The 141163-nt window shown below is 41.8% G+C and overlaps 5 protein-coding genes across 8 annotated transcripts; 4 read left to right on the top strand and 1 right to left on the bottom strand.

Annotated features, from left to right (window-relative positions):
• Positions 1–585: 585 nt before the first annotated feature.
• On the top strand, positions 586–16972 carry LCA5L (lebercilin LCA5 like). The gene is made up of 9 exons (XM_075444891.1): positions 586–609; positions 4326–4443; positions 5472–5519; positions 6371–6885; positions 8364–8501; positions 10419–10512; positions 13953–14065; positions 14396–14528; positions 16226–16972. Exons 2-9 carry the CDS (start codon positions 4404–4406, stop codon positions 16804–16806), a joined length of 1662 nt encoding a protein of 553 aa, XP_075301006.1. The 5' UTR covers positions 586–609; positions 4326–4403; the 3' UTR covers positions 16807–16972.
• A 1494-nt stretch (positions 16973–18466) lies between these two features.
• Positions 18467–27936, bottom strand: GET1 (guided entry of tail-anchored proteins factor 1). 2 transcript variants are annotated; one of them, XM_075431866.1, is made up of 5 exons: positions 27720–27936; positions 24164–24329; positions 22717–22784; positions 21752–21866; positions 18467–20082 (listed from the first exon to the last, which is right to left on the bottom strand). In XM_075431866.1, the coding sequence occupies exons 1-5, from the start codon at positions 27807–27809 to the stop codon at positions 20009–20011; spliced, it is 513 nt and encodes a 170-aa protein (XP_075287981.1). In that variant the 5' UTR covers positions 27810–27936; the 3' UTR covers positions 18467–20008. The 2 variants fall into 2 exon arrangements, with proteins under 2 accessions (XP_075287981.1, XP_075287989.1); XM_075431874.1 differs by lacking the exon at positions 27720–27936 and adding an exon at positions 27280–27634.
• Positions 27937–28134: 198 nt separating this feature from the next.
• Positions 28135–36043, top strand: HMGN1 (high mobility group nucleosome binding domain 1). Its single transcript, XM_075431884.1, has 6 exons — positions 28135–28332; positions 28718–28750; positions 28897–28926; positions 29020–29070; positions 32476–32607; positions 35172–36043. Exons 1-6 carry the CDS (start codon positions 28189–28191, stop codon positions 35217–35219), a joined length of 438 nt encoding a protein of 145 aa, XP_075287999.1. The 5' UTR covers positions 28135–28188; the 3' UTR covers positions 35220–36043.
• Positions 36044–41068: 5025 nt separating this feature from the next.
• On the top strand, positions 41069–102748 carry BRWD1 (bromodomain and WD repeat domain containing 1). Of its 2 annotated transcripts, XM_075431898.1 has the most exons (42): positions 41069–41209; positions 41377–41435; positions 41637–41666; positions 41859–41918; positions 45122–45272; positions 47538–47636; positions 48193–48353; positions 48975–49196; positions 51187–51287; positions 52873–52943; positions 54093–54193; positions 55544–55584; positions 57154–57252; positions 58688–58838; positions 59439–59573; positions 60861–60989; positions 62287–62512; positions 62959–63144; positions 63862–64045; positions 64797–64887; positions 65821–65961; positions 67985–68070; positions 68965–69163; positions 70148–70264; positions 70383–70490; positions 70862–70986; positions 71104–71186; positions 71631–71742; positions 77274–77335; positions 81198–81353; positions 81639–81759; positions 83111–83236; positions 83882–83957; positions 85012–85056; positions 85667–85813; positions 87078–87230; positions 87510–87679; positions 89361–89596; positions 90759–90944; positions 91425–92405; positions 98029–98052; positions 99646–102748. In XM_075431898.1, the coding sequence occupies exons 1-42, from the start codon at positions 41149–41151 to the stop codon at positions 100794–100796; spliced, it is 6963 nt and encodes a 2320-aa protein (XP_075288013.1). In that variant the 5' UTR covers positions 41069–41148; the 3' UTR covers positions 100797–102748. The 2 variants fall into 2 exon arrangements, with proteins under 2 accessions (XP_075288013.1, XP_075288019.1); XM_075431904.1 differs by lacking the exon at positions 98029–98052.
• Positions 102749–103544: 796 nt separating this feature from the next.
• On the top strand, positions 103545–111985 carry PSMG1 (proteasome assembly chaperone 1). Of its 2 annotated transcripts, XM_075431919.1 has the most exons (7): positions 103546–103719; positions 103808–103917; positions 105685–105836; positions 106228–106290; positions 109488–109686; positions 110607–110743; positions 111797–111985. In XM_075431919.1, exons 1-7 carry the CDS (start codon positions 103589–103591, stop codon positions 111869–111871), a joined length of 867 nt encoding a protein of 288 aa, XP_075288034.1. In that variant the 5' UTR covers positions 103546–103588; the 3' UTR covers positions 111872–111985. The 2 variants fall into 2 exon arrangements, with proteins under 2 accessions (XP_075288041.1, XP_075288034.1); XM_075431926.1 differs by lacking the exon at positions 106228–106290 and having other exon boundaries at positions 103545–103719.
• Positions 111986–141163: the final 29178 nt, after the last annotated feature.

Raw genomic sequence — 141163 nt, forward strand, 5'->3', positions numbered from 1 at the left:
ACGCAACTTGAGGCCATTTCCTCTCATCCTATCGCTAGTTACTTGGCAGAAGAGACCAACACCTGCCTCACTACAACCTCCTTTCAGGCAGTTGTAGAGAACGATAAGGTCCCCCCTCAGCCTCCTCTTCTCCAGACTAAACAGCCCCAGCTCCCTCAGCTGCTCCTCACAAGACTTGTTCTCCAGATCCCTCACCAGCCTGGCTGCCCTTCTCTGGACATGCTCCAGCACCTCAGTGTCCTTCTTGTAGTGAGGGAGGTAAAATTCTGCCTGTGATGCATTTCATAGAATCATATTATGTCTATGTATTGCTCCGGCTGCTTCCACTCCCATAGGCCTTTTCTTCCCCTTTTCACCATAAAATTGTTTTGTGTAGACCCGAACCGTGGGTTTGGAGCCTGCTGGGTTCGGCCTGCGGGCTCTCAGGGCGCGCACCTCGCCAGCCCAGCCCAGGGCAGGGCCGCGGCCACCGTGAGAGGGCCGGGGACACACCCGCAGGCCCCCGCGGGGACAGGGAGCCGGCCGGCCCCCAGGCCAGCTCCCAGCGGGGCCCGCGGCCGCCGCGTGTCCCCATGGCAACGGCGACGCGCCCGTCGGGCGAGGAGGCCGGTAATGGCGGCGGCGGGGACGCTCGGGATGCCCGGAGGTGCCGGGGCACGCCTGGGCCGGGCGGAGATGGGGAGGGAGGGATGGATGGGGGAAATTTCCCGCGGGATGCCCTGCCTGGGGGTGCCCAGCGGCGCGGGGAGCAGAGCAGGGCAGCGTCAGGCCAGGTGGCAGGGCGTGGGGCTGGGTGCCAGGGCCCCGAGGTAGCTGGCAGGGCCCGGGTGTTGAGGCGCTGAGTCGGCTGCCGGGGCATCGGGGGGCTTCGAGGCCTTTGAGGCAAGCAGGGTACCGGTAGGACCCCACCAGCACCCTGGGGAGAGCCCTTCTCCTGCCAAGGGTGCGAGGGAGCTCCGGCTCCACACCAGGGAGCTGTTGGGGGCCCTTGGAGGAGCCCCGAGGCAAGTCTGAGGGCTCTGGGTCCCGCTTGGCACCCGGCTTGGCTCCCCTGGGGCCCTGGGCCGTGAGGCCGAGGGACTGCTGCGCCATGCTGGTCTGGGAAGTCAGGCAGTGTCCTCCCACCAGGCCTCCCCCTTCATTTACTTACTCTGTTTTTGCACACAGATTACGATCATTCTTCCTCCTGACAGTTTTCTGGTTCCTGGATGCTTGAAATGACATTTTCGTCTCTGGCAGATAGATTTGGCCCTAATTATTTTTCTTCCTGCATCTCTTCCTTCAACATACGTTCTCCTAATGTTTGTCAATTTCAGTCCCCCTTCAGCTACTGCTTTTTCTTCTTCATTTTTATAGTAATATCATTCATTTCATTTCTCTGTTTCTTGTCCTTCATCTTTTGTTTTTCTGCCCTGTCTTCTGCCTTTCCATTTTATTTGCTTCTCAGCATCTGCTCTGGAAGCTGGATGATGCAGTTCAGCCCACACTTCTTGTCAAATTAAAGCAGTAGTTTTAAGTTTAATTTAAGCCAATTTGATTTAAAGACAATTTGACCACAAAGTGTTGAGAGTGCCAAATTTAAACAGAAATACTAATCTATTTACCAAGCTGGCCTTTGCCTAATCCTCATCTTAAAACATGAGTTCTCATCTCTTCGGGTTATTGCACTGGCTCAAGTTTAGTATGACCCTGGGCATTCCTCAATCTTCCACAAGGAAGAGTTGTTCATGTAAGGGAATGAAGAGCAATGAAGCTGTTTTGATTTAGCCTAGAACATTCTGTGCAATCCTAAATTACACTTTTTAATTTTCTGTGGAGTTATGTGATTCCCCTCTCCCCTTTAAGAAATTTAATTTAATTTAATTTAAAATGCCACCACAAAGCAAAAATGCCAGCAAAAGAGTTAGAATGTTCTGAAAATATCTCCTAATTTTTTAGTGAAGGCTACTTGTTAAAATCCATCTGAATTAAAATACCATTTTAAACTCCCTCAAATTTCTTCTACATAATTGCTATGCCCCTTTTAGACCATCTTCCCCTCTCCCCCCCCCCCCCCCCCAATATACAACTTATTCTACTACTGAGTAGAATTCTGCATCTATAAAACTACGGTCTGAGTAATCTTCTTGTGATTCTAAGAAAATTAAATTGATTGAACCATATCCCAAGAAATATTTTTTAGCAGAACCACGGTGTTTAAATAATGCTGCGATGAGTATGAAATAATCTGTTCTACTCTCCAGCAGCCTCAGCAGGGAAAAAAATTGAAGTGTAACAGATATTCACAAAGACACAGAAAATCAGTCGGCATTCTATATTTTATTCTAAATATATGTTTTTTTTTGAAAAGCCAATTAGAAGAGTTCGTTTTGTTTGAAAATTGGACTATTGAGAAAAGACAATTCCAGAGGAAGCAGCATTGTTACTTAGAACCTGATCAAACAAAGTAAGATCATCATCTCATCAGAGAACCACACCTCTGACAACAACAGTGCATTACAGGTGATATTTTCTAAGCTACATGGATGTGTAGACATGGAGATAAATGTCTTGCAGCATTTTCAAAAGCAAACAAATATGTTAAGCACAGTTAGGCTGTGAAGAAATTGTTTTCATTTAAAAAAACACTGACATTTTCCCCAATTTTTCTTCTGAAACTGTGCAGAGACACTTTTATTACATTATGAGGTTTTATTTAGCAAGCTTTTTTGTTTTTGCAAATAATTCTGATTTGAAAATAAATAAAATAAACAACATCCCCAAAGGTTAAGGAAACCTTTATTTCAGTCTCTAAGTCAGATACTCTGTTGTGCATCTATAGGTGCTGCTGTGTCCTCTACCTATAATGTTAATATGGCAGATAAGATTTTTTATTTCTATTTTAATGCATAAGTTAATTTTGTGATCTGATTTGTGATCTAATTATTGCAAAATATGACTAAATTATATTTTTATGACATGAATGGCAAGCTAAAAATGCTATAAAAACACAGTTAGAAATACCCAGTTTCTAGAGACTTGAACAATTATTTTTTTAATGTTGTAAACCACTTTGTAGGTATTGAGCATAAATACAAATACATTTCTTTTAAATTACATAAATCATGGAGAGAATGTATACATTACAAAAACAAACTATGTTAAATATTTGCATTTAGATGGTAGTACCTTGTAAATCTTTAGAAAATACATGCCAGTATCATAGTAAATTCCTAGAAAGAAAAAGGAAAAGAAGAAAAAAGGACATTGCATCTTCCCCCAAGATGATAAAAAGATGCTTTTTTTCTCGTAGTAGTAAAATGAGACACTCCTGAGAAATATAGCTGTTCCTTTTTTTTGGCATTTTTTCAATAATTAGGAAGACAGAGGAAACAGTTGTTCAGTGAAGAAAAATGATAACTCGTGTTTCAAACACTAGGAAGAGAAGAGAGATAGAGGTTCCCTATTGTGTTATCCCACAATATGTGGCGATCCAAGAGGCAGGAGAATCACTTGAGATGTGGGTGCACCTTTGTGATCCTTATTCCTCAGTTTTAATCTGAGGACTTGAAAATGGCTCTCCCACATATACTGCAATTTCTGGGTTTGACCATGCATCGCATGATGAGTCTGAAAAAGCCTTTCCCGAGGAAAGTTACTCAAAAATCGTATGTCTGCATGAAAGTGTCAGTTTTGAGAAAAAAGCCGTGTTTTGGCCAGCTTAGTCATGGCTTATCATGTAAAATTACATGTGTGCTTCAACAGAATGACCATATATCACAAATATATTCCCTTAACGTAAATGTTAACAGTGAAGAATCTTTTCATGTCTGCATGTTTTCATATCCAGACCCATACTTTCTTAAACTGCCACATCAAAAAATTAGTGTAAAACCAATGACCCTTTTCCTGCTGAGCTTCAAACGTACATCTAGAGCTACCAAATCTGCAAGATGCAAATCAACCGAAAAAAGAGAGAGGAACCACTGATTATTTCTTGTATTAAATAAGTTATATGCTGCTGTCAGGAAGTCACACTGGCATGAAACTAGCAGATCAGAAAGAATAACCACGTTTTAAAAATCTGTTTAGCAGAATTATCTTTATTGGCTACTAGCTTTGTTGCATATGTTAAGTGGTTATTTTTGCTTGTTCATGGCTCCTTGAAATGACTGATTTCCCAGGAACTCAATTAAAACCTACATTTTCACCCTGTATAGATGTGTACAGATTTTACAGTATATTTGTTAGCTTTTGCAGGAAGGTATTTTCCCATTTCTTTTACATCCTCTCATTACATTCCGGCAAAATAAAATAGAAATGTAAAGGTTGTTCTCATTTTGCAGATATTTGTGTGACAACATTTGTGGCCACATGGCAGTCTTCCTGCAGTGGAATTGCATTACAGAGAACATGTGGGTGTGATGCTTGCGTGCCCTCCATTTGCTTTGGTTTTTACCTCTGGTAAGTTTTTTTGACAGCATCTGCTAATTTTGCTCACTGCAGAAGGTCTTGAAGGTTCAGACCTCACCTGAGTGCTATAATTTCTTCTCTGTTTACTTGAACCTCTGTGATAGTCCTTCTTAATCCATTTAAAACATATATAAAAACGTAACTGCCCTGCCCAAGTCACAGTCTCTCCTCCTTTTGATTTCTAAACTCAGATCCTTTCTATCCTTTCCTTTTGCTGTCCCACTGAATCTGATGGTCTGTTGTCCGCATGTGGCTCTGTCAGCGAGGTCCTACCAGCTTGTCCTGGCTGTCTGACCAAAGACCAGCCCATTTGTATCCTGAAACTGTGGCACGGGTCAGGCATCTCAGGAGTAAGAGCAAAGGACGGGCAGGACTGTACAGCTGACCCCCTTCCTACTGCCCAGCGCACCAGGCACCTGGCTGCGGGAAGGGCAGGAGCGGAGCTGAGCTGAAGCTGCGGAGAACGGGAAGACCGGCATGGCTGCTGCCAGCAGGGAGGGAGAGAAGAGCGATAGTAGGTGCTGCTGCGGCAGGGAAGGGCCCCTTCCCTGCTGAAAACACAGCCCCGCACATCTCTGTCTTCCCAGGTGACACTCTTTGTGTAGCTTTCCTCTGTTGTGGCTTGGGTGATGGAAGCGGCGAAGCCATGGCATGGTGGTGCCCCGGGCAGTGTCCTGCTCTGCTTTTCCCGCCGCTGGCTTGATGCTGCTTCCCATCTGCGACGGGGTGTTCTGGTTGGGGCCTACTCCTGTAAAGAGTTTGTGTGCACAGCACCCGCTGGATTCGACAGAAGTGCTGGAAAAGATCTGTCATTTTGCTCTGGTGTTTTATAGGTTAGGACCTTGCCTATTTTATCCATAACACGCATTGTGTGATATATAAATTATTGTAATAAACGTCTAGCAAAATACTGCCTGAAATACCTTGAGAGCTATAGTGAAATTGAATGTAGGCCTGAAAAGGGGGAACACACTCAGATTTACAGTCTTGACTATTTTCAAATTCTAATTATGTTTCAGGAAAGGAAAACAAAAGTAATTCACTCAGAATGCTGGCCATAAAGAAAGGTAAATGGCAGTAATACACTTACAATACTAGCCCATAAAGATTTTTTTTTCAATTGCTGGATAGAAACAGTGTACACAACTGCATAACTGTTCTATACTAATAAACGTGTAAGGTTTAAAAATGTAGTTCAGCTGAAGGCAGACTTGAGAATTCTAGAAAGCTGGTTAGAAATCTTAGCTGCAGAGAAATTTAACCGTGTGCTATTGTGATCACCTTGTTTTTTGAGTACTTGCAGATCTTTAGATTACTATGGGGTTTTTCTTGGTGTTTTTTTTTGTTTTTTTTATCATGCCCCTATTCAAGGTGTAGGCCCTCCCTCTTGGAGAATCTTTCTAGATGGGTTGAATTTGGTTCATCAGTCCCCAGATCATGCCTACATTAGTGAACTGCATGATTTACAGATTTATTTCCATTGATACTGGAGTAATGTGTTAACATAAACACATTTTACTAAGTTATTCCCAGAGTATTATTGCTGTTTGCCTCAGAAGGCACCACCTGTGTAGCTACCCTTATTAACGGACAGTGAGCATGACAGCGGTTTCGAATGAAAATGGCTTCAGAGAATGAAAGGAGGGAACTTCAAACTCTTGTAGACCTAGTTAGGTATGGCCCAGTGCAGCCACATAAATGAACACACAGAGATATAAAATCTTTAATGGATTTATCTGTGAAATACTTGAACATCGAAGTCTTAGTACAGGTCTTGGGCATTTTGTCAAATCTACCACAGTTAAGTAGCTTGGGTGAGCAGTATATGAGCTTATGAGAGCAGTAAAGACATAAAGTGATTTTGCTGTCTCAAATGATTGCTATGTATCAATGCCAGTTTACTTCGGTTTGAATGCAGGAGGAAAAAAATTTCCAGCTGAGAAGATACCACATCAGGATTCTTCATTTTTAAGCCTGCAGAGTAATACGATTTCCCAGAAAAAAAATGCAGTGGCTCAGCAAATATCATCAGCAAGACTTCACAAAATTAAAGAGCTGAAGAATGAAATATTCGATTTACAGCACAAATTAGAAGCATCAATCTTAGAAAACAACATTTTGAAACAGCTTCAGTCTCGACACTTGAAAGCAATAGATAGATACGAAAATTCAAAAAGTAACTTGCCGGATCTTTTAGCAAATCATTATAATGAGGTGAGAACTTTAAGGAAACTCCTTAGGATGTCTCAGGAGGACGAGAGAAGTACAGCCAGGAAGCTCAGAAATGTTGAAGCAGAGCTGCTAAAAGCTAAAGAAGCTTTGCAGACCTTGTATATGCTTTCAGAAGATAAAGCTCTTGCAGAGAGAGAGGAACTTTATCACAGATTATCAGCCCTTACAGAAAAAATGGAAGCGAATAATAAGAGAATACAGGTAATATGTGCATGTCATTGTATTTGTGGAACAATAATAGGAGAGGTTTCTGTGCAAGGATAGTGGAAAGTTTTTAGCTGCTTCTTGTCACGTTAATGATTCTGATACAATCCTGTAACATCGAACACTCTTTTTAATCCAGTGCTGTCCTGAGTGTAAGGTACTACAAATGGCAGTATTTTAAAATCCGGCAGAAATGTATGAGTAGATTAAGTCTGGTAATAAAGGTCTTTTAGCAATTATGTCGTATGCCTTAACCCTGTTAGGTCAGAAGCGTAGCATATAGCTGGAGAGTCACCTTCAGCAGAGTGCCTGCTCTGCTCCCTGCCAGCAGCATGGGGTATCCCGGCTTGCTTGGGCCGTCTAGCCACAATAGCACGGACCCTAATTTACCTTGGCAAAGCAGAGGATTACTCATACGTGGAGAACGCCAGGCTGCTGCTGATCTCCTTCCTTGAACAAGAAAAGCTGGCTTATCTGGAACTAGCGCTGGTTGTTTTTACGTGGTGCTGGTGGGCAGTATGGACATACCTACATCTCCTGTTCACGAACTACTGTCACTCACTGTAGTCAGCTGTAGAGCGGCTGCTGAATCAAGCAGTAGTCAGGTGTCCTAGATTTTGGGGTTGGTTCTACTGTTGGTTTATTACGCAACTGTAGTAAAAGCCCTGTGGGAGTTGAAGAGGAGATAGCTCCTTTTAATATCTCATGCTTCTTTACTCCTATCGAACTTTTCACAAGAAGACAGGAATACAGTTTTTAATACAAAACTGGAAGAGTGAAATTTCCGTTGTCCTCCAGGAATTAATTTATATTTTCTATGGGGTATATTATGCACGGAATTAAAAAAAGACCCAGGTAGTCTTAGAGGCATTTCACCATCTGAACGGCTAGGTCTGAAGTATATTTACTACATGAAAGAAAATGAAAACATAAACAGCTGAATTCAGACTCTCTTTTGAAAACTTTCTATTTACGGAAGTCCTAGTGAGAAGCTATAAAAAGCATGCAGGGTTAGGTGTCCACCTTACAGTTTTAGTAACTATCATTTCAGTGCATGGCACTGGGTTCTGATGATAAAGTACTCAATAAATTACCTAGTTTTCATTTACACTAAGCCTCCTTATGCTGCCACGGTTAATAGATCTCAGTGTGAACAGAAATGTTGTCTTAACATTTTGCAAAGATGATTGTATTCATTAATCCACCAGAAAGGTAATGTATGGCGTTATTTTTTATGTTTGAATACAAAACGTACTTTTTTTGTTTAGTAAAATCAGGTTTTAAACCAGTTTTTGCTCATTTTTAAAGTAATTTTTCAGATACTTCATAAATTCATTGTTTACAATAAGGTATAATTATTAGAAGCTTACTTTTCATTATAGTAGCATGCTTATTTTTTAAATCTGGTAAGAACTGAAATTTTTCAACAGTCATACTGAGTACATCCATATAGTAAAATATGTAATTTCTTTAAGAGCCTAGAAGAGCAGCTGAAGCTGAACAATAGCACCTTTAGTCGTCAGCTGGCAAACGAGAACAAAAAAGCTGTAGAAGCTGGGATAATTACAAAGAACTTGCAAGTGGAAATTAACTCTCTTCACCAAAAAATTGAGGTATTCAAGATTTTAAACAGATTTCTGTTCCTACAAGAAAATTCAAGTATGTAATGTTACCTATTTCTTTTACCTCTTTTATATTATTTAGTAATGGAATTTTTGTTTCCTAGTTGAGTCTATAGTCTACCAAAAAGAAGTCAAAATATCAAATGATGAAATTATTGTAGGGTCTATTTGTCAAAAGTTCAAAGTATTTCAATAACTAATCAAAACAGAGCTTAATACATTACAATTTGAACCATACCAACTTGTTACCTTTTTGATAGATCTAGGTCAATATATTCATCTACTAACTTTAACTGAGCTCGCTTACAGAAACACTTTCAAATCAAAATGAGCCAAATATTACAATCTTCAAAACCAGAGTTTATGAAAAAGACTTACATAAATGTTTCAATAGTTTGTTTAAATTCCAGCTTGTTTTTCAGCTAGATATTTTGGGGACAAGTATGTCCAGTTCACCACTTACTGTAATGCTTGTAAACCAAACATATAAGAAAACCTGAAAGTGACACTAAATAGAAACAGAAACAAAACTCCAATGAATGGTATGTCGTGTGAGTTGTAAATAAGAAAAACGGTACATATTCCAGAAAACACGAAAACCCTTTTAATAAGTTAAACCGTGCTTGTAACACAGTTAAAATATACTTTCTTTATTTCTATGTAAAGTGACTGATCCATCTGTTGATCCTGCCAGGGAGCTTTCTCTTTCTAAATGGAATCAAATGTCTGTGAAAGATGTTTGTTATGGGGAGTTTTCCCAGACATTGGGAAGGGCAGAACAGGCAGCTCCTGAGGATTCATGGACATTTACATTTCTCTACAGGGGCATTGTTTGCCCCTCTTACCTACATATCAGGTGCAGCAACTTCCCTCCTGGTATTTGGCAGCAGCCAGGCTGCTCAGCTGCAAAAGCTCAGCGAGCTGTCGGGAAAGGAAGAAAGTACAGTGCTTCTTCCTGGGCCCCGGGCCCGAGCAGCACGTGCTGTGCTATTTCCTTGCCAGAGCCTCATCTCCTCCTGTACGTCCAAATCTGGGAGATGGGAATAATTGTAGTCCCAGCAACACTAATGTAAAACTGTTCCAAAATGCAAATTATTCTAAGGCACAGTTCTCACCTGAACGCTTCCCTAAAATATTTCTGTTATTTCATGTGTTTTCCACACAGTTTTCTGTCAACTTACTTTATATTTAGATTCACAAGGCCTTCTGTTGTTTTACCATAAAGAACACCAGACGTTTATTAACCTTGCTTCTGTGCCAGAACAGAGTTTATTCTTACACATTCATAGTTTTGGGCACCTGGCTTATTCAAACCATTCAAGGTATTCAGACAGAGTTTCAGGACAACCTGTGTCTCCAAAGTAAATGCAGGTCCTATTTTGCACACTAAAACCTGATACGGTGAGAGTGTTACTGAAATCTCTCTTCTGTGTCCAAGACAGGTTTCAGTAAGGAAAGGACTCTTGCTATATAAACTTTAAAAGTGTGCTTCGGAATTTTATGTCATCTCCCAAGCAATGGGTTGTAAAACAGAACTGAGCACATTGTAAACAAGGGCACTGAGTAAATAAATTTAACAAAAAGGAAGTAAAGCCAAAAATTACTTAGTCTGAGAAAAATAGAACAACAAGTGAAAAAATCATTAGAGATGACTTCATCTTCTGAACATTGTGTTATGTAAAAGATCATGTAGGTGTACAGATGTGTTCTTAGCCTTAAAAAGGGAGAATTTTGATTTGGCTTATGAAAGAGCATGACAGATTCCCATTTATGTAAATGACAAAGTCACCACATGGCCTGATACAAAGCAAAATCACTGACAGTTTTCTCCCAACATGGGAAAATTAAGTTGGTAAAAAGTAATTCTTAATGCATATTAGAATTTTAAAAGTATTTATTTCTTCTTAGGAAAAGAATCGGCAACTTTATGTTAAAAATATCTATGCAAATCGGATGCCTAAAATCCCAAAAGACAAAAGTGATTCAGTACCTCATGAAAAAAGTACGTGTATATTCATTTTCCTTTCTTGTTTATTTCTGTGAACCTTAGATTCTTTTATAACTGGGATGTATATTCCAAAATAAAAGCCAATGTAGTACTTTTATATGGGCTAAAAATATTCAGTCACATGTAATTTAAAGAGAAGCACTTGTTTTTTTGCTCATTTATTTTATGAATACAATGACCCATTTTTAATATATAACCCAATTTTCATCATGAATAGCGTTTAGCATACATAGTTTTAGTATGCTAACAGTGACACTGAAGTAGTGCTGCGATTTGAAATGTCTATTTGCATCAAGAGCCATTTGCCTATTTGTTTTTCAACAAGGTGAAGCTATCGGTCCACAAAGCTTTTGCAGACTAATTTTTGTTCAGGCTGTCCTTTCGCACGTGGCCTGGGGAAGTGGCCACAGTTCCCACAACATGGCTCACTAACTCACAGCACCTCGCAAATAACCGTCCTATAGCAGGTTCCTAGTTTTAGTACAGACTTTCAAAGCACTTTTATCTGAGCAAAAATAATGAATTTAAGTGGGTCTTTAAAAACTGTTTTCTCATCTTTAAAATCCTTAGACCCTATAACTTACAAATAGCGGAGATGCTTCAGTGTCCATTACTGAGGCTACTGCCACTTGCGTTTTGTTGGGGTGAAAGGAGAGGAGGAGTTTTCAGATACAAGGTTTCGGAAGTTTAAAGGCCAGTCTGACGATCATACTGTCAGCTTCTCTGAGAGAAGAAAACGTTTATCTTTAGTAGTCCTGTGTTTTTTAGGATAAATAGATCTAAATGGGCAACCAGAGATCATAATAACCCAGTTATTGTATGTCCTCTCAATTAATTCTATCTACAGAATTGATGTTATTTGGAATAATATAGTAGAAGGATAGAAAAGAACAATAGAAAATTCTGTCAAGGAAGAAAGAGCTCTTTAGTAAAGAGTATTTCTTTCACATGGATGCTCAGACAGGCACTGAGGAGAAATACCTATTATATGCAATGTTGTCTGTCAAACGTTCCAAGAGCAGCTACCTTGTGTGGGGTTCAGCTGCCCAATTACAGGCATCCAGTGCCATTTGGGATGCCCTAGCACATTCTGCCTGGCCCTGTAGTTGTTGTTCCAGAAGGACATGGGTGTCCTGTCGGGCCTGTGTAATATCAGCCAGCCTTGTGTGGATACCTTGAATATTCGAGGGCGTCTCAAATAGCACGAGGCGCCTGTGTTCAGACACGTGGATCCCACCCCTTGACCTGAGTGCGCCACAGCTAAAAACAATTACAAATCATACAAGCCAAGAACTGCTATGTTGCCCATGTGCTCACTATATTCATCAGGGACAAAAATGATGATGAAGAAGATAGTTTTCTTAAAGCACTTACAAATTTCTAATTGTCATATGCTTTAGATGCAGTATCTAGAATTAACTAATAAATGCGTTTTATACAGAAACTAATAAACAGATTTCAAACTTACTTACAAACTTACACGCTTAATTTTGGATAATGATCTGAACATTGACTTTCCTGGGTTAAGCACCTCTTTAAAATACTGGTCACATATTTCAGCTCCCAAACCAAAAGAGGAATTGGAACTGTCTTCATATGGGTACAGAAGAGCACTTAAAGATTACATGGTAGCAAACACATCTGCTGGAAATATTGCATATGCCCACAGAATTCTTCAAATTATGGTATCCGTACGAAGTCTTATTGTAGTCAGTTGCTTATTTCTTTCCTCTTCATTGCCTTTGCAAATCCATTACTCTTCCTTAACTACAAGTGAACTACATGGAAAAAGTTTGTAATTCAAGTTGTAAAATTAAGAAACACAAATTCCTGCTTCTGATTCCAAGTCAGACACTTTTTCTATGAAGCTCTGAATTTCAATTTTAGTTACATCACATAACCAGCTATGGATTTTTATTTTTACACACATATGGACTTGTAAAATGTTGTTATTTAAATTACAGTACTTAAATTGCTGTTTTTTAAAAGCAAAATAAGGGAGCTTAGCTGGAGAGGGACCTGATATTTCATAATGAAAACATTCCAAGCAACGTTGTCTGATCTTTTGGCAATAAAGGTTTCATTCTCTGCCAGTTAATGGAAACAGATGATTTAGAAATACAGAGCTGGAATTACTGACAATTGTTTTTCCTTTTCACTGTTGACTTGAATTTTCCTATAACAAACTTAGAAAGCCCTACTTCTTCAAGTAGTTATTTTCTATTCTGCGTTTGCAAAAATTTTTACCCAGCAGGAAAGAAAAAAAGAAACAAGGGGCTGCATTTTTTAGCACTCCTGATAAATAGCTGAAGGTAGGCTTGCTTAGGTTATCAGGAAGCTCTATGTGTGTAAATAAAATTGGTTTACTGAATGAAGGCGTTAATTTAATGAGCTCCCCGAGAGAAAAGTTTGCTCCGTTGTGGGAAGGTCACACCAGCTCACCTAGAGGTACAGCTCCCCCTAGTCCTGAATCTGAGGAACGCTCTGCCGGATTCTGGTGGAAGAGCTGCTGAAATAAATACTTGCTAGTTCCCTTTCAAAACGGAATACTAATTCCCTCCACATGATCAAGGCCATTCCTTCAAGAGCAATCCCCAAATTAGTTATCAACATACTTTTTACCACCAAGCTGTCAACATTTGAAGAGCACCCTTTTTATGGAGAGTCTTCCTCTGATTTCAGAGACCAAAACTGGGAGTAAGGTCGAATGTTGATGTAGGTAAGATCACGTTTTTGCTGCCATGCTAGCAACTTTCTCAGCTACTGTACTCATGTGAAAATTATTCTAAAAATAGAATCAAAGAATAATATACTCATCTTCCCCTCCCCACCCCATCCCATCTCCATTCAGCTATTTCTTTAAATGTCTCATTCAGTCACTCCCTTGGAATCTCTTTTCAAATGCCACAGATATTTCAAACAGTGTTAAGCTTTTCCTCTGAAGAGTTTGGTTCCATTAAGCCTTACAGAAGGGCTGACTTTGAGAAAGGTGAGTACCCAAGGCAGAAGGCATAAAAACAAGCATCTCTGCAAGATCCAAATTTAGGAACCTGAAAGCTGAGGCCTCACACCAGACCTCTTAAATTTACATTAGAATGCTACCGCACAAATTAAGCCCACATGGGCTCTAGGGTATAGACACACTTGCCTGACTTCTGGTGTTCCATCTGAACAGGACTTTGTAGATCTATGATGCACTGATCTATGGATGAAAACGCTTGGGAGTCCAGGTAGCTATGGTTGTGTTCCAGTTTCAGCATTTATAGATCAGGCAGAACAAAGAATGTCTTTACTGAAGGGCACTAAGGCATGTAGCCAAAAAATGTTTAAATCCTAGGCCGCACACCAGCATTATCAGTCATCAAAGATCTTTTGCTAATACCAACAATGTAATTCCAGAAACTACTGTATTACTAAAGATTGTCCTTTTTCAGTAGGTCTTAGAATAAACAGGTCAGTACAAGTAGATAAACGGAGTTTTAGATCACTGCTGCTGTCAGACTACCAAGCTTGGGAAACAGAAAAAAGTCCAATTCAGCTAACACAGGTATGAAAGATCTAATCCCATCCCTTGTTTAAACTCTCAGCTAAGCTGTATGTTACTCCCTAAGTTTCAGTAATATGCCTGAATAGCCTGATCTGTAATCCTAGCTTCCTAGGATGTGGATTTTGTGTGAATGTAATTATAATGAATGTTTTTTGTATGAAAATAATTATATTACAGAAAATATGCAGGACAAACATTGTGATACCAAATAAGAATATAATAGCAGTAGAAATTACTAATCTTTTTATATGCATTGCACTGACTGCGTACTTTTAAAAGTCACTGAACAAGAATCACCTTGTTATTTTTACCTTTAATCGCCAATTATAGGAGGAAAAGTCTTCAGAAGATAAGAATCAAAAAGCTAAAGCAAATGAAGCATACACAGATGCCCAATGTAGAACAGAAAAGCAACCAGCCAAGAAAATACCAAAGCCAGAACCTTTTAATAGAACATGTAGAGGTATATTTTAACATTTTTCTCAGAAACTCATTTGATCTTTTCAAAAGTTGAATGAACTGATGGTATTGGTAATTTCCATGGGCCTGACAGCCACTAGCTGGCACCTGACTGACAGGAACTAGATCAACAAAATAATGTATTAAGTGTCACTGAAATGCAGCTGCGGGCGGTGCTGCTCTGACAGCGGAGCAGCTCCACAGTGTAAGGCATGTTCATACTGCTGGACTTCTAAGCGCAGTCATCCTGGTCATGCTGGTAAAAAGTCAGTGCTTTATCTGTAAAGGTATGCTTTAATTAATAGTTTGTTAATTCCAGACTAATTACATACTGATCTCTACTTGTTGGTTGTGAATCTTCATTGTGGCTGATGTCAGCAGATACTTCTGGCTTGCAATCTGTTGCTGAGACAGGAAAAGGACTTCTTCAAGGGCTATTTGTATCTCCTCATTACAATGATCACTTTAAATAGATTTTATGTAAATCTTAGCCATTGATTGTGTTCTCATATAACGGTTATATGCAGGGGACTCATTTATAACTCATTATAAACACCTTTCTTCTGAAGAGATTCTACAGAACAGAAGAAACCAATACATCTGTGCCTTTATCTGAGCTTTTCTTTCTAAAAATATTCATGTTATTTTCATTATAGCAAAGCCTGTAGAAAGAACCAAGATCTGAATGCCATCATGCTAAATACTTCACAAATGGTATGAGACATTCGATGACCTAAAGGTCACACATTTAGAGGTGAAACAGGTTGTTGAGCTCGTTCACTAGATCCATAGCAGAGCTAGTAATCTGGAATGCATTAACTCCTGTGTTTTGTACTTCTCCTTTTCAGCCTGCAGCCTTTCCAGGCCCCACCAGATAACCAAAGTCACTATTAGTCTTTCAAATCCCCTTTTAAAAGTGACAGAAAACACAGGTCTTCTGATTCTGCCTGTGAATCTCTCTCCTCACTGTTTGCCAGACTCTCTTTGGCTTTCTTCCACTGCTGATGTCAGACTTATTTATTGAAGTCTTATTTAGCTATTTTAATTATTGCCACTTCATACTTCTCCACTAAGCGTGGACTCTGTCTCATTTTTGGGGTACTCTGAGTCTGTCCAAAGCACAGGACCTATTATAATCTGTCCCCTCTGCAGCAGGCACATGTATTTACTGTAGGCATTCAGTATACACATACCTTTTTCTGCTAAAAAGTGGAGCCAACTCGTTCGTGGGTTAGAGAGTTGCAGTATATTCTGCTCCACGCAACAAGCAACTGTACTATCAATGAAAGAAGAGAAAATCATGCATATATTAAAGTTCCATTTAACAGCAAGAAAATTGCAATTAGTTCAGATCTCATGTGGTTTCTCTGGTGAATTGTACATGACTTTTCTGGCCCTATGTTTAGCCATTAGTAATTATATTTGCATGCTAATTAATTTAGTGAAATTAAATGTAATGAGAAAGGTAAAAATATTTACCTGGATTCAATGGCACAATGATCTTGTTTAAATCTTGCCCCATCCTTTTACATTTATTAGTAAACAGCATTGACATAACCCTCAAGACTGAAATATCATCAATAATAACAACTTAAGCAATGAAATAAGGAAGTAAAACTTGTTCTCATTAATGCTTCATGACTCTTTTATGTTCCTAGGAAATTTAAAAGCATTCCTAAAACCTACAATATTTCATTTTAGAGTATTTAAGGGAGGGCAGACTACTGATAGAAGAATACACTTGTTTGGACTTTATGAAAGAAGAAGAAAAAGAAACAGATTTGCTTAAAGGAGAGCTGAAAAAAATGATGAGAACTGAACAAACTCTTCTAAGTGACACTGTGAAAGAGGACAATCAAGAGGAAGATGCAGTGGAAGAATATGAAATAGAAGAAAAAAAGCCAGGTGAACCACTGAATACAAGTGGGAAGGCAGGGAGTAAACGTGTAACGCCAGGCCCAAGAAACGAAACACCCGCTAGCCTAACAAAGAGATACGCGTTCTCAGCAGCCACTGAGAATTTGCATCATTGGCTTCCGACATCAGGTACAAAATCACAGAAAGGCAGTCTGTGTAGCCCTCGACTTGCAGGTCAGGACTGTGGCAAAACAGTTGAATCTAAAGTGAAAAATTCCTTTGGGCTGTATGAACCATCTTTTGGTAAAGTTACCAAAACAAGGCAGAAGGACAGTTCCACTGAAGCGGAAGGCCGTGCTCATATGACAGTTGCAGAAAAGAAACAGAGTCTTCTGAAAGGGCTCTTTGGCCCAGGCTGTGTTTGAAGAGACAACTGTTCAAGTTCTAACATGAGAGGAATGAAGAGAGAGAAGTGAGAGGATGCAGGATTACACAAGCCAAATTTCAAGTCACCGCTACTAGTTCATAACATAAAGCACCTAACACTAATGAAATTGTTATGAATAACCTCATGAGAAGACAAAAACTAGTTATTTTGTTGTTAAGTACATCAACTTATGTCTACTGTAGACATATGGATAATTTTAAACATTTTTTTAAAAACCAATGTTTTTACCTTTAAATAAATGCATATTAAATCTTACAAGTACTGAGAATTTCTTTGAAGGATTTTTCCAAAATGAGTCACATCAGTTGTCACAAAAGAACATTCTTCTGTCCTTGGTCTGTGTGCTTGCATATGCATCTTAGCAAGAGTGCCTTAACAATTATGACATTTTTATGTGTTATCAGGTGTCCAAGTTAGACCTTGTTTTGTAATTTCCAGTTTTCTGCATTCTCTCTGCAGTCTGAATTTTGAAGCTGATTATCCATTAGCTAGCAAAGTGAGCAGTCTGCTTTCATAAGGTTCATTATTGGGTTAGTACCAACAATGCAATAAAAAAATAATTTTTTATTTTCTTCACTCCTGAAATAGCTTCCAGAATTCACACGTAATAAAAATAATTTTCGACTACATTGTTTTCACTAGCATTATAAAGCTCTAGAGCTTCATTCTTTTCCACTGTTAGAAGTTATCAAAGCAGTTTGCCTGGTAACTTCCACAGCTGACATCCAAAGATGAATGTGCAAGAGTAGACTATTGTTTTGGAGAAGTCAGGCATATCCAGTTCTCAAAAAGCCTTTTAAAATCCTGTGTTTAAGGTTATGTAAGCAAGGGTAGGAGGATTATGTTTTGTTCCTTATAGTAATTCATGAAACATTTGTTAAAATGTGAAGTTAGGGAAAATTATGTGTATTCTATTAATTTTGAAAGGCTTTTAAAAAAGCCCTCAAAAAATTATACCGCAAAAGCTTTAAAGGTGATTAAGACATTTAAATCTGAACCTACTTGTAGCATATTTGTTTTCAAAATTTCAAAGATTTTTGTTGGAAGTTGTGCTTAAGCATGACTTTGTGCAATCAGAAGAGCAGGCGTTCCTGCTCTATGAACTAACTGCTGGTACTTCTACAACGCCTTTACTGCTGTCCCAAAGCTAAGAGCAAACAAGCACATGTAATCCAATGCCCCTCTTTGTACTGACGAGATGACCAAAAGCCTTTTTGCCCTTCCTCACCAAAATGTTTGACTAGAGCAGTCAGCAAACTGTGTTATTTGATGATCCTGTGCTAAGTGTGGATAAACAGCAAATGCCACTGCAAAGATTTTAAATGATGCTGCTTTTCTTGAGTCCACTGCATTAAACTCCATAACAAGCTAAGTACAAATATCATTAGCTGCATCTTTAGATTCAGAAATATATCAATGTCATAGTTAAATAATCTGTCCTGAATACTTTAAAATAATAACAAAAATTAGGTCTGTTGGTTCCAACAGTATCTCCTTATGCAAGAACATGGCAGGGAGGGGGGAGGTTGCTGGTTTGGGTTTTGGTGGTGTACTTTTTTTTTTTTTTTATAGAAAACTGTAATTAACATTGAAAAATTGATTAGAAAACCTGAGATGGGTTGAAAAAGCTTTATTTCATTAATAAAACCACAACTGTACATAACATTCAATCACAACATTTTTTCTTGATGATACTGAATGCATCCATTTTTATGTTAGCTAAATGTAATTGCTAATATAAAAACATTTTTTTTGTTAAATAAACATTTAAACAAAAAAGCCAACAACATTTCCATGGATATATACACACAATTTATCGTGACCTTTTGAATTACGGAGGGGCCCCAGCCCCTTCCTACAGGAAGGCAAAGGACCTGAAATAACACAACAAATGCATTCCAGTGTACAGTGGGAAGCAGAACAAGAATCGCCAACAGCCCAGCAGAAGAGGGAAGGGTGCCCCTTACAGCTTTGTTCAGGCTCACCTCAAAAAAAAAAAAAAAAAAAGAGGAGGCGTGGAACAAGACCTTTATAAAGCCACCAATTTGCCTTGTGGGGCAGCAGTGACAGGGTTGCAGATACCACCGTAGCATGGGAGATAACCCAACTTTCTCGCTGTCCTACAGGCACGGTACTAGGAAGAATTCTGTCCTCCTTTAAATTCAAAATATTGTGGCTGTCTCCTGTACCTAAACACAGCAGGAAGGATTTATTCCAAAACAGACGATTGTTTTCCCTCCTATTCCTGCTTGCTACCATTCTGTTACTACTTTAGACATTAAAATCACTAATTTGCCTTTTTACGTTTACACAGCTGTTTGTGGCTATCCTGGACGTACGCTGAAGCCCTAGGAATGTAGTCCCCTGAAAGAACTGCACTGTCTCCTGCTTTCTCTTTCTTAACATGGAGCTTGAGAAGGATGGCCAGACCTTTCCTCCCAAAACATGGAAGGAAATAGCTTCAGTGATCCTTACTCAGTTTGGGAAGCAGAAAAAAAGTCATGGAAGGAAAAGTCAGTTATCAATAGAAGTGGAAAAAAAATCAAGTGTTCAATCAGTTTTAAAAGTCAGGGAGCAAGAAGTAGCCAGCCGGCCTGTATTTGGCAACTGAGTGAATGTCTTCAGAGATAAAGGCTGATTCTGCGTATGTATCAATAACGCATTTTCTAAGACATCCCAAGAATACACCAATTCTAGTCTAAAAAATAATGGGAAAAGTAATTTTGGTTTACTCTAAGCCAACCAAACCACCTACCTCTATCCTCCAGTACCACTTGTCACCAAATATAACCCCCACCTTTGGGTGAAACTGCTGTATTATACAGCAAAGAAACAGCAAGGCTCCCAAATTAATTCGTAATGCCAGTGCATTTCCAACTTTAAAATACAAATCCAACACCTTTCAAAGTCTTACGGTTCTGCCATGAACCGGTGTTCATACTTGTCTAAATAGACACAAAATGAGGTTCTACAAACAGCAGTGCTATTCTTTGAAAACATATCACCGAACAAAAAAAAAGAAAAATAAATCAAAATACTGACTGATATCCAAATGAAGTAACAAAGATTATCTCAGACCTAGTCTAATGAAAGACAACTGTTTGGTTGGGTTTTTTTATTCATTTAAAACAGTGATAATGAAAATGTAGTTTAGGACTCCACCGGTTACTGGGATCCCTTCAGCTGAAAGGGTGTAGCATGATAGCCACAACTTTATTACAAACCACAAGCCAACATGTAATTCCAACACCACCTGAAAGAGATATAAAACACGATTTAAGTCATTGCATCAACAACCCTGAAGCACACAAGCATCTGAAAACAACTTTGGAAGCGTAAAAAATTTAACGTTAAGAGTTGTGAGGTGAACAAGAACAAAACATCTTTCTTTTTACACGCAAATGTCTCTCGTCAAGGGATGGCAGCTAACTCCACGCTGGTCCTGAGAAAGCCTGAAGATTTTCTTGTGAAAGAGTACCAAATAACATGAATATGATCCAAAGAGTGGCATATACAATCCACAGCTAAAAATGTTTGCTATGTACCCCACAGAAAACATCTAAGGTGCTGAAGTTAAAGCCTTGGCAAGTAACAGAATACTTTGCTAGAATGTAAACTCAACATTTGAGAGAGGTAAAAAGCAAATTTCCTCCGAAATGTAGATTAGTCTTTTTGAAAGTACTAAATCCATACTTCTGTCCTTTCCCCTTACTCCCCATACAGCTCTACAGAAAAACGCTACTGAGAGCTTCGCTACTCATTCCAACTAGTTGCACAGAAATTTGTACTGGTGTGACAGGACAGGGGTGTGCCCTGACTGCAACACACAGCACACTGATACTGCAGACCACATAGACTCATGCTACCCAGTGTCACAGAATATGTAGCTATTCATAGCACACACATGAAGAAACTACCTCTTTGGTGAGTTTTAGACACATTTGTGTTCTCAACTTTATCACCTAGAATTCAAAAGAAATCTCCACAGTAAAGTCATTATCAGCCAAGACAAAAAAGGAGATATGAAGGCAGACATAGATGTGAACCTTTTTAAATCCCTTCAAATGCTGTTTAAATAAATGTCTTCTGAGGACTATTCCCCCTACCCTGCACAGAAGCAGACTCTCCTCTTATCCAGTAAGCATGCTGGATACAAATCATTCTCTGCACAGCTGTTTAAGATACAAGAAGATATAATTCCAACAACACATTCTGAGAATTCCTTCTAAGGCAGTTGGGACTTAGAAGCCTAACATGAAGATTCACCAGCAGCATTTCAGCTCGATGGTAAATCTCCCCACTACCTTGTCCTGTTACTCTGCCTGCCTACTTATCCCGTCAGCCTAGAGCCAGCACACCTGTTTATGAGTGAAAAGTACTTACAACCTGTGATATCCTTCTGACCATTAATTCGTTAAACTGCCCAAAAGAAAATTATTTAGGTAGGTGAAAATGCAACAGAAGTGCAGTGGGAAAAAGGGTGGGAATAGACAAGACAAAATGCCAAGAGAGAGCATACCTGCATCCTTCTGGAGTTACACTATGATGAAACCCCAGCAGTTTATAATAAACACACACAAGCGATACAGACCCATGAAGTATTTGCCTATTTTTAGGCCCAATTCCACTATTTCAGTGGACTCCTTAATATAAAAATATTTCCAATGTGAAATATTCTCCATGGTCTATTCCATATTAAGATAAAGCTGCGCTGTTTGAGAAGATATAAAAGTGACAAATAGCCCATTTCACTGAAGACGTAGCCAACAGCTAGCCAAATGTCTGAAACCCCTCCCTGTCCTAAGGGAGTTAGAAGAAACGCACAGAAGCAGTGCTTTTAATCCACGTATGCTCTTTCTCACTACGCTGTCAGCATCCGCATGGGCTTGGGAAGTGTATTTTTTCCAGTGTACAGTCCTTACCTGCCACCCCCGTAGGAAAGGCCACCAGGCGCTCCAGCGGAGCAAGCCATTTGCTTGGAAGCACTGTAACTGGCTCAGAATAGTACTTCCAAATCAGAGAGATCATCAAGGCAGCCTAGAATTGAAATTTTTATTAGCTTGGATAATAATACACACCAAAGTACATTTCCACCGCTATTTCAAAGGACTAAATCACAAATTCTAATTAAAGAAAACAGTTTCTTTGTTATTTTACATTGTTCCTAAGTAAGTTCAAAATATTTTTAAACTTAGTATAATCTTAACTTTAGACACAATATTAAGAGGTAACAGTGAGATGTTGGAAAATACTGCTGGCTCCAGTCTAGTGTAGACAACCACGGTAACAGTAACTGTTAAATTCTGCTGACAGTTTTTAGCCATAATCCTTGCCTGCTAGGAATCCAACTTGCTTTAACATTAGCCTAAAGATATCTTCAGGCTAACCACTGTTATCCTTATTAGCGGACAATTCTTTGTCATCAGGTCTGAACTACAGAGACAATCTGATGAGGCATCATGGCAAAACGCGTGGCAGCTGTAAGTGGAGATTTGCATCCTCATAAAAGCATATTTTGTTTTCAAAAACATAAGCAAAATATATTTACAGGTATCAGAACTGTCCTGGGTCTGGTGCCATATATAAATGAAAAAAAAAACCCAAATAGTGATGACAGAGCTAAGACAAACTCCTATCTTATCATCTCAAAACCAGAAACACAGAGCTAAAATGAAACTCAAAACTCCTTCCATCCACAACTACCATACCTTATCAGCAACATCTCTCCCTCCTATTTCAAGGAACTCTTTCAGTTTGGCATGCGCTGTGTCACTGGAATGTCAAACACCTGTGTGATTAATCATCAGCCAATAAATGCAGGAGAGAATTGTAACACTGCTGAGGATTTCGTTTAGTAATTTGTATTCATAATAAAATATTTACTTACTTGCAAGATATAGAATACAATATTTATAACCCACTTTATTTTGGCTAATTGGGCAGTTCGTGCTTTCACTGTTAAAAGAAAAAAATACTGTGTATTATTTATAGTAGTGAATTATACTTACATAAAGCTAGTAATTTGTCAATATTTCACTCTTCAAATCAGGACATAGCATTGTTTAAAAATCTCTTTCTGAATGACTCATAGCTATATTCAAAGTACCCTTCTGCAAGAAACTGCTGGGTCCGTATCACACAGTGGTTTCTTAACGCTACTATGAAGAGTTGCAAAATACTGATATCCTAGACAGAGAAATGCCACGCGTAATCAAGAATACTATTCCCAAATGAGAACAGTCACTGTGGTTACTAATTTAAGAACTTGATTCAGATGAAGCATTTAGTAAATTTTGCCCTTGCCTAAAAGGGGAGACTGGTGGCTTTAGCAGATGCACTTTTTGCCCTATTTCATTCAGGAACACAATTAAGACTATTTCTCTTGGTCAGGTTCAGTATTAAAACTTCTCGTGCCTATTTTTCTTCTGGTGCAGTACCTCAGACCAATATAAAGAAGCCCAGCAAAGACAGAACATCTTCAAAGGTAACAGTGGCCTAAAGTTTTCTAAAACAACGTTGTTGGTTGCTAAGGGAACTCCTCAAACCTAGTTTAACTGAAATTACTGCATTAAGAATACTACTACTCAAAGCAAACCAAAACTGCCAGTTGTAAGTCCTGTCCCTTCTCCAAGCAAGGAGCACATAAACATCCATCCATTCTGCACAGAGGAGGCGGACAAAGCCAAGTATTCTCCTATCCTGTTAGGATCAGTTAGTGAGTTTGGGCAAAAAGAAGAACAAAAGCTCTGGTGCCAAAGGTTTACGTGTCCTTTCTACATGAGATGATGGATTACACTACTGTAAAATCCTAATCAAGACAGCACTACAGCTTTATCACAAAAGCTGCTGCGCAAGGTCAATCAGGACTGCAAAATGACAGGAAAGACCTCATCTGGTTACCTTACAGATCAGTGCTTTCCCTTTAAGCACTCTGTAGTACCCCAAGCAAATAGCCCCAGCCAAGCAAGGAAACCTTTTGCTCTAAAGATACGCAGCCTTACTGTGTTACTCCTTTTGTTAATGGCAGAGGACTTGCTTGACTTACTCAAAACAGGATTCAGTGATGAGCATCACTGAGAAAGAGCAAATAATTACACATGAAGCCCAGGAAATTCATTGTAAGAAAAATTTTATATACCTTATCAGCATATGCAGAACTATGCACAATCGAAAGACAAAAGTCAGCTGGGAGGAAGAGGAGAGGAGGAAAGGAACACTGGAAAATCGATAAGAGGGGGACAAAAAAGTTGAAGGAGAAATATGCTTAAAACTGAAACCATTCTTGGAAAAATGTTTTTCAAAAACTAGAAAAGGGAGTAAACATTGTACTCTACCATGAGTTTTAAGCTTGTCAGTCATTTTGTTAATCTTTCTTTCCAGACGGGCATATCTAGCAAACTCATCCATCATACTAATGGTTGAGAGTTCTTGCTTCATGTTCTGAATTTCAGCTCTCATTTGGGATTCCTGCTCTGCATCCTTTTGTAACAATCTGGATATCTAAGAAGTAAGAAACAGCATCAGTTATTTATGCACAATTCCGTTGCTTTTCTTTAATACGTATAAAGTATGATATCCCGTTTACATACTCAAAAGCTTCGCACAGAAAAGGCCCTTTCATCAAGACACAGGAAAATTTTGGCTTAACATCTGCAGCATGTTCCAAAAGCCAAAGGATTTTTACCCTCCTGTTCTGACTGAAGCAAACCAGAAAGGGTTTTCTCATCCCCATATGGCAGTGATTTTCAACTTTTATAGTAATCATAGAATCATAGGTTGGAGAAGACCTCCAAGATCATCAAGTCCAACTGTCACCCCAACACCACGACACCTGCTAAACCATGTCCCGAAGTGCCGTATCTACATGTTTTTTGGAATACCTCCAGGGATGGTGACTCCACCACTTCCCTGGGCAGCCTGTTCCAATTCTTGATAACCTTTTCAGTAAAGAAATTTTTCCTCCTCTGACACAGCTTGAGGCCATTGCCTCTTGTCCTATCGCTAGTTACTTGGCAGAAGAGACCAACACGTGCCTCACTACAACCTCCTTTCAGGCAGTTGTAGAGAGCAATAAGGTCCCCTCTCAGCCTTTTCTTCTCCAGACTAAACAACCCCAGTTCACTCAGCCGCTCCTCAGAACACTTGTTCTCCAGACCCCTCACCAGCCTCGTTGCCCTTCTCTGGACACGCTCCAGCACCTCAATGTCCTTCTTGTAGTGAGGGGTCCAAAACTGAACACAGTACTCGAGGTGCAGCCTCACCAGTGCCAAGTAGAGGGGCACCATCACCTCCCTACTCCTGCTGGCCACACTATTCCTGACACAAGCCAGGACGCTGTTGGCCTTCTTGGCCACCTGGACACACTGCTGGCTCATGTTCAGCTGGCTGTTGACCAACACCCCCAGGTCCTTCTCCCCTGGGCAGCTTTCCAACCACTGCCCCCCAAGCCTGTAGTGTTGCATGGGGTTGTTGTGACCCAAGGGCAGGACCCGGCACTTGGCCTTGTTGAATCTCATACAGTTGGCCTTGGCCCATCCACCCAGTCTGTCCAGATCCCTCTGCAGAGCCTTCCTACCCTTGACCGGATTGACACTGCCGCCCAGCTTGGTGTCATCTGCAAACTTACTGAGGGAGCACTCAATCCCTTCGTCCAGATCACTGATAAAGATCAAAGATCTTAAAGAGTGATCTTAAACAAGACCAGACCCAAAACTAAGCCCTGGGGAACACCACTCATGACCAGCTGCCAGCTGGATTTAACTCCATTTACCACCACTCTCTGTGCTCGGCCATTCAGCCAGTTCTTTATGCAGCAAAGAATACACCCATCCAAACCATGGGCAGCTAGTTTCTCCAGGAGGATGCTGTGGAGGACAGTGTCAAAGGCCTTACTAAAGTCCAGGTAGACAACACCCACAGCCTTTCCCTCATCCACCAGGCAGATCACCTGGTCATGGAAGGAGATCAGGTTGGTCAAGCAGGACCTGCCTTTCATGAACCCATGCTGGCTGGGCCTGATCCCCTGGCTGTCCTAATGGTTAACTGTCTTTTCCTTCTCTATTTCTGCCTCTGTCTCCTCATCTCCCCACTCTCAATGATGCTGCCCTCAGAGGTCTTTCAAACCTCCAGGCCCTGCCTGCCACGGCATCCTGAGCTGAACTGCTGCCCTCCCCACCGTTCTCATCATGCACTGCCAGGATGACCTGCACCCAGTGCGTGCAGGAGAGGAAGGACAGGGGAAGCACTCCTCTCCATCACTACTCTTTCCAGCTCCAGCAACGTCCCTTACTCATTCATCATTCCCATTTCCAGCTCCAGCAACCTCAGCAAGGGTCTACGCTAATTAATGTGGAAATTTGATTCACTGAAGCCCAATTTTAGACCTCACCAGTAACACATGTTCCTCCAATTGGGAATCACTCCTCTAGACTGCAGCTTGCCTAGTCCAGGCTGTTAGAAACATGGGAACTGCCGCACTGGCGGAGAGTTGTGATCCACCTGGGGCAGGACCTTACCACGGCCTCACAGCTGGAAACACAAACTTGCATCAGTTATTTTTTCTTACGTCTTACCCATGTGTTTAAATGCAGTTTTCTTGTAACGTCTTATTGGTTTCTTGGCTAAAATTATTTCCTACTGACAGAAATGTAAAAAGGTAATCGCATGTTGTGTTAGCAAACATTTTCTCCTCTTCTTTTACTTTCCTACTCTCTTTTCATGAGGCACCACCTGCTTGCTGGTTCATGAACTCCTTCCACCACAGAAATGGGGATGCAAAGAACATAAACCCTTTTTCTTACTGTTCCTTAGCAAATCTTTCTAGCTTTCTCAGGACACACACAATTTTTTTCCCCACAAATGATGTTCTCAGCACTGCAGTCAATGAGACTTTGCCACGAACTACAACAAAGTTAAGCAGAGATTTTCATTAGTCATCTGCAGTAGCACCGAGCTCAGCTCCCAAAACTGCTCAGAGTAACGCGCATTGTAAAGGATTTTCATCCACTGTGGAACAGCGTGCACTGATCCACCTGACACTGAAGTTATTGACGTGGAAGAGCAGAGTGATGGGTACTTCAGCACGCCTGCTCACATGTGAGTTTATTTGGCAGTCGCAGAGTTTATCGGTCCGTAATTCCATTATCCGCATGCTTCCACAGAAACGCTTAAGATCAGCCCAGACGTCATCCTCACCAGCGGTGATGAGCTCCTATGAGGCCTAACGCTGCCGCAACCTCCGCGCCCGCTGGCCTCCGCTCCCAGCAACGGGGGCGTCCATCTCTTCGAGATGCAGAGGCCTGCGCCGAGCAGCCCCACACGTTCCCCCCAACGCCCCGAGGGCCGGGGCCTCGGCAGCGCGGTGTCAGGCACCGAGAGCTCGCTGCCCAGAGCCCTCCCTCAAAGACCCGCTCCACCGCGGCTGCCGGAGCCGCCCGCCGCCAGGCCTCACCATAGCATGGTTTGGGTTGGAAGGGACCTTAAAGCTCGTCTGGTTCCAACCCCCCTGCCATGAGCAGGGGCACCTTCCGCCAGACCAGGCTGCTCAGAGCCCCGTCCAACCTGGCCTGGAACACTGACAGGGAGGGGGCAGCCACAGCTTCTCTGGGCACCAGCCGCTGCAGCTTCGCCTCTCCCCTGGCGAGCGGCGGGACCAGGCCCCGCCGGTTGCGGCCGGGACGCGCTACGGGCGCCTCCGGGCACCAAGAGCCCTCCCGAAACGGCACCGCTCCCCCCCCGCCCCTCAGCTGCCGGCCGCTAGCGGGAGGGCCGCACGCCGCCGTGCCTCGGCGGAGGAGCCCGGCGGGGGGGTGGGCGGGGGAAAGGGGGACACAGAGCGAGGCCCGCAGCAAGGCGGCCGGGGGGCGTGGCGGGAGCGGTGACGTCACTTACGATGGAGGAGCATGAGGGCAGGAGGATCTTGAGGGCGTTGCAGAGGAACACGGAGCTCAGCACCAGCAGCCACGCGCCGCTCTCCGCCATGCCGCGCGCCTCGCCCGGCGGGCGCGAGACCCCTCCCTTCCCCCCAGCGGCACGAAGGAGCCTCACGCGCGCCTGCGTGAGGGGAAACGGGGACAGGTGCGGCCACGTGACGGGGGCAGGCCAAACAAAGGCCCGCCCCCCCCTCAGTCCTTCACCCCGGCGCGGGGAGGCGGTGGTTAGGTGACAGGTCCCGCCCCGCGCGAGCTGGGGAGGGGAGGGTGCGCGCGCGCCAAGCGGGGCGGGTGGCGGCGGCCGGCCCCGCCCCGCGGAGGCGCCCCCCGGGCGGGCGGTGCCGGCGGCGCGCGGGGAGCGTCCCCCCCCGCCGCCCCCCCCCGCCAATCCGGCTGGATCCTGTTGCGGTGCCGCTGGCGCTGCTGGGATGGGGGGGGGGGGCGGTCTCCCTGCGCAGCGGGGCTGGCTCGCAGGCAGCCGCTGGCCGTCAGGCACGCAGCGCGCGCAGCAGCCGGGCGGGAGGCGCCGCAGCTCCGGAGAACGGCGCACGCTCGCCATGCCGAAGAGAAAGGTGAAGCGGACGGGAGCGAGCGGAGCCGCCGCCGCCGGGGAACTGCGCCGCCGCCGCCTGCGGGACGGGCGGGTGCGGGACGGGGAGGGCGGCGCGACCGCGCGGAGCCGGCGCTCGGAGGGAAGCGGCCGCTCCGCGGGCACCGGTGCGGCGGGGGCCGGCGTCTTCCCTTCGCCGGGCAGCCCCGTACCTCCCGAGGGGCGTCCGCGCTGGAACCGGCGGCAGTGCCCGGGGAGCGGGGGGGGGGGAGGGCGCCTCGACTCCGCGGGGCTCGAAATCCGAAAGCGGCGGCGGGAAGGGGCGGGCGGGGGGGCGGGCGAGCGGCGGCGTCACGTGCCGGCGCGAGGCGCGTGCGCCGCCTGACGCGCGCGGTTTGTGTTGGCAGGTGGCGGCGGCGGACGGGGAGGCCCCCGAGGAGGTAGGTGCCGGGGGGCGGGAAGGGAGGCGGGGAGGGGGGGAGGGGAGGGGCGGGGCCTCCAGGCCCTGCCCCGCCCCCGGCCCGCCCGCCCACCCACGCCGTCTCTCTCGCTCTCTCTCCCTCTCTCCATCTCCCCCCTCCTGCAGCCCAAGAGGCGGTCGGCGCGGCTCTCCGCTGTAAGTACGGGGCCGAGGGGGGCGGGCGTCTTCCGGTGCCGGGCGAGGCGGTTGCCGAGGGCTGAACCTCTCCCCCGTGCTTGTTCTTCTCAGAAACCCGCTCCTGCCAAAGCGGAGCCGAAACCAAAGAAGCTAGCGGCAAAGGTGAGAGGGGCTGGGAAGAGGGGAGGGAGAGGAGGCGGTCGAGTCGCCTGGGCCCGTTTCGCGTCGTCGGTGCACGGTGTCCGGGTGTTTTTAGTCATCTTTAAGTGTTCCTTGTGGGCGCGCTCATTGAGCTGAAGTACTGTTTTTAGGTGATTGCACCAGTGTTTACAAGTACATTCCACATGAAGGGAGCCTACGAGAAAGCTGGAGAAGGACTTTTTGCAAGGGCATGTAGTGGTGGGATGAGGGGTAATGGCTTTAAACTGAAAGAGGGGAGATTTAGAGGAGATACAACAAAGAAATTCTTCACTGTGAGGGTGGTGAGGCACTGGCACAGGTTGCCCAGAGAAGCTGTGGCTGCCCCCTCCCTGGCAGTGTTCAAGGCCAGGTTGGATGGAGCTCTGAGCAACCTGGTCTGGTGGAAGGTGTCCCTGCTCACTGCAAGGGGGTTGGAACCAGATGATCTGTAAGGTTGCTTTCCCACCCAGACCATTCTATGATTCCATGTTTGATTAGATCCTTGTTAAGCACTTGGGAGTATTGCATAGCGATGTTGGCTCTGATTCATGGGTGTTAGATGGTCATTTGGTACTGAGCAGAATTACTTGAACGTCGAAGCAACTGTACATAGGATTGTATTTTATCACTGTCTAACAAAAGGGGATAAATTATACTCGCAATTTAAAGCAGTGTGTTAGGACAGGAAAAAATTGATTACTTAGGCAGCCACTGAAAAAGGTCTGAGTTCCCATTCATGTAGTCTGGCTTTCAGGTCTTTGTGTGTATGCGTAAGTAAGCGTGGTTTAGTATAATCTTTCAGTTTTTCAGTGTGGCATGCACAGTGCAATAGCTGAGGTGTAAAATTCTTTATTGGGAGAAATAAAAGAGGCTGTCTATCTGTTGGCTTGTTGGTGTGCGTGTTTTGAAGTGTTCCTGTGTGATTATAAGCTTTTCTTTTTACTGTATGGATTAAGAGCATTTCAGATACGCTAATACAGAACTCTAATTTGCAGACTTTTTGATGTTTTCATTTTATTAATCGTACTGAACACTTACTTATCAGTAATGCACCTTCATTCCAACGGTTTGAATATTGGTGCGCTCCTGTTCTCCGAGTTGTAAGCCTAAACAATTTGGGGAAGCTTTCCAATTTTACTTCAGTTCTGATTCTCTTTTTTCCTGTGTCTTTGTGTGGTGCATCTAAGTCTTAATGCTACTAGCTGATGCTGACTGATATGCAGGATACTGACTTGCTGCCTATAGTGATTTTAATTCTAGAAAGAAACACTTCCGTAGTTCATAGCTGGAAACATACTCATGTAAACATCACAAACAGTTGTCATCTTAGAATGCTGAGAGGAACATCTTGCACAAGGCAAGGCCACCGTGGAATGCTGCTGTAACGTGAATATGTGAACAATCTTTATTTTTGTTTTTTGATGGCTGTTACCATTGGCAATTCAAATAAATGTATAATTTTTTTTACATTTTATCCTCTTTGTTCTAAAACTCATGCTGTCACTGAAATCTTTTGTCATTTGGAAACTCTCGTTAATGTAAAACTCTCTTTAGTTCTGACTGTGTTTTACTTTTCCAGATTCAGTATTTTCTCTCTCATTTTAGCTCTCTGGACTTCACTCTTACCTACTAGTCAAATAACAGATTTTTTTTTATTTTTTTTTAATTATCATCTTTTTTTCTGTATTTGATCCATCAAAAGATGTTTCTTTGCATCAACTTTGTAACCTTTTAAAACTCTCCTGACAGTATTTTTTCTGTTTGGGAGAAGTTTGCTCATTATGGAGTTATGTGGTGTTTTTTTAAAAACAAATATTAATGAAGGAAAATATATTTTGACAGTCAAAACACAGTCTGCATGTTGTGAAACTGTCTGTTACCTGAATCTGTAATACTGAGTTTAGCCTTTATAGCTTTTTAAAAGGATTCTTTTTTCCCATTAGGGTGTTTCAGCTGTGTTCTCTGTGCTTTTGAGGATATAAAAAATAATATTTTCTAAAAATAGGAGCAAAGCATTTCTAAAGTTTTGTGGACACTGACAATTTAGTTACCTGGCACAAGATGCTTCAGCATTGATCTCTTGTATATATGATGTAGTTGATTGCATGTGTGTATCTAGTGACGTAAAACACTTGGAACTTTTACTGAATAGTTGCAGTTGGCTGACAAAGCCATATTCTCATGGAGTCGGGAGCTGGTATTTTACACGAGCATCCATGTAAAATGGATGTAAAATGGAACGTAAAATACGTTTCCTATTTTATGTGAGCATCCATTTAAAATAGGAAGCGTATTCAGATAGCTGTTAAAAAGTTGCATGTGTGAAGTAAGGAAGTTGCATGTTTTTTGTAAGGAAGAATGCTTGGAGTGAAGGTAGCATGGAATTCTTCTGACCAAATGGCTTCTAACAGTAATCTGAGATACAGATTTCTACAGTACCTAAAATACGCAAAAATGAGAACTTTATTTCTTGCAGTGAGTTTTAGGACAGAGACAACAAATTCCGACCTAATTTGATGGACATATTTATGAAATGCACACCATATTTTTAATGAGATTAGACACATTTTAAGGTAGATCCGTGTAGCGGTCTTCTGCTTAGAGGTATAAATGCATTATGTTGTCTTGCTGCTTATTTGTATTGTACCTTCCCAGAAAAAGTGTTACAGTTTGTCATTTATTGACAGTTTTTGTTAGTATCATAAAGTAATATGTGACAGATGGTATCAGAACCAGTGCATTTATGTAATTCTGAATGGATAGAAATACATTGTAAGTAGGGGGATCAGCTGGAGGACAGGCAAACTTCATAGCATGTGGTTGCTGTAAGGAATGCCTGGGAGGATGTATTACATATTCGTATGAAAGTAGCTCTTGAACAAGTACTTCTTCCCTACCCATTTAACAACAGTCACGTAGGTACGGAGGATGTGACTGAGATACTAACAGAGGAGCACTGAAAATGATACTTGCAGGTGATGTATTTGTTTAGGTTAGGTTACTGAAATTCACGCCTATCAATGTAAGAGGAAAAAGAGTGGTTTAAGTGCATTGTATTTCCAGAGTGGAAGGACTGCATTGCTATTTTTTTATGCATCATGAGGTTAAATCATACATTACAAATTTCTCTGTCTAGCCACCAGAATCTAGTTATGTTCTCATCCCAGTTTGATTTTTATTTTGCTGACTATCTGAAACTGTGATTAACTGTCTATATATAGTTTGGAAAACTTTTTTGGCAGTTGAACTATGTATTAGCTCATTGGTTGTTGGTAATAGCTCTTGCTGTTTAGCAAGTCCATATCGGTTTTGTGTGTTTTTTATTATTTTCAAAGTTTTCCTAGTAAGTCATAGGAATTTACTTACTGGAAATTTATTTTGTTGTAGGATAAATCTGAGGACAAAAAAGCTCAATCAAAGGGGAAAAAGGGGCCTAAAGGAAAACAGAAGGAAGAGACAAACCAAGAACAGATAAAGGACAACTTGCCTGCAGAAAATGGGGAAGCTAAAAGTGAGGAGGTAAAGTTGCCTGTATTCTTTGGTGCAAAGCAGCTGGATAACTTACTGTAATGGTTTATACAAACATCTATCAGAAGCATACACAGGTCTTACAATAGAATCTATTTCTGCCAAAAGAAAGATGTAGGCTATTGAAACATTAGTAAGTATACCTGGAAAACTCTAGTTGCCCCAAAAAGAGTTGCAGGGATAAGTCCCTGAGACTAAGGAAGAAGGTGAGAATTTTACCAAAGTTCTGATACAGGATAACGTCCTTCAGAGCAGGGCTGTTTGCCCTGCGGCTGGGTCTTGGCAACATAATACATACAGGGTGTACAGCAGGGATATTGTGCTCTGTGTGTGTGTTGGGGGGTGTCTGTCTTCGGAGGGCTTGGTTTAGGTTTTAGTCTGCCTTTGCTGTTACTGGAAGAGAGGTTCCTTCTTGCTACAAAAGTTTTTTTGACAAATGCAATATTAATTTTCTTGGGACTGGAAGCAGTTTTCACTGACCACCCAAAGTTGAAATGATTTAACCAAAGCTGAGATAACATTTATAGAAGTCATAGATACAGACACTGCTGGTAGAAGGGCCGGGTTGCTGCGGGGATGGATGGGAGAGTGCAAGAACTGCTAGTAGTTGTTGTTGCTGCTGAAGAACTGAACGTGCCAAATCAGTCTTGGCTGTAATAATTGTGCTAAAATGGCCGTGTTGCTGAAGTTTATGGAGTCGCTGATGATCTAACTTAAAAGATTCTCCACATGGTATTCTTTTTCTGGAATGTGGACATACTTTAGTTTTAAATTTAGATCTGTAGGGAGAAGCATTGCCTCTTATTAGGGCAGCTGTTAACAACTGGATGAAACACAAGTTTTCATGTGATAACAGGCCTAGAATTAGTCTCGGGTTTCTGCAATATTGAATGCCTCACTCATTTTAATTAGTTCAGTGGAGTTTGCTGATCAGATAGATGATTTTTTAATTTAAATGTGTGATTCGTGCTTCCTGTCTGGTTGTTGCATGGAAAAGTAATTTTTTGAAGACAGAAGAAAAGTCAGTGTCTGAATTCTGTCACGCTCATCTGTCAGCGTGCAGATAGATCTTCAAGTAGAGGACAAGAATATTTGCTTTTTAGATAGATGATGCATTTTGGCAGGTGAGGAAGGCACAGGATGCCACTTGAGTGTACAAGACAACTTATTTTGGGGTAACACTTTCCAGTTTGCAAGCTTACAGTGTGACCTTTGTGAAAAAGTTGTGCTATAACTAGGAATTCTTTGGTTGGCTTAACTTTCTGCGTAGTTCTGGCTCTGTGTTACTGTCATGTAATTTGGTCTTTTAATTTGTGCATGTAGTATTTGAGCCATACCAGCGAAAGTCAGTGTCACCATTTAGCGGTTGCAGCATTTCTCAGCTGGGGTGTATTTAGTACACTAGTACAGAGGTGATGTAAATTTACAAGGAATGGATGGTGACTTCCGGGCCACATCTTCATGTTGGTCACACCAGCCAGAATGGCAGGGTTAAGGTAACACCTAAGCCTAGAAGAAGCAGAGGTATAGTCTCTCCTGCTGGATGTTGCTGTTTTCAGTCAGGACAACAGTGTCACCGATGCTGTTGTTAATCCTCGATCTGGTGAAGGACCAGTGACGACTTCTGGTGACGCTCACAGAGACTGACGCCTGCGAATGGAAAGGGCTTCCGTACTTCATCCTCCGAAAGCTTCCCCTGGGTGTCGGTAAAGACCGAACGGGTGTTAGGGTTCCTGCTTGGCTACTGCTGCGATTAAACCATCTGCTCTGCTGGTGGTGCTGCAAAGCTTTGGAGTAATGAAGTATGGTTTTTATGTTAATACATACGTTACATTCCTTTTTTTAACCTACATTGCGAATGCAGCGAGTTTTCCAATCTAAATCGAGCTGTAATTTTGATCAATTAAGTTTGGGTGAACGTGTTCTGAAGCTGAGGTATAGCATATAGACTTGACTTGAAAACAGTATAGCTCTGCTGCTGCAGTTCAGTTTCACTGAATGTGTTTTTACAAAAATTACGTTTAATGCAGTACTGCATTTCTAAGTCTTTGTTTCCTTAAAACACGCCAAGATTTGAGAATACGCTAACAGTGCTGCACTGAAATTTAAATGCATGACATGTATCTATAGTGTCTTTTCTAAGCACGCTATATCCCTATATGCAGGGATTTTAGCTTAGTAGGTTAAAGCACCTCCTTTTGCTGTCATAAAGGCAGTAATTATTGAAATGGGCTTTGTTCTTTACAAAAAAAAAAGCCTTTGCAGTGTGTATTGAGTAGTAACAACAGCAACATTCTGAAATTCATACTGATGCATCTGAGGAGACAGAAGCCTTTCCAAGACACCTTGCTTTTAGCAGGTTGTTACCCATGAGAAATATGTGTATCAGGACACCAATTTATTAACGCTGTAAAGCGTGGTATGTAGAAACAATTCGTGGTAGTTCTGTATGTCAAGTTAGCTGACTTTTGCATTAAAAATAGGACGAATTAAGAGGCTGAGTCACTTAGAAACTTTCTGCATTGAAGTGTTCTGTTTTTTTGTTTTCTTTTCAGACCCCAGCATCCGATGCAGCAGTAGAGAAAGAAGCTAAGTCTGAGTAACATCTGGTACTGAGTCTTTAATTGGTGGTCCTTATACCTTTCTTCTTGTACAATTCAGAGGAATATTTTTATCAACTATTTTGTAAATGCAAGTTTTTTAGTAGTTCTAGAAAACACATTTTTAAAAAGAAGAGAATCCCAACTCAACCCATTTTTTTACATATTTAGATAAGTGTAAATGCTTTTTTTAAGTGGTAAAATCATGTACTGGTTGTCTGTTTTCTATGAAACCAGAAATTAATGAAATGTTACATTAAGGAGAGGGTTTTGAAGCCTTGAGTAGGCTTCACGTTCCATAGACTGCAAGGGACAGTTTTTGCTATCCTATTAAATGAAGCATAACACAGATCAGACTTTGGAATTCATGATGATATGTTGAGAATGTCTTAACATTTTAGTTATTTATCTTTATCTATGGTTGTACCATCAGTAGAATTGCTTATCTAATAAAACTGCTCCCTAGTGTTGGATTTCTTGCTGAGTGATGTATACCCGTGACAAAGTTATTTTTGGTAGTTGCAGCTTTATTTTTTTCCAACAACTTTGTAGCTGTGAAGCGAAAGATTGGAAACTGTAATTATATCTTTAAATACTGACTAAGTAAAAGCTTCTGCTTGGCAGATGTCAGTATTCAAGATACTGGAACTTCACACCCGGTTTTAAAGGACAGCTTGTCTACAAAGATCAAACAAAAAATATTTGAAATAGTCTTAACAGAATTATAGTTTATAGATTTAAAAAACTATGTGAATAAAAACAGTTGTAAAATTGTTCATAGTGTCTGGGATCACCAAACAAAAGCCAAATAAATCTTGATTATGAAAGGATGTTTCTGTAGCTCCTACACTGACTATGACAACTTACAATTTAAGTGGTGTAGTTTTTGATTCTTAATCATGTTCTTCATATTGTTAAAAATGTACTTTTCAAGAGATAGGTGATAACACAGGGAGTGAGTAGCAATTAGAAGACTGTAGATCCAGTCTTAATCTGGATTTCTAGTTTGACAGCTGATAGCCTAGTGCTGCTTCTGTTACCTTAAAAAAAAAAAAAAAAAGAATTAATAAGCATCAGATGTTTTCATCTGTTCGGCATCACTTTGCAAAAGAGTTTGCATAAGCACTCGTGTGTAAATAACTGCTTTAAGGAAGATGCACAAAGCAATCCTCTTGAATGTTAACTGATCAGATGTTGTTGTTGTGTTGGAACTGTATTGGAATTTTCCCAAATCCTGCCTTAATATCAATAAAGCTTCAGGTGTCTGGGGAAGAATGAAGCTAGGCTGTGAACCCCCCAGGCAGCTGGGCATCTGTAATGGAGCCCGCAGCGGAACAGCCTGGGCGGGAGCAGGGAGGGGAGCACAGGGAAACTTCCCTTTTGGCACCGGTGAGCGGGTAGGTGACCTTACCCTGCTGTCAGCAAGCTTTCGGCGCTGAGTGAGGTTGCAGGTTGGCAGAGCGTTGTTTCAAATAAAACGTGCCTGTGGTGAGAGCTAATTCATGTAGTAAAACTGTCCTGATTCCTCCCTGCTGTATGTATGTGAGAAAAATAAATCTTATTGAAGATTTAACAGCCTTTCATCAGAAGGGGGCATATGAAGTACACATTACTTAACCTTAAAATAAAGAAATCAAATCTAGTACAGCATTACTTCAGTTCTCCCACAGAGTGCAGGCTTGTTTTGTAGGGGTTTTTTTTCCCCCATTTCATGTTATTTTGCTGAATTGCAGCAGGTAGTAGCATGGTTTTATCTTGCTAGTCTATTTGATGCCAGTCAGACAGCTGTCAGCCTTGTCTTGGGAGGAGTCAAGATCAAAAAGTAACTTTTGTTCTTTGTTTCTTCTTTTTTCCCCTTGACCCTGAGAACTTGTTTATGCTCTTAAGTAACACCTGCAAGCAGGGTATCTGCTTCCTGTACGTTTTTGGTGCCTTTTTCGAATTGTTATACAGTTATTTCTAAAAAGGACTTTAGTTTCAGCTCTAACTTGCCTTCTTAAACAATGCTTTCATTTGAGAAAGCATTTTACCTCTTCAATATATAAGCTAAAGAAAAGTTAAATGTTGCTTATATGTAGGATGTCCTCCAAGGCTGGACCACAACATGCTTCTGGTCCGTTTCCACCACAGCTGTGTTCCTCACAGAGTGCACCTGGCTGTAGCAGTGGCTTTGGCTTCAAGTTAAACTGTAAATTTATGTCACTCTTTCTAACCCCCCTGCCTGCCTTCCCCCCCCCCCCCCCCCCCAAGTTACCTTATTTGTTGGTTTAGTTTGGTAGTAGCATGACATAGCTACATGACACTCCTTACCATCAGTTGAATGACTAATGAACTTGCAGGTAAATACCCCAAAATAACCTCTCTTACTGCCTTTTACTGGATGCCTACTTTTCATGTGTTTTGAATCTCTGATGTTGAGATACTGCTGACTTTCAGCATCTTGTATTACCCGCTGTTTAACCTATTGTAACTGCTCCCTATATTTACTCTGGGGGACAAAAAGTTATTTCTTACTTTATTGTGGAAGGGAGAGGACTTGGCAAGGGTAAGTCAGTGTCTCGCTGTCAGGAGAGGACTTGTCATGCTGTCAGGAGGAGGGCTCAGGGGTCGCTGCCTCGGGCGCGAGAGCCCTGGGTCTGGTGTGAGCAGCACAGCCCACTTGATGCGGTGAAGAATGAAGCGGGCTTCCCTCCTCCCACGCAGTACGCCTGGTGAGCACCTGGGTGAGTCAGCTCTCAGCTTTGATTGATTCTGCAGTAGACACTCTTGCCCTTTTCCACGTAGCTTGAAAAGCCAATGTGTAACCATAAAAAAACCACCAGTTTGGCTGCTGGGACAATGAGGAATTGTGTATGTTGGCACTAGGTGTCAGTTCTGCCTGTGGAGAGTTGGAGGAGAAGGCATTTAAATTCATCTGACAAGAATTTCCATGGGCGTGCTTCAGAAAAAGCATTCTTTCCTGTGCGGTACCAGCTACGTCCACTCTGCGCAGCGAAGGACTGGAGTGACGGCTGACGCAGGTTTGCACCCCGCGCTACGGAACACGTACGCAGCAGAGAGCCGCCCATCTCAACGTGCAGCATGAAGAGAGCAAAACGCGTCTCTTCAAAGTTACTCCGTCGGGTTTGTGGGCTGCTGTTGCGTTGTAAGGGATGGAGTAATTTGGCAGAAAGTAAATCCCCTTGCTTTCTAACTCTCCTCCCCCGAGTGGGAGGCTAGGTGTGGCTAGGTTTAAATTCTGGGTGATACCCAATTTGCCACTACCAGTCCAGTCGCGTTTAATGTGTATGTTAAACTACCACGATTCTGGATACACTAATAGCTGCACCTTCAGTCTGCACCTTCAGTCCAGTCGTGCTCATGAACTGGCACGGCCACGCTCTAGGGTTCGGTCGCGTTCAGTGAGAAGCTGTGACAACTGGCTACCTCAACAGTGCAGTTTTATTTGTGCAACAGATGTCTAGGTTTTTTGAATTGCCGGTGATGGTGACTGCAAGAAAGCACGTGCAAATATGATGTTATTAAGTATAAAACGCGTGGAAAGGTTATAAATAGTACAGCCTGGCTATAAACATTAGGGAGTAACTCTCTAGAGAGATTTCTAAGATTCCCGAGAAAAGTGCTTAGTCTGAGTCTCACCCAAGGCGTCCCAAGGGGGGAGAAGCAAGGCTCAGCCGGTCGGCAGATCCCAGTAGTCAGAGGCAGTCTGAGGTGGAGTTTCTCTTGACTTGCTCATGGTGGTATCTTCTCCCCAAATCCCCTACTTCCCTGGCGATTTTTATATCCTTTCTACATTCAAGGTGGAGTTTGAGTGACTGTAGTCATACATACCTTTTATCGTGATTGGTGTAAAATTCTCTTGCTTCATGTTTAAAGGTATAGTTTACAAAAAATCGAGGACGCAGACTCAAAGACGAGTGGTCGCACCTCAAAGGCGGGTAGTCTTCGGGGTGGAGGTGTGTTTTGGTATTAAAATGACACTAAAACTAGCAAAGTTCACGAAAGGATAGAACTTTGGCAAGGTCTCGAAAACCTGTTGGCTCAGGGGACCAGATGAGCTGCTTATCAGTTCAAGAGGACCATCTCTTCCCACTTTATCATCACGGAGCACGGCCACGGAGTCTCCACTCCACCCTCTGTGGTGTGTTGCAGGGAGTTGCTGTGTTAGTGGATTCCTCACATGCCTGCTGCAGCTGTGTCCCATCCTCAGAGCTCTTTTTGAATTTATGCTTTTCTTCAATGGGTGAACAATGCTACATTTTCTATATAAACATTAATTTTCAGATGTAAACCTTAATTTTACTAATAATTCCACAGCTGCTACTCGTTCTGGTGAGCAGGGTGCTGCACCATTCCGGAATTCATTTTCCAGTGTCAGCTAGGTCACAGCTCTTCGCAACACGGCTGCAGCCGGGATGCTGAAGCGCATCCAACTTCAGCTACTGGATATGGATTTCTTTGGCAACGAAACCGAGGGGAACGCAGGTGGCCTGCGAGAACGACGCGGCTGAAGCCTGCGACAACACAGGGAGCAGAAAACCACGGGTCTCTTCTGAAAGGGTGATTTTTAACAGACGGGATGGCGGTTTTTGTTGTGGCAGCTGAGCCACGGCGCAGGAGCGCTCGGCAGGCAGGAGGTGCCACGCAGGGGGGAACTGCCCGCTGCTGGGCCTGCGCCGGAGCGCGCAGCAGCCTTGTCCAGGGCTGAAAGTGCACCCGAGGGACTGGCACTAATACACGCATATTTATACAACGATACGTGAAAACATTTAGTTCAAAGGTTCTGAAAATGCATACCGAGCCGCCACAGGTGGGGAAGGGAGAAAGAGAGGAAGAGCTCGGATTTAAAGTGCAGCAGGAGTATGGCCACTGCTACATGTACGGCAGAGTTCGTGCTGGGCAGAGCCGGGAAGCAACCGTCAGAAGGGAGAAAGATGAACACCCCGTCCACCCCCCCCCCGAAAAACAGGCTCCCAGAGCCGGGGTGCGGTGGCACCGGGGCAGAGCTGCCGGGCTGGGCAAGGCGCTGCCGGCGACGCCGCGCCTTCCTCCGGCGGGCTGGGAAACGCCGGGCCGCGGCGGGGCAGTGAGAGACCCCTCGGAGCCGGACGATCCGCCTCAGGGGGCGCGCGGCAGCCCGGGGACAGCCGCCAAGGCGTCTGAGCCGCTCCCCAGCTCCGCCAGCCCGGGAGGAGCGGCCCCCGACGCCCTGCGGCGGGCTGCGGCTTGTTCCCGCCGGGCCGCGGGGAGGCGAGGCCTGGCCTGGCCTGGCCCGGCCCGGCCCGGCCCCCGGGGCGACCGGCGGCAGCTGCGGGGATCGCGCGCTCCCGTTCCCTCAACGGCAGCCGGACGGCCGCGGCACCGCCCCCGCCTCACAGGGCGGCCCCGCCCACCGACGCCCGTCACCAACCGCCTTCCTCGCGCAAACGATCCTTCCGCGCCCAGGCCGCTCGCTCCCCCGCGGGTCGCCGTGTCCCTTCCCCTCCACTCGCCGCCCGCCTGCCCCGCCGCCCTCCCCGCACGTTCGTCCGCGGCCGCACGCGTACCCGCCACCCCCCACACCGCCGGGCTCCCGGGACGGGGACTACTTTTCCCCCCGCCCCCCCGGGCGTGCCCGGCGCAGGTGTCAGCGGCTGCGCGGCATCGGCGCCGGCGCAGGGGGAGGGGATCGGGAGCGCGAGCGAGGCGTCCGGCGGGGGCGGCTCCGGCTCGCTCCCGCGCGCGGAGGAGAGGAGAAGGGGGGGGAGGGAGGGGGGCGGTTGGCTGGCGGTTGGCGGTGGGGGAGGGGCGGCGCTGACAGGGCTATGCCGAGCCGGGCCCTGCCCGCGCCAGCCGCTGCCTGAGCCCTAATCCCAGCCCGGGCGGCCGCCGCCAGCAGCGACTGTGCCGAGCGAGCCAGTACCCGAGCGGCGGCCGCCGGGCCGGGGCCGCCATGGCCGAGCCCCCGGCCCCGTCCAGCTCCGGCGGCGTGTCCCTGCCGCTCATTGAATCAGGTAAAACCGCCGGGGCGCCAGCGGCCGCGGGCCGGGGCGAGAGCCGCCGCCGGTGCCGCCGCCGCTCCCTGCCGCCATCTTCCTGAGCGTGATCGTGAATTACAGTCACCCCCGGGGGCTGCTCCCCCCCCGGGCTCACCCCCGGTCTCTCCCCGTCTCTCTTGCAGAGCTCTACTTCCTCATCGCGCGGTTCCTGGGCACCGGGCCCTGCCGGAGGGCGCAGGAGGTGAGTACGGCCCCCGCCCGCTCACCTGGGCGCCGAGGCTGGCAGCCTGCGGCCGCCGGCTGCCGCGCAGAGGGCTGAAGGGGAGGTGTGAGCAGCCGGTCCCCTCCCTCCCTCCCCCGAGCCCTTCTGCGGCGGCGGCCGCTTGAGAAGCCGGCGGCTCGCCCGTCCCTAACTCTCTGGTGTTTCCCCTTTTCTCCGCAGGTGCTGGTGCAGGAGCTGGAACAGCACCAGGTCTGTGCGGGCTCTGATGAAATCGTCTCTCTTGCTGTAGTCAAAAGTTTCCTTTACTTTGCGAGTCATTCAAGTTTCCTCCGCTCTACTCTCTCAACTTTTCCCCCTCAACACGCGTTGCTTTGGATGTGATGTATCCCTTTTTCCCCTTTAACCGCTCGGTGATTTTTTTTTCTCTTTTCCTCCATTTAGTTGCTTCCTAAAAGATTGGATTGGCAAGGAAATGAGCATTATAGAAGTTACGAAGAATTGGTGAGACTTTTTTTTTTTTAAGAAGAACCTTTTAATTAGGACGATAACATTGCTGATAGACCCTTTACCTTTAAAAGTAGGCCCAGAGCTTTACCTTCCAGTTCTGCTCCGGCTCGGTTAAGACGTTGGAGTTATTTTGGAAAGGGCCTTTAATTTCTTTACATTAGACTAACAAAAGCACAAGTGGTGTTTTAAATTGAGGATATTGTTTACATAGCAGAGGCGGAGCTTGGCGTTGTGCATTGGTACATGCCACTGCCTACACAGAGGGAAGAACCAATCTGAAGCAAGGTTTCATTTCAGAGTTTCAGGAGCAAGTTTGTTAGACGTGTTGTGATTTGACGGTATTTATTTTCTGGTTGGCTTCTTTCATCAGTCCCCTTTAACAGATTAGGAAATGAAATCGCTGTTCAGAAATTGAGGGTTGGCAGTTCTGATGCCTGTGAGTGTGCGCTTTATCTCTGGCTGCTCACTGGTCGTAGCTTTGTGTCTAAATATTAGAAAGATGTGAGTGATCTCTCAACAGCGTGTAGTTTATGCCTTCTGCAGCTAGTGGTATTTGCTCTGGATGTTTCAATTTATGTCCGTTTCAGAATGGAAAGCTGTCTTGGTGTTTTGTTTTACTGCTTCTTAAATGGCAAAAGTATATTTGGCAGTTGAATCTTGTGAAGTGATGGCCTGGGGGTGCCTGCCTAACCAAATGTGGTTTGATCCTGCTTTATTGTAGTTGATCTTGTTTTATTTGAATGGCTGTTTATTCTTGCTTCCTCCCTCCACCCCCAAGATTTAGACATTCCAGGTTAAATGACTGACTTCTCCCTTACCCATCAGTTTGTGTGTTGTTATCATTAAATCCTCTTGTCCCTCTTGCGTAGCGCTTGAAGATCTCAGAATCATATTTGCATAGAGAAGGAATGAAATTTTGTGTACAACATTTTCCTAATTATTTAAGTGCTGATTAAAATGATAAACTGGATTCCGTTTCTTCTACTTGTCAGTGTGGTCAGTTGAGCAAATGAGGTTTTAAATTAATGCTTTCAGTCACTAAAAAGCCTAGTCTTGCTAAGCAGGAGTGCTTTCAAGCTCTGACTTGAATTTAGAAACATGAAAGTAGTATGAAGTGTAAAAAGGATTGGTTGGGGGTTTTTTGGGTTTTGGTTAGGTTTTTTTCGACCCCAGTTCTTCTGGCAAAAAGTGGTGGTGTTGGGAGATGTCATGTGGGGACTTCTGACTTAACTACAGTGTTTGTTTTTTTTAATGGTGTTTAGTAGGCATATACAGTTGTCAGATTAATTCTTTAATATGCACTGCCTCTGCCTTGATTCACTATACAATTTAAAGGAAATCTCTACACAGATTAATAGTATTTAAGAATATTCAAATTAATCTTCTGAAGGTTTTAGTTTCTGCTTCTGAGGGGCTTTGGGAACCTCTTGTTGTCCCGCTGGTCTCTGAATTTGCAGAGACCACAGACTAATGCAATCACGTCATGCAATTATTTCTTTTCCTCCTTGCTTGTCATGGAAGTGGAGCAAGACTTTAAAACAACTGTTCCTTCCTTATAAAGGAAATGAATTGCAAGGTTTTGTATGCATTCTTCTATCGGTGATGCCATGTGGATTATATATTTCCCGATGATGGCATGCAAAAAAGACGGTGTGTAATGCTTGGTATAAAATAAGCTGAGCTTTCTGTCCTGAATGACGTGGCTGGTACTGCTCTAAACCAATTCAAGAGGCAAAATTTATAAAGAAAGGATGAAAAAGTGCATTTTGTAATCTTTGGACTGCCAAATATATTTCTCATAATCAACCTTAAGCATCTGATGAGCTCATCTGCTTGGATGTGTTTGGCTGTGTGATAATGTTAACTATCGTACCGATAGTACCACCTCTCCACCCCTCCTAGGAATACAACCTATACCCTTGCAGGCTTTACACATTGCTTGGATTTGTATTATTAAAGCAGGTATTAGGTTGTGGCTTAAATAGTACATTCTCAATATGCAGTGTGCATTTGGGCAACTGTCTGTTGAACAGATCTTATGTGACAGTGTGTGGTATTTTCATTCCCACTGTCCCGATGACGAGATCAGCCTTGTCAGGACTTTTCTCGTGGAAGCTCAGTCTAAGGTATAAGGGAATAGCGTCATAAGCACGAGAGCTGGTTTCGTCTGTGTTCTGAGCTACATGGGCAAGAGGCCATGTACCTGTGTTGGTGTGGCCCTCCTCCTCCCCTGGGTGTATTGGCTGGGAATAGTCTGGCTGCCGAAGCAGCAGTGTGGCTGCTGGGTCTAACTGGTTTTTACGTGGCCGGGTCGGAGACTGGAGTAAGCATGGGGCTGTCTGTGCCTGCTGATTCAGACCTCCCCAATACTTTAAATTTATTGTTCTGATGGTTTGGTTTGCTCAGGTCGGCATTAGCTCTGCTTTGCATATTTAACTTCTGCATTGTTGTGATTGACTTTATCGTTAGATAAGGATTTTTTTCGTTGAACTCCCAGAAAGAAGAGGGGCTGCAAAAATAGTCACAAAAAACCACACACATCTGTTCTCGACTGAGACATCTGAGTGTGTGTGTGGGTGTATTTTTTAGATTGTTAGATGTAGATAGGATGGGATCCTTGCTGAGTGGACGGGTGACTATTTTGATCCTTTTGGTTTGAGGAAGCAGGGCAGTCTTACGCTATGTAGTACTGGTTCTTCAGGGAAACTATTTCCAGAGGGATTGTACTCAAACCTGCTAGTTTGCAGTTGACTGAACAAGTACTGTGTGACTGGAGTACTTGTTGCATAAATTCTTGTGATTAACAACAACAAAATTCTCCATGATCTCGAGTTATGAGTGTTTGAATTTTAATTTTTGTTTTTAATAAAAATAATTGGGTGAATTGGGCAAAGGCACTCATTGTAGGGTGCCGCACAAATGTGTGCCGTACGTGTGAATGTCGCAGGCTTTCAGTAGTAAAATACTGATGTGCAGTAAGTAATTTTACTGCAATTATTTCTAGTACAGCTCTCCCATTCTTGGAGAGTACTCGCTGAATTTACTAGATCAAAGCTGAACAGAACTGTTTTTTTTTCTTTGTAAGCTGAAGTTAAAAATATTTGAGCGATGTTTAATATACCTGTGAATACTGTTGCTTTTAGATTGCTCTGTTCTGAATGTACCATCTATATTTTTAAAACTTAAATTTCTGTCAGGTGCTGTCCAACAAACATGTGGCTCCAGACCATTTGTTACAAATTTGCAAGCGCCTTGGCCCGATACTGGATGAGGAGATACCACCCAGCATTTCGAGAGTGAATTCCTTACTTGGTGCAGGGAGACAGTCATTATTACGTACAGCAAAAGGTATGATTTGTTTATTATTTGAAATGACTACGATGCATTTTTATAAGTGTATGGTGAAGACTTTTGGAATACTAAAATGTGGTGAACTTCCACCAAAATTGGCCCCTGCTGCTTTTCTACTGTGTGCTTAATCAACCAAAACACCAGCAGTCTGTGTATTAATGGTATAACTGTACATTGATTGTTGTGAGGAGAAGGTTTTAAGTTGCGTCACAAGAATTATTGTTACTCTGAGTGCTGAGGCTGCTGAACATGGGCAGTTTTCAGTGTTACTGCAATATAATGAGTCATCAGGGCACAGGTGCTACTTCTCTAATGTCTCCTGACACTCCCAGGAGTATATTGGCCTGTGCTGGTTTTGAAAGAGGTAGCTGTTGTACTCTGTTCAGTGCATTTGACAGAGTAGATTTTAGCTTTAGACCTAACCTGTTTCAGTGTTTCTGGGAGCGGAGTTGTTTTGGTTTGGCCTGGATAAGTGCCAGGTGCCCACCAAAACCCTCCCTCCCCCTCCTCAGCTGGACAGGGGAGAGGAAATACGGTGAAAGGCTCGAGGGTCGAGATAAGGACAGGGGGAGATCACTCACCGATTACTACCACGGACAAAACAGACTGAACCTGGGGAGAAAAGGGAGTTTAATTCGTCACCAATCAAATCAAGAGTAGGATAGTGAGAAATAAAACTAGATCTTAAAACACCTTCCCCCCACCGCTCCCTGCTTCCCGGGCTCAACTTCAATCCCGTTTCTCTCCCTCCTCCTCCGAGCAGCGCAGGGGGACAGGGAATGGGAGTTGCGGTCAGTTGATCACACTTTGTCTCTGCTGCTCCTTCCTCCTCAGAGGGAGGACTCCTCACACTCTTCCCCTGCCCCAGCGTGAGGTCCCTCTCACGGGAGACAGTTCTCCACAAACTTCTCCAACGTGAGTCCTTCCCACAGGCTGCAGCTCTTCATGAACTGCCCCAGTGTGGGCCCTTCCCACAGGGTGCAGTCCTTCAGGAACAGGCTGCTCCAGCGTGGGTCCCCCGCGGGGTCACAAGCCCTGCCAGCAAACCTGCTCTGGTGTGGGCCTCTCTCTTCACAGGTCTGCAGGTCCTGGCAGGAACCCGCTCCAGTGCGGGGTCCCCGCCTCCTTCAGTCATCCACCTGCTCTGGCGTGGGGTCCCTTCCATGGGCTACAGGTGGATATCTGCTCCACTGTGGACCTCTGTGGGCTTCAGGGGGACAACCTGCCTCACCATGGTCTTCATCACAAGCTGCAAGGGAAGACTCTCTGCTCCGGCGCCTGGAGCGCCTCCTCTCCTTTCTTGTTCACTGGCCTTGGTGTCTGTAGAGTTGTTTCTTTCACACAGTCTCACCCCTCTCTCTCAACTGCTGCTTCACCGCAGCTTTTTCTTCCCCTTCTTAAATATGTTTTCACAGAGGCGCTACCACCATCACTGATTGTCTCGGCCTTGGCCAGCGGCAGGTCCATCTTAGAGCCGGCTGGCACTGGCTTTATCAGACATGGGGGAAAGCTTCTGGCAGCTTCTCACAGAAGACAGCCCTATAGCCCCCCTGCTACCAAAACCTTGCCATGCAAACCCACAACAGGAGTGTTCGTGTGTTAGTATGAAGTTCTGTTGGGTAGCTGGATGTTATGGTGTGGGACTGGTCTGTGGGATACCATTCTGTTTTCAGTCCTAACTGCTTTTAAGGATGCACACTGAACGACAGTGACTGTTGTGTCCTGAAAATCAGGATTGCAGTTATTTCAGCGTGAGTGTGTCAAAATAACTCTGTGTTGGAATTTTTTTTTAAGAATTGCAGAATTGTCGGGTTGGAAGGGACCTCTTGAGATCATCTAGTTAAAATATTTCATGCTAATAAATATTTATAATATTTATGAAAAAGAATTGTGAAAATGTTAAGAAATTTAAATGCTTTGCACTGAGAATGAATAGGAAGAATTCAGCTGAAAAGTTAGTTTTGTGTTACGTGAACTGCAGGGGCATCACCATGTAGGAGTAATTTCAAAGTCTGGTCTTTGGTTGTGTTGGGTTTTTTTCTTCCTTCAGTTACTGTATTAAATGGATTTTTCTCTCATCTGATGCTACGCTCACTATTCATGAAAAGTTTTGGGGCATTTGGTTTTCCTATTTTTTTTATTTGTTTCAACACTGTGTTTGAGACCACCTATAGATACGTTCTTTACCGTATTGTGGAACTGCAGCTGTCTTGGCATTTTTAGCATATACTTATGATGAACTTCAACCGATTGGTTTTAAAGATTGCAGGAACACTGTTTGGAAGGGCTCTGCATTTGCTGCTCTGCACAGAGGAAGACCTCCTGAAATTCCTGTGAACTATGGCACACCACCAAATCTTGGTAAGCTCTTTTCAATGCTCATCATTGCTGCTGCGAGCATGTGATGTGTGTCTCGATAGTGGCCTTGCTACAATGCTAAAAATTGCGTGTCAGAACTGGGTCTGGAGGGTTATCTGGGGAACTTCTCTGACTTCACTGGAGTTATGTATTAGGTACAAAGGTCTGCCCACAGCACTAGTGTGACACTAGATGACATCTTTTGCTTTTATAAAACCCTTATATTAAGTAGATAAACCTACAGAAAATACAAGTCATTCTCCTTTGGATGGAAGGACTCTAGTATGATTTAAGGTATAGAAAACCATGGGAAAATAAAGATAACATTTAGCGCTTCTTATGTAGAGAATGAAGTTTTGACTGGTGCAAGTTTAAAATATTGTCTTGGTTTTATACATAGAGAAATTGCAAATACGAAAAAAGTGACTTCATGAAATCTGAAAGTCACTTCTAGTAAGTCCTTAAGTAATATATTAATAGAAGCCAAATAAAATAATGTTTTGGAATAGACCTGTTTTAAACATCAATGTGTTCGTTCTTTGATTTCTTTGTGTTCTAGTGGAAGTACATCGAGCAAAACAATTAACTGGATATGCAAAGTTCAGTACTTCATTTCCAGGAAGTATGTATCAGCATGTCAAGATGCACAGACGGATTCTTGGCCACCTTTCTTCTGTATATTGTGTTACATTCGATAGGACTGGACATAGAATATTTACTGTGAGTTGATGAAATGGATCCGAATCCAAATGTATTTCTAGATGGATGCAAGGAAAAGAACTTTGAAATGCATGTGATGCTAAAACTTCTGGAGGTGGCTAGCAGTAGTGTTAAAATGTAGCTGATTAGTTCTGTCGCTGTGCTGAAGTAGAACAATTTTATGTAATTAAAGTTTGGAAGTATGTAAGAAATTGTTGTATTTAATAGATGGTCGGGTGTTGACATTGTAGGAGCTTTTTTCAGTGACGTGGGTCGATGTTAGGCTTGTTTCGTATTCTTTATGAAGTGGCAGAGGAGAGATTGCTTTTACAGAACAGTACTTTCATTAGCTCTCGCCATTACTGTAAGGAATCCCCTCAAACTTAAAATGCAGTAAGTCTGGAATATGGTCTAGATCTGTGGTGACTGCAGTGTAATCCTGAGCCATAAGTGAACATTTTGGGTTTCTTGATGCTGGTCATATGACTTCGTTTCTTTCAGCTTAAGTAGCATACATCGTTTTAAACAGAAGTGTAATTTAACAAGCTGTGGAAAAACATAGCTAGGTTCATTAAAGGAGATGTGCAACTTTTATCGTGTCTTTGAAAATCCTTGCTGAGCATAATAAATATTTCTTTCTAGGGTTCAGATGACTGTTTGGTGAAGATTTGGTCAACTCATAATGGCAGGTTATTTGCCACGTTACGAGGACATTCAGCAGAGATTTCCGATATGGCTGTCAATTATGAAAACACTATGATTGCAGCTGGAAGCTGTGATAAAGTGATCAGAGTGTGGTGTCTGAGAACTTGTGCACCAGTTGCAGTCCTCCATGGACACACAGGGTCCATTACCTCATTACAGGTATGTTTTCTTTTTATTTTTTTAAAGTTGTTTCTACATATTGAAGCACAGATAATGTAGGTGGATTGTAAGAAACAGACAGTCCACAAAACTGAAAGATTCGAGTTTCACTTGACAGTGCGGTATGGAGAGTTTAAGGTGTTTTAATTAGATAGTGGAGAGCGAGAAATAATTCGGGCAAAAAAAGGATGCTGTTTCACCTGATTTAAAAATTTAGGAGTCTGCTTTAGTAGGAGGGTTTAGATTGATGGGATACTCTAAGATTAGCTAGCTATCATATTGGTAAGAAGTAGCCAGTTTCCGTGCTTGCTTATTGAAATTGAGAAATATAGTTACATGAATGCTCTACTCGAATAGAGCCTTCTGTCTTTGTGTTGTAACTTCTTGGAAAGGAAGGTTAGTACCTCATTTTCTGTTTGTGGAGATTTTGTACTTTGTGGCTGCTGTTACTAGAAGTAACTTGCTAAGTGTACGTCTGTCTTCTTCGTGTCCAAGTGCAAGGAGCTGATGTTCTATTTCACATGAAGGCTGGCACAATGGCAAATAACTTTCACTGTGGCTTTCACATGACAGAAATTATTTCTGTGTGACTGCCTGTGGGAGTATTAAAAGATGAACATTTAAATATTGATGCAAAAAATTAGTCAAGACCACAGGAGAAACTGACCTGAAAAAAAATAGTGAAAAAAAAAAAAAGTTCCTTACCTCCCTGAAATTCCTGAGTATTTAACTGAAGATAATGGCAGGAATCCTTCTTCACTTAAAAAAAAGGTTACTACCTGTAATATTCGAGCTGTTGGAACCAAGGAGAATTTCTGGGAAATATTGTGTCCTCCTATTGTCTGTTACTGGAGATGATATGCTGGTTTATGTGGGCGAGCCTTCAGATCCAGTATGTGATTCTTACAGCTTCTGTGATATGGGTATTTGTCTTAATCTCGGAAATATAAGTTATTTCAAAAGTGCAGAGATGTTCAGTGTAATATGTTTTGTACTTACATGTGAAGGTGTTGTGATACTTTGTGTGCTATTGGTAGTCCTTTGGATTCAGTCTTGTTTTGGCCTTTTTAATTCCTTATGTAACAGATGAATTAGTATCTCATTATCCAGATTTGCTGTGTTTTCCAATCAGACAAACAGGCTTATGTAGAGGGGTGAAGAACCTGCCAGCTTGTGAAGTTCAGTACAAAAAATAATTTTGCAGTTTTCTCAAAAATGATGCCTCTCAGAGTAAGCTTTGAAGCTGCTGAGCTTCTGTGGTATTCGTTGTGCCTTGTTTTTTCTCTTTGTTTTTTTTAATGGCAAAGCATTTATTCGTGGTGTTTCTTTTATTGTAATATGGTGGATTTTTTTGTTGTTTAAGCGTTCTTTATTAATAAATACTATAATTGCAATACATGCAACTTATATGGCCGTTTCCAATGGTGGTAGTAGTAGTAACTGATGAACAATTTAATCAACTTGTGTAGCTTGTGTTCAGTAGTTTTCTGAAGGCCAGCACTGTGCATAGGAGTAAATCCATGTCTTAAGTATGTGCAAGGACTTCTGTAAATTCGTGTGTGATGGTGGTTAATGCGTACTCAGACTACCTCATAACTGATGCTCTGCTTAATTACAGAATTTAAAAAGTAAGCCTGTCTAGTGAAACTTCCTTCTGTGTTTTTTCTTGTGATCTGTTCTGCTCATTACTTCATTCAATGACAATATTTTTAGTGAATGATTGAGATTAGTTAAGACTTCAGAAACAAAGCAGTGAATGAATTGGTTTTATATAATGCAATAATTGAAACATAGACTACAAACTTACTTTAAAGTATAGGAGATGTTATTTTGTAAATATTAAAAATTAGTTATGAGCAACTGCTTTAGCAGTTTTTGTTGAAAAATGCAAAGTAAATCAAGGTTTTGCATTAACATTTTTAGAAGTTTGTAATCAGTTTTTAATTGTCTGGTTTTGTATGTGTCTGATTTTACTTTCTTCTCTTTTTAGTTCAGTCCAATGGTGAGAGGCTCCATGCGATACATGGTCTCTACTGGTGCAGATGGAACTGTTTGCTTTTGGCAATGGGATACAGATTCCATGAAATTCAAGTATGTAAATGAATTGCTGATTGACTGTATGCCATATATGCTTGATTAAAATAAGTCGAGTGCTTTTAACTAGCTAAAAAAAAATATTTTTGTGGTAATCATAATGTTGTGGAAATAACCTACTACGTAGTTATTTTAAAGCACCATCACTAACTATATCCTTTACAAATTTATGTTATTCCATTGTCCTGGGAGATTAGTTGGGAAATATATTAACTTCTTACTACGCTAGAGGTACAAACGTAGGACAGCTAGAATTGCTGCAAACATAAATATGTTGGAACAGTGTAATAAAGCTTTTTGTTTGTGTTGAGTTTTAAACAGTCCTGTAGTTTTAGGATGTCTCTTACAGAACTTGCAAGCAGACTGTGTTCAGGATGGTTTTTAAATGTTCTATATGTGATTGCTGTTTATTTGTACAAAAAAAGAATTAGATTATTACTGGAAAGAAGAGATCTGGAATGATCAGTATGTATCTAGTCTAGTATTGTGCCATAGAATGGTGGTTGGTATGAAATGATCCATTTTACATGCAGCAGCTATTAAAAAAAGAAAGTAATCAGTACTTTAGAAAGCGGAAGATTATTCTGCTTTTTAATTCAAACTTGTGATCTTAAGGTGGTAGAATTACAGCAAAAACTGTCACAGGCACAGCTTCATCTGAAGAATCTTCTAGGGCTGTAAGTTACAGGAGCAGAGCATTTAAACTGTATCCTTAATTATTTACCTTCTAAAATTAATTTAGAGGACTGTATGAGATGTAAACGTTGCTTAAAATAGTTTAAGCATGGACGTAAATTCGTTTAAGCTATGTCTCAAAGCAGCATTCTTGGGATTTGAATCTCTGTACTGTGTATCATACAAACATGAAATATTCTTCTACCTAAAGTCTCAACATTTCCTTTGATAAACAGAAGACACATGAACAGAAAAGCAGTAGAATAATGAGTAGAAACCTGTAATGCTTGTGAGTGGCACAGGTTGCAGAATTTCTCCTTAATGTAGTTCTTAGTAGCTACTTTCTGTGAGATTAGGCTGTGTCAACTGAAAGAGTTGTGTACGTGACTTGCAGAACAGGAAACCAGTCTTTTAAATCGCCATGTGCACATTGTTGCACAACTTTTATTGACTTCTGTAAAATTGTATGATTTTGCACAGCATTCTGCAGTAATGGTATTTGGTAGGCCTTATTTCATGTACTGTTGGTGGTTTGTAATGCGAGGGCAAGAGTTCACTACTTCTTGAACATTTTATGGAGGGGGTAAATCATACTCACTGAAGGACAAGAGACAATAAACATTCTTTGGCATGTCATGTTACCCTTGCTAGGTAATAGCACCTTGCAGGAAAAAAACATAAGCTGTGTGGGCTTCAAATATCATTTGAAGTTTGTGTGTACAGTGATTTTGAAAAGTAAACCCTATTGCTCAATCTCCTGCACAAGATATACAGGCATTACTATATGTATTTAAACGTACCTGTTGTGCAGATGTTTGAAGAAACATGCCTTTGTGTTTTGAAATGTTGATAAAAGCCAAGTTTTGTGTGTTACCATGTCCTATTTCAATCATCTTTTCTTTTTAAGTAATCGGCCAGTGAAATTCACAGAGAAACCTAGGCCAGGGGTTCAGATGCTTTGTTCTTCATTCAGTGTAGGTAAGTCCTATACAGATTGTGTTTAGCGTTGTGATTTCTCTTCTTTCCTCATAAGTAGTTATGATAATACTCTAGTTGTGACAGCTTTAAAATACACAAAACCAGCAGCCTTGTAGTAAGTGATTGTATATATGTGTACTGTTAGCCTGTGACATAATTAAATAACGTGAGCTGCCTTAGCTAACAGTGAAAGACTGTTGAACTAAGTGCTACTCTTTTCCTTTTGCCATTGGTGATTTTACAGAACTAAGTCACCTGATGCTTGTTTACTTTTTATCCATCATTACTGGATTTTTATTTTTGTTTAATCCCTTCGTATAATGTCAGGGATTTGCAATATTAGTTCTCAGAGATACCACAGTCAGCAGCAGTGGAAGTGGTTACTGCCAATAGTAGGAGCTCCTGATTCTGTGCTGGTTGTATGCAGGGGTAGTCATAAAGGTCTCTTCTTGCTTCAGAATCCACAAATGTATCTATAAATGTGCTTCACTCCTGGCTTGTGGTTGTCTTCTAATCACATGGGTGACTTGTGGGAAGGCTTACTGGTACCATCATGAACACTGGAAGAAACTTAGGAATTTTGGAAATAAAATACAAATCAAAGTGTAGCTTGTTAACATTGTCAGGATATAACCCTGGGTTGGATTTTTTTTGAGGTTTTGTTTGACTGTTTGTTTTTTGTTTTTTTTTTTTTTTCTGACAGCGCTTGCAGGTGCCAAGCGACAGATCTTAGTATTGGTGCCACCACAGCTAGATACTGGTGTACTTATATTGGTTTCCTTATGCTTCTACCCAGTTTTGGAGCAATTCACACGCTACAGTGAAAGCATCATCTAGATAATTCTGATGATGACTAGCCATAGTCCTCATAACCAAAGGCTTCTGTTCGCAATTGGTAGTGTTAGATGTTTCAGCATTCCCATAGTTATGTATTTTAAAATGTTTGCAACACTGGGTGTGACTATTTTTACTACAGCTGAGAGATCTTTCTGGGGCAAGAGGGGGATTTCCTTCTACATCTGTATGTCAGTGGAAGAGCATAAAAAAAGTGACAGATTATTTTTTTAAAGTACTAGTAGGTACCTGAGTAATGTTGGTGATCTGTTTAGTTTCTTACGCAGACGCTTAATTACTGTTTGATTTTTACAGGTGGTATGTTTTTAGCAACCGGCAGCACTGACCATGTCATCAGGATGTATTTTTTTGGCTCTGAAACACCTGAGAAAATAGCTGAATTGGAAAGCCATGCTGTAAGTCAGATTGTTAAATCTAATAAGTAGTCATTTGAAGCAGTATTGAAGTTGCAAATTAATGTTAGTGGATTTGTGGCATGTTCTTTTATTGAATATTTTTAGAACTTAGGCGGAATTTCAGTCGTCTCAATGTGACTTGACCATTTTAAAGGCTGGAATGTGTCAATATGATACTTGGAATTCTCTTTTCAACTGGATGTCTCACATTTCTTTAATTTTAAAGCATGTGGTTTGCTCTGTTGCTTCCCTCTGATGCAAGCATGCCTAGCCACCCATGTATTGTGTGCTGTATACAGGAAGTAGATAGGCTAAGTGGATTTTGTTACTGAAGTTATTTACCATTTGACACCTTTTGTGTTAAATCTTTGAATGGGATTGAGTTTCCAGAATTTTACTTCTGTTCATCTTGACTTTTATGCACGCCTTCATGCAAGGCTGTGCAAGCTACTTTATGCTTCTGAAGTAGTAAGTCGACTTGCTGGTTTTGCATTGTTTTCCCACGTACTTTACGTAGTCTGTGCTGTCTGTCTTGCGTTCTTGATCCAACTGATACCTGTTAGGAAAAGAGCTTCTTAATTAAAAGTAGTCATTTTTTATTTTTGTACCTTAGTCTAAGGGGCTCCATCTTCTAAGGAATCTAAGGGAAACTTGAGTTATGTTCATGTGCTAGAGGTTGAGTCTTTTTTTTCAGCATGATGCACAGATCACCTGTAGTTTTGCTCTAGAGAACTTATATTTAGTTGAATCCTTGAAGCTCTTTCAAGGGCAGCTCTTAAAATACTTGCCTGCATTTTGTTAGTCTCAGTGTTTTCTCTAATACTGAATCTGACTTTAACAATTTATGTTACAGTGATAAGGCTTGATCAATACGTATTTTGTGTGTAGAGATGACTTTCAGCTCAAGATAAACTGATCCGAGTGTGCTATCTGCTTTTCCTGTAGGTTTTATTGTGATAAAAATGAATGACTAATAGTATATTTCTTTAAGGAATGTGTAAGTAGGGGTGTGAATGACAGATTCCTCTCAGTTGTAGTTGGCTTAGGATATTGGAAATATGTATTTAAATATGAGTTAATTGGCTGCCAAGTTATTAATGGACAATTGCTTTATCTGTCAGTCCTTCATATTTAATTGGGACATTTTTTTAAAACTTGCATTTTAGATGCATTAACGGTAGTAAATTCTGGTAAGTATATGTTGGACTTGGTTCACTTTGCAGTTAAAACTGTTAGAAATTATGCAATATGCAGATTTTGCATTGTTTCAGTTTTTATTAAGCTCAGATTTGTCAAAACCGTATTTCCTGCTTAAAAATATAATTTCTAAGAAACTGTTTTTTCTTACAGGACAAAGTTGACAGCATTCAGTTTTCTAACAATGGTGATAGGTATGTTGAAAGATGTTAAAATATGAACAAACAATACATTATTTTGGAATTAGGAATGTGTTAGTGTTCTGACCTGGAGGTTTTCCAGTAAGATAATTATACTTACTTATAACTCAGAGGGGAAATTTGGACTAATCCAGGAGAACATAGTGAAATTTCAGCTGCCGGACTCAGCTTTCTGTTAATCTTTATTAGACAATGTCTTTGGACTGGCTGGGTTTTTATTGACCTGGAGGAATGTTACCCCTTTTTAACATACTCGGTGTATGAAGCCATGAGTACACCTCCTCTTCACCCTCTTTCCCTGTCAGTTTCAGGAAGTATTGGATGAAAACAGGAAATGGGAAAATGCAATGCAAATGGTCTAAAATAAGTTCTAATCAATTTCGTTTGTTCCTAGCCTACTGTTATTTTTTTCAGGAAATGATTTAACAGAATTTTACAGATGAATGGGGTGGGGGGAAAGCACTGTGTAAATTCCATTTGTAAAACTTCACCCATGCTTCCAGTACAGAATGGAGTAAAAATTGATCTCTGATTGGCCTATCACTAGTGAAGATTTTGGTTTTAGCTTTCAGGGTAGACTTACATCTGCAACCATAAGTTGCAGCTTTATTTTTATTGGCTTTTTCTCTTCTTGAAAGCCAGATAACTGTGAGTAAGAACTCTAATAATCTGCATTCAGTTTGGAAGTTGTAGTTGTGTTCCTTTTAAATGTGTTTTTTTTGCAATTATTCTTCTTTGGGGCCATCGTGTTGCACTGGTCCATCCATGTGGCCTAAATGGATTACTTTTCAAGGCAGTACTGAGAAAAAAAAAAAAAAAGGCTACACTTCTGTTCTTTTGCTTGGTGACACTTTCTGTGGAAGATGTTTAAGATTTGTAATTATTATTAAAATGAGTCATAGCAAATTAGAACACAGTCATGATATACCTAGCATGCAAACTTTTTCTGTGGGAGGTATGTCAACTGACTTTCTCAGGGTTGTTATTCATGGACTAGGGAGATTATCTTTGGATGTTTTGCAATGTTTCAGTTCCTTTCTTCAGGAATTTCCATTCTGCTGCATTGATAGTTTCAGCAGTTCATGAAATGGAAGCATGAACTGCCGTGGTTTACACCTTGGTATCTTGAAATAAACCACTGGTGGTCTTCTCTTTTATGAACAGTTGTGGGTGGGAACATCTCGGGTGCTGATCTGTTCTTGCCTCTATTTCAGTATCTGATACTCCACAATTTCAGAATGGATTACTTAAAATGCTACATTAAAGTATTGTAATTCAGAAGCAGTTGAGGATGAAGTTGTGAATTGAGTTTAACTTTGGAACTTGCTTCTTTGTTCTGTGTGTTTTGATAACTTTATTCAGTTTTTCAGTTCAGAAAAACTCTCTTTCCTGGGCTTCTGGAAAGAAAGTTAATGGACTGGTAACTGTAAAGAATTCTCTTGCACACAAATGGAAGATTTCACTTCTGTCGGTCGTTCATTGTAATGTTTTAAATTGTGGTGGTGTGTAACTCAATATACTTCAAAGCAAATTTGTTTAACTGTCTTTTAAAACTTCTTAAAGGTTCATAAGTGGCAGTAGAGATGGAACAGCTCGAATCTGGCATTTTGAGCAAGCAGAATGGAGGAGTATATTATTGGATATGTCTGATCGATTACCAGGGTAGGTGAAGTGTTGTCTTTTTTTTAATCTGCTGTGTAAAATCAGAAAGTTTGAAAAACTCATCAAGCACACTTACTTACAGTCAAACTAGAGCAAGCCTTACCAATATTATGATCAAGTGATGTGGTCTCTGAGGGGGTGAAATGGGTGTTCTGGTGATGTAATAACTCACTAATTTTTAGTCTGTGCTTGAATAAATGCAAATATATTTGTACAGCTTTTGAATGCACACGGTGCCAAATTAATTACATTTTGTTTGTCAAGGGAAAAAAGTTAATAGTGCAATAGATCCTTTCTCTCTGGATTTCAGTCAGACACCTGATATGTCCCAGGAGAAACATTTTTAGATTAGTAAAAATAAGGTAGATGATAACCTCTTTTTAGGAGAGGTCATGACAGGTAATAGGTGAATTTCATCAGGGACTGATCTTGCTGACTATTTTCATTGATTCTTTTGTACTTTTAAAAAAATATATTAATGAAATATGCTAGTGGTACACAGTTTGAATAGTGTCATTACAGATGAAGATCAGGATATTACGTGGCACTGGATAAACCTAAAGGATGGATGATTTACAGTAGTACAGAATGCTGAGTCAACTTTTGTAGACACTAAGCAGAAACTAATTTGTAGGTGATTAAAGGAGGGGGACAAACACAGAAACCAAACCTTCGATATACTAATTGATTGCGGGCTGATTGCAAGCTCTTGTGATGTAGCCATTAAAAAAGAAAAGGTGGGTTTACTAACAAAAGAAGAGGTAATACTAGTTGAGATTTCACTGTGGCATCTTTCTGCCTTAACATGTACAATTGCAGCCGTGTATGATTGAGAGAGAGTCTGTGTAAGAGAGGCTGCTAGCTGACATGGAATATAGATAATACTGTGTGAAGGTATGTTTCAAAGAAAGCTTGTTCCTTCAGTTAACTAAGATGCTGAGAGGAGAGAAATGAGGAAATAGATGGAGGTTAATACAAAATACTAGCTCTAACATATTAATGTTGGGAATCAGAGAAATGCTTAGTTAACGTAGAGGTTAGCTTCTGAAACAGTTAGTTGGAAAGCTCTTTACTGTAAAAAGTCCAAATTTTTAAAGGAATTATGTTAGAATTGTATTTAGAAGGAATTATGTCTTCTAATTGTAGAAGAGACAAGACTCCATGAAAAAGGAAAGCATTTTTGCCTTGCATGTCACATGGGAAAGAGGTTATCATGTCCTATGAAGTTAGTATGCTAGAAATCCAGATTTGCTTTATAGTTGGTTGCTCCAAAAAGAATGAAGTTCACGGACAAAAGTGTCAAAACAAATTTATTTCTTAACTTCCCTTTCCTCGTCTGATTATTAATGTAGGAAAACAGGTTTTTTTTCTGTATTTTGAGGTTGAAATGGGGTAATTTAAAAATATCTCATGCTTGTTCAACTCTTTGAAATAGTGACACGTGTTCAGAAGAAGAGAAATTCATGAAGCCGAAAGTAACTATGATAGCTTGGAACCAAAATGATAACTACGTCGTTACGGCTGTGAATAATCATCTGCTCAAAGTTTGGAATTCCTGTACGGGGCAGTTGCTTCATGACTTGGTGGTATGTAATTTTACTTGCTTTTTGAAGTAGGTGGTCTTCCTAGAATTGCAATGACACGTGTGTGCTGAGTTCATAATTAGATCTGATTTGTCTTGAAAGCTCTGTAAGAATGATGAAGCCTCTATACGAATGATAAAGCAAGTGTTGTTTTTCTTGGATTTTTTTTTTTTAATAAGCAGAACTAGATGCTTCCTCATCCTTCTTTCCCTCGCTGCTGTGTTGAACTTGCCTCTCCTGTGGAACGCATAGAAGTTTTTGTGCAGTAACATACTTGTCCATTGAATAGTTCACTGTCCTTTGGCAAAAGCTTCATATCTCTTGAGTTCTTGCTTGAATCTAGAAGATTATTAAATATAGAATGATGAAGTCTTTATGGTTTGGAGTTTTGCCATACTTATGTGCCACAGGTAACAGTCCAGATAGATACACTGTGGAATTTTTAGTTGTGTGTTTTTGGAGGCAGCTTGTAGGGGTCTAATTTTCCAGAAGTCTGAAGTGTGAGGAGAGGATAGCACAGTGCTTTAGGCTCTACTGCAAATACCCTGTTGATGTGGATTTATGTCATCTGGTTTGGATGTGATGTGCAATTTTAAATTCTAGGGGCATGCGGATGAAGTATTTGTCTTGGAGACCCATCCTTTTGATTCCAGAATAATGCTGTCTGCAGGTCATGATGGCAACATTTTTATATGGGACATTACTAAAGGCACGAAAACAAAGCATTATTTTAACATGGTAAGACTTTCTTAAACTCCTTTTTTTTTCTCAACACACAGCTGTGTGTTCACATAGTAGTTCAAGGAACTGGCACCAACATGCCCACCCCCTGCACCTTTCGGAAAAAAAACCCCACTAAAAAACAAACAGGCAAAACCCACCAAAAAACCCAAGCCAGCAAAATTTCTCTAGAGCTTTTACCTTTCAATTTCTTGGTTATTGTAACTGTAGATACGAAGTGACCATGAGCCAGTTTTAACAGCTTAATGTGACAGAAAAGGAGGGCTGGGATTGCCTCCCTTGTCTGCTCCCACCTGCCCACTTACATTCTCTGCCTTGAATCAGATGCCTCTGGCTGGACCTTTTACTGAGCTGAGTCAGTGGACTGAAGTTTTGCGAAAGTATTCCCCGCTTCCTTCCACTGCTACTTTGCTGTAGGGCTGCTGAGATGAATGCGATCAGAGAGGTCACAATGAACTGCTGAGACAGGGAAGATGAATTGTGAGAGTTTGCAGTTGGTTGTGAGGAATGTGAGGTATGGCTCTTCAAACCTCACCTGTTGATCAGGACTTCTTGGTCTGTGAGGTGTTGTGAGTAGTGCACTCAGGACTTTTCCACTGTGTGTTACTAAAGATCATCTTACAGCTCATTTGTGGTAACCATTTTCCTTAATTGAAATGAAGTGCCATCTAAAAGAGTGAAAGGTCCTGTTTTAGACCAACATTTCAAGAGTCTTACAGGCACATATTTGTATTCTCAGCTGTCTTGAAAATGATATTATTACCATAAGCGTTAGTGGATTGATGCAGTTCTCAAGAGCTCCCATGACATTTGCTCCATTTGACAGCTTGTGATTAACCCTTTAAAATAGGTTATTTTCTCTGAGACTTAAGTTATGATCCAATGTTCATATTAATTTTTTAAACTCTTTTTTTCTAGTTACAGTCAATAGCAAAATTATTTTTTTTAATTTTCTTTAGCTTTAGGATTCTTTGTGATTTTCTTGAGTAGCTACTAACAGATAAAAAGCCTCAAAAAGCTTTTTTTTCTCTTAACATCAAGTTTCCATACCCTTTAGTTTATCTTTTAAAATTGAGTGCCTCTTTTAAAACTGTATGATTCAGAACTTTAATTCACATGTCAAAGGGACAAGAAATAAATACCTCCATTAAAGCATAAATAATCTCGTTACTTTGGTTTAAGAGCTGCATGACTGCTTTTGATAGAGTAATTAATTTCTGATGCTGCATTATTGCTCAAAAAAAAATTGGTCAGATAGTCCTGAGTTTCTTTCCTTCAATCTAGATTGAAGGCCAAGGACACGGTGCTGTTTTTGACTGTAAATTTTCACCAGACGGGCAGCATTTTGCATGTACAGATTCTCATGGACATCTACTGATATTTGGTTTTGGCTGTAGCAGACCTTACGAAAAGGTAAGTTCATCTTTTTATTACAACTGTTTACTCTGGCTTCTAACTGAATTCAATTAATTACATTTGTTCCTCTAAAACAACATATGTAAAATAGTTTTGCATGGGTACGGAATCTAAATATGGTGACTTCCTCCATGTCTGTGAGTTCCCTTGTACCTGTGGTCCTGGCACAGTAGAAACAACCAGTGTCTTAACATTCCCTTGGGAGTAGCTCCCAAGAACATTTCTGGAATACATTTTCATCTTCCAGCCAGCTAATTTGCATGTTAATTGTTAACCTGAAAATTACTTTTATTTCTAAAAATAGCTTAATGTTCAAAGATTTGAACATATGACAAAGTTTATTACGCTACTATGTAATTAACAAAAAAGCAGACTGTTTGTGTGTTAAGAATAATCTGTCTGTTTATTTTGGTTGTTGTAACTTGCAGTTCTTTAGGCCTTTTCTTATTAAAACACACATTGACTGTAGTAGTTTGATTAAAATAAGCAAAAGTAAATATCCAACATTGTGAATTTTGAAATGTTAGAAAAATCTGCATGAGAAATGTTTTGCTTTTTTGAATCTATCAGCCTGTTTCGGTTTTGTTTTGATATAAATACTTGTGTTTCTGTTTTTTCGAAATGGCTCTCAAAAGTGTAGTTCTGGCCTATGCTTTTCTTCACCTCCCCCTCAATTTTTTAAAGTTGCAATGATATTTCCATGTTTGTCATTTTAAAGAATTATTTTTTTTGTTGCTCTACATTCTTAGCTGAAACAGAAACTTATTCTTTTCATGCTGCTCATCATTGCTAGGAGCAAAGATACTGACTGTGATCTATTACTTGTGTAACCGTTTTCCTTCAGCTGCATGGATTTAACAGGTTTCAGTTGTAGAAAAATTCCTGGTGGACATTGCATGATGAAGAAAGAACTTTTCTTTGAGAGCTTACGTTGAACTTCAGACAACGATTTCCTTACATGAAAACCAAGGAAATTTTTCTTAATTGTATGGGGAAAAAATAGTGAGATGTAAAATATTTTTAATTTGAAGTGTAAAGCAGTGCTTCTGCTTTAAGTTACCTCAGTTTATTGTTTTCTAAAAGCATTTTGTTGCCTGCAAAAGTGCTATCAAAAATGAGAGTACTGCAACAACTGTACTGGTTAATTGTAGCTATGCATAACTCTTCTTATTGGGAACTTGCCCTTGCTTTTAGCTTTAAGGAGATTTTGGGTATCTTAGTGTCACTTGTTCTCTCTGTGATTTAACATACTCTTTTTTCAAATCAATAACGTAAAAACTTGATTTCTTTCTAGATTCCTGATCAGATGTTCTTTCACACTGACTATCGGCCGCTTATTCGAGACTCTAACAATTACGTCCTAGATGAGCAGACTCAACAGGCACCTCATCTCATGCCCCCTCCTTTCTTAGTAGATGTGGATGGAAACCCTCATCCAACAAAATATCAAAGATTGGTGCCAGGAAGAGAGAATTGTGCAGATGAACATTTGATTCCTCAACTTGGATATGTAGCAACAAGTAAGAACAGCATCACTAAAGACTGACATCCAGAAGTTAAGAGTTTCTGTAGTAATTCTATATGGGAACAGAGTAGATAAGACATAGGTGATTTAAAAATGCCTTAGTTTTCCCACATGCTACTATTGTGTGTTTATGTTCACTAAAGGTGCTGAAAGGTCCCACAGCGAATATGATTTTAAACAAGCAAAAAATAATGGGTTGTTCAAATGGATGTCTTAATTCTTTTCTTTTCTGCAGGCACTGACATGCATAAACTGTGTTTGAGTTATAGGCTCCATAAATGTCTCATTTGGAATAAACAACTGGAATAATTTCAGGAATGGTTTTCATAGTGTTTAGTTGTAGAATGTGTCTCACTGTGGTGTGAGCAATGAGATTAAATCATTTCTTGTAGCCAGTTAGTTAACTGAACCCGTTGATTTTATTTGTATTACACTTGCAAGGTGATGGAGAAGTGGTTGAACAAGTTATAGGCCAACAGACAGTTGATCAGGATGAACAAGGCTTGGAACCCAGCATTCTTGATGGTGTGATTAGACAGTTACAACTACAGCAAGATCAAAGAACTGGAGCTGATCAAGAATCTGCTTCAAGTGGTCCACAAAGCGGGGAAGGAACACCTAGAAGAGGTTAGTGCTTGCTGATAAATTGTTAGGTAATTGTTGTATCTCCATTTTTATTATACTGTGTGAAATATTTCAAACAGGTTTTAACTTTAAGTTGTTTTGAGGACTAAGATTCCCTTAACATAGTGATATCTGGTTAAGATCTTTTTGTTCATTAAAACACTGCTGCTCCTGTGCTTAAGTTACAAAACAAAGCCTTTCACTTTTCCTTTTAAAGAGCACTAATTGTATTGCTTGCAGAGTGCTACATACAACATTTACAGGAGTTGCATTTATTCTCTTCTAACATTTGTAAAAGAAGTATTTTACCCTTATTCAAACTGGATTCCCCTCTCCCTCTTCACAGATTGAAACCAGACACTCTTCTGATCTGTGTCCTTGTAGTTTTAATTACGTAAGCTCAGCTCCATGAAAAGTGCTTTTTGGAACCTCACTAGCCTCAGAGCTGCCTGAAATAGTTCGGAAAAAACACTTCTGTTACATTATACTTCCTTTCATTGTATTAAAATTGTAGTAGAAATAACCAATTTAAAAGTATATGTATAACCTGGCTGTATTTTCTACAAGACAGATAATTTCCTGAATGTGCTAACTAGTCATATACTTAAGATCGTGGAGATAAAAATATGCAAAGTGTTAATTTTTTTATCTTGTAGTAAGAAGAAACAAGGTTCCAATTCTGTGCAGTCTGGAAAAAATGGTTTTGTTTGTATATTTTAGCTTTTAGAAGACCAAGTTATGACATCCAGTCTCCTCCCAATATTGGTCTGCGACGTAGTGGGCAAGTTGAAGGTGTGCGTCAGATGCATCAGAATGCTCCACGAAGTCAGATGGCTACTGAGCGAGACCTTCAGGCTTGGAAACGAAGAGTTGTTGTACCAGAAATACCACCAAGCTTACTCAGGTCTGTAGACGGCTTACTGGGCTGCAGATAACGACTAGGGAGAACACATGCTGTTTTTTCTAAATCTAGTGCTATTAGACCTAAGCTAAAACAGATGCGTGGTGCAAACTGAAATAGTCCAGTGTTATGGTCAGCTGTGCTTAAAAATTTTTAGTTGCCAAGTCCGTTCAACAAGAATAAATTCAAGTTTTTCTAGTTTAACAGAGAATGTTTCTCGTATATTTCAATATTTTAAGTCATCTAAAGGGTAGCTAGATTACCTAGGTTTTTGCTTTTTCCAAAAGAAAGGGATATAGGTTAAACTGAAATGCTAAAAGAGTTAGATCCTTTAAAAAGTACTGTCAGTATGCATCTGTGAAAAAGAGAATTATTATTGATAGCTAAGTATTTCTTCTTAATGGTACAGCTATATATGCTGCCGCATCTCTGAAGTTTTTAAGAAGCTTTCCCGGTATTGGGAGGTAGAATGATTGCAAAGGGAAGAAAGTGGATTAAAAATGAGATTGCAAAAATTTATTATATTCTGATACTTGTAAGGAAGTCTTTATTAATACATGTGCGCTCATTTCCAGATAGTGTAAAGATGATGGATGTTACAGGTGTTTGAGCAGTAAGAACGTCTGAAATTAATAATGTAATGGAATTAGGTGTTAGGGTTTTTTAGATAGATCATTCAAAGAGAATGGATCATTTAACTTGTCAGCATTGTCAAAACAGATGCAGAATTAGATTTTCATTACTTCCTTTGTAGGAAGCAGGAAGAATATCGAATTGCTAAAGGTGAAGAAGAGAGAGATCTTTATGCAACAGAGAAGAGAAAGTCATTTGAGTCACTGGAAGAGGTATGCAGCAGCTTCTAGGAAAACAGGCATTCAGTGTCCAGGGTCAAGTCATGGTTTAAAAAATGAAAACAAACATTTCTGAAGATAAGGTCTTCAAAGGTTCTTCCTGGTTCAAATTCCACTCATTGCAGGACAAGGTTTGATTTATTTTTATGAAAACCTAGAAGTCTTTTCTCCTTCCATCTAAGGTTATTTGGTAGTAATTTTTAAAGGCAGGCTTGATTCAGGCTATTCTGGTTTTACTGCACTTAAAGTACCAAAGACAGTTGTTGCAGATCCATGCTAAAGCATTGAGGGGGAAGTGAGAATGTTCCAGATCCTATATTTGAAGAATTATAGGCTATATTGTTGCTTCCTTGTCATTTTACTTTAGATTACAGTGTTTTGTGTATAGGGCAACTTTTTCAGACTTGCCCCGTTTTCAATGATTTTTTTTTTTTCATTATCTATTTTTTGGAAGAGATCGGTAAGAAGGAAGAATTAGTTACTGTACTGTTTCTATAAGACAGTGCTCTAATTCATCGTGTCTTGCAGTACAAAACAATTTGATGCAAGAGTTCTGCTACTTGATCCCCTTAACTAGGAGGAGTTGAGAATTTCTGGTCCTTTCAGAATTGTGCGTTGTAGGCAGTTCATATCTTGATTCTGTAAATATATGTATCAGGTAATGTGAATGGACCTGTGACAGTAGTTTATATAAAGAGTAATTTCTTACAACAGCTATTAAATTGGGAACAGCAATTTTAAAAATACTGGCTTCCAGGAAAATTATTTTGTGTGAAAATGAGTTTTGACATGATCAGGCTGTGATGTGATGAGGCCTTTTCGGTTTTTACATTCAGTAGCGCTTTTAGCTACCCTTTCACCCCTATAAAGGTATGCCACATACATACTTTTATGTAACTTCTTTTTTTTACTTCCTGTGTAAATTAGAGTGACTCTGAGTCTTCATTAATACAATCTAAGCGTAGACTGCATAGACGAAAATACCGCAATTACCGAACGCGGAACAACATTGAAGAGCTGGAGTCTTCTGATGAGGAAAGAGATAACTGCTTTGGCTTGGTAGAGCAGGTGAGTTCCCTTCAGTTCTGCATTTTGAACTTGAGTTCCTCACTAAGTGAAGTTTCATGTGAATGTGCCTTTTCTCTCTTAAACTAAACAAGCAAAAAAAACCCAAACCTTCTTTTACCAGAGCAAGTATTTCTGTAAGTGTTGTTATTGTTAGCACCTCTCAAACCTAGTTGTCTGTTGCTTTAATAATGGCACTTTCTTGTCGTTTTATGAATGGTTGAACTATTTTTGCTGACAATCTTCTAAACCAAATCCACAGCCCAAGGCAAAAAAATGATGTACAGTGAGGCTGGCTTGAAGTGAAGTTTGGATTTTAGATGTGTTTTGCTATTTCTCAGAGAAAAGCTTCCAAATTTGTGCACACACCTAAAACTGGAAATTTTGAAGGTTCTTGATAAAGCATTTTTAGGGCCTGGTAGTGTGATTCTTCCACAGAGTCTGTTTGTCTTGGCCATGTCCTGGCTTGGGTTGAAGCTTTGGTGTGGATAGCAGGAGCTTTTGACTGTTGTGTTATCATATGCTGTAAATCGGTGGTAGGACTGCTTGCACTACAGTTGTCTCGCCTCGCATGCAAGGAAATAGCCTCAAACTGGGAAAGGGGGAAGGAGTGAAGGGACTCTAGAAGGTTGGACTTGTTGAACTAGTCACTTATTTTGAGAAGAACAGTGAACAAAATGGGGGATGTTCAGGAGATAAGAATTTTGTAAGTAACATGAAGAATGATATTCTTTGGAACTGGACTCTCTTCTCCTTGCCTCTTAATAAAGGCTTCCTGTGTGTTTAAAAATCAGTAAGTCACTTTAATGAGGAGTTTAGGTTTTCTGTATTTTGGGAATAGGGTGGAAGGGGAGTTGATAGGAGACTTCTGGCACCTCACAAATTGAAAGCAGACAAAGTGCAAATAGGAGAGTGATGCATGCTGTCCTGTAAATACTACATATATTTAAATATTTTTGAAGAAGTGGTGTTAGATCTAATAATACTAAAATTAATAATACTGTAAGAAGCTGAGCTTTGATGTAAATGTTTTGGTTTGTTTTTTTTTTGTTTTAGTCCTGCAAGGTAGGATAAAACAGAAGAACTTACCTAGTGAGTGTTGTTCATACTGTACCCTGTATGAACAGGTCTTAGGGAGATCACTGTTAACTTTGTTACTCTGAAAATGATGAACAAATAATCAGTTGGACTAACTTAAACAGTATCAAACTTGAAGTTGGAAGTTAAATCTTGTTTTCTTTCTTTTTTCTTTTGCTTGATAGCATATAACTTGAGATATGAGCAATGCATTATACTTAGTCATTTTAGTTATGGAAAACACAATAAAATGTGAAGTTAATACAAATAAATTGTTGAACAACAAACAGGAAATTACTTAAGTTGTAATATATTTTGATATATCCTGACTATTTAGTTTTGCCTTTAAATATATGCATGAATACACCCAATTAATACTTGGTCAATCAGTTAATACTAAAATCGGAAAAAAATCATCTGATTCTAACTTTCATTACTAATGAAAAAAAAAATGCAAATGGGACATATGATGGCTTTCCTTGATTTGCTGCCTTTGCAATCTTTAAATTCTTCCTTTGCATTCTAGTGAGCTAGATCTTATTGTATGCTTTACATGACCTGATTGCAGCATTTGAAGGAATCAAAATCATGTGCCACTTTGTTCTGATAAATGATGTGTACTTAGATTAGAAAAAATAGAACTGTCATATGGTAGGGGGATAGAAGTGCTGCTTTGTGAAGAGTGGCTACAGCAGGTGGATCCACATGTGGCGAGTAACATGTGAGTGAATATGCAGAAGTTACTGATTAATAGTGCACTCCTGACGTTGATAGGGTAAGTTGAAATCGGCTACGAAAAAGAACTGTTTTCATTTTAACTTTTGTTACCAAAGTTCTTCCTAACTTGATAATATGCAGACATGAATGGAGAACGTGTTTTGTGTTTCAAACCCTTAAAACATGTGCTGTGAGAAAGTTTTGGATTGACTCTGCGTATTTTTGAATTCAGGAAGCTGAAGAAAGTGAGGGCTCTGGCTCATCTGATGAAGAAGAAGAGTGGAGGAGTGACAAGAAAAGCAACAGTAATAGTTCTAGGTAAAAGTGAACAAATAAATTCCAGCTTTTACTGTAATAAGATTTACTTGAAGCTTGGCAAGTTAAAAGTTGTATGGAAGTTCTGTTGTGCTTTGTATGTAATAATATTTTGTAGGGTACTGTACTGACACATTGCATTGTTATTTAGTGTTTCACCGAAGCATTTCTGTCTTAATGTAGTTTCAAATCCTTTTGCTTTTTTGCTAGAGGACAAGGAGAAAGAAGATAGTCTGGAACAGTTTTTATAGTGTGTTTTGTTCTGTTGGGTTTTTGAGGGGTGGGGGTTTTTGTTTGGTTTTGGGGTTTCGTTTGTTGCTTTTGGTTTGTTTTTTTTTAATAATGCAGCAACAGTCAATTGCTTGCTCTTAGAAAAAAGGTTGAAAAAATCTTTATAATTTTATTTAGAACTGAAGTTATAGATAACTTTGTGATCACTGTACTGTGGCTTTTTTAGATATTCTTAGTAGAACTGAAAAATACTGAGAGAGATAGATAGATAAATACAAAAAAGCAGATGCATACATATGAGATTTGTATAACTGTCTTTAAAGAATTTCAGTAGTTTGGGTAGTGTCTTCTTTAGGGAGGGCTCTTAACTAGTCCAGAATTTCATTGCACAACTTTCTTGAATAAAATGACTGATTTTAGAATTCACCAGACTTGAGGTTTTTTAAAAAACATGTTTTGAATTACTGTGTTCCCAAAAAATTATGTTAAACAGCAAGTGAAATAACTGTTTCAACAGGTCAGAATAATTTTAGTTCTTCTGATAGTGCTTTCAGTAGATACTGTATCTATGTCTGCACATATTTGTCTAAGAGAATTTAGCATGCTTAAATATTGACAACTTAGTTTTGTGTTTGTGTTTTCCCTGACCCCGTCCACTATGGACAGTGACTCTTCAAGTAGATACTCTGACTGGATTGCTGATGCGGGGATTAACCTACAGCCTCCCGTACGGACTGCTCGACGGAAAGCTGTCAGATATTGCAGTACTTCAGAAGATGAAGTATCAGTAGAGAAATCAGCTCCTCCAAAGAGAAGAAGAAGAAGAAAAAGGAGAAAAAAGCCCAAACCAAAAAAGCAGGAGGAGGTATACAGTTAATTTCTTCTACTCACTCTTTAATAAATTTCTCTCTTAGGTTTTAGACTTCTTCTCTAGAAACTGTTCAAGCAATTGTTATTGCCATTGGACAGGGATATTGGTATCACTACATACAGTTTACCTTTAATTAGTTTGAGACCATTCCAAATGGAAGGCATCTGCTCATTTGTGTAGAAGAATCTTCATTCCAAGTGAACTAATTTTCACTTTTCAAATAAAAAGGATTCTCCAGGTTGCTGGTATCAAAGGAGAAATGTGATTTTAAATAACTGTAGAGAATATTAGACTAAAACCATGTTAAACTGTCTGGTCTTAAGTAGTGTATCATTGTGAGAACTTAAGGGATATAGTCACTGTATTTATGGTGGACATTTATACTTGGGCTGAATTTTTAATTTTTTCTAAGTTACAATAATTACTCTTTTTTAAGTTACTGAAATTTTTAAGTTAATTTAACTATTCTTCTTTGAGTTACAATAGTTATATAAAGGGGCAAGCAGAAGATTTTTTCTTAATGCTTGGGTAATTTTAGTATGTTTTTTGTCTCCATGCTTTCACTTTCTTCAAAGTATTCTCAAAATGGTATTTTTAGAACTGTTTTAATATGGATATTTACTGTGCAACATCTATCATTTTTCATCTTCACATAGTTTCTTGCATCTTGATAGATTTCTAACTGGGCACTGAGAATGCTGTCTAAATTATAAAACATTGTTTCTCTGAAGACCTGCACAATAGTAATGTTGCTCACTCAGATCTTCATATGGGAAAGGAGTGCTTAGTATTAGTACTACAAATACAGTTACAACTCGAGCAAAGCCTTGCAGGAATTTTGCTAATACAGTTTGGAAATGTACATTAGTTGTTTATAAGTTAAGCTTTTGTCTGCCAAATTAAAATGGAATGATTTGTTTTGATGTCATGTCAGCAATATGTCTATTATGTCTAATTTGCTCTCTATTAAATGTGAAGACTAATGCTACAACACAGCCAGTAAACTTGGAATTGTCATATGATTGCCATCCTCCCGTTTGGATAACAGACACAGCTCTTAGAAGATCCCCATTTGTCCCTCAGATGGGCGATGAGGTAGGAATATTGATTAGAATCTTTAAATGCTTGTATTAACTAACATTATTGTAGTTACTAAATATATGAAGATATTTACTGTTTGGGGTTTTGGGGGATTTTTTTTATTTTTTTTTAGGTAATATATTTCCGACAAGGACATGAAGCTTATATTGAAGCAGTTAGAAGAAATAACATTTATGAACTGAATCCACACAAGGAACCATGGAGAAAAGTAGTCCTTAGGGTAGGTCTACATTGAAGGTACTGTAGGTTCAGTACTAGTACTCAGTGAATGAAGAGTTGTATTACACTGTTTGCAAAACATTGATTTGTGAGGTTATGCCATTTCTCATAATGTTTCCCTATGGAAACAATAGGGGAAAGTGTTTTAAATTACCAGAGTATCTTCAGAGTTACGTGGGGGAAGCCCAAATGTAAATAGCTGTGTTAAAATTGCCAAGTCTGACAGACTGCCTTCCACTGAAATCTCAAATCCAATTTTAGTATTTTTTGGGTTTTGGATGTGGGTACAATTCATGTGCTTGGTTAAATAATGTTAATAGTTCCATGCATAGTCTAGAAGGTAATCCTTGCTGAAACTGTTCTTGCCTGTAGGATCAGGAATTGGTAAAAATTGTTGGAATTAGATATGAAGTTGGTCCTCCCACATTATGTTGCCTCAAGCTGGCCTTTATAGATCATGCCACCGGAAAACATACAGACAAATCATTTTCCATCAGGTATGTGCATCTTTACTTGTCTGACAAGTATTTAAAAATACATTTCTTCTTAAGCTTCTTCCTGAAGCCCTAAGGCACGCACATGAAAGGGATTTTTTTTTCTTTTTTTTTACCTAGATACCATGATATGCCAGATGTTATCGACTTCCTTATATTACGACAGTTCTATGATGAAGCACGGCAAAGGAACTGGCAAGCTTGTAAGTGTGTTTTCTGAGTATTTGACTAAACAATTTTGAAGTTAGAAATTTGTCCTTGGCTAATTGCTGAATATGCTAGATGCTACTTGCTTGTAACTTCAGAGGGCTCTCTGGTAGGTAAGGTCCCTTTGCCCGTTAGAAATTTGAGCGTACTAATTGCTGTACTAAGCATTTTGGATGGATTATAATAGAGCTAAGATACAGTCTTTAAAACACATACTGAGACTCTAGTGTTCACTTTTTAATTTTGTAGCTAAGTAGCAAACTTAGATTTTAGCACTTGTATTTTTTGGCATAGTAAGTTGTCTCATCTTTTATTGAATATCAGTGGGTTTAGAACTTTGAACTGAGATACACTGATCAAAAGCTTTTCTAATTGCATGTAGAAGCAGCATAGTTTAACTTCTCTTAGTAGAATATCTGAGTAGACTTTTTTTGCTCTAGCTGATAGGTTTCGATCCATTATTGATGATGCCTGGTGGTTTGGAACAGTGTTGGGTCAAGAACCCTATCAGCCTCAGTATCCAGATAGTCACTTCCAGTGTTACAGTGTTAAGTAAGTATAAAAAGATTTTACACTTTTAGTGTTGGTAGTGTGGGTTGACACTTACATAGATGGCTTATTGGTATGAGAATGCAGAAGTTGTTCAAATTGTTCTGCTGCTTGTATTATCACTTCTTAATGGTTTCAAGTTGCTAATCTAGCACGATGTGATTATGTAATAACTTGTGGCAACTTTTTAGTGAATAGTAATATGGTAACAGAAGTTACTGACCTCTTTCACGTTTGCCAGTCATTTGCTGTAATGACCAGTGCAGAATCTCTTCCACAAAGCAAGTAATGCAATTTCCAGTGTATGTTAATTATTATTCTTCATTGATAATTGTTTTTGGATGGGGCATGCTGAATCTCTGTTGTTGTTGCTGACATCATGGTCCTTATGCTTCAAGTTCTCACACTGTCTTTCACACAGTGATCTCATGCTCCCACTAGAGACTCCTGTACAGGACGTTTCCAAACGTTGTTCTCTCTTCATGCTTGATGTATGCTTGTGAAGACAGAATTTGAGCAAATCAGGGGTATGAGGGCAGAGAAACATTAATGCTTAAACAGGAAAGGCCAAGGTAGTTGGGCCCATACTTTCTTTATCAAGGTGTGTTCTCCCTGCTGTCCCCCCATGAGTTTGATGTTAGTGGTGTTCCTGTGCACCTTCTTTCATATCGACAAAGACGTCCTTCACACAAAGGAGAAGAAAGGTGAACAAGGATAGCTCTGGACCTTAGTATTCAGTATCAGGATATTGTCTTTAACCTGGGCAGGGCAGGACATCTGGGATGGTTCTGGGATCTTGCTTGCTTTAGATTCCCCCAGCAAGGGAGGACCGCAAGGAGAATGAGTGAATGCATAATATTCCTATTTCTATCATGACCAGAGATTCTTCCCATGTCTTTTACAGTTTATTTTATATTCAGAGTTTCATCTTTAGAGGGCTTTCTTTTTTTTTTTTTCTCAGAGACTTTTGAACCTGTCGCTCATCCCAGAGAAAGGAAGTACTTGTATCTAGTAGACAAATCTGTGAGACTGCCAACAGTATGTTACGTCTTTTGATTCCTTGTCTCACCTACTTTACTTGTCAACATTCCCGTTGATTTTCCGTAGTGGGAAGGTGTAAATAACTTCAGTCTGGAAGTTCTTGCCTGTATGCTCTTGGCAAGTCAGTGTTCACTTTTGCTGCTACAGTTACAGTTAGCAATTGGCACTCTTGATGTACCGTAAATAAAAGTGGCATCAACATTGTCTACAACGGGTCATTTGACCATAAAGGATTTTTTCATGTTCCTGACAGTGATAAAGCTAAGACTGCTTCACATATAAAGGATGTCAGTACGTGCGAGTACTGTTTTTTCCTTGCTGACAGTTGCTTAATCACCCACAAGGAGAAAGTACATACAGATGAAAAACTGAAATCCAGACTATCTGTACATTTATTTCTTGCCCTCATTTCTTTCTCCTGCGGACTCCTCTTTTACCTGAAGAGAGGATCTTGACAAACTAAAATGGTACTGGATGCTTACTGACATCTTACTCATGTCCCAGGCCTGAGTGATAGTACACTAGGAGCGTATCTCCTGCAGGTGGTGTAGGGGTGGAGATATTCAAGTTACTGGCTAGTATATTTTCCCTTGTTTTGTGAAATGATGTACAGAGTAAGAACACACCAAGTCTAGATACCAGTATGAAAATACAACTAAATCTTCTTTCAAAGTACTAAATTTTATCTATTAGATAGCTCAAACCTGTTGATATGCTGCCATGGGGAGTCTGCGTTACCTTCCATATGTTATACCTTTCATATGTTTTGTTATGTTACCATAGTTGTTCCTTAAGAGTATGTTTAGTTGGGGTTTTTGGTTGTTTTCTTTGCCAGTTCAAAACCAGGTTTCCAGTTATGAGAAAGAGCCTATAGCCAATTTCCTAGACTACTTTCTTCTGCAACTGCTAAAGCCTATTTCAGTATTTTAATGCATCATCCTTTTACAGAGGAAAATCTAAAGCTGGTTTCAAGTTAGCTTAGTAATTGAATTGGTAAGGAATGAAGTGCTCTTTAAAGAGCACTTTCAAAAGAGAGCTCTTTAAAGATATGTGCTGATTTTGTTGAGAATGTGCCTCTGTTCTACCTTGACTCACAAGCAACGTTTCTAGAGAGGATTCTTAACATACTTATATGAAAATGTCTGGAGTGTTTTGCAGTTAGGTTTTGTGACTCAGCTGGGTCCATAGCTCTTCTTGTAAACATGGTACTTTGTTCAAGAATCTTAAGCCTTGTCTACCCAACAATCTGCATGTGGTTACCAGCAGTAGCTTCCTAATTTGCATTTGTATTCTTTATACATTGGATGCAACATTTTACATCAGTTTATATGGGGGGAAAAAAAAAAAACCCTAAACACAAATGGTTGTGGCTCCATCTTAGACAGCATATTGCAGTTTTTCCCTTTCGTCACTCAGGACTTGGGTTATCGTGCCTATTTAGGTGGTAGAATTTTGCTAATCCAGCTGAGTTTGAGTATCTGCAGTTGTTCTTCACCACTTCTGATACAAAGAGCTTTATTGGAGTAGAAGTGATTTTTATTTTATACCAGTAACAACCTTTGAAAGTTGGCTTCAAAACACTCTATGATGGAGAGTGTGGGAAACCACATTTGAATGAGATGAAGGGGAGTAACTGCCACGTAACTTGATGGGAAGTCTTACCAGTAGCCAGGTTCTCACACACTTGGGAATCATCTCAAATTATCACCATCACTGTTGTGTAGATAATAAATAAATGGAAGATGTATGAATGGAATGTTTTTTTATTTTAATGGCCAGACAAAAATAGCTTTTCGTGTAGAAGCAGCTTTGTATGTTGTGTTACCTGGATGAATGGAGCTTAAGCTGAACTAAATGGGGCTTTACTGGACTAAACTGTATTGATAGTCTTTCATGCATTATTATGAAGTAGTATATACACTTATGAATACCAAAAATTCTGAAGTATCGTACATTAGCTGGGGAGGAGAACTCGATGGATTAACCTTCGGAGCCTTCAGATCTCTGTTAGTTCATAAACATCAATCAGGCTGACTGTGGATCAATCAAAGTTTTCCTAAGTCAATGGGTAGTCCAAAATAATGGAGAGGTGCTCTTGCCTGAGCAGAGTATTAGTTATAAAATATTATGAGGGTGATCATCTGAATTTTCAGTTTGTTTAAAATAAATATGCAGGAGGTATTAGACCAAATGTCTTGCGTTTATTAAGTCATAAGTAGTAGGTGGCATTCACCCAGGCATTTGAAGAACTCTGATATGAAATCCCTGGCAAAGTTGCAGACTGTCCTACAGTTGGACCGTGTGCTAGAGGGTTGGCAGATCGCTGTTGTGACTCCTGCCAACGGAAAAGGCTGTGGAGGGAAACTGGTGAAGATACTGATACACTTGACGTCAGTTTCTGGTATATGCCTGTAACAAAGAATAATACTGTTGAGCACAAGCATAAGCCTAGCTGCAGGAAAGAGCCAGCACTGCATCTGTACAGGGAAGTTCTGCCTCTCTACAGTTCTTGAAGTTCTGAGACTTAGTAAGTGTATGAATAAAGTGGACAGTGGACAGCATATATTTGGATTTTTTTTAAGAAGCCCTGGGCACAATTTCTCTTCAAGAGATGTTAAAGAAACTAAGGTGACGTAGGATTGGAGTAAATAGTTCTATGTGTTGAAAATTCTTTAAAGGTTAGGTTGCAAAAGAGTGGTTCTTAACAATCATATTTCAGGCTGGAGTAGTGGGCTCCCCCAGGAACTGGTGCTGCGACCAGCTTTACTCGGTATCCTTCTAAGACTCTTGGAGGGTGCGCACAGTGAAGTACCCATGGTCTGTAAATATCACAGGTCATTTCAGGTGGTAGTCAAAGATCACCCTAAAGGTGAGGTCTTCCAGAAGGACCTCATGAAACTGACTGGGCAAAAAAGTGCCAGGTAATTTTCAGTGCAGGTGTATGTTAGGCAAGACATCTGAGGGAACAGTGGTCTTATTTATGCTTATACGACATTGTGCTCATTAGTAAATTCAGCTGAAGATGGAAATGTTGAGATAGTCATTGACAGGTCTCAGAACATCAGCTGTATGTGCAGGGGCAGTGGCAAAAACCAACAAGGTGTTGGCCACCACCAGAAAGGATATCAAGGACAAAACAGTATTGCTGCTTTCCAGCACTGTGGTGTGCTGATGTCTTGATGTATTTTGGGTCTCAGCATGTAAAGGCAGATGCAGTGACTTTGAGAAAGATACAGAGAAGGGCAACTAAAATGGTTATGTACAGATACTTTGTGGATTAAGATTAAAAAAAAAAAGTGACTTTTCAGATGGAAAAGAATGGTGAAAGGGTTGTGTTCATAGTTCATAAAATCGTAAAGATGATAGGCAAGGTGAATAGAGCATTATTCTTCACCAAATTCTGTAATGACAGAAGTAGAGGTGTGTGTTGAAATCTGTAGGAGAGTTGTTTAAAAGAGTTTGGGTTTGTTTTTTTTTTAACATTGCGGGTAGTGAACTTTGAAAACACATTCACATAGGAGGCTATGGAAACAGTATTAGCAGGTTCAGAAAGATACTAGACAAAAATAAACAGATACTAAAGGAAATAGGCTGGGATGTTTTCCCAAATGTGCGTAGAGGAATACAGTGATCCTGACTGCTGGAAGTAAGAATAGAATGGACTTGTACCAGGATCATACGGTCTCCGTAAATAGCATCTCCCAGTAATAGTTTCAAAGACAGAAATTACTGGTCTAGCCAGACCAGTAGGGTGTTACACTGATCCAGTTGGGCATTTCTTATGTTTGAAATACCAGAATTTGTTGTTATTTTTTGTGGACTTAAAAACATGTAAAAAGCTGCCTAAATATGGTAGAATTGAGAGATCTCAAAATGATATTCATACCCAATAGTTAAGTATCAGAATGAATGTAGAGATACCCTGTCAATATCAACTGTGTTTGCTTCGTCTTGGTACTTACTTCAGTTTCTTCATTTTATACTTACTCTCTTTTTTGTCTTCATGTGGTATGCCTTATGAAATTAAATGTTAGTATACCAAATACCTCACTTACTGTTCTTCCCGTCTCTGAAATATTCGATGGACTCTCACAACTACTGTTGTGGTTAGCAAAAAAATCCTCTTTTCTGTGTGTTTTTTTCTTGTATCTTCCCCTTGATGTTGTAATCTCGTTTTTCCAAGTGTATGGCTTATTTTTCTTCTGCAACGTCCTGATACAGGCTTTGTAACATGAATTTTGATATTGGGTGAGTTGCATGTGGCCAAAACCAGGAGCACAATTTTAATCTGAAATTCGTTATGAAAAACGTTTCCTTTTTGCACTGTGACAGCTGATGGCTAGCTAATGCTTTTTATATGCATGTTTATACAGTGTATTTTATTAATACCTAAAAATAGTTATGATTTAAATATGCTTGGAGGGAGTACTTCTGAGTCAACATAACTTTAAATTATTATTGATTTTTTTTTTTTTTTTAATTCGGTGAATCAGATGGGACAACGGTGAAATTGAAAAGCTTAGCCCGTGGGACATGGAACCAGTTCCTGAGAATGGTAGGTAGAAATTCAGTTAATAAAACAGTCCCTCTTTCCAGTTCCTTCATTTCATGCAGGTATTGGGCCATAGATGATTCCTATCTTTCTTGCAACTCTTGCCACCAAGTCTTCCGAGTAGAGTATCCATTGTGCATATCTATTTAACAGATGGAACTGATATGTAACAGTTATCCTTTAAAATACAGAGAATGTCAGCAGGGTATTTTTGTGTGTTTAGGCAGGGAAGTTCTTAAAGACAGTCTTGCTTCAGATTTGGTGAAATACCTTTAATATACCTACATTTTTTCCCCTTTGCATCTTTCAGAGCAATTTTGAAGGAAATACTTGAACTGTGTAGCTCTGGCTTATGCAATAAAACCTGCTGCTTCCAACTGCCAAGTTTCAAAAAACTATTTTGTTGTAATACATTATGGAATGGGGGGTTGGGAGAAGAGTATGTATAAAATAATTTCCAGTCAGCATATCCTTACTGCATACAGTTTAAAAGCAGCAGTTTATAAAATTTGCTGGTCAAATCCAGATTAACTGTAAATGAAACAGTTGAATTCCTGGTTTGTCTTACTCAGTGGAGTTTTGCAGTGCTTGTCAGTGCCAGCTGGATGGAGGGAGGGAAGGCTGTGAAATACTGAGAGAGTGCTTACTGAAGAAGCTGTCAAAGATACTAGTTTTCTTAATAACGCTTGCTAGGAGAGAGCTTCTTTCCTAGACACAGGAAGGCTTACACTATCTTTTTTTCTTCAAGACAAGCATATTGTACACATGTGGATGTTCTCAGTAGCCACACGACTGTCTAATCTTCGAAGTGTTGGCTGGCTGCTTCAGTCAGATCTTGTGATGACAAATTGTGCAAAGCAGTCTGAAATCAAAATGCGAAATTGATATCTTTGTGCATTTTAGTTTATAGAAAACAAGTAATCAGCAGGATTTTGGCTTTACACACACAGATGTGTCAATTGAAACATTCCATTTTTCTCATCACCAGCATCTGTCTCCTGACATACAGAAGCTGTTCTTATTCATCGTGAACTGGTTAATGCTTCCCCATATATGTCACTGAGAGACGGCCGTATTACTGTTAGAGGCTCACAAGCCTGACATGTGAGTTTAAGTCAGGATTTATTTTGTTAACAGGACAAACTGTATCAATTTCTTCTGAAGGCTGTATACTATGGTTGAAACTTTGTTTATATCAGTGTATTAATTATCACTTTTTCCTCTTATGGACGGAAATACAGAGAGTAGTGTTCTCAACCTAAGCTTGATAGCATAAAGGAACTAGAATTCTTGAAATGCTACACTATCAGTATAATGACAGAGACATCCTACAGACGCTAATTTAAATCTGGATAGTATTACATGTGTAAGTCATCATTTACTAGCTATATCAGAGGCAAATTGTAACTTCTTTCTTTGATCTGATAAGTTGTTACTTTGCCATGTTAAGAGCTTAGTTGAGCTGAGGAGCTACGACTTTACCATAGTAAAACTGTGAAGGGACGCAAAAAACAAAAAAGCTCAAAGCTAGTGTATGGTTTGTGGACAAGGTCAAAGAATTGAGAAGAATATCCTCTGAACAGGTCAAAGATAAGTACCACAGGAGCCACTGGACTAAAGGAAAACCAAAAATTGTCTGAAGACAATCCAGAACTCCTTATTTTCTGCCTTTTCTTCCAAGCAGACAATGGCGCTTTGTAGGGAAGTAAAGCTCTTACAGAAAGGTTTTGTGCATTTCTAAAAAACGTTATGCTAACAATATAGTATAAAACAGGGGTTAAACCCCTTCTCCGTTGTGTTCTCGTGCTTTCTTCAGTTGGAATGACTTAGAGATCAAATCAAAATTGTACCTTGCGTTTGCCACTTACCTCAAAATATTTCTTCTTTATTCAGTTTACTAAGATAGATGTATGAGAGAAGAACATCACTGAAGTTGAACTAACTAGCAGGTCACAAGTTTAATTTGTTACCTTCTGTATCCTGCAAGCATAAGCTTGGTCTCGTGATTATCAAGATACAGTATCAGATGTCAGACTCTTGTCGTGTCAGGGACAATGCTGTCAAGATCAGGAAAAACTGGTGCATATAGACCTGAAAGTTCAGTTTTCAGCAGCCTGTTTACTAAACCACTATTGGTGTGGGCTGGCTGTTGTTATATATTAACTGACTGTAGCTGTGCTGTAAGCACTGCAGCCCTCCTTCTGGGGATTCAGCTTTCTGGGACCCATTTACCTCTGAAGATTAGACTATGTGGTCATGCTCTGTATAGATATAGAACATGCCAGGAGTTACGTCAAGTCTTCTGTGTCACGTGTACCAGGGTGCTGCAAAGAACACGAAGCAGAGATCTTTACGTGCCCGTTGAGAAGGACGGAGTTTTGTGTGTTTTAGTCTGTCATTTTGCTTTAGTTGCTACTCCTGCAGGAGGAAATCCCTCTTGAGCACTTACACAAGGGAGTACCAGATACCATGTGAGTTCTTGACACAACCCTATGTAAGTGTAGAAGCATTACTTGCTGCTTTCTTAGTGCTGTCTTCAGGAAGTTTGGCTGCAGAATTTGTTTCAGCTCGGAGATAAGTTAGAAGGGTCATTTAAGCGATTCACCTCTGCCCGTTGAGCTTCTCCTAGCACTTTTGCATTTTATCCATTTATTTCTTGAAGAACTGCTTCATCTCTAGTTCTATTTCTGTGGATAACAAATCCACTGTTAGGGCGCCACTGATGCAATAAAGAGCAGAGAACTAGAGATTTCTTTGGATTATGAAGACTAACCCTGTTCAGCTGAAGGAAAAAATAGTCATTTTCATAAACTTAGAAGATCCTCCACTAAAGCTTGGATTTTTTTTCTTTACAGTAGTTGTAGCCGAGATGTACTTTAGAATTTGTGCAACGTGTTCATGGATTACTGTCGTTGTAACACTGACAAGGACCCTATCCTCTTGCTTTCATTTTTAGTGGATAGACTCTCAGATGCTAACAGAAGTTTTTGCTGTGGTTTCTGGCTATAAGCCTACATGCTTTATACTGTTGAATTTGTCTGCTAATAAAAAATAATTTATCTGCTAATTCCTGTCATCCTAATCAGTACAAAGAAGTGATCTTGCCTACCCACGGTGTCTGATCAGGAACCTTCACATGCTTGTTCCTTTTCAAGTGCTGAAGTGAAATGAGGAGCTTAGCTTTGCAAAAACAATGAAGGTGCAGAAACTGCAGATGTACTATAAACAATCTGTGGAGCTGAGGGTGAAAGACATCCAGGGATAATACATCATCTACTCTTTCATTCTGCATTGGCCAGATTGCATTAGTCTTTTGGAAGCAGTGACTCTTTACACAGTACCATACATCACAGCTTCATGTTTCTACTACTTCTTATTGCTTTGAAATGATTAATGTGCCATGTTCAAAACAAATATTTTTCTAAATGTCCAAAACGTCACAGTTTTTAATACCAGGAAGGATGTCACAAGGTCTGTTGCCTGTCTTGCAGACGCTTAAAGGTTGAGGGCACAGTTTTACTTTAACTTACAATCCTGTGAAGTTTAGGGCATGCATTTAAAACAAAAGCATATAAACCACTCTTATGAGTTTAAGTCATCTTCTAAGTCTGGTGCTTAGATGAAGAGAGGAGAGTGTCTTCTGGAAATTCAGAACTGTAGAAAAGGCGAATACAGGATATCTTTGCTGTTGTATGTGTTTTGCATGCTTCTTTTCCCTATGGTCTTGGAATCAAACTCCACTTTAAGGCAAGAATTTTTTTGTCAGTGACAAGCATATGAGTATTTAATAAGCGTGAGTACCTAACAATTTAGCTTATTTTGTGTTCTCACATCTTACCCTTTCCTGTTTGCTGTTACTCTTCAGTTGATCAGCCTGAAGAATTGGGAGCTAGTGTTTCTGTGACTTTTGACGAGGTGGAGAAGCTACTGTACAAACCCCAAGAAGGGGAGTGGGGAATGAGATCTCGTGATGAAGCGTGTGAACGAATCATCAGTGGTATTGATCAGCTTCTGACTCTTGGTGAGCACGTACTCTAAGCTTTAGGAAGTTTTCTCCTAACGTTACATTTATAAACAGGTCCCTGGAATATCCATGGCATCCTTTAAAAATCCCCTATGGTACAGTACTGTATATGTTCACAGATTTTTATGTGCATTTTATAATAAAATGCAATAATGATTTTTATATTTTTATGCATCATTGGTTTTATCAAGAATAATTACACATTGCGATTGAACACCTGGCTCAGTTGTCATATGCATACAAGGCTTGAATAGTGTAATTAATCTTGCTGTTTCTTAACAGACATTTCAGCAGCTTTTGCTGGTCCAGTTGACCTGTGCACATACCCTAAGTACTGTACCGTGATTGCTTACCCGACAGACCTGAACACTATTCGGACAAGACTGGCTAACCGGTTTTACAGGTTAGTACTTGCATTAGAGACCGAGGAGAATGTGGCCTTGAGTTTATACATTGTGAGATCATCTAAACATGGTTAAATAGTACTTTCCCCCCCACTCCGTTTTGAATAAGGTCAAATGTCAGCTTTTTTAAAAAATGCGTGCGTTTTTAAAGACTCCAGGGAATCCACAATCCTCAGTATTATTTCAGTGGTATTTTATAATTTAGTGGTAACAAATACTGGTGCTTACTTGGCTGGCTGTATTAAGTGAATTTTAAGAATTAAACCAAAGTGTGCTAGAATTTCACAAACTTTCTGAAGATGAATTTTTGATAATGAGTTGGAAAATGAGTGAGGAAAGATGGACATTGTTGGTTTTGCTTCCTTGAGAGCATATGTCTGTGTGTGTGGGTATATATATATATACACATACACACACACACACATACTTCAGCTTTCCATGTGAATGAAAAGTTTGAGACTGGTCTAATGAGACTTAAAACAAAGGACATCTATCTTAATCTAGTGTGGACAGGAAATTATTAAGATATAATTTTTGCAGTTTTTAAGCTTTTCAACTTAGTATTTGTCACCATTTAGGGCAGGGTGGCAATAAACAGAATGGCAGATGCTCTCTGTGAACACCTGTGCTCCCCACCAGGGAAAGGGAAGAAGGAGAGAGACTTAAACTGGAAAGTATAGCAGGTTTACTAATAATACTACTAATAAGAGAAATAATGCAAAATATGCAAATCAAATATTGAGTTTTGCGGCATGGGGGCTGGCCTTGCACCAGTGGCTGCCAGGCAGCCACCAGAAAGTCCTGGACTGGGCTCCACTGTTGACTGGAACTGGAGTCAGGAATGCATGGATCAGAATTTGGATCAGGATGACAATCTGGATCAGGGTCGCAGGCAGGACAGCGAGCAGGGTCCTCTTCAGAAGGCGCCCATGGACAGTGAGACCCTTGTGATGCCCCAGCTTTAAACTGAGTATGATGTGCATGGCATGGAATACCTCAATGGTCAATATTGGGTCACCTGTTCTGTCCGCCCTTCCCTGCAGGTATGACCTTTGTGCGACCCCTCACTTGTGGAACATAAAAAGTCTGTCCACCACCCTGTCTGCTATAGAAATAATGACAAACATGGGCCTTTTCTGCATTATGTTCCTAGTTAGCTCAGTAAACCCGTAAGCATCAGGTGTTACCAGCTCTGGAGCGAACATTGTTTGAAAAATATTGCAGCCAACTTCAGGAAAATGCAGTTACATAGAAGAACTTAATTGAAATGAAAATTCACTAAAACAGAGTTGGTTCTGTTTTAACCAAAACCACGACAGTACTAACAGTGCAATGCTTTTTAATTTTAAGGAGAATCTCTGCGTTGGTTTGGGAAGTAAGATACATTGAGAGCAATGCTAGGACCTTCAATGAACCTGGGAGTGCTATTGCGAGAGCTGCAAAGAAGATCACTACCCAGCTCTTGAAGTTTATCAAGTAAGTGGCATTTGAATCTAAATAGTGCTTGAATACCCGTGCTCTTAAATGGTAAGAGGGTATAAGCATCTTAATATCCCTTTGTTGTGAATACTGCTTCATTTGATCAATACACTGCAGGACAGTTGTGTAATTCGTTTTTAGTGTTATCTAAACAGGGAAATAAGTTCAGCATAGAACCATTTTTACTTTTCCCATTAGTAGCATTCACTGGTATTTATAGTATCAAAGTGTCATTTGACATGGAAGTAGCTCAACCTATAAAGTAAGCTCTGTGCTGTCTGGCACATGTAGAAGTTCTTGTTGCAGCTTGTCTGACTTAGTTCAGTTGAGAGGTTCATTTTTGAAAGGAGTTAGTGTAGGCAGCCTTCCTGCAGGTAGGTCAGCTGTGAAGGCCCCTTTCAAATTCTTAATGCTAATCTCACTCTCCTCCCCTCACTTCTTCTGAAATGCACAGTATAGCAGTTTTTCAGATGTAACGTTACTTTGTTAATATTATAATGATCTTGTGATTTTTGTATTTAATTTAGTTCTTAGTTGCTGTCTTCCAGTTTATGTGTAGCTTTTGGTTGTGGCTGGGTTTAGTCTAGGAAATGATAGCTATGTTTTTGCTATTCCAGTAACAGAGATTTAATTACATTACAGTGATCAGGACTGTACAAACATTTTTGAACTATGTAGCGCAACAGATGATGAACAAGATTGTCTTGATGCTGATCTGGTAAGCTTTTTTTGTGGATAATTCCAATAATATATTATGGTAAGAAAATACCACCAGCCTTCAAATATTTTTTGTAAAATGGCTCAATTATTTTTATAGAGATGTTTGTGTGTATTTATACATTTACATAGCTAATATTAGACATAGAACATATCATGAATATTGAGAATGATGTGAAGAGATGCTTTATTAAAAGAATTTTGACTGTCAATATTTGTTATGAAGTATAACAAATGCACATTTTGTACTATGACTGTGTGCCATCAACTAGAACAATTCTTCTGTGTTTTGTGAGTGGCACTGTATTTCTGAAGCATGTTAATGTGTCGTAGTGTAATACAAACATTTCAGGAGTACATGAATAGCAGTCTTTCACTGTATTTTTAATTATATGCGTCTGGTTATTTATAAGGTCAAAATTGTCATTCATACAGTCATAAATGCTAAAAGCTGACAAGTCGTGTAACTATTGCAGTGATGCTTTGGCTCTCACTTTCTCTGTATACCACAATATGAATCATGCATCAGATTTGCATGCCTCACTGAGATTTTAATGAAGTGCGTTTATCTTAAATCTGTTAGAGGTAAATATGTACTCTTTATGTAGTGAATGCTATCCACAGTGCTGTATGTTTATTAATAGTCTGTCCAAAACTGTCCAAACTCATGTCTTTTTCACATTTTGATTTCTAATTTGACATTTGCTAACAAGACTTCAGGAAGTTGCAAAGTAGCTGCTCTCCCTTGCAGGTTAATATGTATGGAAGAAATTACATTGAGTCATTTTATTTCTTTACCTCACTATTTCAGCATCAGTGTAGTCCTTCCACATTGTAAGGTTTTTCTTTTTAGCAAAAGTAACTCGTTCACAAGATGTCTTTTCCTAAACTCAGGATGAGCAAAAATCAGAATGTTTTATTAGAAAATTATTATTATTTATTAGAAATTAGAACAAAAATCTGTTTTACCACAGTATCACTAATGACACTGTGAGCATCCATTATCTATTTTTTCATACGTAATTTTTGAGATGATTGACTTTTATTTTGTGCAGGATGATGAAAAATGTCTTCCGAGAACATCATATAGAAGAAGAAAAGTGAGTTGGCTAATCTTTACGATATATATCCAAATCGTGTCTGGCAGGAAAAATAGGTTAACAGGCTGTGTTGAAGTTCCGTGGGAGTGATGCTTGGTTTTGTAACAATAATAGAACAGAACTTTTCCTCGTGGCATTAAGGCAGTAAAAGCTTTGTGTAAATACGTCTTTACTGTTTCAATGCTTCTACACTTGTTCTGTATAGTTGTCTAGGAAAAATCTTACGAGTTTGATACCAGTGCTGTTCAGTTATCTGTATGATACTGAAATAAAAGTATTATTTAGCTGAGATGCTGCGGGTGGGGGGAATATTTTGAGTGATGGATATTATTCAAATCATTTGAGAATAATTTGGTATCAGAAGGTATATTTTTGTGTGCCTTAGTTATTTGGTATTAAAAAAACTTGAAAGATAGTAAAAACAAATTGTATAGTTTGTCAGTTTTTTAATAAAGTTGGAAAAAAATCTGCTAGTGGTATAGTGCCCTTTTTGTTACAAAACAATATATTTGGAAGTGCATTTTTCTACTACAAAAATAGTTCCAGGCGGACTATCAGGTTTAGTTTTTCTTGCTGTATTTCAGTAATGCTTTTTTAAATTTTTTCCAAGGGACGGGGCTTAAAGAAAGGAAAAAGCGTGAAAAATGGTTATGATGAAAACTGTTGGAAGAAGCAGTGTATGGAACTGGTGAATTTAATTTTCCAGTGTGAAGATTCTGAACCTTTCAGGCAGCCGGTTGATTTGGATCAATATCCTGTAAGTTGTTCTTACAGACCTTGTAAGATACAAATATTTGGTTTTCTTTCTCTTAGCTTTTGGTGCCATAATAAGATCTCCACATTGCTCTTGGAGCTGTTTGTTTTCTCTATGGCTTTAGTCCCAAGCCACTGAAAGAAATTTGCTTTGCTGTCTGCTTAGAACTGTGAGCTGTATGCTCTATAACATCAAGATAACATCCATCAAAATATTGACACAGAACACGAAACAATTGTGGAGCACTGGTGGTGTCTACAGATACCCTGATACCTTAAATACGGTTTGAAACCACTCGCAGTCTTTTTTACTTGTTTTCTTACTGTCTCTAATAGGGAAATTACTTTAAATAAATCTGTATGCTCTTGATTAAAACTAGTTTCTTGAGGGACAATCACAGAATAGTTTGAGTTGGAAGGGACCTTTAAAGGTCATCTAGCCCAACGCACCTGGGGTGAGCAGGGACATCTTCAACTAGACCAGGTTGCTCAGAGCACCGTCCAGCCTGGCCTTGAATGTTTCCAAGGATGGGGCAATTTACAAGACCTGCTTACTGAGCGTGAGCTGTGAACTTGATTTGTTCTTTCTCTTAGCTGTTCATGGTATTCCTGCTAACTCTTTGGTCTCTTTTTGTCTAAAAACCCAACAAACTTTGAAGGAAGAAAACTTCTTAACAAGCATACAGCTGTTTTCCTGTGGACTTCGCATCCTGAGTTTGGGTCTTGCTTCAGGTTCTAAAAACATCTTCAGGTTCTCTAAGACCCATTAACAGGAGAGAAGCACAGGGGTGTTTTGATTTGGGGTGGGTTGGTTTGTTTGTTAAACCAGATCAGTTTGTTTCTCTTCATAAAATGCATCAGGGAGAGGATTACACAATGATCTACAGCAGTCTCATTTTGGTTAGCAGTAAAAATGTTGACTTGCGTGTTGTTACTGGGTAGTTTTTATTGAGGAAACTCAGGAGAACTGAAACTTGAAATCTGCATGTGTAAGCATGTGACCTTGTGACATTGTATCAACTCCTGATCCCTCAGAAATGCTGAAGACCACCTGGAAAATGAGCAAGAGTTTATATGGGATAATGTATTAAATCAAGTAGTCTCAGCAAAAGCATTGCGGTCTGCTGTGGTAGGTGCTTCTGTTTTCAGCTCATGGTTAAGATAATATGTGGCCATCTTGGCTACCCTTAAATTATAGAAATAAAATTCAAAAGTGGTGTTTTTCCTTTATACCTTCTTGAATCTTTTTTTGTATATGTTTTGTCTAGGATTACAGACATATTATAGACACTCCGATGGACTTTGGTACAGTGAAAGAAACTCTGGAAGCTGGAAATTATGACACTCCAATGGAACTGTGCAAAGATATAAGACTAATATTTAGTAACGCAAAATCTTATACTCCAAACAAAAAGTCAAAGGTAGCTGTTAATATTGAGGGGTTTATGCTTGCCTTAGTGAGATGAAGTATTATTTTGGAATTAGTTTGTTTATCAGTACTTTTGATAAAGCTGCTGGTTGGATAGATAGTGGGGAGGAGTATGACAAAAATATTTAATATGTTCATTTCTTGTTTATCTAGTGTTACATAGCATTGTGTGCCATGATTTGTCTGTTTCTTTTCTGTACAGTTTTTAATTTTAGAAATGTTACTCTTGTATGAAAGGTTCTGTTTTTAATAAAGCCACTTCCTTACCTAGATTTATAGTATGACCTTGAGACTGTCAGCACTGTTTGAAGAGAAAATTCGAAGAATTGTTTCAGATTTCAGAAATGGTCAGAAGCAGAATGAGAAACTACGAAGAAACCAGAGGTATACTAGAAGACTTCATAATCAAAGCTCAGTGCAGCATCCTCCCAAAATGCTCAGGTAACCAAGTTATGAAAATGTAGAGGTATATCGCAGCTGACTAATATTCGTATTGACTGTCACATTTAGTCTATGAAGAGGAGAATAATTGGTTTATTAAATGGCTAGCTAACTCCAGTGAGACTTTTTGTAATTAATTCTCTTGCAATAGGAAAGACATACATAACAAAATGGGTTTTTCATGGTATAAAACTGGCTGTGAAATCATGAAGGGAATGAAGAGGAGAAAAGGTTGGGTTTTTTGCTTTTGGTTTGTTTGGTTTTTTTTAATATTTCAGTCAGGAAATTAATATTTAGTCTGACTGAAATAATGAGGAATGAAACAAAATATTTACTTGCTGTAAGTGTTACAGAGGTTACAAAGCTGCATATATTATGTGTTTTATCAAGTACAGAGAAAAGTCAGCCCTATGGAATTTACAGAAATTCTCACTTACTGTAGTATTCTGTTGATAGCTAGATAGGCCTTTTCTCTTTTGAAGGAAAACAAGCCTTTGACACAACTACTGGTTGACATGATTGACTCATGTATTCTTAATTTGCATGTGGGATGAAGCGAGACAGAATACAAAAGCTAAACATGCTAAATGATTGAAACACATCTTATACCTTTCTGCTACTGTCCAGCCTTTCTTCTCTGACAGTGAAAGGATAGGAATAAGTTTTAGGGGAAAAAAAAAAAAGTAAGAATAAATTTCTTTGCCACGTTTGGCTTTCTTCTCTTAAACTTTCAGTGGATTACTTCTACTTTTTCAAATTCTATTATCCATACATGTTGGATTACACTACAGGCATACCTGGCAATGAGCTTTAAGCTCATTACTGGGAATATTCCTTGGGTTCTGATTTCTTTCTAGAGAAATAAAGAAACACATGTCAGGATAGGCGGAAATTTTCCTTTGAAGCAACAGCTCGTGCCTGAAGAATTGTGTGTGACTTGTTCACAAATCAGTGGTGCTCAGCAGGACTGAGGTTTGGGGCTATTTGGGAGTGTTTGGATAGCAAAAAGAGCATATATATCTTGTGCGCCTCGACCAATATCTGAAAGCCTGTGACTGCAAGGAAGCAATTGACAAAATAGTAGTTCTAAATGTGAAAATAAGTAACTTATCAGGACTCTGTGTAGCACTGTAGTGTATATAGTAAGGAAGAATCGAACTGGTGAGTTTCTCTACAAACATGCATTTTATTGTAGACAGTAAACTTTCTCTAAAGATACACCTTCTTTATGTCTTTGGAACTCAGTTTATTGTGGAATAAATGTTAGTATGCATAGCAGTTTGAAGCTTATGTGCAGTAAGAAGAGACTGGGAATTAATTAGAAATTGAGGCTGCTGTTGCAACTTCCTGGTAAACAATAAGAGGATGTTGCTGTTTAGAAGGCATTCAGTATTAACTTCTTTGTTTCTCCGAGCGAGAAGGAGTGTCTCCTCTTGTATAACTTCACTAGGAGTGTAGACTATTCTTTTAATTGAAGTACTTAACGCTTTTCCTTCTCAAAGTTAAAATTGTCCCACACCAATGTTAGCTCACAAATCTAACTACCCTTCTATAAATCTAAAACTGTATGGCATACAGTTAGTTATGCTTTCAGAGAGAAGTATTGTTAAAATACATAATTGTCATTATTTCTCATGGTTTTACAACCTGTCTTGCTCTTACTTCTTTCCCCTTTCACTAGAAATTTGAAGCAGAAACCATTAAAGCCTCAGGCAAAAATTGCATCTGAGCAGGAAGATTCTTTTACTCAACCTACCTCAAGCAGAGTCACCTGTGTTGCAAGCCATAAAACGAATGCTAGCAGTTACAACCGTAGTTCCTCTGGTGAATCCTCTGATTCTGCATGCCCAGCATCATTTGAAAGGAATGGAAGAGCTAGATCCACAACACTAACAAATTGTTCTGCATTATCATCAGGTCAGAAATGGAATCTGTTTCAGATGCAGCTTTTCATCTTGATCTTATCTATGAATTGTCCGCTAATGCTTCCTTTCATTTATAATTGCCATAATTTGCAATTGCATTCCTAAATTGGGAAATGAGCTTTGCATTTTTTAACGTGAAATATTTTTTACACATGATTTCTATGCAGCTTGTGTTTAGTGTAATACAGGATTTTGTGTATTTTAATGAATTCTGGACACTTACTACATTATTTAATGTTACAAAAAGATCTGTGTACTGAACAGAAATTTCTACTTTAAAATCCCGTAGAATGCAGTAAGTTTACTTAACTTTTATTAATGAAAAAGCTTATACCTAAGTGGAAATCCATCCGTAGGATAGTTTGCTTTTTAGAGGCAGAGCTGTCTTGGTTGTATATCCATTGTGCAGTCAAGTAGATGGTATTTTTTTTTGCAGCTTGTATATGAGGATTCACAACAAAGCTGAATTGAGTAAGGCTGATGATAAGAAAAAGTTGACCTGCTAACTACATGGTTACTTGATGCTCTTAAGTCTTACCAAATAGAATAATAGAATTTCTTCATTTCAAGCAGCTGTTCTAGGAAAGTGGTTGTAGTGACTGTGTGTGTCTTACTTGAGAGGAAATTGTAGTGTATTTGATAAATGGTACTATATAAAGTACAGGTTATCCACCCATATACGTTACATAAAAATTGTCATCAAAAATTAACAAGCGACAGAAGTTCCCCAAGACATAAAAAACTTTGTGTCTTTTCTTTCTTCCCCTACACCTCACCTTGAAAAAAATTCAGCTTCTTTCAAAGAATGAGAATGCGAATCCTGGTGAAAGAGATCGGTCAGAATATGTTTTGTGTTGTTTTTTAATATACTTTTCTCTTAATTCTGTTATTTGGAAACAGCTGTATTATTTTACTTGAAACTTAAATACAGGTTAAAGAAGCTTCTTATCACTGAGCACTGTGTAAATATGGAGTGGTAAGTTTTGCAGAGCTATCAGTTTCATACATGTAAGATGTTAAGGCATGATAGTGTATTCCAAGATAGTATTGTGAAGAAATTTGGATCATTTCCTGGATCAGCAAAATCTAGCTCTTAACTGGAAGCTAACTGTGTACTTAGAATTCTGATTGACAATTATTAATTTTTCTAACAGAAAGTGAAATAGAAGGTTCTTTGGTTTCTTCGTCTACTTCCTCTTCATCCTCTACAAGTAGCTCAGAAGACAGCAAAGAAAGCTCTGTGGCTCTTCTGTCACCTCCGCTACACAATGGTGTGTGTAGAAGAAAGAACAGCAATCGCAGGATAACAAGAAATCGAGCTGCTCAGAGAAAACAAATAGGTGAGAGTTGAGTAGTTTTTTTGTGAATGGTAAATAACACAAGTGTGTGTGTGTATATATGTAACTAAATGTAATTAGTATTTTTTAAATTGTTTTACCTGTAAGATACTAACTTCTTGATTGATGGTAGTTCTGAAGCTCTCAAAATATTACACTCAACTCTTAAAAATATTTTTTTCAGTGCTTTGGGAAGGAGAGCAGAAACCAAGAGCCTAGAGAGAGCGAATGTCTTGCAACATTTTATATCTTAATGAAAATAACAGAAATAATTTGTAAAGAAGTTATAATTTTCACAAAACTTGAATGAATCCCAGATTTATGACATAGCTAAATAATTTCACAGACAGCAAAAGCACATAACTATTACTAGGAATATATTTCATTTGTCATGTCTGTGGATTGAACCTGTTTCAGATTTGACCAGAGTTAAGAAGCTGCTGTTTTTATATGTAAAATAGTAATCTCTCCTTCCCTTTACAGGAACACTCCTTCAGGAGAATGGGAATACAAAAAAAACTGTCAGGAAGAAGTTGTATGGAAGTGACCCTGAAAATATTTCAGTGGTGACATCCGAGTCGCTCAGTAATAGTACTGGTAGACATCGAAAAACTCCACGCAGAAGTGCTGCTGTGGCTGCTAATAAGTTAAGGCTAATGAGTGATGTGGAGGAAGAAGTTTCGAGCTCAGAAAGTATTGGCATTGGGTGCAAGAACAGAAAACTGCCACACCGAAATGCCTCTGCTGCAGCCAGGCGAATGTTACTGGAGGGGTCTGAGGATGATGTAGGCTTAAAGTCTGAAAGTGAAAAAGAAATAGAAGAGCAGCTGACCAAACGGAAAATTCTTTCTCAACCTGGTTCATCTGCTGCGCGAAGAAGATTTGTTAGTGAATCCGAAAACGGAACATCGGATTCTGAGACAGGCACACAGATGAAGCAGAAAAACTGGCAAAGCAATGGTCATAAACAGTTACGTGGGACAGTCCGTTCTGTGTCTCCCAAAATGAAAAGTCCCGCCCCAGACTTTTCAGAGGAGGACTCCAAAAGCCATAATTCGGAGGATGAGAGTGGTCTGAAAGTTTCTGACCAGTCAACATCTGCATGTAAGAAAGCTGCAGTGAGCAGCTCTGAGGATGAAGTGGATTCTGAATTGGATAGATGGAATGGCAGAAAAGCAGCTGGTCTGCAGCTTGCTGCTCCTTTAAAAAAAGCAAAAGTCTTGAGTGATTTAGAGGACACGGGAGAGTCTGAAACAGAAGACAGAGAGGATGGGAAAAGTCTCGTCTCGGAGAGCTTGCTGCCAACTAGAATTGTAGGGAGTTCAAAATCTGGACCTGGTGCTAGCTTCAATCACTCTTCTGATACAGAATCTAGGACAGATTCCAATAACAGTAATTATTGTGAAACTTCTTCAAAAACAAAAACGAGGAAGAGAAAAGGAAAAACAAAAATCATTAGAAAAGGTAAAATTTTTAAAGTTAATGCATCTAACACTTGATACTGACTAGATGAAGGAGACAACATAAGATTAATGACTGGATAACGACTGGGAGGATTTGGACTATAGAAAGTATAATAGTGTTCCTTGTTCTGAAAGAACTATAAATGGGGGAAGGAGAACTGTAGGGTACGATGATGATGATGTCAGTGTCTAGAAGTCTAGACAGGTTTGGAACTGGGAGATTACCAAACACAGCACTGAGAGAAGACTATTACAGTTTGGTGTAGTTCTGTGGTATTTAGAATTCAGACTGAATGCTGGCTGTTCTTGTGCAATTCAGGCATTACATTTCTCTGTGAAAAAATTGTCATTAGATCACGATTGTTCCTTCCATATTTAACTTGATTACCTGTGTAGCAGTATATAGTAACTAATGCTAAAATACCTATTCTGAAGTAATATTGCTGTGCATTCGTATTGTGACAGTTAAATTTGAGAAATGCTGGCTTTCAGGTGGTTGGCACAAATCTAAGCGATATTCTAAAGGGTGCTGTGAATGAATTCTATGGTTCTATGGTTCCCGCCTGGATGAGGTCCTGTGCAGCCTGGTCTAGGTGACCCTGCTTTGGCAGGGAAGTTGGACTAGATGACCCACAGAGATCCCTTCCAACCCCTATCATTCTGTGATTCTGTATGCAGCTGAAGGTAGCAGAAAGCCTCAGAAGGAGCAGTACATTCGTTCTTTGGCCTGCTCCTTGTTTTGAGAATTTCAGTCATGAAAACCCTCTGGTTTCTAGTCCTGTTACATTGAGTTTGTGGGTAAAGTAATAGTTCTTACTTTAGATTCTCTTAATTTTCTGTTGAAATTTTCTCTGCTAAAGCAGATTTACAGCCATTATTTTCAGTTGAAGGAACTTTCTGGTCTTTCAAAATGAATTTGATTGAAAGGTGTTTTAATTATTCTTCCATGGTGTACACTGGAACATGTAACTTGATTTGACTTTTGGATTTTATTGTCAGTGATGTGCAGCGTCCTGAAGACAGAGAGGCACTTTGCTGCGTTGGTAGCATTCTGATGCATGTCTGGCTTTTCTCAGATTTGACAGACAGGGGTTTGGGTGGGTTTGGCGGAGAGATTGTGTGAGGGGGGTGCTGTTAGCGATACAGTGGTGACCCTCCTATTTCTTGCTTGTTCCAGTTTCATAGGTTCATGGGTGTCTAAGCAATTCTGTTTCTAATTGAAGCATCATGTCACTGTTCTGACTATATTATCATACTGATAAGACATTACATGAGATCTCTGTAAAGCAGTTAACAACAGCCAGCTGAAGGGCAGACATCCCAGACAGTTGCAGCAGCAAGATTTACCATTCCACTTGTTTCAAAAAGTTTAGTTCTTTGCTTTTTGTTTTTTCTGTCATTTTTTCTGTCACTCAGGTGCTTTTTTGTGCTGGCTGACACATTATGATTTGGACATTTGTTTTTTATTTTTTACACTTATCAGAATGATGCTAAGATTTATTAGAACAGGTTCTGTACATTACGTGTCTTCGTATTGTTAGGGGATTGGTCCTGATTTAGAATTTGAAAGACTGGTCAGAGGTTGGTGTTTGGTCTAATCCTTCCAAACCTGTCGCTGAATCACAGGGAGCAGATTATAAACCTCTAAAAACTCCTTAGGAATTTTAACTGTGATTAGGGCTTTGGAGGGGGCAGAGTCCTTCCCAAAAATTGGTGAAAGATCTTAAGCGTTCTTAAAAGACCTGACTTGTGAGAATACCCGTAAGTGGCGATAGCTGCAGTTGGATCGTTAGCTTTTTCTGTATCTAACTTTCTTCAAGTGCAAGTTGTCTGTAGTAGTTAGAGTGAGTAAAGCAAACTTCAGGGTTTGAGAGCTCTCATGACTTGCAGCTATCCTAAAAAAGAAAATCAGTATGTTCAGTGTGCAGGATTGTATTGTGTGAACTGTTGCACACAGTTTTACACAGCATTTCTTTTTATTTTCAAGACTTCATTAGATAGCTTTTGTTTTATTACTATGGTGGAAAAACTAATCTTTCCCAGCAGTCTTCCTCGCCCACCTCCCTCAAACATGGCACTCTGCATTGTTTAGCCTTAACATGTGGGTTTACAGGAATTTAGTGTCCTGCAAATAGTTATTGAAAGGCTTTAAGGGAATTAAAGAAAAAAAGGTACTGAATTTAAAGGGGGTGGGTTGGTTGTTTTCCATATCAAGCATACAAAACATAATTAAACTCTTCTGTCTCACATAATATTTGATCAGATTTGAAGACTGTCAGGTTTTGGAGCAAAAATTCTGGTCAGTATTTTCAGTTACTTCCTACATCACTTAATTTGGCAACTGAGAAAAGAAAAAGCCATCCTCAGTACTGCATTATAAAAGAGTAACACCTTCTTGTGTCCATGCTGCTTCCTTGCCAGTGTTCAGTGTTGACTGAATGCTGCCTTGCCAAAAAAGTAGTTAGGGAAAGGATTGGTTTTGACAGCATTTTTTTTTTTTCTTTTCTTGCAGACTGAGTAAATTTTTAACACCCTTGTAAGTTTGATTGTTTCACATTTTTGTGCCCTCTCAGGTATTTGCTTTGATACACACTTGTAATGCAGTGGTTCAAGAATCCTGGGAAGAAAATAATTGTCTCTCAAGATGAGTCTGTCTTGACAGTTTTCCACAAGGAATACTTACCACTTTTGTACTAAAAAGATCTTAGTATTTGGAGCTGCTAAGCCTACTGAAAACATTTCTTAATGTTTTAACGTTAGCAATGTGAAAGGATGCCAGGTGGACCTGAGGAGCAGCAATAAAGAGCTTCTGAGTTCTGTAATTGGCTGTTGAACTCTAGACTTGTCATAACTATGTTGTCATAGTCACCTTCTAAAATTTAAGAAACTTGGGGGGGTGTGGGGGTGTGGATTTTTTAATAACTTCATAGAGGTGAAAATCTTACTTGAATGTGCTCCATATGTCAAAACTTGTACCAGTACTTTGAGAAGATTTGAAGAGACTTTTAATACAGCAAAAAGGGAAGGTATTTGTACAAATACTTCATCTAGTGAGAATTTGTAGCTTTTGGAGTAGGCAGTTGGACATACATAATGCGGACATTTTCCTTTATCAAGCTTTTCTAACATATCATTTTTAAGGGGAAAACAATACTGGTTAATTTTAAAAACTTCCATCACGCTTTTTGTGGAAACATTTCCATGAAGTATGTAGAAGCTGTCAAACTGGGCAGCCAGCACTGAGCTTTTGGTCTCTTTAGCATATCCTTTGAATGTAACAAGGATCTTCTAACTGTTTATATTGTAATGTTTTAAAGCTTGATGAAAATGTGGTTTCTCTTCTTGCCAGTTCTTTAACACTGTGGTTAAACTGTAGCTTCTGCTGTAATTGTACGTTTATGCCCATGGGTGTGAAATGTTAATTTGTCTTCCAGCTCTATCTTAGAGCAAAACTCCTCTTACTCGCATTTTGTCTCTTAAACTTTTTTGGATTATTTCTTATTTTTTTGTTAATTCTCATGCTTTTACTCTGGCCATAGGTTCTTTAGTAATCAATGTTCATCCACTAGGTAAAACTGCCAGTCAAATCATAAAAGCAAATTGAGCATTGTTTTCCATGTGCAGTTGGTGCCAAACATTGGCAAGTGTCAGTATGTATTATTAGTCAGTTGCCAAGGGCTGCATTTGCTTAATGATCATAACATTACCAAAGATTTCAGTGAGAATAGGTAAGAAAATAAACTTTTTTTTTTACTTTAGTCTACCTTTGTGCTTTAAGGGGGGGTCGATTATGATGGAACAGTCTTACTTCATATGAAATGTTTAACCACCCCTGCCCTGTATAACCACACAAATGTTGAGGTGTGTGCACACAGCAAAATGTCTGTTTTGTTTTACCAAAATTGTTAAGCTGATGCCCTTTTAAAACTCTGAAATGAAAAGACCCCATCTAAAGGAAATCCTTAAGGTAAGTATGGGGCAAGAGCAAGTATCACGAAATTTCTACAAGGCCATGAAATATGCTTTTTAAAAGTAAGGATAAAATACAGTAATGAGTACTTGCATCATTTGGGTCTGTCTCATTGCAGAGTCATCAGCCAGGAGGGCTCAATATGCTGTTCACTTAGTAAAAAAATGTTAGTTTCCAGTACGTACAGAACTGTCATGGTTAAAGACATAGGGGCAAGCTTGAGACTTCTTTCATGTGAAAGGAGAATGTATTGTTGTCCTATACAATCAATGTTCGGTGTATGCAAGTAACTTTCGGGCATTCGGTTTTCTTTACGTTGTGAGTTATTGCCCCTGTTCTGCTGAAACACTAGTTTTCCTGTATATGAACCGATAGCTAGCTTTGGACAATGTTTACTGTAAAACACAGTATTTATTTTCCATTTCAGTTTATGTATTGTTTAATCTAATATGGGATATTGCCACAGGTAGTCACATAATTATTTTTAAATTAGCAGATGCCCTTCCTAGCTCATTTTTTCTCCTCGACAGTCAATAGATGCAACAACAGGTGTGCTGTTAGCACAGCCTAGTTTACTGCGGTTTGCCAAACTGATGCATATATTGCTCTTTTCTGAAGAGGCTGATAGTTGGCTGTAAAGAGGATGCTAAATTTGTTTGTACTTCTAAAAGTTATTGTCAGGTACTGCTGGAGTATATGCATGCTTTTATTTAAATACATACATATAGGCACGTATGTATTTATATAACATCTATTTTCAAATATATATATATATTGTCTCTATATATAACTACATATACTACACAGTTAACCAGCTCAGCCATTTATGTGGAAACTTTGCTTTGATTATTTTTTTAACATGTATAATATATATACACTACATATATAGTATATTTTAATATATAAAGCATAATGTATGTAGCACTGTAATGTATATTATATTTTATACAATATACATTAGGTAGTATATAGCATGTTTTTGTATATATATTAAAAAAAACAACCCTGAAGCAAACTTTTCACCTAAGTTGCATAGCTGGTCAACAGAGGTTGGGAAATACTTTGTGGACTGTAGTACACCCTGAGAGTTAGCTGACTGGAGGTATGGCTGGTTGTTCCTACACAGTATTGCAGGCTGGACTTCCAGGTTTAGAGTTTGATGGCATGAACTCCAGGACGCCTTGTCAGAAGGGTAAACTGGATGGACAAGGCCTTCATATCTTGGTGCCTTTCTTCTAAATGCTCTCCCAGTTTTTGTGGATAGTGGAGTTTGTTTAATCCTCCCTCTTCCTACCTGTGCAGTCTGTCTGTACCTCTGCAGCATTTAATTTAGGATGTTCATTGTGTAGTTTCATTAAGCTTTAATTTAAGATGAGCTTTATACAAATTTGCTCCCAATTTAATATTTTGTATACGAAGTATGAATGTAATATTCTGGTAGTGTGTTGCAGAAAGGCAGCACTCCTTTATCCTTTTTCAGTCTTGCATTCAATCTTATGAATTAGTTGCTGAAACTTTGAAAATACACATAATCTGTTTATTATGATAAAGGCTGTTTTTCTCAAAACATGCATCTATAAACACCGAATAAGCACCTATCTCTGTGGACAAATGACTAAAATCACTGTGTGAATTCTTTTTTCTTTTTTTTCAGCTGCCTTTCTTGGAATAGTTCCAGGTGATGTCTTTTAAGTTTTAAACACCTATTTTTCAGATGGCTAAAGGGGATTAAGTTAGCTGTTATGTTAAATGTGTTATGGCCAAATGTTTTGGCCATAAAATCATACAGTACATATAGTAACAGTAGTAGTGTTCATGTGCAATTTCTGAAAACTGTCAAAATAGGAATATTCCTGAGTGGTACATAAAAGGATTTACATTGAAATAATGACCAGATTTGGTGTCTGAAGAGATTTTTAATGTTGATACTCAAGGTGGACATTTGAATTTGTCCCATAACTTTTTTTTTTACTTTCTGTAATACATTTTCATTGCATTTACTCTTGTCAGAATTTAGGGAAAGTGTTGCCCTGTCCTTGTCTCACAGGTGAGGAATTGGGGAAGAGGAGAGCACAAATGACTTGCAGTGTTACCACTTCTGGTGAAACAGGCCAGAAGGAGCAAGGAACTGAACTGTACTCGTTTTTAAGTCTCAGGCTAGCATTCCCGTTCTCAGGTGTTTGACCCTTAGCAGTGTGAAGGAAGGCAAGAGAGCATGCCCTCTATAAACTCTGCATGTTTCCCTAAACTTCTGCTTGAAAAAATACTTAGCTGCCTAGCAGTCTGCAAGTACACAACAACTGCCATGAGTTTTCCCTCTGTTTGCTGAGTGCAGGTAGAGAATCATCAAAAGTAATGAGTTTAAGCTAGAATAAAATTGGCCGTTATCAGGAGATAATAGGCTAATATAATGTAGAGGTTTTAATGGTGCATATTTATCCATTTTGCTCGTCAAATCAGTAACAGCTACAAAGAAATACGAGATGGACAACCATCTTGGAAAAACTAACTTTGCAAAACACATTTCTGCTAAAATAGCAAAATTTTATTGTTTTCATTTTTATTGATACCTATGTGTATTTCTGTTTTATTTAGAAGGTAAAAGCTTAAACCATTGATCTTTGTAGCATCATTCACATTATTTACAGATTGAATATTTGTTTTAAAACCCAACATAAGAAGCAAGTGCTACATTAAAAACAAAAATACTGAATGGAAGGTTCACTGTTAGAAGCAATCTTATTGTTTAAGTTGCTAAGGAACTGAACAGTTTAAATGTTCTCTGTGTATGTAAAACAATTTCAAAATTGTGAAATCCATCCGTGGCTTGTGTCTACATAAAATATTACAATTTCATTTTTAGAATAAAAAGCTCTAAAATGTGTAATAATTCATTATGAAATTTAATTCTAGTAAGAAAATGATAGCTTCTAATGATAGAAGTATTAGTAATATGGAAGCATGTTTGCTGTTAGGGAATTTGTAGTTTCTAAGCTCATTACTAGGATGATGCTAATGAATGTTACTTTCAAACCCTTTCATTATCTCAAAGCAAAAGAGTAATCCTGAGAGTTAAAAATATGCCTAGGACTGGCTGACTGTGTTTCTAGTAAAGGCTTAAGGTAAATTGCACATAACAGTTGAAATATTTAAAAAAAAAAAAAAAAAGCTTTCGTGTTTATTATTAAAGGTGGCTGTGTTTGTGCTTAATAACTGAATTATTTCAGGAATGTAAGTTATTAAAAAACTTTTAAATCTTTATATTTTGTAGAATCAGCATCTGAGGAGACTGGACAAAGTGCAAAAGTGCTCAGGAGCAGGACATGTATCATTAACTACAAGAAACACATAAAGCTGTCTAATGTGACTGAGAAGAAGAATCCACGCAGATGTGCCACGTTGGCAGCTAATAAGATTAAGATAATGAGCGATACAAAGGAAGAATTGTCAAGCTCAGAAAGTGTTTACACAGTAAAAAAGAACAGAAGGCAGCTTCATGGCAATGTGTCTGCAGCATCCAGGAAGAAACTGATCGGTAACTTGGAGATAGATGGTTGCCTAAAGTCTGAAAATGAGAAAGAACAGTTTTCTGGCAGAAAAAAACTTTCCTGCCCTCAGTCATCTGCTCCTAAAAGAAAATACATTAGTGAGTCTGAGAATGAAAAAACAGAATCTGAGGCAGAGATAAAAATGACTCAGAAGCAGAATGATGATAACCACAAGGAGGCACACAAAACGGTCTGTGCTCCAGCTCTCAAAAATCTCAAATATGACTCTTCAGAGGAGAATGCCACAAATCACAGGATGGAAAATGGGAGAAACTTGGGAAGTTCTAGTCAGTCGACTTCAGCCCACAACCATCGTGCGAGCAACTCTGAAGAGGAGGCAGGTTCTGACTTAGCTAAACACAAAACTAAAAATATCAAAGCACCACCAAACAAAAAATATAGAGGTTCTTTCAGAAGATCAAAATTACTGGATGACTTCAAAGAAACAGCAGAATCCGAAACAGGGGGGAAGAAAGATGAAAAAAGCTCAGTACTAGAGAATGTGGAAGCACCTGGGACTGCAGGAACTTCAAAAGCCAGTTTCAATTGTTCTTCTGATTCAGACTCTGGAACTGATAAGAGTATGTACAGTGATGCCACAGAAACAAGGAAGAGGAGAAGGAAATCGGAAATCGTTAGAAAAGAAATTAGCAATTCCAACCCACTTAAGCCTTCCAGAAGACCCCCGCGAAGGAAACGTTGGAAGCCTAACCAAGAAAATGACTCTGAAGATTTGGATTACGCCAAATACAGAAGAGCTAATCGGCGTTCTAAGATAAGAACTCGGAATGGCGGTAGACGGACTGTGAGATATGACGATTGTGACGACGACGATGATGACAGAGGTTTAGATGATGTAGATGGTGAAACGTAACCTTAAAAGGAAAAGCCAGCCACTTTTTTTTTTTTTAATGGTAATAGCACTAGAACTCATGATGGATGCTGGCTCTTCTTTGTCCTACATTTCAGGGAATATATTTATATTTTTCTATGAAAAAGTTATGAATGTGATTAGATGATGACTTTCTCCTTTTCATATTTTGACTTGCACTTGCCTGCCCATGTAGCAGCATTTAGCACAGATGCCAAAATGTGCCTCATTATAGGGGCAATTTTTTTGTCTTTACTGGTATTTTATTACATATAACGAGTAAAAAGAAAAAAAGTTAAAACACTGCGCAACAGGTTAATAGCAGTATGTTGAGTATTATTGTTATGGGTGCTGCAATGAAATACTACCTAGGTCATACAACATTCAAGAACAGATTTCCAACATCTCTAATGCTGTATGAAATCATATACAATAGTAACAGGCTTATAAAAATAATACTATACACTATAAAAATCTGGCGGATGCTACCATTGCATCAAAAGAGTAATGAACGGTCACTGGGCTAATAACGTTACAGCTCGTGTTAGTACAGATGGTAAATGTTCTGTGCTTCCATTACTGATAACGTGCAACCAGAACCAGTTACCAGTGAAAAAGCATATTTTCCAGCTGAAAAGGCATATTGGTGCCGGTGAAGAGAGGGTGTATGCTGACAGGTAGTACTATCATCATTAATGTGACTTCTATACTGTAAACTTAAGAATATGAAATGCAGGTGAACTCTTGGGCCTAAGGGTTTTTGTGTGTTTTCTTTATAAAATAGAAAAACAAACAAAACACTTGTTCTGTTTTCTTTATGCGTGAAAAGCTTGAGGTGCAGGATTCTTACATTCCAGACCTTTTTGCTGCCTTTCTGTTGTTCTTCCGTATTTAAACTTTTAGGTGCTTTAATGTTAGACTTCTCATTGATTAAACCTTATCAGTTTCTGATTATTGCAGTACATCTCCGATTTTTGAAATGTTTGAGGTGGCTGTGGTTGGTGAGAAATAATTCTTGCGTAGAAGATAGGAGGAATTTCTCCAGGAAAAATGTGTGAATTCATGGCTGGCCACGTATCTGCTACAGAAGGCACAGCACCTCTCGGCTCTTGCCGTGCGTCTCCCTGGAGCTGTTCTGGCGGAAGGCCGATGACCGCTGCCTTCAGTCCCACGCCAGGCGCTTGGTGATCTCCACTCCTTTCCCGCTCCCCGCCGCAGGTTTCCTCCCCCGGCTCTGCGGGTTCTGTTTCGCACCCTTGGTAAGGCTTAGTGACTCCTGACCTCATCGTTTAGTGGGAGAGACATTAGAGTGTTTCATTCATCCTAACCCAGCCATTTAATAATTAATTAATATTAAAATAACCCATTTCATTTTAACTGAAATAGAAAGTTTGTGAATTAGTTTCCCAGCAGATTGGATTGGTAGTAGCATCTGGAAGGGCTTGGGGGGGAAAATATTAAAAGTTAATGCAGCTGCATAATCAGAGTCATTAATGGCAAAACTGCTTGTAGCGAGGGGAAGCGAGGTAAGGGGGAAGGAGTCCCACGCGCTGCCTGCCAGCACCTTTCCAGCAGCATCGCTGACGTTGCGTGCCAGAAGGCATATTTGCCATCACAGCGTTTTGGTTATCTTGTTATTTTTGGTAGCATGTTATCTCAATATAGAGAAATACATTTTTTTATTATTCCTTAAAACTTCTATATGAAGTCTGAAAATAACCTAGTTCATATCATTCTTGCCCCGGGAATTTTATTTAGAGCTTAGTCCTTAATACGGTACAATAGAATTTTGTAAATTGAAGATAACGTGTTTATATGAGTTCTTTAAGTTGGTTTTGAAAATATGAACACAGTCGTGTTTAGTGATGAAACTTTGAGGTGGCTTTATCTTAGCTTTTGGGGGCAACTTTGTTAAAAGAGAGTAAGTCAACTGGTATTTTTATATTATCCATAAACTGAATGCGTTGTTCAGCAGCTGCTTATGATCAGTGTTCTTTGGAGTATAACCTCCAGTATAAGAATAAATACTGGTCTAAGAGCCCGGAATGAACCTCAGAGTTTTTATTAAAGTTTAAAAGGCTAAAATGGGGCTGGCAGGCTTGCATTTCTGATTGGGGCTTAGATGTGAAAAGCTGTTTCTCGCCCCTTTTCAGAGGCTGGTCTGGGTGTGATGGCTGCCCCTGGGGGCCCGCAAGGCTGTGCAAATGCTGTTTGGTGTTTCCTGATTTCATACATCCAGAGGGTTCCAGAGAGGCAGTGGGAGGAAACATGATCGCACTGGGGCTTTTTTTACCCTCTGAGAGTTTGAATTTTACCTTTAAAATTTATCTCACTGAGCATGCTTGCTCCTACCAGAACTGTGGCTCTCTTCAGAAAGCACTCCTCTTGCCTTCCACTCCGCCGTCGCGCAGTTGGTGCCGCCGCCCTGGGGGCCGCACAGAGCTGTAGCGGGGCCCGGCAGAGCGGGGGGGCTGTGGGGAGCTTGGGGGGTGCGGGGGGTGCTGCTGGTGTTCGGAAGCGGGGCCTGACTCCGCGCTCGGGAACGGGCCGGCGGGCGGCGCGGACTGGGGGGAGAACCGGGCTCTGCCGAGGCTTGCGCGCAGAAGCGGACCCAGCAAAGCCCCGACGGGGCAGCGCCCGGCCCGGCCCGGCCCGGCCCGGCCCGGCAGGACGAGGCCGCCCTTCCCGGGGCCCCGGCGGTCGGAGGCCGGGGCGTCCCCCGGCGGAGCCGCGCTCGGAGGTGCCGGCGAGGCGGAGCGTCCCGGCGCGCAGGCGCGCTGCTGCCCGGCGCGGCCATGGCGACTTTCTTCGGGGAGGTGGTGGCGGCGCCGTCCCGCGCCGGCGTGGACGACGAGGAGGCGGCGGAGGAGGCCGGCGAGGAGACGCCCGAGGACCGGGAGATCCGCAGGGAGCTGGAGCGGAAAAGGTAGCGGCCCCGCGGGGCTCCCCGGCCCCCCGCGGCTGAACCCCCGGGCCCGGGAGCGCTGCCCGCTGCCCTCCGCCTCTCTTGCCAGGGAGATCGACGTCGTGTGGAGCTGGAAGCCGGGCGCGGCCGCGGCAGGCCCCGCCGAGGAGCCCCTGGCGTGCTCGGAGTTCGTAGTGGCGGTGGGACATAACGCTGCAGGTGGGTTCTCGGCCCGGAGCAGAGACGGCTCCGGGGTGGCCTTACAGCAGCCTGCCAGTGCCCGAGGGGGCCTGCGGGAAGATGGAGGGGGGCTTTTCACAAGGGCGTGTAGTGATAGGACAAGGGGGAATGGCTGTAAACTAAAAAAAGGCAGATTTAGACTAGATACTAGGAAGAAACTCTTCACTGTGAGGGTGGTGAGGCACTGGCACAGGTTGCCCAGAGAAGCTGTGGCTGCCCCCTCCCTGGCAGTGTTCGAGGCCAGGTTGGATGGGGCTCTGAGCAACCTGGTCTGGTGGAAGATGTCCCTGCTCATGGTAGGGGGGTTGGAACCAGATGATCTTTAAGGTCGCTTCCAACCCAAACCATGCTATGATTCTGTGGGTGCGAATGGCCCAAGGCTCAGCAAGGCCGTCGTCCCGTTGCCGGGGCTGGGTTTGAGGAAGCGGGAGGGTGGAGGAAGATGTAAGTGTGGCGGGACGCGTCGTGGGCTGCCTTGGGGCTGGTCTCCACCATGGGAACGGCCCTGGAGGGGGTGCGGGCCGGCGCCGCGGGAGCGGGGTTTGAACCCCAAGGTGGCCGGGCCGGCCGCGGAAGACCCGGTTTGTCTGTGCGTGTGAAACGCGGGGTCTGTGGCAGCTGCTGCTCCTGCTGTCAGATCCTGCTGAAGTGATGTGTTCCCGTTGGAAGGGCGGAAGCGTAGGATGCTCTGGGTTTTGGATTTTAGTTGGGACAGCCCCACTCTTCCTTTACCTGACTTCTGTTGGGTAGGCTTTCCTGGATCGTTTGTTCATCGACAGAAGTTTCCTTCTAATAATAGCAAGTTGCTCAGTGCAGTCTAGTGTTCTGAAATGGGGACTTGTCATAGATGGAAAGTTATGGGGCAATAAGCTGTAATTTTGATTTGTAGTGAACAGTGGTTTTTTTTAAATTTTTTCTTGAACAGTGAGTCCGTTTTTCACATTCTGATTCCGCACTTGTTCAGAGTGCCCTCTTTTGAGGTGCCTGTTTACTCAAGATGCCTAGGGTCTTGGAACGCCCTCTCCCCTTCCCGTGCACACTTACCAAGGGCTTGAGATTTTTAATAGCTCTTTCCCTGACGATATAAAGAAGCTTAAAGTCTTCCTTACGTTTAAGTCACATCGAGATGACGTTTAGATGATGTCTAGGTTAACTTAGATAACTTGTTTTTTCTTTGTTCAGGTTTTTCCTTGAAAAATGGTTATGGGTATTTTAGATCTGTCTCCTGTTTAACAGTAACTTTTGACAGGAATTTTATGAACATTTGATTTAGGATCTGTTTTTGCCACTAAGTCATGCATACTCCTGTCTCTGCTTCCTGGAGCCAGTGTAATACTTCTGCCTTGCTGTTTGCTGGTTTGGTAATTTTCTTTTTTTTTTTTTTTTTCTTCCATCTGTTATATCTGATATGTCAAGTAGTATTAGAGATTTAATATTTACATCCTTAGTGTGTACTAAAGGAATCCAAGTTGACCATAGTGATGTAATTCCTAATAATACATTGGTTTGATGTTAGGGATCTCTGTATGTAGAACTGCTCTTTGTCTTTCAAGTCTTGACACGGTGAGGTTACTCACAATCCAGATCTTTGCTGGATTTGGTCAATAACTGTATTTTGATAAAAATAAATTACTACTTTTTTTTAACTTGAGATTGCAAAGAAATAATCTCATTGAGTTTGGGTATTTATTTGTAGAACAGAGATTTTATTCTTTAGAGATTAACAGTTTTTATTGTTTTTTGCAGCTTTCCTGTCGTCTTTTATTCTGGATTCTGTATGTTGGGAAGTAGTTGGAGTTGTGAAGCTGTGGAATGAGTGGTGTCGAACATCCAACACAACGAATGTCCTCCCAACAGATTCTTTCTGTTTGTTCTACAGACTGATATCAGATCCGTCAGTAAGTGACTTGCGCATGAATTCCTCCATATTTTAGCTTTCTGAAAAAGAGAGCAACCTTCATCCACCCCCCTGCCCTGCCCTGCCCAGGGCAAGCGAAGCATTTAAGGCTGCAGTATTCTGGATTAATCTCGTAAAAAATCTGAAGGGTCGTTGTGCTCGCTGAAACTGTTTGAACTTCTGGTGTGTGAAGCTGAGGACAAAGAAGGTGTATGACAGCCTGATTGCTTCACATCAGTTGTGAGTGAAATATTGTTGTTGAAATAAGTGTTGAGGAAGCCCAAGAAAACTGAGCAAGTCATTGACTGCAGTCACATCATCTTTACACGTGATTAAGAGCTGTTGTTGTGCTCTTTAAACCACTTGCTTATGCAACTTCTTATTTTTTTAAGGTTTTGTTGTGCCAGTGTAGTTGCTACGTTGCTGAGGATCAACAGTTCCAGTGGCTTGATAAGGTAAAACTGGCAAGACAACAAATTGAGAAATGAAGCCTTAGGGGTGCTGTGTAATTTGTTACTGGATGCTGCCAGTGGTATCTGCTGCAACTTACCAACTTTGTGCAATTACTTCTTTTGGACAGTTTCAATTTTGTTGCACTTCACTACGTTCCAAACCATTTTCGTCTTTTACTTAATTTTTCTATAGCTTATTTCAACTCTGAGGGAATCCTTGCTTAAAAAAAACAACCTAACTGCATTTGTACAGCTGCCAAAAGATCGCCAGACAAACCTGTTACGAAACTCATGATGGACGGTATCTTTACTAGTGGGTGCGTTCTGTCCCTTTCATAAGGAGGAACTCTAAAGGAAGGTGCCTCCAAAGCAGTGTCTCTCCCGTTTGTTCATAGACTGAGTTTGCAAAGTGCCTTACCCCAGCATCATTCAGGTACATGAGCGCTGCTAGGTCATTCAGGTCCCCCCGAGTATCATCATCTTGATTTCAGAAAGATAAAGTCGCAGGGAGAACATTCTGGCTGTTGATCTTCTGTATGGATCTGGGTCACTGCTTAGCCTCCAGGAAGTATGGCTTGTTTTGTCTTGCTCTCTGTCTGTCTGCTAACCTGCCTTCTTTTAAATCTCCGCTGATCTGATGAACAAACAGAGATTCTGAAGCTGTGAAGTTACGCTGAAGTTGTGTAAGGCTGTGGCTAGAGAGACAGAGAGGGAGATGAAGAGCAGTGTGTCCTGTCTGTCCTGTCCTGTCCGCTGAGAGCGAGCCCTCAGCGTGAGCTGAGTGGTGCCTGCTCAACCCAGCCTGCCAGCCGGCCCAGCCAGTGCACGAAAAGGGCTGCTTGGCTGTGAGGGGGAGCCATGCGAGCACCTCGGTGCGAGGGAGCCAGAGAGATTTTGAGAAGGCAAAGAGGATAGGGTAGGAAGGCTCTGCAGAGGGATCTGGACAGACTGAATCGATGGGCTGAGTTCAACAAGGCCAAGTGCCAGTCCTGCACTTTGGTCGTAGCAACCCAATGCAACGCTACAGGCTTGGGGAGGAGTGGCTGGAAAGTTGCCCGGTGGAAAAGGACTTTGCAGTTGTTAGTCAGCAGCCAGCTGAACATGAGTCAGCAGCGTGCCCAGGTGGCCAAGAAGGCCGACCGCATCCTGGCTTGTGTCAGGAATAGTGTGGCCAGAAGGAGTAGGGAGGTGATGGTGCCCCTGCACTCGGCACTGGTGGGGCTGCATCTCGAGTACTGTGTTCAGTTTTGGGCCCCTCACTACAAGAAGGACATTGAGGTGCTGGAGCGTGTCCAGAGAAGGGCAACGAGGCTGGTGAGGGATCTGGAGAACAGGTCTTGTGAGGAGTGGCTGAGGGAGCTGGGGCTGTTTAGTCTGGAGAAGAGGAGGCTGAGGGGGGACCTTATTGCTCTCTACGACTGCCTGAAAGGACGTTGTGGTTAGGTGGGTGTTGGGTCTCTTCTGCCAAGTAACTAGCTATAGGATGAGAGGCAATGGCCTCAAGTTGCGTCAGGGGAGGTTTACATCAGATATTAGGAAAAGTTTATTTACTGAAAGAGTGGTCAGGCACTGGAACAGGCTGCCCAGGGCAGTGGTAGAGTCCCCATCCCTGGTGGCATTCCAAAAACATGTAGATGTGGCACTTTGGGATATGGTTTAGCAGGCATGGTGGTGTTGGGTGGATGGTTGGACTTGATGATCTTAGAGGCCTTTTCCAACCTGCGATTCTATTAGGATAGAAATCTGAAGTAACTTCGCTGAATGATACAGGGATTTCAGACCCAAGTTTGTGGAGAACTAGCCTTTTGTGGTTCCATGGCTTGTTGAAGAGTTTAATTCACTTTGGGGATGGGGTGATGGTTCACTTCGAAGTTTAGAACCCCTAAGACCTACAACATTTTGGTTTTGCTGTATTCCACACGTTACTGCACTTCATTTAAACTGGGATTACGAAAGAAATATGGTTGTGGTTTTGCTGTCTTCGCCGTTTGTGTTTTTCCAGCTGTTTGTGCATATGTGCTACTTCAAATGTGGGTGTTTGTGAACAGTAGGAGTGCACAGTTTTAGCAAGTCAATGTTCTTGCGTATTTTTAGACTTCATGGTTATCGGTATTTTTAAACATACAGCAGAAGTGTGCTGGTAATCTTTTGCTTTTAGTGTGAGTTACTGTTCGGTATGCTTCATAAATTCTGATTTGCTGAGCATCTTCACAGTCTCCGTGAGTCAGGCTTTTACTTCTGTATGTGTTTTCTCAGTAAGTGGTCACTGACAAAATGAGAACATACAGACTAAAGTTTCGGAGTAGTGCACACCAGCCAGTGTTCCCAACAAAGTAAATATACTGTAAATTGAAAATATGTGTGCTTCTGAAAAGTTATGTCAGTTTTATGTTACAGTGGTAACACGCTGGTGTGAGGGAACGGTCAGCTTCCCTGCTGTGATTGGTACCATATACAGAAACAGGCCAGTTTCTGTAGTGTTTACCAACTTCCCTGTTTCCTTATTGATGATAAATCTGAAGAGGGCAGCATAAAGGGAGGGCGCAGGTTTGTCGTGCTTCTCCTCGTTTTGACATACATTCTTTAAAAACAGTGGCAGGCTGTGCAGCAGGCTGGTGTCTTGTGACGGCATGCAGTGGATCAAAAAATACATTTTCTGCAATGCTTTTGAAACTTGGTTCTTTGAATTTGAAGAAGGCTGTGGAAAAATTAAGGTTCTCTTTCTCAATTCAGCTTGAATATAATTAAATAAAAACTATTTAAAATGGAGACTCTTTGTACGTACTGTAAGAACATCTGGGGAGCACGATCTCAATTTCAAACGTCTTGCAGCTTAGCAAGCTGCCTGCTTGTCGTAAGCAGCCTGGTTTTATTTGGAGTCCCTTTTCTTGCTACAGTCACCATTAGCAAAAATAGTAAGACTTAACATATTTACAGGTGAATAGAAAGTGCTAAAAACCTAAAACCTCTCCAGAAAATCAGTCGACTTGGTAAATAAGTTAGCTGTTCTTTTGGGATTTTTCATCTCCATCTCAAGAGCAGTGCTTGTGAAGTTTCTGCCTGAAGGTTGTGATTCCAGTTTTAGCTAGTCCTGCAAACGTATCGTTTGCCGTCTGCACCAAAATTGGAATGGGTCTTTGTTTTTATGCTGTTATTGTGAGAAGATAAATTTTGCTTATGTGTTAACATTTTTATTTCAGGTGTTCGGCTGTATGCGGAAGGAGGGCTTGCAAGTAACCGTTCTTTCCACGTGTCCTGTAGCTGATTATAAAACTCAGGAATCCACTTTAACACTTCCGTGTCCGTTTCTGAAAGCCTTGAAGACAAAAGAATTCAAAGAGCAGGTCTGCTGCCCACTGCTGGAACAACCTAATATTGTGCGAGATCTTCCTGCTGCTGGTATGTTCCAATTCCAATTATTTACAGGGCTGCTGGTGGCAACGGAGAATTCACTTTGAAGAGTGCAATTAGGATTTTTCTTTAATTGTGTGAACAGGCTAATAAGTTAGCATTTTGAAAATTAACTCCTTAAAGCTTGACGTTTTACATGTTGCCCTGTAAAATAGGGACAGATTTCAAAACCACCCATAAATGCTTTTACCCCTTATGTGTGGAACATAAGTACTACAAAATCTTCAGTATAGCCTTACAAAGTATATTGTACATTGGAGTTTTTGGGCATTTTACTTACGAACTAAATATGTTTTATTACGAGTTATTTTCATCTGAGCATCCAAACTGAGGCTCACAAACTCCTTTCTGCCTGTTACAGGTAAAGTGTGGTTTCACAGTGCTACTGATCAACCTCATGTAAAAGCTAGGTTCAGGTTTATTATGTAATGTAATGAAACCGCACAGCTTTTCTTTGTAGAGTACCAAGTTAGTGGTGGCGTCATGAGGGAAACTTGTCTGGCAGGAGCTAAAAGTGGATGATTGTTTCTAGAAGAAGTTTTATTTTTTTTGCACTTTGTTTTGAGTTTTTATGTTTGGTTGTTTTTTGGGGTTTGGTTTTGGTTTGAGTTTTGTTTTTGTTTTTAACAGAAGCTCATACTATTTTTGTTTACCAATAATGTACAGTTTCCAGTTAAGGTATTTACCAGGAAGAAATACCAACTGCATTTTACTAATTTTTCGTGGTTAATTTTCTTGTGTGCGTGAGGAATGAGGGATGACTGGTCTAGCAGTCGGGATCCTGAGTAGTTAATTTATGAAATTCCATGCTTTTGAATTTCTGGCCAGAACAAATGTGATTTTACACACAGAACTGAGATTCCTTCTCTGCTGAATGTAACACACATTTTGTTTTGACTTGTATTTAGTTCTGAGTTACTGTCAAGTATGGCAGATTCCCGCAGTGTTGTATCAGTGCTACACTGATGTCATCAAACTGGACACGGTTACGATTGAAGCGTTCAAGCCTCTGCTTTCTTCAAAGATCCTAAAGAGTTTAGTCAAGGTAAAATTTTGTATTTTTGGTCTGTCTTTCATCTCTTGCACTCTGCTGTTGGTGCGCCGCTGTGAGGATTCCACCTGGAAAGGCTGATGTATCGGATGTGCAGAAACGCACAGACTTTGTTGGCAGAGGACTGATTTCTAGTGTAGCACCTGCTGTAACTGTTGACATCTGTTCATAAGTTGCTTAGAAATAATGAATCTGCAGCTTCCCTCAGGACTTCATTTTGACTGTTCAGGCTCTTGCAGTGGTATTAATATATTGGGGAGTAATTTCTTGTGATTGTTTAAGCTACAAGTTTTCTTTGGAGGTGTTAAAACCTTTAAGTATATGTATATCTGTTTTTAACATTCTACATTCATATGCAAGATTGCCGTGTTCTAGCTTTATGTCTGCCTGTCTTGTACAACACGTGAAAGCTTCTTAAGAAATTCATTTTGACTTAAAACTTGTTTCTGGAATTAAAAGACTGAATTTCTAAAGATGATTCTTAACTGTTTTGCACTAATGAAGCAGCTTTGAAATCATGGCATTATAGCTACCGAGGTGAATGTTTCGCTTCTTTCTGAAGCGGTGTTTGCTGAAGTACAGTTGGTTCAAAGCGCTCTCCTCAGTCTTGCCAACTGAACTTAGATTTAAATGACGGAAGAGGTTTATGTGTACTGAAGTGTTTATTTCAGCTTTAAATGTGGGAATTGTGAGTTAGTTTTCATTACAGCTTGTATTGATCTGCTAAATAAGTCTAACAGGCTAGTACATAAATGTTTAATCTCTGAAGGAAAACAACAGCAACTATGGAGGCTCTTCCTCTCATATAAGCGAGGAGGAATGCCAATTAACAAATCCTGTTCCATGGCTGAACTGCAGATTCGTTTGGAGCCTTCAGCGGGTCTCTGGATGCCTTCATTCGGAAGACCCGAGTTTTGCTCACAGTTAACACTTTAATCAAACTGATACTCAGAGCAATAAAAATCGGAACAGAGGACAATGAGGCTTTCTTGTTTTGTTCTGTTACCGGCAATGTAGCTAATGCTGATCCTCTCTTCCTTTTCCTAGGATGTGTCTGAAAGCACAAAGATTTTGAAGAAGTTACTGACAGCCAATGAAACTCACAGTAATATCTATATCTAAAGAGGACATTTGTGACACAGACTGCACTTTCGATAGCTCCAGTTTCTTATGTAAAGGACATTTGGGAATTGCAGTTGTTTCCTTAACAGTGGAATAAATACCAGTAGATTTTTACTTCTGCACTCATTTGTGTTACTTTCAGATTCATCACTACAAACACACATATTTCTTCTGCATCGCTTGGGAGAGATTCTTCTGGAGTGGTTTTAGGAAAGATATCTTGAATATGAAAAGCAACTTCTTTTTTTCCTCCTGAAGAGATTGTCTTGTCTTAAATGTATACGTAGAAGAGGAAATGCAGTTAAGGAACTCTGTCTGTATCTAATGAGAACACCTATTTTATACTTTATTTTGAGACAAAAAAAGTTTTCCTAATACTTGATCCTCTTTAAAGATTTGTCTGTGAAGGAGAAAATACACTCTGTATCTCTTTACATACATAAATATGTGTAATTTTATGTGTGTGTATGTATGTATTAATGATACATATATATGCATGTGTGCGCATACATTTTTTTACATATGTGGTGATACAGAACACAGTAAAGTATGGTCAATATCTTTAAAAGACTTACTGATGGAAAATAATCTTCGGCTTGCTTTTCGAATTAGTAGGGGACAGGAATGTGGAGCCGTTTCGTGCTGTGTGGGCGGGCCGTGACTTGGATTCACCGAGTAGATCGTCACAGGCGTTGATGACGCTGCTGCCTGCAGATCTGTCGGGAAGAGAGATGCGCCCGTGTTCAGCAGTGCCTTGCTGAGAGCTCGCCTCGGTTGGCAGCTTCAGCTCCAGCCCTTGACTGGGCACCGCAGAGGGGCAGGAGCGTTCCCCTGCTGTCAGGTTTCTGGCAGTGGTGGGAACCTCTCCCGGTGCAACGGGGTGGTAGGCTCGCAAGGTGCTTGGGCTGGATTTGCTGGGGCAAACAGATTTAATCTATCTGCTTTAAAACTCTGAATTGCTGGCAACAGTAGGAATAGTACAAGGCCTCTTATGCAGAGTACGTGATTTTTAGAGGAAAGTAAAAGTTCAGGTTTTACAGTGTCTCAAAAAATTCTCTGAAAGTTGCTAACAATTTCAACAGCGTATTGAAAATATTTATTAGGATTGGCATGCAATTCTGACTTCTATATATCCTCTGTTTAATTTAACATTTTGTTTAAGAAGATGGTGTTAAAGATAGTATTTCTGTTGCTACCAGGTAGTTCACTGGTGGTGTCACTGCACAGAGATCTTCAAATTGCATGCAGCTTCCAAGTCCTCTGCTAAGTTTAACTTCGACTTAGATGCCCAGTGGACATTTTTGAACAGTGTCTATCTTTAACAGAACTGTCATCCCTTCAGGTTTGAAAGCGGCCAGCTTAGTCAACGTCCACTGAAGCAAGTAACTCCTGGCTTCAGCAGTCCCACTTCTGCTTTCGAAAATGTTTAACTGCACGCTGCACTGCAGTTTCAGCGGTAGCAGAATATTCTTGGTGTGGATATCAAGTTGCGTATCAGTTAAGACATTGATTTGAATTTCTGTTAATATAATTAAAGATAAGGAAGCGACTGTTGCCTTAAGTGGTACTGTGTTTTGGAATGAACAATGAAGCACGAAGTGCAAGACATGATTCCTTCTGGGTTTTTTTTCCATTTCTGCACAGTGTTTTCATTAAAACCAGTTTGTATGTGTGATCTGAGCTGAGAATTCTGTTGCTCTGAAAGAGGTGCACATTGGCTGCATCGTTTTCTTACTTGCATGCTGAATGTGTTTGATTCGTAATAAATAAAGTACATAATAAGAAAATATCTTTAATAATAAATGTGCAGGCTCTTATAGGAACTGTAAATATACTTCTGGTATTGGTTTTATCACCCGTGAAGCTTGCAGCGTTTCCAAACAGTTACCCATTCAAGTAGAACTCAGTTTTTACTACCTGAGTGTATGCTGAGGTGTGAGAATGCTCTTAAACACCTTGAACAAAAGTAGTAAACAAAGCACTCTAGCAACTTGGAAGATGAAATTAGACTGGAAACTGGTGTACTGTCAGGATGCTCTGAAGGGTGTGATGGCTCTCTGTGGCTGGAAATGTTTATGGTGCTGGTGCTGTTTCTGTTGGGTACTGTGGAGCTAGTGGTTTCGCCCTGTGTACCCATGTGTATGCCGTGGCCCACGTGACAGGTGAGGTCAAGCTTTGTGCAGCCGTAGTTCTCTCTGGCATGAAACGATAGAGGTCAGGGCACGTGCAGGCCGTACAGCCGGTGAGACTCTCCCTCAGCAGTGTCGCCTGGATTGTGCTGTATAAATTTGGAATGTCAGCCTTTTCCAGTACACAGTAAGTACTATAGGGCAGTGAAAGAAGTTATTTTAATTTAAATTTCATTCTATCTTTTTCCATAATTTGATGTATGAAGCAGCTCATATTCTTGCCTTAAGTAGTTGTGGAAGCATGAGAACTAATGATGCCTGAGTGAGCGCTGGCTGAAGATTTGTTTCATGTGTGAACACTGCTGAGTTGTTGGGTATTTTTCCTGTGCTCTCCAGTATCTAGTCAGAGTTTGCAATAAGGTTTTCTTTGTTTCCAACAGCTGCTGGGTTTTGTAATACGTGTAGGAGCATGTAAACTTAGAACTCCTTTTTCAAATGTGGCAGATGGCTTCAAAAGCTTTGGGGGAAGAAGTGCATTTTTGCCTGCATGTCTGCAGTGTGATTGTATAAGACCTGTATCCTTAAGGCATTGGGCTAAATGCAAATAATGAAACCAGATAAAGTAAGCTATTAGACTGGAAGAGTTTCCTTTTCCAGTTTTCACATCGTCTAAGCCACTTGCTACCCATTTTTTTTCCCAGATAACACCGAGCTGTCTTCTGCTGAAGGATGTTTTCTTCCAAACCAAGGACACAGCCTCTTCTCAAGTCTGATCTGCTTTATCATGCTGCAGAATGTATCTGGTAGGCAGATGTGTTCTCTCTTTCCTGGAAGGCTCTGACTCAAAGGTGATGTGCGACTCTCCAGTAATAAAATTCTTGCAGTCTTTTGAAAATCTGGCATGAAAAGGTTACACCCTGCTCTGCTTCCTGAGCACTTCTCTATCCCAGTATGTTCCTGCTGGATTTGACATGACCTACCAGTTCTCCTTCCTGTGCGATTTCACCTCCCTCTGTGCCATCAGCAGAAACGTGGTACTGTGCACAAAAGCGTGAGCCCAGACGTTCCTTTTTGTGGCACAAAAGCGGGGGATGTTGGAGCTCACGGCCCGAAGGTTGCTTTCAGTGGCTGCCTGCCTGCCTCCTGCCCAGTAGGTAGCATGCTCCCTGAACCATGTTCCTATGCCTCTGTGTTCCCGCTGCACAGCAGAGGTGAGGTCGGAAGGAGCTTTATTCTCGCGTCAGTCCATCCTTGATGCCGACACGTGATGCGCGTCTCTTTCCCCCTTCCTGTGTGAAGGTCTGGTCTTGCTGCGTGGCTCTGGCAAGCAGTCGGAGTCTTCCTAGACTCCAGCCTTCTCGTGCAGGGAGCAGGTATCTTAGGCTCCACCCTGCAAACTCTACTTTGTTGCCAAAGTCTCAGAGGAAGAACCTCACTCACGACATGTAATTTTACAATTTCTATGCCAAAAACTATATTAAAACATTTGAGGAGTGACGAAGGCAAAATTTAGGAAAATCCTGGAACTTTGCGGACTTTGATTCAGTCACCACCCAATGCCTGAAGACACCTGCGTCTTTAATTGCAGTGGTAGGTGCTTTTTCCAGGATAAAGATGCCCTGTGAAAGGGCTCAGTTACGCCAACGTGGAGAGGAGGAAGCTCAGGATGAGGTTGCTGGTTTCATTTCTCCTCCGTGTTGTAGAGTGTGATAACCGAGGCAAGTGAGTAAGCGAGTAGAGAGGAGGAATTTGTTTCTGCCTCAACTTCAGGCAGGAGTTTCTTTGGTGATGCCAGGTTGCCAGGCAAGCCCTGTAAATGACAATTTGGCATGCAGCTGGTACGCGTGTAGTTGGTGGGTGAACAAGCGGCGGGTACCTGGGACCTGACTTGCTGACGTGTTGAGCACTCACACGATGAGCGAAGCTGGATCAGGATGCTGAAAGGAGACATAGAATTATTACAGTGAAACTTGAAAATGTTTGAAATGCAAGTAATGAAAAGGATTTTTAAAAAAAGACGAGCGTTTTGTTCAACCTCAGATGTTTCTGATTTTTTTAAATGTTCTGTTTTGTGCCTAAAAAATCTAGATGAGCTAAGAATAGAAGTAGGAGAGATTCATGAATTTTTTCAGTGCAGTCAAACCTGCGGGTTTCTTCCCTTTAAATGTTTTAGACTAGAAGTTTTGACAGCTGCTGCATGTAGCAACAGCCAACATTAGTGGGCAGCTCTATCTGCCTGCATGAGCTCAAAGCTTTGAGATAAGACTTTCTTACTTCGTAGGAAACGCTGAAATGCTGTTGATGATAGATATCCTAGAGTAGTTTATGAGGAAAAGTACTTGAGAATCCCGTAAAATAAATACTGTGGGATAAAAATGCAAAGCTTTTGTTTCGGTTTGATAGCAAGGTATCCTGAGATGTCTTCGGTGAAGGGAGAACACCATAAACCCCCAACAGGATGCGTGTGGGAGAGAGGTAGAGGTTGAATGGCAGTTTATAGGCTCAAGTTTGTCACCTTTGAGTAATTGTATAACCAAATATTTAAATGTTCTTTGTATGAGACGTTAGGTACTTGTCTGGATAATTGCTTTAAAGTAGAAAATGTTTTGTAGGAATGGTGATGTAGCTTCAAAAGGCAGTTTCTTAACGTAAATGTTTACTGAAAAGACCATGAGTTCTTCCCCTGCATTTTAATCAGACGATTACAGCGTGCTTTCATACGCTAAACCCACTTCATTGCTTATGTTCAGAATTGATACTTGAATTCTTCTGTTAGGTCCACATTGGGCTTGGGTCCCTTTTCATGAAGGGAAACGGAAGCTGTCTTTTTTCTGTCAGCTCTACAGACTTTAAAGCCAATCTGCTGCTTCGTAGGGAATTAAGAAAAGGGGAAAGGAACATAACAGAGTCATCGTCACTAAAGGCAGCAGTTCGATTGCTGAACAGATGCGTGGTGAGTTCACAGCCGTGCTTAAAAAAGAGTAAACCTGTGGGTAGCAGGCTTGTAGCTGGAAGGTTGTGTGAGAACAGGGGCAGACAGTATGGGAGGGGTGAAAATAGACTAGAAAAAACCCTTAGTGCTGATCATCCTATAAACTTAGGGTTTGAGATGGAGGTTGTGAAATGAAGGTAGGGTGTAAGGTGGGTTTGCTGTTCCCTGCTGGCTCCGAGTAACTTAGCCGCGGGTCACAAAGAATGCCTTTGTGCTGCTCCGCTTAACTCGCTTCCACATTGAATTGCAAAAGCTATTTTTGGTGCAGATTAAGCACACTGAGCAAGTACAAAATACTGTGCCTTGCTGTTTCCACCCTCAAACCCTGGAGAACACTTGCAAGAAACCCTGCGGATGCTGTCAGAAACAAGCAGTTCTTTCGTTCGTTGCTTCAGAAGCGCCGGTGCAAAACTCTCCAGCCTGGGACCGGAACGAAGAGTGCCCAGCGTTGCTCTGTCAGGTCGCTGGGATTTTTTCCCAAGCGGCAGGAAACGAGCACATTCGAGATAAACTTGTCGTGCCATGTGTGAGGAGATGCTCTGCAGTAGTGGATTCAGCAGAAAAGGTGATTCAGCACCTGCCCTTGTAGTTTTTAATGTTCTTCCACTTCTCTATGAGCTGTATGAGAGTGTATGTCAGGAACATTTAACAATTATTGACATTTAGTAGATTTTTTTTTTAACAAAAAGTAACTCAGTCAGTGGGGTTTCTGTAAATAGACTTCTACCCAGGTGTTGTGGTAAGCAAGTTTTCTATATGAATGTGAACTTCGTCTCCTGCAAGGCTTGTTGCAGAGATCCTGTGAGTAAAAACGAAGTATGAATCCCCACAGTTCGCAGCTGACACCCTGTCTGGCAAGTAAAGAAATTCTGGATGGTGCAGGTTTGTCTAGCATAATTTTCATTGAAGGTTTTGTTTGCTTTAACTGCAAACGCTCTCTTTTGCGTCCTGCTGGACAATGATCCTATTATTTGCTTTTCTGAGCATCCCAATATGGAGGTGACTGAGAGGTCAGATAATCAAAACTGCGGGCTGGCTTGTTGTGGGGTGCTCATTTGCTGGCGACACTGCTTTCAAAGACTCCTGTAAATTTTAGTTCTTCTCTAACTTTTTCAATTAATATAGTAATTATCTTTAAAATAATCTGGACAGAAATATTTCTCCAAGTCAGTGCTGAAGGTCAAATTTCATACCGGCTCAGTTCTGCGGTGGTTTTTGACTCTGTTCTGATTCAGACTCAGCTGTGTCTGATGTTCTTCTGCTCCAAGCAGTAAGAAGTCCCATACTTGATGTGGTTACCCTGAATGTACTCAACATTATTTGAGCTGGAAAACAGAATGTTTATGAGCGGGATGGCTCACAGCAGGTGGGCCCGCAGCATGAGGCTCCCCCTTCACCAAGCGCCATCCCAGCTCCCCTTCGCATGCGTGCTGTTCCATTTCCTGATTGTGCCTCATGCCTTCGCAGGCACCGTCTGGAAGCATGAATGACAGAATCACAGAATGGTTGGGGTTGGAAGGGACCTCTGTGGGTCATCTAGTCCAACCCCCCTGCCAAAGCAGGGTCACCTACAGCAGGCTGCACAGGACCTTGTCCAGGCGGGTTTTGAATATCTCCAGAGAAGCAGTCTCCACAACCTCCCTGGGCAGCCTGTTCCAGTGCTCCGTCACCCTCAGAGGGAAGAAGTTCTTCCTCATGTTCAGACAGAACTTCCTATGCTTCAGTTTGTGCCTGTTGCCCCTTGTCCTGTCGCTAGGCACCACTGAAAAGAGTCTGGCCCCATCCTCCTGACACCCACCCTTGAGATATTTACAGACATTTATTAGGTCCCCTCGCAGCCTTCTCTTCAGGCTGAACAAGCCCAGCTCCCTCAGCCTTTCCTCATAGGAGAGATGCTCCAGTTCCCTCATCATCCTCGTAGCCCTCCGCTGGACTCTCTCCAGTAGCTCCTCATCTTTCTTGAACTGGGGAGCCCAGAACTGGACAGAGTACTCCAGATGGGGCCTCACTAGGGCAGTGTAGAGGGGAAGGAGAACCGAAGACATATGCCGGCTCTGAGGAAGTCACCCAGCAGATGTGTTTGCTGAGACCCCAGCCCCAAGGAGCTCGGGCAGTGCCGCAGGCTGCTGCTGGAGGTAATGGCATCCACTTCTACACCATGGGACAGAGGGAATCGAGTACGGCAGCTCTTCTCCCTCGCAGCAGTATAGCTAGTGCTTCCCCCAACGAAGGTGCAAAAGTTCCTGCGCTAAAAGCCACTTTCGGTGGTCTCCAGAGCTGCCCAGTAGAACCGCGGGCTGCAGGAGTGGGTTTGCGTGCTGGTGTGAACCATGCGCTTCCTCCCAGGCGGGACCCCGACTCCCCAGCCGTGTCCCCAGGGCTCTGCTCCACGTCAGGGCGTCGGGCGAGAGCTCCTGTTCATTCATTAAGAATCAGCTCACTCAGAACAGGGATAAATACTGAGTCTCGGTCAGTGAGAGTGAGTAGGGCTCTTTAATACCGCATTGATTCAGCTTTACTTCACTTGGCTTTCATGGTACGTTATGGACAAAGAAACAGCATCAAAAGCAGTTGTTGGACTTTGTTTGCCTCAGCTTTCACTCTGCGTTACGTTTGCAGCGTGCACTTCAAGTTAGATGTTAAAGTTAAGATCAGCTGGTAAAGGTCTTGACTTACTCGGTATGGGGTAGAGAAAGTAGTGCTCTGACGCTGGTGGGAACGGTCGCTTGTCTGGAAGGGAAGGAGCTTGCCTTCACGTTTGACGTCACCCCCAGCTGGCGGGTGCCGCCGAGCGTTTCTGCAGAGCAGGCTGCTGCCACAGCTGTGGTGCTGCGCCGCGCGTCTGTCGTGTTCTGAACGCGGCCTTTCATGTTCCAGCTTCCAGCAAGCCGGCCTGTGGTTTCCCAGTGTTGACATGTGGCTTCCAGGCTTGAAAATCCAATACATGTTATGAAAATGCACGAGTGTTGAATTTAAACCGTGTTTTAATAATTTGGCCACCTGTACAGTATCCTAATAATCTTAAAATAGAGAACTTGAGATCCTCTGTAAAAATATTTGTAGCAGATGTTAAATCTTTGGTGTATTCTACACACTTACACGCTGGGGGACAGATATTAAACATTACCCTTACAAAAATAACCCCAGACACGTTTGTTTCAAGGAGTTGGGATGGTTGATGGCGGGAAGTGGATGCGGGAAGCTCCGTCCATTGTTGTGGTTTGTTTTCAAGGTGTGCTCCGAATGAGGTGAAAAAAAGCTTTGGGCATTACTGCAGTTGGGCAAAATTATTGGAGTGTTTAAAAGATAAAAAGCTTTTTTTTGTATTTTATTCCAGCGACTTTCTCAGCTGTTATTTTTCTAGCCTGGCTTTCTTCTTTATTATTTTCTTTAGCACACGTCAACTCTCTGACCTTAAAGAGGTAATTATGGGCCACTAAATCCTAAGTGTCAAAGCCATTCTCTGAGGAGTGAAAAATTACCCTTTTGGTCAGAACTTGAGAGCCAGAATGAAAAACCTTGCTGACAAGAGGCAAACGTTCTAGTCTGACGTGACTGGGTAACACGCCTCTTTAGCAGCGAAGTGAAGCGCTGCTTTTAAAGATAAAGACGTTGTTGACAAGCAAACACGAACGCAGAGTCTCGGTTGATGTAGCTGGCTCCAAGCGTGCAAACTCCGAGTCAGCTTCAGAGACCATGGTGCTTTTAAAACCTGAGTACGTTTCGGGTAGTTTTTATTTGCCTCCTGAGGTTTTTAGCTTACCCTGTAACTGTGAGGGCTAGACTTCTTCTTTTCCTTGCTTTCTTTGCCAGAACCTTAACTGTCATCACAAAGTCGTATGTTTGCGGGAGCTAGGACTTTTGGAAGATCAGTAAACGTGTCTAACCCAGCGAAAAAAAGGAGGGCAAGCCCCTACCCACTCCCTCAACTACCGCCTCCCTCCCTGGAGGAAACACCACCTCTGGCTTCTTCAGTCTGGAGCGAGTATGGCTTCGTGGACTTGCTCCACTCGTCTCTCTTGTCCGGCCAGCCTGCCCGCTCCGTGCTGCAGCCTCCTCCCTCCCCTCCTGTCCTTTCTCTAGGCCATGGTGTCATCCTGGGGGAGGACTCCCAGCCTTTCCCCTGCTGCTGCCGAGTGTATTTGTGCTGGCAGCCCTGGCGGTGAGGGCAGACTCTGGGAAGCAGACGCTGGCGGAGGGCTGTTAAGGGCAAAGAGCAAATGCTGGCTCGAGATCCTAACAGGGCTGGGAAAAAGGATCAAGTTTTCAAGAGACCACTGGTTGTAAGAGCTTCAGTTTTGCCTTGGTTTTTCCAAAGACAATTTGGCCATAACTTTGGGAAAAGCAGAGCGTGCACAGGTCTAACGGGGTTGTCTCACCTGCTTCAACCTCCAGGAACTAATCCAGGGCTTGTTCAGCCTGAAGAAGAGAAGGCTGAGAGGGGACCTTATGAATGCCTACAAATATCTCAAGGGTGGGTGTCAGGAGGATGGGGCCAGACTCTTTTCAGTGGTGCCCAGTGACAGGACAAGGGGCAATGGGCACAAACTGAAGCACAGGAAGTTCCGTCTGAACATGAGGAAGAACTTCTTCACTCTGAGGGTGAAGGAGCCGTGGCCCAGGCTGCCCAGGGAGGTTGTGGAGTCTCCTTCTCTGGAGATATTCAAGACCCGCCTGGACAAGGTCCTGTGCAGCCTGCTGTAGGTGACCCTGCTTCGGCAGGGGGGTTGGACCAGACGACCCACAGAGGTCCCTTCCAACCCCAAACGTTCAGTGATTCTGTGATTCTGTGACAGCCCCCACGGCCGCGTTTCATGCTGCCCCTTGGCTGTAGCGTCAATGGATGGACTGTGTAGCGGCTTCTTCAATTATTTCCACTCATGAAAAAATAACCTCGGAAAAGTGACTGTTTGGGGGGTTTATAAGAGACGTGAAAAAATTTTGCTTTCTCAAAAATATTGAAAAGAGAAAAGGAGTTTAAATTTGGGGGTTTTTTTGATTGAAAAATTTAATTTGTTGAGGGATCAATTGTTAATTTTCAGTGGTTTTTTTTTTAAATTTTGTTCTTTAAGTACAGACAAATGTGGCCTTATTTTTTTTTGTTTTAAAAAAAGAAGAAAAAATTAAAGGTATGAAAGCAATCAGGTGGAAATGTCCTAGATGGGGGGAATAATTTCTCTTCATTCTTCTCTCAAGCTGATGAATGAATCCACGCGGAACGCAGGGGATCCTTTGATCCCCCCCCCGTCCCCCCCGCGCTGTTTCGCTCCGCTGGGTGACGCGGGGACAGCTCCCGGGGGGCGGAGCAGGGGGCGGGGCGAGCTTCAGGGGGGGCGGTGCCTCCGGGAGGGCGGTGCGGAGCGCGGTGCGGCCGCGCGGGGGCGCTGTGGCCCCGCGGCAGGCGGTTGCCGGGAGGCGGCGGGCGGAGCGGGAGCGCGCCCGGCCCCGGGCCCGTGCGAGAAACCGCCCGGGGGGCGGCGACGGGGCTGCGCCGGCAGCGAGCGAGGCGCGCTCCCGCAGCAGCGGCTGGCCCCGCCCCCGCGCGCGGACCCTCAGCGGGCGCCGCCGCCGCCCGGGCTGCGTAAAAATTTACCCCAGGTGTAAATTTTTGTCCTTTCGGCTGGTTTTACCTGACTGAGGCCGAACGGTCGCGGGTTTCTTTAGCGAGGTCACCGCCGTTTGGGATTTTTTTTTTTTTTTTAAATTTTTTTTACCCTTTTTCGGTGTTTTTGGGTCCCTCGGTTCTGCGGGGCCGGGAGGGCTCTGCAGCGCAGGCCTGGCTGGCGGTGCCGGCCGGCACCCTGCCGCCTGCCCTCCCCAGCTCCTGCAGCGTTCTGTCTGAGGCCTGCCGCTCCGATGGCCGCGTCAGCCATTCCTCAGCGACTTGCCGTCGCGCTTGGCACCGGTTTTGCAGCGCTCTGCTCTTTTCTGTCGCGGTGATAACGCGTGTTGTGCCGTGTTTTCAGGCCCTGGCCGGTTTCCCCATATGGTTTCCATACGGGAACATGCTGCTCTCGTTAGCCACCTTCGAAGCGGCCCGTCAGCCAGGTCCCCGCTCAGAAACAAATAAATTGTCTGGTGTCTACTGTATTTCCTTTCGGGCCGCGCTCTCCACTTTAAACTTGGCAGCGTTTCAGAGCGATCAAAATCCAATCAGCGGCCGTGCTAACCCCGTATGTTTTATTTCCAGACTTAACTGCGCGAGGCGGAGGAAGCCGAAACTGTTCAGGGTGACGGGTGCGGAGCGGAGCGCGCTGCGCGTGTTCCGCTGGCTGCTGCCCAAAGCCCCTCTCGGTGCGGGGAGGCACTCGGGTTCCGTGCAGAAAGCTGTGGCCGGCCAAGCGCTGCACGTCAAGGTAGTTTTCCTAGAAAGCGGAGCACCTCTAATAGAGAACGAAACGAATGTAAACCACAGTTCGTTCGATGTGTTGGAAATATGCCGGACTCCTCTGGGGCTGAGCCTTACAACATAAGCAAACTTGACAGGTTACCTCTCTTTAAATGGTGTTTTAAACACGGTGATTACCCCCATCGCGGGTCTGTTGGCGTGTTCTGTTGGGCTGCGTGCTGGAGCCCATCAGTCAGTCTCCTTCTGCCTCTGAAGACATCGCAGCCTGCATCTGGATGTGGGATAGCAGTCGGGAGGAATGCGTGTGTGCGCAGGCAACAGTAGTTTCTCCAGCAGAGCTGCGTGGCATCCCTCTGGGATCGACCTTCTCCCCGCGAGTCTGAGCTGTGTCGGTTTACTTTGCCCTAAGGTGTGTACTAAAATAGTTGGCCACTGACGACCGCAGCACCTGACCGGTGTTGTCAGGATCACGCACGTTTGCGGCATCTCGCCTGCCCGTGCTTTGTGGATGCAGCAGGGCTGGGTTAGTGCCCGTGGTGCTGCAGCATCCCGCGCCGGGGGCAGGTCTGGTCCCACGCACATCGCCTGCCCCAGCGGCAGGCAGCGGTGAGGGGTGCAGAGCCGTGCAAGCCGCTTGCTTCAAGGCAGGGAGGGGGTACAAGGCGGTGTCGCTTGCATCTCTGGGGCGCAGACACCAGGATCCAGTTCTCCTGCTCGGAGAAGCGCTCTCGTAACGGTGCGTAGGGGCAAAAAGTTAAGCAAACATGAGGAAGCGCACCTTGAACACAGGAAAACCAGTCCTGATCCCAAAGGGATCGCGGTTCTTGCTGAGGGGCGTGCAAGGAGGGGAGTGAGAGGGGGGGTCTGGGTTGGTCACAGCTCAAACACCTGTTTTTCCCTGGGCCAGCCGTGTAAGGAAAGAGTTGCAGACGGATTTCACGGAGGCTGAAGAGCAGCAGGAGTCTCATCTCCCAGCCTGTGGTCCAGTTGTGTTGCTCCCTTTCCCTCTGGCCACGTGTTGCGAGTCTGGCGTAGCACAAGCGAAGCCCTCCATTTTGAGTTTTTTCCTGAGAGAGAGTTGTAGCCTGTTCTGCCAGCATACGACAGGGTGGGGAGAGCTCACTGCCAAAGTGGAGGAAGCACCAGCAGAGCTGTTGAATGTTAATCCAATATTTAGTGTTCAGTGGGTTGCCAGTAGTTATAAAAGCGTTCATATGCTTTGATAGCTGTGTACAGCTTTCTGTGGTTGCTTTACATCTGGCTTCAAGAGTGATGGATTTGAGAGTACCACTAGGATGTCTGTTAGGAAACACTGTGAGGCCTTAGGAAAGGCAATAAACCGGGATTTGTCGTTGTCAGGGAGCTGGCTTGAAGGATGCTTTGAAAAAGCACTCTGCATGACCTGCGAGTGCAGAACAAAGTCAAGCTCCCAGGCATCAAAGTAATGCCACATGTCAGGAAAACCCGGCAAGTACGGAAAGCCCAGAAGGCGGTAGCCAGCATGAGGCAAATGTGCAGATCAATGCGAGCTGAGCGGGCAGTAACGTTCGAGTGAAAATAGCCGTCGCGCCGTTCAGCTGTGGTGTTCAGCGACACAAGATGGCAGCGAGCGTTGGGAGAACAACACGGAAGCGAAGCTGCTGGACCCTGCTCCTCTTCCCCGGTCTCTCTTTTTCCTCTTTAGAAGCAGAGACGTTTTTCTAAGGTATACAGCACACAAACAGTTTTTACCAGGTTAAACTTCACCTTTGAAGTGTGAACTTTTATGTGACAATGGAGGTGAGCTGGCTTTGCCCTCTCGAAGGAGGACAGAAGTCCGGGGCAGTTTGGGACAGGTGAACACCAGGGGCTCAGGTTTGGCAGCAGCAGTACCCAGGGCCTGATCTACAGGAACTCGGAAACAAACTGGGGGATTTTTTTGCTTCATAAATCTCCTTTTTCCGACTTCGTTACTCACTCTTGTTCACCTCCTGGCTTCAGTAAGCCTTTTGAAGATTTTTTTCCTGCACCTTATGAGTCTTTCCAATCTTTTCTAAATCCCGACCCACGTCCTCTCTTTGTGAAGCGTTTTCTGTTCCTTCCTCATTACTGCTGCTATTTGTTTTTCACAATTGCCTTGCAAGCTGTTCCTTCCTTCCCTCCAGTTTTCTTGGTCTATTTGCTCAGCCCTGCTTGTTTTTGTTGCTGGAAGGGAGAAATGCAGAGGCTTATGTAAAGAATTACACAAAACAAAAGGTAGGATTTCCATCATTGTTTTACTTTACAGTAGTTAACTTTTTCGTCATACGCTTAAATTAACCCTCGGAGCGGTCCTGTCGATGTGCTCAGCTGCCGGGCCTGTCCTCAGGCCGTGCGGGGAGCAGGACGTGCCCTCTCTTCTTTTTCTTGATGTCCTCAGGGGGACATTTGCTTCGCTGGCCCGTAGAGGATGGCTGTTTCTATAGGAGCAGATAGGAACATGTCACAGGGATTAATGTTTTTAAGTGCGTTTTTAATTATTTTTTCAGCTGTTAATCTGGCCAGGGTTGGAGTATTGCGTCTTTCCCTCCCTGCCATCCCCCAAACACAGAATGCAAAAAGAGCAGGATTAGTCTAATCCAATCCAATAATCTATTTCCCCCCTTTTTTTTTAACCTTTTCCGCTGTGTTTAATCTAATGAAAAGAACAGACATAATCCATTTTCAATTCCAAGATGAATTAATTACAATTTTATTATTTGTTTTTAGTTCAGTTATAAAGCCTTAAGCCTGCAGCTGAAGCCAAAAATCAAACAGTGGGTTTTGAGATGATTTTTATAGCTGCGTGTATTCCCCCTGAGAAAACCATGAAATTAAAGTTTTGAGCTTTTATTACCCTCCTTTCCCTGGCGAGATGTGTCTTTGTGCCTGCACAGGGGGGATTTGACTAGGCTGAAGGAAAGGCAGAGTTAAGTCCTTCAGCACTTTTGTGGTGGGGGAAGCTGCCCAAGACATCTCTCTGCCCCAGGTATGTCGAATGTGAGAAGAGGGCAGGAATCACGAGGAAGCAGGAGGGCGGTGTTGCCACACCGTAGGAGTTTAAGCGCCCTCGTACTTGCTGCGTTACTTTAAACCCCTGCGTCTCTCCAAGTGGTGATATTTAATGCGATGGAGCCCCGCGTCGGGGAAACCGCGCTGCCGAGCGAAGCCCTGCCGTTTACTCCCTGCTCCTCTGCTGCAAGTTCAGCCTTGGGTCTCTGTCGGGGCATTTTCTTTGTGAAATGAAATCGTGGTTTGCGACGCACATCCACAAGTCAAGGTTTTTCTTTCTGGCCGCATTTGAAAACGGAGTCATATTTTGTTTCCATCTGTAGTACAGAATGATGTTTTTACCAACAGTTTTGTTCACATTGGATCTTGGGTCTTACAGATTATGCTTCTGAGCAGCACTGCTGTTAGCGTAAGTGCGCTGTTTCTAATGGTGCCCAAAATGAATTTGGTGAGTTCCTGGAGAAAATACATTTAAAATAGGGGGAAAAAAAAAAAAAAAAGAATTAGGACCTACTTCACTTACATGCTTCTGCCAGAGATTTCATTTGGAGGGAAAAAAATGAATGACCTGCTGTTCAGTGGCAGCATTTTAACTCATGCTAAAAATAAAACACAAATTCAAATAGCTGACCTCCAGCCTGTGCGCAAGCATGTACCTCGGCCCGCTTGTACATACCTATTATGATAAGGCATATTAGGCTGATTTATAGAATTATTGTTTTATTTTTTGCTTGCTGCAGAGTGTCAATTTTACAGTGACTCACATCCTAGAGAAACAGAAAGCCAATATTTGAAATTATCATTGCTGTCTTCCTGCTTGAATTCTTTTCAGTATCAGTGAAATCAGTAAGAACTTTGTGTTTGACCAAATGATCTAGGGCTGGGCACTCAAGGTTGCATTGACTCTGGCTGTATTTTCCTTTTTCAAATGGGTCTGTGATAGATTTGATAATTTAACCCGAATGTCTTGCAAGTTTGGATGCAGAACAAAATGCCCATGCGAATGGGATAACGGTAAAACCTGGCAAACACTTACAGCTTATTTAGTGCCTTCCACGTGTGCGAGGTGCATGGTGAGTAGAACTAGAAAGCTAACAAGCAAACCTTCTCGGGGCGCAGCGCTGCAGTAGGGTGTGCCTTGGTGCCTGAGGATGTAACTGCTTCCCTTGCACTGCACAGGCAAACCAGTCCAGCACCTGCTGGGCGAATTCTGTGGTGGGCACCCAGAATGAACTCCGAGCTGAAGCGACAAAGGGTAATTTTCAGCACTGGCTTTTCCCCCTGTGGGTACTGTCCTTCTGGGCTTGGCGGGGGTGTTGGCACCTCCGGAGGTTTCCTGAGTTCAGGACTTCTGGCTGCTGCTTCTCCAGGTGTGGTGAGAACTTTGGAGTGGCTAGCCTGGCAGCCGGGGGCTGCTGGCAGAGACCTCTGAAGGCTCTGGCAGAATGTAGCTGTCTGGGGAATCGGGAAATTCATACACAGGATAGAGAGAGAGACCAGAAGTCCACTCAGATGAGAGGGTGCAGACAGAGCGGAGGAGAGAGGGGGAGAGCCAGCCGTAGCAGTTGGGGTTTCTGGCCAGGACATTTCAAGTCTAATGGGCAGGATCAGCAGCTGAGCTTCAGCCTTCGTTGACCGGGAACTTGTGCTGCAAGCACTGCCTTTCTCTACAGCCCCTCAGACAAGGTGGTTTATCTCAATTTTCCCCCAAATGTATCCCTCTGTTTTTAAGAGCAGAGTCTTCGTGGTAACCCCACGGTTCCTTGCTCCCCTTGGGGCCCTCCATCTCCCCCCATCTCCCCTGGCTGCTGTTCAATACAAGCACACTCCGAATGCTTTGCCGAGCCAGGACCTCGCCGTGGCAGTGGCAAAGGGTGGCTGCACAGAGCTAGAGGAGCGGCTCTTGCAAGGAAGGGTCTGGTCTGACATATGGCAGGTGTCACTCCACAGCCTTTCCTTATTCTGCGTGCTGGATTAAAGCATAAGTCATGTGTCTCCTGGCCAACAACAAATAATGTGAGCATGAACAGGGACAAGGGGCGGAAAGTGACTCGGGCTCCTTGGCTGTAAGGACATCGCAGTGGTGTGTGTGACAGTCGTGTCACTTACTGATAGTGAACCCAAGCGAAGAAACGGGTGAGTCAGTCGCACAGCTGTTGATTTGTTCCTTCTAACATTTGCAAGGGAGTGAAAAGTTTTGGAAAACCGGGGAAGGCTCTCTGGTCTTTTGGGCATCTGCAGAAAGCGTTGAAGGGGATTGGCAGCCCTGGGAGAAGTTAAACCTGGTCCTGGAAGTGTTCTCACTGTGCCTCCTTGGTGGAAGCATTTGAAGGGGATCCTCAAGAACACAAACCGTTTTCAGAAACCAGGAGGAAGGCAGCTGTGGATGTCTCAGCAGAGACAATGTGTTTTGTACCCTGTCCTGACGGGGAAGAAGAGCTGAACTCACTTGGAGGGACTTGGTGTTCAGCACCTTCCTTCTCCTTATCTTGTCTGTGAGACAAGGACAGGAGAAATCATAAAGAGAAAACAGCTCTGAACCTGTTTTATCGAACAGGGAGGCTGCCGGCGCTGCTGTGGTCGACGGGCCCCTGGGGAGCTGGGGGATGGTTTTAAGATGTAACTTGTGAAAAGTGACTAAACAAAGGAATTCCCGTGTTCACTGAACAAACAGACGAAGGAAGAAATGAACAAATGAAGGAGTGAATGAAAGAAGAGGGTGTGCAGGGGCAGCAGCCACGGGGGTCTGGGCCTGATCTGTGGCAATGGAGCCAGTCCCCGCTGCCTGGAGTGCGTACTTCAGCAGTGTCCTGGTGGAAAGCAATGGCCGGACTCTCTCAGAAATACTATCCCTGAAGCTTTCGGGTGTTAGAGAGGCTTGCTAAGGAATCGCTTGGGCTTTCATAGTCCATTCCCATGTCTCTTGCAGAGGAGAGGGCAGGGCCAGGAGGACGCACGCAGCAGAGGGGTGCTTTCGTCCCCACAGCTTTGTGAGCGGCCGCCAGCTCTGAGGACGCTGCCAGGGCAAGGGGTAACGCGTCCAGGCAAGGCTGTGGACTCCCAGCCCCAGGAACGGTCGTGGCAGCGGCGGCAGCCCTCCGCCCTGGCCCCACAGTGGGGTGGGCCGGCAGTGCAGGCGTCGAAGTGTGCCCCGTGCACCTTCTGAGGGTAGGGGGACGCCTAGCAGGGGGGACGAGGTGGGTCTGGGGACAGGAGGGTGCACAGCCCTGCCTGCCCCTGGGGTACGGGCTGACACTTCTGGCTGCATTTTTCCCTGTCCCCTTCCTTGGTTTCCCATGTTATTCCCCAGCCTTGCTGCTGCCCTTTTTGCCTTGTGCTTTTCAGCCCCACTGCTCGGCCTGGGGAGTAGGGGTGCTTGCACTGTCTCGTCTCCAGAGCCCGGGCTTCCCGGGAGGGCTGCCAGAGGCTCACAGTGTCTCTGGTGGTTTTGCTGTATTTTTGTGTCTGTCATGTTTGGCGTGAGTAGCACTGGGCCCACGGGCTGTAAAAAAAGGTTATTGGAAAGAATCATAGAATCATTAAGGTTGGAAAAGACCTCTAAGATCGTCAAGTCCAGCCATCAAACCAACACCACTGTGCCTGCTAAACCATGTCCTGAAGTGCCACATCTACACTTTTTTTGAACACCTCCAGGGATGGGGACTGCAGCACTTCCCCAGGCAACCTGTTCCAGTGTTTATTTTGTTTTTAGGGGACCGGAGTCAAATATCACTGTTAACAGTTACTGTACAGAATAGCTAGAAACTTCTAGAAACTTTTTCTTCTTTCTATTATGAATAAATTTTGTTCCTGGCAGTTCAGTATTGTACTTTTAGTACAGAATGAATACTTCAAACCCACAAGGTTTTCTTACTCATAATTGGATGAAAATAGTGCAGCTCTATTTTGTAGATTTTCGTGCCTATCTTACATCTTCTCTTGTACAACTTTAGGGATGGCAAACATTGTTTGGAAAAAAGAAGATCCCAAACCAGCAATCTATATGTTCAGAGAGAATGTGCTCCACATTCTTGATTATTATTATTTTGTAGTGCCTGACTTATGCTATTTTGAATAGCAGCAATATTTTTGAAAGTATGTGTAAGTGGGGTGGAGAGACATCTCATTTTAGTGCTGAAAACTTGCCTTTCTGTATAGAGAGGAGAACAAACAGCAAAACCCTTCACCGATTTAAATCAGTGCAACTTTTTGGCATCCGTGTCAACTCGTGTTCCACCAGAATTTTTACTACAACCCTAGGAGTCAATACAGCAGCAGAGGACAGGCGCAGCACGAAGCACATGTACTCAACACAGCAAGGACCGAGGCTTGGCCGCATAGCGCTTGATGTGTTGTTTGCTTGGCTTTCAGCATCCCAACTGAAAATAAACATCAGTCGTGCTTCTCTCTTCGCCGCGTTGAAGGGCAGCCTCTAAAAAGAAGCCCCGACGCTTGCCATCCTGTGCGGCTGTGGCACACAGCAGAGTCAGAGACGCTGCCTCATGGTACGGGGGTTGGCGACAGTGAATCTGCTGGGGACGTGGTGAGTGATGGCTCCGACGGGAGAGTGGTCTGGCTGCTCCGACCCTGGCGGCCAGCGGGCTTGGCTAGCAGGGCCACGGCCACGCCGGCCCACGGCAGCCAAGGCCAGCCAGCCCGGAGCCACGTCCCTCAGGCTGGCACAGGAGCAGGGGGAGGACGGGAGGTGCTTTGCAGCGAGGTGCGGGCTGATGACGTGTGGCTGGATGGGGGGACGTGGGTAAAGAGGGGTGAGGAGCCCTGCGGCCGGGAGGGTTTGTGAGTGCTGCTGCTGCCCAGTGCTTGGGGTTTTAGCCCCGGCTCAGGGACTGTGCATGACGTCTTGCTGCCCCAGTGTTCCCAGCGAGCGTGGTGGGACCGGTCGTGTGGACTACTACTCGTCTGTGATCAGCCCTTTCTGCGCTTTTAGGTACTTCCCTAGGAAATGGACGACGTATCCAAAGGGCTCTGTCATTCAGATGAAATGCAGAAACAAACCATGTGATAAGAAACTGAAAGAAGAAACCAGGAACATTATGTTGGTTTATGAATGTGAAACATCAACTATAAAATCACAGAGGCTGATGGATGGTTTTTAACTGCGCAGGATCAAAGTCCCAGAATTCAGTATCTGCTTTTGACAACAAAGGGGCATTTTGTGTTTTACAGATAGATCTTGTCACTCAAGGATTTCAAAGGCCCTACACTGAACCCAGGTGAGGGATTGAGCTATTTTTATTTGTAACTGCCATTCTTCTCAGTTATGTGTAGTCATTTATTGGGCATTGTTAAAACTCTGATCCTTATTCTCAATTCTTCTAAGGCCCGACCTTAATAATAGCGCTTCTGCAGAGTCATGGAAACAGCATAAAATTGTTTCCAACTCTGTAAAAATCAGGCTCCAAAGGGGACGCCACATCTGTGTTACAAGAACAAGGTTGTGCCCCCAAGTCTCTTGCCTTTTAATCGTTAATGGATTACTTTTTCAGACATTATTTTAGGAGACTCAGCAGTTGGGTATATGACGAAAGAACAAAAGTCGCAAAAAGACGTAGATGTTCAGGATGAGAAAATAACGTGTTGTAGACCGACTGATTATTTGTCACATAAGCAATCTGTATTTAGACAGTTACATAAAAAATATAGTTTCCACTGTGAAAAGTGAGAACACCCACCAGTGTTAGGCAGTTGGGAACAACCAGTTTATATGCAAGTCAGAAGGAGGAAAAACATAAAGAATACTCTTCAGCTTTCCTAACCACTGTTTTACTTGGACCGCGAGGTACAGTAAATGTTGCTGAGAAAACTTAAAACTTTCTCCAGTGTGCTCAAGAATTCAGATCCACGTCTCTCATTGTCATGGGCTGAGTGCACATGTTTACATGTAGGGCACTTTTAATACAGTGTGATGGAGACATTAAGCTTGAGCCTGGTCTAGTATTCTGAAAATAACTCACCATTTGGGAGGAGAATAAAGGGTGTTAATCTCAGCTCCTTGGCTGAAATTTCTAGTAAAGTTTTTACTTCTTCATTCCCAAGAATAGGCGCAGTGTTCCTCAAGAAATAATTCATATTCAGAGTGTTACTCTGTATATAAAATTTCAGTGCACCAGTGCACAACTAATCCTTAGAAGGAAAAGTTGCCCTCAAAAATCTAGCCAACTCTGCAATACTTAATGTATATGGACTTGAATGACAGACAAAATGTTGAAAGAATTAAGTTAAATGTATTTCAGGGGGAAAAAATATTAGGAAAACTCTTGGGCAAATCTTTTACAGATGGTAGACAGCTTAATTGCTGTGGTAAACTTGTCTGACATTTTTGGAAAAATCTGGGTGCTACAGTAAGCCGTAGAACCCAGCGGGCCCAGGTTTAAATGGCTTGAAACAAAGACGTGCACCCGGGTTTTGTGGGAGAGTTGTTTTGCTTCCTTTATTTTTTGCCATTTAACTCCTTTTAACCAATTTAAAAGTTGTACACGTACTATTTGGACAGGAAAGAAACAGAGGCCTTAAATGAAGTGAATGAGGGTACAGTATTCCTCTGTACCAAATGTCTTCCTGGAAAGTTTTATGCTGTACACAGCTGGACAAACTTTAGGGATTTTTTTTTTTTTCTTTTTTTTTTTTTTTTTTTTGCCTGGAGCATTGTGCAGGACACAACACAAACTGGAGGAGCACAGCCTCTGTCTGTTGCTGGAAGCGTAAGCACTCAGGTGTGATTTTTTGTTCCACACTCCCTAGTCCGGTGACCAAATTGCCATCTGATACCAGTGTGTAATGCAGATGCTTCTCCCGTGTCTCACTGAATGGCTCCTTCTCCTGCAGTTCATGAGCACACAAATCACTCGCCCTTTTTTCATAGATGACCACCATGTGTCTAAACTGAAGTGCCTGTATTGAGCTAAAATGTAATATTTTCCTTGTTTTCCAGTAGGCAGGTACAAAGAGAGACGCAGATCAGTGTGATACTCAGCTCTTACTATTTCCACTACGTCTTTCTTTATCATCAAGCTACAGCTGAAAGATAAACTCATCTTCTTCTGCAAAATCAGTCCATGCTTCCCTTTCTTGAGAAGCTATTTCTTCTAGCACTCTCTTTTTATTTACACAAACAGCAAAATTTTATGTCATTCCTGTAATTTGAATGGGAATTAGTATAGAATAGAACAGAATTATTATACAATTTGTATTTTTTATTTGAAGACTACATTACCTTGTACGCATGTTTCATTTTTCATTATCTCTTGGTTTTTTTTTCTTCTTTCAACTCCTTGCTGGGCAAATCCCGTGCTCTCCTTGGCTCTGGGCTCGCAGTGTGGGCTGGGGTGAGGTGCCCTGCGCGCGCCATGCCGTACACACGCCGAAGGGAGTGCAAGCGTGTCCTGCGCCGGCTGCAGACCTCCCCATGTGTGTCCTGTCTGGTGGCCCGGCGCTTGGAGGGTCTGTCCAGGGCACTGTCAGTTACTGGTGTGGTGGGAGTGGGGTCTGCCTGCACCTCCTGAGGCCAGGGGTGCTTTTGGCATCTGTCGCTCGTTGTGTGGCTGAGGATTTCTGCCTTTGTTCCGTTCTTCTGCTTCTCTGCCGTGTCCTGTCTTTGCCTTAGCAACTTTCTTTAATAAACTTTCCCCTACAGGGAAGGTATTTGTCATAATAATGGGCAGCCAGCAGAAAACAATTCCCGTGTCTCTCAGAGAATACAGCCATCATGAAAGCTCATCTGTCAGTGGGTGCAGCGCTGGGATGCTCTCTGAGGTAGTGTTTCGCATTACAAGCATGGTGTTTCCACCTGTGCTATCTAATAGTATACTTGGTTTACAATGATAATTTACGCATGTAATATTTTGCATTTGCTGGAAACTTTGAGTGAGACTTGTACCAAATCAGGTTACTGGTGTGAAACTGCTTGCAGATTTAGAGGCAAAGGAGTTTATCTGTGCTCTGGTTTTATGTCTTTCTAGATGCTTTCTGCATCAGCATTAGGCAGGCTGACTTAATTGATGCTCAATTCTTCTAGCTCTTGAAAAACCCCCCAAAAAGTATCTTATTTTTTGCTTCTCTCAAATGCATTGCTTTTGAAGGCTGATAAAGTACTGTTCCTCTACAGGTGGGTCTGGGCTTGGTCTCTCTCACTGCACATTTCTCTCCTTTAAGGACAATCTTCCTGGGAGTGTGCGATCCCCCCAAAGGTTAATATGATTTCAAGAAGAAAATATACCTGGCAGGGAAGTGGGATCAGGATGATACGGTAGTGTCATTCCTCAAAAATAATAGTATTTAAAAAAAAATTCACTGTGTGTTTCATTCACTGCCTAGGTTGTCCCCTGAGGAGGTGGCATTTTCAGGGTTTTCCTCTGCAAGGGGAGCGCGACTGGCAGTGCCTGTTTGCAGGTCAGTGCCTCCATGGGCCGTTGAACCACAGGAGTTCTCAGCATCCAAGGCAGGCGCTGCATCCCAGCAAGGGGGGACCAATGCTGGGGCGTCCCAGGAAAGGGTCTGTGCCGCTTTGTGGTTTCCTTAGCGAGGCTTTGCAGAAGCCCCAAGGGTTACAGCCACAGTGAGGGGGCTGGACAGGCTGCGCAGGGTCACCGGGGAGGGGGCCTGGGCAGTGGAGAGAGGGAGCAGACCCAGCTGGAAGTGTGCTGGGGGAAGCTCCATTGTCCTGGGGGTAAGGCAGTGGGAAGCCCCACCGTGACATAGGTGGAGGAGCTTTGGGAGTTTAGGATGAGGAGGGGCGGGGGCTGCCTGGGCTGCAGGGGCTGCCCCAGCAGCACTGGGGGTGTGTGCCGTGGGCTGGGGAGAGGTCACCATGGGCAGGATCTCCAGAGAAGACAGAGGTGGGTCACCCTCCCCACCAGCCTGGCAGAAGCCCCATGTACATTGCAGTGTGTGAGGGACTCAACTGCCAGAGGCAAGCTGGGGAGATGCATCCCCCAGTGTTGGCGCTGGGGAGGGCTTTTCCCCACCAGGTTTGATGATTGCCTTGATGAAATCCCTCCAAGGCACTGCTGCCTTGGTTATGGTGCATTCCAAGCTCTGCTGACATGCCCATGACACCGTTCATTAAAAACAAAAGCAAACAGACAAGAAAAAAGAAAAAAAGAAGGTTCAGGATAGGTGCTGCTACCAGTTGTTTTCTGGTTGAACTGGGAGGTGCTTTTTCTGTCTCTCCTCTTTCCCTGGGTGCGCACACATGCTCTGCCGCTGAAGGCCCTGCTCTGGGCTTCCCCATGCACTGCAGTGTGCTGCGTGTTTTGTTTTCCCCGCAGAGCGTGGTATGGAGCACCTGGAGGAGGCAGAGGATGGTGTTTGGCACATTCGATGCAGGTCCCAGGCTTCAGGAGCGGAGTTATTTTTCTCTATGAACGGTCTCAAATAACCAGCACCTTTCTGGATATGTTTTTTAAATATCTTAACAGCCTGCTGTTACATCTGCTAATGTGTTTTCAAATGCCCTTTGCAAGGCTGGCTGTCCTGGCTAATGAGCTACAGCTCCTGTGAGGAGAACAGCCCTGGGGATTTTGTGGTCCTGCGGAAAACAGGTGTTTCTGTTTGAATATGCCTTTTTTTTTTTCATTTTTTTCCCTCAATACAAAGTACAAGCTTCTGCAAAGCAGCTGATGCAGTCGTCTGAGCTCAAGCACCTGGAGTATCCCACCTGTGACCCTACTGCTGCTGGAATTTTTGCCTTATTGGAGGTAGGTGTCTGCTCTCCAGAAGACATAGGGATTCCTGCATGGATCTTCTGGTTAACTGCAACCCTGTCCTGCACCTCTGAAAAAGGCAGCAAGTACAGGCTGTGTGAATGGAGTATAAGTTTCTTGTAGTCCTCTTGCTTTTCTTCCATCAGCATCTCTGCCCAACGATGGAGGAACTCTGCTGGTCGGCATTTCTCTCTCTTCCCTGCACGCTGAAAGACAGCGCTGCCGCTGAGCTCGTGGGTGGTGCGAGCACCGCACAGTCTGCCTAGAAAGGAAGGCCTAGGGAGCGTGGGATGGGAAGTGCAGTTTATACCCATAAAAGGATGAGGAAAGTCCCTCTTTGGCCATCGGGTTGCAGGGGGAACTGCTTGATGAGCAACTCTTTGACTCAGCTGGAGCCCTGCAGGTGTTCCTGCAGAACTGCGGCCATCCAACCCTGCTTCAGGACTGGCTGTGACCAAAACCCCACAGTTTCCCTGGCAACACTGGGTGAAGCCCTCTGGTCGCTGCAGTAAATGGGTGTTTTGGTTGTGTATTGAATGGGACTGTGCTGTCGCTGCAAAAGGCTGTTTTTTACTGTGATGCTTCACATGAAACCCCCTCTCTAGTCAATGGAGAGAGCCAGGAACTTCCAGAGAGTGATTAATCCCAACTATTTTAGACACTGACTTCAGGATGGGGTGGTTCATCTGCTACGATTTGTTTATCTCCCTCCATGGAAGGCTCTGCTGTCAGGATCTCCAGCTTACATGAAATGAAATGAGATGAGATAGATCCATTACTTTATCCCACAAATGTGTGACCAGAAAGATTTTATTCCCTCTGTGAGATGGTTTTATGTTTTCTTGTTTTACGTCAAGGTTGTAATTTGCTCAGTGGGGCATACAATGGAAAGATTATTGTCTCTTAGAGGGAATTTGGTCCCATGTTTGTAGAACAAGTAACAAAATCTGTCTTTGTTCGTCATTCTTCCTGATAATAGAGACAGCAGGTACCTACAGAAGGGTGCATTTCGGTTTAAAATGGCTAAAGAGCCCATTACAGGGACCTGGGAAGGGTGGGTTTCTTTTTTGTGCAGGTTAGCAGAATTCACATAGATTTTTTTTTTAAGGAGGTAAAGAAAGCTGAAAAATTAAGAGAATACGAAAGTAATTCTACCTGTTTTTAAAGTTTACTTTGTGATCTGAGAGAAAAAAAGGCAGCATCTCCACTGACTTAAGCAGCTGCTGCTGAAGGCAACTGAAAGCATTCTCCGTACGGAGACCTGTGAGCGTTTTGAGGAGCGTTTTGAGGAGGAAACCCATGCTCTGCTCCCCCTTCCCAGCAAGAAGCAGGGGTGCGGGGGTAGACTTGGTGCCTGCGCCCCCTACTTTAGTAGCAACGTGACAAATGATCTTGTCATCCTAACAGCACCATGGGCATGGCACAGGGGTGCTGGTAAGGAGAAGTAATACCTTTCATTAGGAAGAGGAACACTTGGACAAAAGCCCAGCAGCTTTCCAGGCGCAAGATCCTTTCCCATTGCTTATATTCTGCCATGTGCCTAACCTGTCCCATGAAGCCTTTCGCAGCCCGTGTCTGTGTACTACAAGATCTGTAGTTACGAAACAAACCCCAGAAACAGGATTCCTGTTGTGCCGCCCACCGGGGCCAGGGCGAAGAGGGAGGCAGCGTCTGCTGGGAAGAGGTGCTTTTAGCAGCACTTCAGAGGGAATCTGAACTCTAACAGTGAGGAAGCAGTGAGATTAGTTGTGCTAAAAAGGAAAACAACTCATCCACATTTAACACGTTATGGGAGAGAGTTAATTCTTTACTTTTGTATGCACGAGAGGAATTTGATTTAATATTGAGCAGATTATGGACAGGTGGAAACCAGCCCATAGTCTACTGTACTGTCCAAGTGGAAGTATGTGCATAGTGCGCTTAATTTACCGAGAGTGGTCAAAATCACACATCTCTGAATGTATTTCTGTCGCAGGGGGTCTTAGAAAAACCAAAACACCAGAGCAGAAGATGGTGGCAGAAGATTCAAGTTCTCTGTTGCTTTTTCATTTGATTCTATGTTCTTTATGGTCTCTAGTCTACCTTTGCTCTGCTGGCAGCTTGCAAAATGGTAACGTTTTATCCTGCTGTTTGCCTGTCTAGCAAAAGTTCCTTTCTTCTTAAACATGCATTTCCCGAGCACACTTGACTACTGAAGTGAATAGGAGCTTTGTAAATGGAAGCTCAATGTGATTCAGCTCTCAAAGGTGTGGAAATTTCATCTTTAGATACTCAGAGGAATATGTTCTGAGTTGTTTTTTCCTGTGTGTACCCAAGTTGCATTTAGTTGACAGCTAACAGTTCTAGCCAGATAATGAGTGTATTTCTCAGAAATTCCACACAGAGGATTTCTTATGGGTTTTCTTCAGTCCCTTCCTATTTTTAGAGTTGCATGTAATTCGCAGTACTTCTCTCCCTGTTATAAGGCAGCAGGTGTTCGGTTAAACTAAATAATTTTCAAATGTTGCATTCCTTTTTCTTTTTTTTATAGGTAGGGCTGAGAGACAATTTTCTATGGTTGATTTGGAGAAAAAAAGATAGCGTAATGGAAGCTCACTTTGAATAGGGGTCAAATGTTAATTGATTCAATAGAAAAAAATGTTTTCATGTATCATGGAAAGATTTGGCTTGGAAGGGACCTCTGGAGGCCTCTACCCCTGTATCCGCATCCCAGCATGGGTAACTGCAAAGCCAGATCACTCGAGCGCTTGTCCAGTAGAGCTGTGACACGGCAGTTTGGAGGCCGCTGGAGGTTGCAGAGGAGTTATTACAGCCATCCAAAATCAATCCAAGAGGAAACATCAGGTGAGTGCATGCTGACCCTGGATGGGCACTTGGTTGGATGCAGAGCCCCCAGGCCCGAGGGGTGGCCTGGCACGGGCAGCTGGACCCTTTCATGACCTCGTTAATCTCTTTTAACGCGGAGGTTTCAGGAGCTCTTTTTTCAACAACCCCACGCTTTCGCGTGGCTTCAAATGAGCAGAGTCATCACACTTGGCTGTGTGTTCAGACCTAAGCTTCAGTACTCTATCAAATCGTTAAAATGCTAAGAAACATGGGCTTTTTATTTTTATACTCCATGGACAATAGAAAATGCTTTCAAGCAGGATTTCAGCAGCCTTCTTGCTTTGACATTGAAAACATTCTTGCACAGAGCAACAATCACACAGAAATTGCTGTAATAAACTGTTCCATTTATAGAATAGTAAACAATATTTATGTGCTATTGGTAGTACTTTGGACAAAATCAACGTGTGGGCTTGTGTTTAGAAAAAATAACAGTGGAGGAAGAACACAAACAGAGAAAGAACAAGCTGTTGACTGAAACTTTGCCTGTCACAATGACCTCAATAAACCCATATACTAATACTAATTTTAAATGAACTTGTGTTTGAGGCTCTAGAAGAGCTCCTGATATTTGGCAACTTCTAATCACCTTTTTACTTTCAGAGATTTTGTTAAAGCGTCTTGTGCTGATCACCTCAAAAAGAGCGACTTTAAAAAATAGTCCTTATTCACCGCTTTCCTCCACGAAGTGATTAAGTTGCAGTCTGGTTTTATCCTGGGTCAGTCTCCAGCAGCTGCCTATGCATAATGACTGATCAGAGTAAAACTATTACTTTTTTTGCAAAGGTTACTGTGTCTTATGATGATAGAGTTATCAGTTAAAGAGCTCTTTATTTTTCTCCCCTCTTTTTCTGCCCATCACATTTTTGTTAGGTTCTTCCCTTTTCTTCCTGATTTCATTCTCCTGGTTTTTGGGGACAGTGAGCTGCAGAAAGAAATGCTCTCTGCAGTGGAAAAGCAGAGGTTTACTTTCGAACTGACATTTTTATTGTTTTCATAATGAAGTGGTTGATCTTTTAACAAATCTATGATAGACGTAAGTCCAAGTGACTGTGCATATAGTTACTGGAGGACATAATTAAGCACGAGGTTAATTTCCAGTTGTACTCCCATTTCCCTATCTGTTCCTAGCTCTGCCAGTCTATTCTAGTGAGAAAAACGCTTAGTGCTGGTCTCTCTTAGCAAGAGGGAAATTCTGCTCTGTGAAGTCTGAGCAGAAGAGACACACCTTATCCATTCTGTTGTGTTGAAGAGGGCTTGATGAGAAATTTTGTGTGCAGGTGTCACTTAGAAACCTTAGATGGAAATATCACTCTTGACTCACCTTGTGAAGATCATCAAACTTGTGGTCCAGCTGGAAGAGGATCTACTTTTAAAGTTTTGAGTGTGTAAAGTTGGCAGGTTCTTTGGTCTTTCTCAGGGCTGCATGTATCCTGTTGACTCACACTATACACAAGAAATTACAGCACAAGGTAAAATGCAGAGTAGGTCCTTGCATTCAGTGGGTTATAATGAAGGACGATGCAATGATCTGCCCAAAGGAGCTGGGGTCAGAGCCAGGGAGGAGACAGCTCCTGTGGTGGTGTTGTTGCCAGAGCCAATATTTAAGAAAAAGCCTATGGTTTGGTCAAAGTGGAGTGCGAAGAATCAACCTGCTCCTTAGTATTGCCTGAAGAGCCTAAGGAAGTAGCTGAACCAGAAGAAGGGGTTGCTCATCCTATGGGTGAAAGCAAAAATCACACTGTGAAACTCAGACCTGAAATTACCAGGAGGAGGAAGCAGAGCTCTGACTGGAGGTGTGGCCAGTTATGAAGAAATGAGAGAAACCTTAGTGGAAGGAAATTTGTGCATTAAGTTAATTGCAATTTGAGCAAATGTTTGAAGAGGCAAGTCACTGAAATAAAGTATCTTGTATATTTAGAAAAGGAGTAATGGTCCTGTCACAGTCCCACCTAGCCCACGAGTGGCAGCTGTAACCATCTTTGTTAAATGACCTAATGACCAAGCCTACAGTAGGGAGAGGAGAAGAGTGGAAACCATGAGTGTCTGTCTTCCTTAGGAAATACACTTTTCTGTCTGGGTGATTACCTCACCCAGATTTTCAGTGGTCCCTTTCAAGTGAAGATCTTGTCTTCAGAAAAAGCTTGAATTCGTCTCTAACATTTCTATGTATCTGAAGTCATGAAGGGCTTGTAGTGAGAAATA

Source organism: Opisthocomus hoazin, chromosome 1 (genome assembly GCF_030867145.1).
Source record: "Opisthocomus hoazin isolate bOpiHoa1 chromosome 1, bOpiHoa1.hap1, whole genome shotgun sequence".
Lineage (NCBI taxonomy): Eukaryota > Metazoa > Chordata > Aves > Opisthocomiformes > Opisthocomidae > Opisthocomus > Opisthocomus hoazin.

What these genes read in the sequence shown, in the direction of transcription:
- HMGN1 (XM_075431884.1), top strand. Translation starts at nt 28,189, where the DNA reads ATGGGGGGGGGGGGCGGTCTCCCTGCGCAGCGGGGCTGGCTCGCAGGC. An exon ending in GGTCGGCGCGGCTCTCCGCT is followed by an intron (nt 28,927 to 29,019) that starts GTAAGTACGGGG and finishes TGTTCTTCTCAG; the next exon opens with AAACCCGCTCCTGCCAAAGC. An exon ending in GGGAAGCTAAAAGTGAGGAG is followed by an intron (nt 32,608 to 35,171) that starts GTAAAGTTGCCT and finishes TTTTCTTTTCAG; the next exon opens with ACCCCAGCATCCGATGCAGC.
- LCA5L (XM_075444891.1), top strand. Translation starts at nt 4,404, where the DNA reads ATGCTTGCGTGCCCTCCATTTGCTTTGGTTTTTACCTCTG. An exon ending in CTCTTCACCAAAAAATTGAG is followed by an intron (nt 8,502 to 10,418) that starts GTATTCAAGATT and finishes ATTTCTTCTTAG; the next exon opens with GAAAAGAATCGGCAACTTTA. An exon ending in TTTTAATAGAACATGTAGAG is followed by an intron (nt 14,529 to 16,225) that starts GTATATTTTAAC and finishes ATTTCATTTTAG; the next exon opens with AGTATTTAAGGGAGGGCAGA.
- PSMG1 (XM_075431919.1), top strand. Translation starts at nt 103,589, where the DNA reads ATGGCGACTTTCTTCGGGGAGGTGGTGGCGGCGCCGTCCCGCGCCGGC. An exon ending in AGGGAGCTGGAGCGGAAAAG is followed by an intron (nt 103,720 to 103,807) that starts GTAGCGGCCCCG and finishes CTCTCTTGCCAG; the next exon opens with GGAGATCGACGTCGTGTGGA. An exon ending in TCCTAAAGAGTTTAGTCAAG is followed by an intron (nt 110,744 to 111,796) that starts GTAAAATTTTGT and finishes TCCTTTTCCTAG; the next exon opens with GATGTGTCTGAAAGCACAAA.
- GET1 (XM_075431866.1), bottom strand. Translation starts at nt 27,809, where the DNA reads ATGGCGGAGAGCGGCGCGTGGCTGCTGGTGCTGAGCTCCGTGTTCCTC. An exon ending in TGCCCTCATGCTCCTCCATC is followed by an intron (nt 24,330 to 27,719) that starts GTAAGTGACGTC and finishes CTTACTTCTTAG; the next exon opens with ATATCCAGATTGTTACAAAA. An exon ending in TTGTATTCTATATCTTGCAA is followed by an intron (nt 21,867 to 22,716) that starts GTAAGTAAATAT and finishes TTTCAATTCTAG; the next exon opens with GCTGCCTTGATGATCTCTCT.
- BRWD1 (XM_075431898.1), top strand. Translation starts at nt 41,149, where the DNA reads ATGGCCGAGCCCCCGGCCCCGTCCAGCTCCGGCGGCGTGTCCCTGCCG. An exon ending in TGGCACACCACCAAATCTTG is followed by an intron (nt 47,637 to 48,192) that starts GTAAGCTCTTTT and finishes TTTGTGTTCTAG; the next exon opens with TGGAAGTACATCGAGCAAAA. An exon ending in GGAACCAGTTCCTGAGAATG is followed by an intron (nt 77,336 to 81,197) that starts GTAGGTAGAAAT and finishes GTTACTCTTCAG; the next exon opens with TTGATCAGCCTGAAGAATTG.